The 105,889-nt window shown below is 33.7% G+C and overlaps 17 protein-coding genes across 25 annotated transcripts; 10 read left to right on the top strand and 7 right to left on the bottom strand.

The window, feature by feature from the left end:
• Nucleotides 1–2,790: 2,790 nt before the first annotated feature.
• Nucleotides 2,791–10,562, bottom strand: LOC101244741 (putative disease resistance RPP13-like protein 1). Of its 3 annotated transcripts, none has more exons than XR_011212253.1 (4): nt 10,223–10,562; nt 6,345–10,132; nt 6,171–6,266; nt 2,791–3,316 (listed from the first exon to the last, which is right to left on the bottom strand). XR_011212253.1 is itself a non-coding variant. In XM_069290770.1 (3 exons), exon 2 carries the CDS (start codon nt 10,121–10,123, stop codon nt 6,359–6,361), a length of 3,765 nt encoding a protein of 1,254 aa, XP_069146871.1. In that variant the 5' UTR covers nt 10,124–10,132; nt 10,223–10,562; the 3' UTR covers nt 5,995–6,266; nt 6,345–6,358. The 3 variants fall into 3 exon arrangements, 1 of the variants encoding a protein (XP_069146871.1); XR_011212252.1 differs by lacking the exon at nt 2,791–3,316 and adding an exon at nt 5,241–5,369; XM_069290770.1 differs by lacking the exon at nt 2,791–3,316 and having other exon boundaries at nt 5,995–6,266.
• On the top strand, nt 2,897–5,159 carry LOC101253255 (dynamin-related protein 4C-like). The gene has a single exon (XM_019211133.3). It carries the CDS (start codon nt 2,897–2,899, stop codon nt 4,997–4,999), a length of 2,103 nt encoding a protein of 700 aa, XP_019066678.3. The 3' UTR covers nt 5,000–5,159.
• A 5,570-nt stretch (nt 10,563–16,132) lies between the features above and the next one.
• On the top strand, nt 16,133–18,914 carry LOC101253558 (dynamin-related protein 4C-like). The gene has a single exon (XM_069290771.1). It carries the CDS (start codon nt 16,505–16,507, stop codon nt 18,548–18,550), a length of 2,046 nt encoding a protein of 681 aa, XP_069146872.1. The 5' UTR covers nt 16,133–16,504; the 3' UTR covers nt 18,551–18,914.
• Nucleotides 18,915–19,350: 436 nt separating this feature from the next.
• On the bottom strand, nt 19,351–23,319 carry LOC101246990 (uncharacterized). Its single transcript, XM_010315140.4, has 6 exons — nt 22,966–23,319; nt 20,905–20,975; nt 20,739–20,803; nt 20,160–20,645; nt 19,999–20,089; nt 19,351–19,714 (listed from the first exon to the last, which is right to left on the bottom strand). Exons 1-6 carry the CDS (start codon nt 23,105–23,107, stop codon nt 19,628–19,630), a joined length of 942 nt encoding a protein of 313 aa, XP_010313442.2. The 5' UTR covers nt 23,108–23,319; the 3' UTR covers nt 19,351–19,627.
• A 1,068-nt stretch (nt 23,320–24,387) lies between these two features.
• LOC101248942 (NADH dehydrogenase [ubiquinone] iron-sulfur protein 7, mitochondrial) lies at nt 24,388–31,020 on the top strand. Its single transcript, XM_004251137.5, has 2 exons — nt 24,388–25,491; nt 30,444–31,020. Exons 1-2 carry the CDS (start codon nt 25,085–25,087, stop codon nt 30,676–30,678), a joined length of 642 nt encoding a protein of 213 aa, XP_004251185.1. The 5' UTR covers nt 24,388–25,084; the 3' UTR covers nt 30,679–31,020.
• A 1,374-nt stretch (nt 31,021–32,394) lies between these two features.
• LOC101247289 (pentatricopeptide repeat-containing protein At1g77360, mitochondrial) lies at nt 32,395–36,403 on the top strand. The gene is made up of 4 exons (XM_004251131.5): nt 32,395–32,471; nt 33,244–35,136; nt 35,587–35,678; nt 36,061–36,403. Exon 2 carries the CDS (start codon nt 33,284–33,286, stop codon nt 34,718–34,720), a length of 1,437 nt encoding a protein of 478 aa, XP_004251179.2. The 5' UTR covers nt 32,395–32,471; nt 33,244–33,283; the 3' UTR covers nt 34,721–35,136; nt 35,587–35,678; nt 36,061–36,403.
• Nucleotides 36,220–42,063, bottom strand: LOC101250366 (uncharacterized). The gene is made up of 4 exons (XM_004251142.5): nt 41,872–42,063; nt 37,746–37,853; nt 37,180–37,347; nt 36,220–36,667 (listed from the first exon to the last, which is right to left on the bottom strand). The coding sequence occupies exons 1-4, from the start codon at nt 41,971–41,973 to the stop codon at nt 36,545–36,547; spliced, it is 501 nt and encodes a 166-aa protein (XP_004251190.2). The 5' UTR covers nt 41,974–42,063; the 3' UTR covers nt 36,220–36,544.
• A 1,298-nt stretch (nt 42,064–43,361) lies between these two features.
• LOC101250957 (uncharacterized) lies at nt 43,362–49,391 on the bottom strand. The gene is made up of 4 exons (XM_004251144.5): nt 49,205–49,391; nt 45,158–45,286; nt 44,590–44,757; nt 43,362–43,779 (listed from the first exon to the last, which is right to left on the bottom strand). Exons 1-4 carry the CDS (start codon nt 49,304–49,306, stop codon nt 43,657–43,659), a joined length of 522 nt encoding a protein of 173 aa, XP_004251192.2. The 5' UTR covers nt 49,307–49,391; the 3' UTR covers nt 43,362–43,656.
• A 1,495-nt stretch (nt 49,392–50,886) lies between these two features.
• Nucleotides 50,887–53,597, bottom strand: LOC101249238 (zinc finger CCCH domain-containing protein 39-like). 2 transcript variants are annotated; one of them, XM_010315141.3, is made up of 3 exons: nt 53,436–53,597; nt 52,059–52,869; nt 50,887–51,395 (listed from the first exon to the last, which is right to left on the bottom strand). In XM_010315141.3, the coding sequence occupies exons 2-3, from the start codon at nt 52,828–52,830 to the stop codon at nt 51,142–51,144; spliced, it is 1,026 nt and encodes a 341-aa protein (XP_010313443.1). In that variant the 5' UTR covers nt 52,831–52,869; nt 53,436–53,597; the 3' UTR covers nt 50,887–51,141. The 2 variants fall into 2 exon arrangements, with proteins under 2 accessions (XP_010313443.1, XP_004251186.1); XM_004251138.5 differs by having other exon boundaries at nt 52,059–52,862; nt 53,436–53,572.
• A 1,248-nt stretch (nt 53,598–54,845) lies between these two features.
• Nucleotides 54,846–59,732, top strand: LOC101253861 (protein neprosin-like). Its single transcript, XM_019210963.3, has 7 exons — nt 54,846–55,032; nt 55,484–55,570; nt 56,030–56,266; nt 56,802–56,963; nt 57,773–57,826; nt 57,922–58,068; nt 59,160–59,732. Exons 1-7 carry the CDS (start codon nt 54,934–54,936, stop codon nt 59,541–59,543), a joined length of 1,170 nt encoding a protein of 389 aa, XP_019066508.3. The 5' UTR covers nt 54,846–54,933; the 3' UTR covers nt 59,544–59,732.
• A 1,202-nt stretch (nt 59,733–60,934) lies between these two features.
• LOC101254164 (protein neprosin-like) lies at nt 60,935–68,324 on the top strand. Its single transcript, XM_010315303.4, has 7 exons — nt 60,935–61,112; nt 61,609–61,695; nt 62,471–62,710; nt 63,155–63,316; nt 63,953–64,006; nt 64,518–64,664; nt 66,288–68,324. The coding sequence occupies exons 1-7, from the start codon at nt 61,017–61,019 to the stop codon at nt 66,669–66,671; spliced, it is 1,170 nt and encodes a 389-aa protein (XP_010313605.2). The 5' UTR covers nt 60,935–61,016; the 3' UTR covers nt 66,672–68,324.
• Nucleotides 67,300–73,219, top strand: LOC101245619 (protein EARLY FLOWERING 3-like). Its single transcript, XM_004251125.5, has 5 exons — nt 67,300–68,615; nt 69,229–69,628; nt 69,702–69,876; nt 71,737–71,788; nt 71,902–73,219. The coding sequence occupies exons 1-5, from the start codon at nt 68,403–68,405 to the stop codon at nt 72,871–72,873; spliced, it is 1,812 nt and encodes a 603-aa protein (XP_004251173.2). The 5' UTR covers nt 67,300–68,402; the 3' UTR covers nt 72,874–73,219.
• A 310-nt stretch (nt 73,220–73,529) lies between these two features.
• LOC101254453 (clathrin interactor EPSIN 1) lies at nt 73,530–79,725 on the bottom strand. The gene is made up of 12 exons (XM_010315143.3): nt 79,594–79,725; nt 79,376–79,424; nt 79,208–79,259; nt 78,418–78,497; nt 78,236–78,314; nt 77,952–78,035; nt 77,672–77,817; nt 77,352–77,570; nt 75,984–76,144; nt 74,586–74,758; nt 74,099–74,492; nt 73,530–73,993 (listed from the first exon to the last, which is right to left on the bottom strand). Exons 2-12 carry the CDS (start codon nt 79,414–79,416, stop codon nt 73,782–73,784), a joined length of 1,641 nt encoding a protein of 546 aa, XP_010313445.2. The 5' UTR covers nt 79,417–79,424; nt 79,594–79,725; the 3' UTR covers nt 73,530–73,781.
• Nucleotides 79,726–81,051: 1,326 nt separating this feature from the next.
• LOC101248169 (vacuolar protein sorting-associated protein 32 homolog 2-like) lies at nt 81,052–87,262 on the top strand. 4 transcript variants are annotated; one of them, XM_069291208.1, is made up of 8 exons: nt 81,052–81,213; nt 81,869–82,067; nt 83,207–83,306; nt 85,137–85,222; nt 85,321–85,412; nt 85,962–86,076; nt 86,156–86,351; nt 87,026–87,262. In XM_069291208.1, the coding sequence occupies exons 2-7, from the start codon at nt 81,996–81,998 to the stop codon at nt 86,345–86,347; spliced, it is 657 nt and encodes a 218-aa protein (XP_069147309.1). In that variant the 5' UTR covers nt 81,052–81,213; nt 81,869–81,995; the 3' UTR covers nt 86,348–86,351; nt 87,026–87,262. The 4 variants fall into 4 exon arrangements, with proteins under 4 accessions (XP_069147309.1, XP_004251182.1, XP_010313446.1 ...); XM_004251134.5 differs by having other exon boundaries at nt 81,052–81,208; nt 86,156–86,386; XM_010315144.4 differs by having other exon boundaries at nt 81,052–81,208.
• Nucleotides 87,263–88,980: 1,718 nt separating this feature from the next.
• LOC543830 (profilin) lies at nt 88,981–92,178 on the top strand. The gene is given in 4 exon segments (NM_001247209.2): nt 88,981–89,265; nt 90,648–90,785; nt 91,550–91,692; nt 91,946–92,178. Coding segments are annotated over 3 exon segments (396 nt in total). The 5' UTR covers nt 88,981–89,142; the 3' UTR covers nt 91,685–91,692; nt 91,946–92,178.
• A 1,232-nt stretch (nt 92,179–93,410) lies between these two features.
• LOC101248452 (cell division control protein 2 homolog) lies at nt 93,411–101,216 on the top strand. Of its 2 annotated transcripts, none has more exons than XM_004251135.5 (10): nt 93,411–93,565; nt 95,404–95,434; nt 95,517–95,701; nt 98,274–98,394; nt 98,668–98,841; nt 99,189–99,352; nt 99,830–99,917; nt 100,034–100,087; nt 100,612–100,739; nt 100,840–101,216. In XM_004251135.5, exons 2-9 carry the CDS (start codon nt 95,426–95,428, stop codon nt 100,699–100,701), a joined length of 885 nt encoding a protein of 294 aa, XP_004251183.2. In that variant the 5' UTR covers nt 93,411–93,565; nt 95,404–95,425; the 3' UTR covers nt 100,702–100,739; nt 100,840–101,216. The 2 variants fall into 2 exon arrangements, with proteins under 2 accessions (XP_004251183.2, XP_004251184.2); XM_004251136.5 differs by having other exon boundaries at nt 93,441–93,687.
• Nucleotides 101,217–101,658: 442 nt separating this feature from the next.
• LOC101249791 (histidine-containing phosphotransfer protein 4) lies at nt 101,659–104,933 on the bottom strand. Of its 2 annotated transcripts, none has more exons than XM_069290772.1 (6): nt 104,398–104,933; nt 103,793–103,923; nt 103,317–103,385; nt 102,663–102,734; nt 102,513–102,579; nt 101,659–101,907 (listed from the first exon to the last, which is right to left on the bottom strand). In XM_069290772.1, the coding sequence occupies exons 1-6, from the start codon at nt 104,452–104,454 to the stop codon at nt 101,896–101,898; spliced, it is 408 nt and encodes a 135-aa protein (XP_069146873.1). In that variant the 5' UTR covers nt 104,455–104,933; the 3' UTR covers nt 101,659–101,895. The 2 variants fall into 2 exon arrangements, with proteins under 2 accessions (XP_069146873.1, XP_004251188.2); XM_004251140.4 differs by having other exon boundaries at nt 102,513–102,585.
• Nucleotides 104,934–105,889: the final 956 nt, after the last annotated feature.

Genomic DNA, 105,889 nt, shown 5'->3' on the forward strand with positions numbered 1-105,889 from the left:
ATGGAGCATATATTTTGCAGTCTTTTTTTTTATTTTCTTTTTTCTTTTAGGTGATGATGTGCAACCCACGTTTCATGAGATCTAAGTTTGAGGTTGACACGTTGGAGTAATAATATAATAAAGTGGTCTTTGATAAAAATTATTTTGTATTCGAGATAATTTTTTTAGTGTAAATTAAAATTAATCAAATTTTAAAAAAATATGATTAATAATAATAATAAAAATTGTAGATATTAAAATTTTGTGGAATTTACAAGATTAAGTTTCAATTTCAATTATTGCTCTTGGGGCTATTCTACCTTGAATCTTGGCTCATTTTTATAAAACGAATGGAAATTTTTTTTTGGCCAAATGATATTTTATCTTTTTAAAATATTTTTAACCTTTTAACTTTAATATCTTTTAATTTAAAAATATATATAAAAAAAAGATTAATTTATTTTAATATAAAAAAAAATCATAATTTTTTAAAATTTTCTGGCTATTTAACACTTTCTTAAATGAATAATATATTATTTTGAAGAGGTATCTTGAATATATTCCATAAATTCATATAATATTCATAAATAAATTGGTCAACAACTAAATATTTTAAGAAATCTATAAAATTCAAATCAAATAAATCTCGAGGATGTTCATACCATCATATATATTTGACAAAATATTACATGACACTCCGAATTACAAAGATCATCAAGAGAGAAGAATTAAGGGAAAGAACATAATTCTACTCACTTTATATTAGAAAATAAATATATATTCTTTTCTACGTTTGCAACTAATAACCCTCGAATCACGAAAAAAAATTTAGAGATAAAATCAAGAAGAAATAGATTGCATGGAACTTTACTAGAACTAAGTGTACATATTTTGTAATTTCTTGAGAAATCAAATAAACGAAAAACTCCAGTATTATTATCCTCACACTACAATATGATATCAAGAGCATGGATCCTATCGGCTGGGTGCTAATGATACGGTTCGGTCGATTATTTTTTAAGAAATATATTGTTTTAATTATTTTATTTGGATATTTTATAATATAATAACTAAAATTAGACTTTTTAATATTATTTCAATTATATTGATTTCTCTTCTGTATCGGTGCGGTTTGGTTAATTTTTCATTTTTTCTACTTTTAAAATATCATCTCAAAATATACTATTATTGATGTATTCCCTTCTCAAATATGTTCTTGAAGAAACACTTCAATTCTTAACCTTGTTGTCGTATTGTTTGATCTTAAATGCTTCCTCTGTCCCTATTTAGTTATCCACTTTAGAAATGACACACGTATTAAGATAACAATAATTAATATAGTAAAATTATAATTTTACCCTTATTAATTATGGTTTTCAAAAATGATGGATTCAAACTTGAAAATTTTCAAGAAGTTTAAATGAGGGTATCATAAGAAATCTTTTTTTGTTTTGTACAAGTAAATAGGGACAGAAGGAGTATTCAATAAGAGTGCTTGAATATGTTATGTTGTATTGTTTGATAGAGTATCCGTTATAGTATCTCTCAATTATAAACTTAATTAAGTAAATGCTAATTAAAGAGTAAAGACTCAAAGTCATATGATTGTCATAGACCTAAGACCGAAGTTATATTTATATTTGAAAAATATTATAAAATACATTTATATATTAAATTTTACATATTGTTAATATTTAAAATATATTTACATACATGTAAGATTGTTCGATTCGAAAATTTTTATTTTTTTATAAATTAAAAAGATCATCTCAATTGTTCGGACAATCATACAGTTAAATAAAAATCAACAATATTATTTAAAAAAAGCATAAATCAGTTCGATTAGGTTGATGGATGCTTGTTATCTGTGGCTGAGCTAGAATTTTATCTAAGGAGCGTTAAAATATTAAGAAATAAAATCGCATAGATATCAAAGAGTATCAATATACAATATATATACATAAAAAATAATTTTTATTCTAACTACACAATGTAATTTTTCGACGAAGGGGTGCACTACTCATTATAAATTGAGAATAGTAGAAGTTTGTAGGAAAAATTGAATGGGATGTTTTCTGTCAATAATCTTTCTACATTATCAATAACTGATCTTTTGGTTATTATGAGCTCACAGCCAGAGAATAATTGGAGGGCACCTTTGTTTGAATGGCTGTTACTATATTGTGAGTTTAAATAAAATATTTGTTTTGATTGTTATTTAAATTTATTACATCATATCGTTTAAATTCATCGTAACTAACAATGAAAAGTCATATTTTGTTTAACGAATGATTTTGCGTGATCATGTCATTTCCTTGATATTCTCTTCTCATTTCCTTTATCTTACCTTACTAAGCTTGTTGGTTTATCACTCAAATTGTTGATGTGTGAAATTATGTGACGATGGAGAATGTTACAAAACTAACATTGCATTTCATTAAAACAATTTAATACGATACTATGATATATTATGAAACAATTCGTAATAACCACTGAAACAGGAAAAAGAATGGTACTGTGTCCAGGGGCGGAGCTACCTCGTATGAAGGGGGTTCATCCGAACCTCTTTTGGCGAAAAATTATATTATTTATATATGGTTAAAATAATTTTATATACGTACATAGTTGATGTTGAACCCTTTTCGGCTACTTTATTTGTCTACCGATTTTGAACCCTCTTATTGAAAATTCTGATTCCGCCTATTGACTGTCAACTGTTGGAATGCCAAACGAAAAGTGAAAACATGCAGAAGTGTTTTTTTTTTTGTGATGAAAACGATGAGTTTAGTATTATTGGGGATACAAAACACATTAAGTTTATCTAATTTTTCCCTTAATTGGAAAATCAACAGTCATTCATCATGATTGATGATTGTTAACGCTCATAAATGATCAAATAACATGTATAAATAGCCCTATGGTGAATGCATATGATCATCAAGAAAAAAATCACACATTGTGGAGAAGCAACAAAACATTTATCACAATGCATATCACGAATAATGACTCTGCTTCTTCTACTAGTGAATGTGATCTACAAGTTGTTGATCAAAAACATCTCGCACTGATAGAACCACATGGCTCTTGTGTTCCTGCACCTATTGTTTCATCTTTCAACGATAGAATTCGACCACTCCTCGACTGTGTTGACAAGCTTCGACACCTTAACATAATGCAAGAAGGCATCCAATTGCCTACTATTGTGGTGGTTGGTGATCAATCTTCTGGAAAGTCTAGTGTACTCGAATCACTTGCCGGAATCAGTCTACCTAGAGGACAAGGCATTTGCACTAGAGTGCCACTCATCATGAGGCTCCAGAATCATAATGAGACAGAGCTGCACTTGGAGTATAATGGAAAGTTAGTTCCAACTGATGAAGTTAACATTGCGGAGGCGATTGTTCTTGCAACTAATGAGATTGCTGGACATGGTAAAGGAATATCGAATATCCCTTTATCACTCATAGTGAAAAAGAATGGTGTTCCTGACTTGACTATGGTGGATTTGCCTGGAATTACTAGAGTTCCTGTTCACGGACAACCGGAAGATATCTTTGAACAAATTTCAGATATTATTATGAAATATATAACACCTGAGGAAAGCATAATTTTGAATGTTTTATCAGCTACTGTTGATTTCCCTACTTGTGAGTCTATTCGGATGTCGCAGAAAGTGGACAAAACCGGGGAAAGGACTATAGCTGTTGTGACAAAAGTTGATAAAGCTCCTGAAGGGCTACTTGAAAAAGTTACATCAAATGATGTGAATATAGGACTTGGCTATGTTTGTGTTAAGAACAGAACTGGGAATAAGTCTTACGATGAAGCTCGTAGTGAGGAGGCTAGGCTTTTTCAAACTCATGCTCTTTTATCAAAGATCGATAAGTCAATGGTTAGTGTTCCTGTTTTGGCACATAAGTTGGTGCATATTCAAGCAAACATCATTTGCAAATGCTTGCCGGATATTGTGAAGAAGATTAATGACAAACTCGCTGTCAATGTTGCTTCTCTCAACAAGTTACCACAACATTTGAGTTCTGTTGCTGAAGCGTTGACAATGTTCATGCGTATTTTGAGTTCCACCAAAGAGTCTCTAAAGAAAATATTTCTCAGAGGGGAGTTTGATGAGTATGCTGAAGATTTAGAAATGCATTGCACTGCTAGATTAGCTGAGATGCTCAACGAGTACGCTGTTGAGCTACATTCAAAGAACGTTGAAAAAAAGGAAGATTTCTTGATGGATGAGATCATGTCTTTAAAAGAAGCAAATGGGATAGGATTACCAAATTTCCTCCCTCGTGCTGTCTTTCTGAATGTTTTACAGAAAAAGGTCAGTGTGATTTCAGCAATTCCTGAGGTGTTCGTGGAGAAATTGTGGAACTATATAGAGACAGTTGTCATCAAAGTTTTGATGCATCATTTCGGTGACTACCAGCAACTTCAGTCTTCCACTAGGTGTGCTGTGCAAAATTTGATAGCCAAGAGGAAGGATGAATCGATTAATTGGGTCCGAGAAATCATTGAGACGGAAAGGCTAACTGATTACACTTATAATCCTGAGTATGTTGCAACTTGTAGTACGCTCATGGAACAGCAAAAACCATTTATGGAGATTATGAATGATTCTGACAAGCCCTCGATAATAAAGCTCAAGGAAATTGGAGAAGTTGATGTTGGGAGTCTGAGGATGAATAAGGATATTGCTCAGCAAGCTTTTGAATTGAAGATGAGGATGATCGCATACTGGAAAATCGTGTTGATGAGAATGGTTGATCATATGGCATTATATGCAATGTTTAGTCTTCGAAAGATGGTTAATTATGAGATTGAGCAGGAGATTGTTAATGAACTCATGGCATCCCATGGTGGTGGCATTGAGAGAATGCTGGAGGAATCGCCTTGTGTTTCTGAGAAACGCCTTAGGCTGAAAAGGAGTGTGAAGCTGCTTAAGGAGTCGAAAGATGTGGTGGCGAAAATCATGGACAGGATTGCTCTTCAGACTTATGGGGAAAAGGCGTAAATGAGTGTTTGATGTTTTCAGATAGCATGTCTTGTTGTCCTTGTGGCCTTAGTTCTCTTCTTTCATCTTTTTTACCTATCTACTTAGTACTCTTTTATTAAGCTTGCAGTATGTTTGTCCTCTTCGAGCATCTTATCTACCATTTACCATGTTTTTCGTATCACGATTAGTAATTCCTATAGTTTCTTGAGTACTACTCCCTCTGTCTATATTAAGTGAATTGTTGGGGGTATAACACACCTTTCGCAATGATTCTCTTGAACTTTGAATAATGACCAAACATGTACAAGTATCGATATTATGAATCACGTGGTCATCAAGACTGGATTTATCAACCAATATCCAAGTAGTCTCTACAAACTACACCTTCCTGCAAAACCACAAAACGTTTTTTGCCATACTGCAGTCATTATGATGTTCAGCAAAATGGTGAATGGATCTTCTTCTAGTGAATATCCACTACAAGTTTATGAACCAAAACATATTGCAGTAATAAAACCAAAAGTTTCTGGTGTTCATGCACCAATTATCTCATCCTTAAATGATAGAACTCGACCCCTTCTCGACTGTGTGGACAAGCTTAGGCACCTCAACATCATGCAAGAAGGTACCCAGCTGCCTACTATTATGGCTGTCCGCGATCAGTCTTTTGGGAAGTCGAGTGTGATTGAATCACTTCCCGGAACTAGCCTTCCTAGAGGGAATGACACTTGCACTAGAGTGCCTCTAATCACGAGACTCCAGGGTGTTCAAGTGGAAGCACCAACATATGTTGAGCCATGTATACAGTCATTGTAGGAAGTTTGGGGCTTTATTACCCGAATACAGATTTTTGATTTTTCAAGTCAAAAATAATATTACTCCTATTATCCTACCTCTCGTGTTAGTAATTGCAGAATCCACATTTGTTGAGCTAGTTAAAAGCATTAGCAATGCTTTTTCTCTACCAAATTGTTCTGTTTGGACCCAACTAATTCTATAGCCAAAACTATGTGTTTGATGATGACAATGACATAATTTATATTCTGAAAAGAATATTAAGCGTCATTAATATCAACGCGATACGTCATTTTTAATGATCACACAGATTTATGTATAAACAGTTCGAAGTATAAACATAGCGTTTACAGTCAATGCTAACGAAACTGCGAAACTATCTTTATTCACTAACCTTTTGCTGTCAGACCACATTCAGCAACTGTCTATAACTTTCCTATTACCACCTGAGCTTGAACTGTAACGACTTACATATATTGTTATCAGAATCCTGACAAAGAATAAAGTTTGCTAAGTTGATATCCGACAATTATTAATGAAACCTGAATAATGCTAAAGAAAAACTTACATTTGTTTAAATGATTAAAGGTATTCGTGATCAATCTCTATGTTGGAGATACGAGCAATTTCTGGCCAGTATTTCCCCTTGTCAAATTTTAGGAGTCGTTTGAGGAATGGACATCCGGAAATAGATAGTCTAGAGAGGGAAGAGAGCATCCCGTTTACTGGAAGGGATTTGAGATTAGGGCAATCATGGATCATCAGCTCAGAGAGGGAGGATGGCAGGGGGGCAAGAGACTGGAGTTGATGGCAGGAGAAGATGTGTAGACTTTGAAGAGAAGAAGATGAGTGAAGCCCTTCTTCCAGCAGTGACTGAATTTGAGGTAAATTATCAATAGATAGAGTTTGAAGAAAGGTGAGGCTTTTGAGAACTTGGATGCTTAATGTTTTCATATTGATTATGACAAGAATTCTAATAGAGGAAGGCAATTCCCAATTCTCACCAGCAAGAATCTCTTCGTCACTGCCATCATGTCTGATCACTAACTGTCTGAGACAGGGAAGTCTATGTAAACGCCACTCCTTTCGGCCGTTCACCAGTTTCGTGCAATTGTAGATATGAAGGACTTCTAAATTGAAGGGCAATGCTCCTTCAAGAAAGAACTCTATTTCTGCACAACCCCACAGTTTCAGTTCCTTGAGAGATGGAGGGAGTTGTGGCAGCCGCTTCAGCATTGTAAGGTTGCAGCAATTGAGACTTTCAGTGGCAGTAGGAAACAAAAAACTAGTAAGGTTGTGACAACTACTTGCATACAAATAACATGCTCTTGAGACCAACTCAGTTATAGAATCACATTCTTCCAGTATCAAATGCTCAAGAAACATCTCACCAACTGACGCCTCCAATTTCAATTTCTGGCAATCAGATACCGATATTTGCTTCACAGTACTGGGAAGAATGCTAAAATGTATGGAGGTAAGAGAGTTATAATTATGAATATATAATTTCTCAATCTTCACCATTCCCTCAAGTTGGGATCTAAACAGCTGAGCTTCATCAAAAAGAACTCCAGCCTTCGGAGAACCAGTAACTTCAAACCTTTTTAAACTTGTAAGTTGGATGGGTGTCTCCAAGCCGAGTTCAGGACACGTTGAAATTCTCAATTCTTTCAGAGAACAAAGATTTTCAGGCAACTTTCCCATCAACTTAGGACAATTTTCAATTGAAAGCTTCTCGAGTATAGGAAACTCTCCATTTCCTAGTACATGCCATTGCTTCCACTCCGGCATATCTTTAAATACAAGCTTCTCAAGAGAGTTAAAAGGCTTTTTAGAGGATGAAATGCCATAGAATTCTTCCGTCACCTCTGTTATTCCATGCATCTCTCCAATCGAAAGGAATTTCAAACAAGGAAGCTGTCCTAGTGCTGGCAAGGAATCACAGTCCTTGCAGTGCCTAAGTGACAATTCTACCAGCTTAAGAAACAAAGGATCAGCTAGCCAATTTGGAAATTTCGTTCCTCTATATCCGGTGATTTCGACTTCTTTTATGTTTTTATGTGGCCGTAGCTCATCAAGTATGTCTCTTTCAGTTTGTGGATTGTCGACACTACTACTTCCACTCCACTCCAATGATAACTTGTCAATATGATTCTTCTCCCTCATCTTTGCCTTCATAGCTTCCCTTCTATCTACCACATTTTGCAACTCTACAACTGACAGAGATCCATATAACTTATGTACTTCACCTAAATCTTCCATTCTCAAACCACCGCGACCACCTACAAGAAACTTGGCTCCCACTAACACTTGAAGGCTTTTTAACTTGCTCAGATGTAGCGGCATCTTCAAGTGAGAAGTGTTGCTTATGTCAAGATGACGCAAGTTAATCAACTTCTCCATCTGCAGCGGTAGATCCTCAAGTTTATAACAAGATGACAGGAGAAGTGTCTCCAAGTTATACAATCCACAAATGGAATTAGGCAACTTTCCAATACTTGTCTCAGAAAGGTCCAAAAACCTGAGGAGCTTTAATTTGATAAACAAATCATTTGGCAACTCCTTAATATAGTAATGAGACAATGATAGTACCCTCAAAGATCTTAGTGTAGGCAGTATGTTATGCAACACCCTCTTGCTTAGTGGGTGATTACAATAATTGACACTAATACATATCGGAAGCAAAGTCCTCAGCCCCTCCAATTTGTTGAGGGATGTCAACTTCTCAAACTCACCATCATTTCCCATAGAATATGACAAGTGTCGACTTTTTTCCAACATATGAGATCCTTGACTCTCTTCCAACCTGATACAAAGTTTTGAAGATGCAATTTGGGCTAAATCGTTGACAAGGTCATGCATTAAGAATTTCTCTATGTTCCACTCTGAAGGATTTGGGACCCTTTCGAATAATGATCTTGACCTCAACTCGAGAAAGTACCGACTGCCTGAATCTTCAATTATTTCATCTTCCTGTGGTACAAGACCATTGGCAACCCACAGATGAACGACTTGTTCTTTACTAAATGGATAATCTTTGGGAAAAATTGCACAGTAGGAAAAACATTGCTTTAAATGTGCAGGAAGATCATTGTAGCTCAACATCAGCGCTGGTAATATGTCATTCTGTGGCAGCTCCCATATTTCACTTTTCAAAATACGTTTCCACTCTTCAACCTCTGATTTGGAGCGTAACATGCCAGCAAGAGTCTTCAGAGCTAAGGGCAGTCCCTTGCACTTAGCTGCAATTTGTTTTCCGACCTCTTCAAGTTCTGGATGTTCCATAGGATTCATGTTTTCAAATGCATGTCTTTTAAATAAAGACCAAGAGGCTTCAATAGACAAATGGTCCATGCTAATTTGCTCATTTCCCATCATCAAGGCAACACTCTCTTTACGTGTCGTCACAATGATCTTACTTCCAACATCTCCTTGTACAAACAAATTTCTCAAGTCATCCCATTCGTTGTAGTTGTCATTCCACACATCATCCAGAACAATAAGAAACTTCTTTCCCTTTAAGTTTTCCTTCAATTTGACTTGAAGCTGATTAAGATTTTTGTGGACATCCTTTGAGTCAAATGATTCAATTTCTTGAATTAAACCTTTTGTTATTCTCAAAGCATCATATGGCTCAGAAACACAATACCAAGCTTTCAAACCAAAATGGTTCTTCACCCTCTTATCATGGTAAATCGCTTTAGCAAGTGTTGTCTTACCCAGGCCGCCCATTCCAACAATAGGAACTACTGTCAGATTTTTTCCACTTGCATCTTCAGACAATAAGCGATCAATCAAATCCTCTATTTCACTCTGCCTTCCAAAGACATCAGAATCATCAACCAAAGAAGTTGAAGGTGTTCTTGTTTCTTGTTTAGTTGAACCTAAATGCTCCTTTAAGCCAAGGCGACCAATTTGCTTTTCCAACACCTCCAATGTTTCAATGGTTTCTTCCAACTTCTCCGTTATGTTAAGACAAAAATCATCACTCAAGCACAGGTTGCAAATCCTCCAACGTTTCAATAGAGTTTCTGCAAGATTTTGATACTGACCTTCCACCTTAAGCCTCAATGCTTCATAGTTGACTTCTTCTATTAAGTTCTCCGCAGAGTCCACAGCATCTCGAAGCTCATTAAGCCAGTCGCTCACAGATGGATTTGACGCCTGCTTATTCTCTGCATCACTTAGCACAATCTGAAGACCACGCAAAGTCATTTTCAGCTTCTTTAAGAGCCGAACCTGATCCTTATGCTTCTGAAACATGTTGAGAAGATCACCCTGAGAAGCAAGCCTTTCAAAAAGAACATTCAAAGCTGAAGAGAGAAATGCTCCACCAACTACCTCCATTTCTGAAATCTGCAAGCAAAACAAGGAACCACAAAATGATTTTAAGAATTTTGAGAAGATAAATGTTTCAATCTTAAATTACTAACAACTGTATTTTACCTGTTGAATGCTAATAGTGATATGTAAACAAGAATGATTGCTCTCTCTCTCTTTTGCTAGTAATCTTACTTGTAATTGATACAACTATGTTTTATCTACAGTCTTTTTTTCCCAAAAGCAAAATAATAGAGTCTGGTTTCTTGACTATGCATTACTACTTTTTTCAATTCAATAATTGAAGAGATGAAGGGTGGAGTAAAATGGCCCCCAGGTGGGGGACTCAAAAATAAAAGAGTTTTAAATGATAAATTTCTACGCAGCTCATTATAAACGGACCTACCTTATCATGAATATGAACTCTACATTCTTAAAAAGTTCTTGTTTTTTTTTAAATAAATCATTCTTGATAAATGTTATTGTTGAATTTTGAATTTAACAGAAACGTATTCATTGTTTGAATGATACTTTACTTTCTAAATTTTGCTGGACAGAACATGTTCTTTGCAACTGTAGGTCATTCATTATAATGTTTGTCTTGTTTTGTATTAGTTTGGCTGTTGTAGAAAAGAAAAGTTGAAGTGGATATCTCCTCAAGATGTAAGCTGAATATATTTCAAAATACCAAAAGTTCCCTAAGTAACAATAATTAAAGGGAAAAAGAATATGATATACCCAGATGATATACCCCTCGTTATAAAAGTGGCTCATATCTACCTCTACTTGTAAACAAATTGCCCACATATACCCTTTTCCTCTAACGGAAATGGAAAAAGAAAATTGTTGTGCGAAATTTGAGATAATACGAGAAAATATATAAACGAGAAAAACAAGACAACAGATTTACGTGGTTCACCAATAAATTGGCTACGTCCACGAGAAGAGAGGGAGCAGTTTTATTATGGAGAGGCAAAAACAGAATTACAGAATAGGGTTTGTCATAGCGTCTATATATAGTGCTAAGCTATGCCCTAAAAGGCTTGGGCCCAATTCAAGGCATTCAACAAATCTCCACCTTGACTTGAATTCTCCGAACAGATTCTTCAGACGCACTATGATAGTGCCAGGCCTCCCCCTCTTCCTCAGAGTTGCCCCGCAGGGCAATTAACAGCTTCTGATGTTGAGCAAGTCCAAACAGTGTTGAAACTTGCTCTGTGGAACCGGCTTTGTGAACATATCAGCAGGATTATCAGCAGTTCCTACTTTCTTCACCTTGATTCTCTTCTCACTTCTCAGAAAATGATACCTCACGTCAATATGCTTGGTTCTCTCATGATGGACTTGATCCTTGGCTAGACAAATTGCGCTCAAACTGTCACAATACACCGTAGCCTGATCATGATGCAGACCAAGATCACTAACCAGCCCTTTCAACCAAATCCCTTCTTTTGCAGCCTCTGTCAAGGCCATGTACTCCGCTTTCGTAGTAGACAAAGTCACTGTAGGTTGCAAAGTTGCCTTCCAACTGACGATAGATCCTCCAAGGGTAAACACATAGCCAGTCATCGATCTTCTTGTGTCAACATCTCCAGCATAGTCTGAATCAGAATAGCCATTAACCAAGCACTGAGTATCACCTCCATAAATGAGACCAACGTCAGATGTACCTCTAAGGTACCGGAAAATTCTCTTCACAGCCTGCCAATGTTCTCTCCCTGGTTGTCCCATGAATCTGCTCACTACACTGACTGCATGTGCTAAATCTGGCCTTGTACAGACCATAGCATACATCAAACTTCCTACGGCACTGGCATAAGGGACTCGTGACATATACTCCTTCTCTTCTTCTGACTGTGGAGCGAATATGGCAGTGAGATAGATATTGGCAGCACTGGGGGTATCAATGGGCTTAGATGAAGACATGCCAAACCTCGCCAAGACCTTCTGAATGTAGCTTCTCTGTGACAAGAAAAGTTTCCTTCTCTCTCTGTCTCTAATGATCTCCATCCCTAAAATCTTCCGAGCGGCTCCCAGATCCTTCATCTCAAACTCAGCACTAAGTAAACCCTTCAACTTCTGAATGTCATACTTCTTCTTTGCAGCTATCAACATATCATCTACATAAAGCACCAGATAGATGAATGAATCATCATTGAGCCTATTGTAGTAGACACAACAATCACATGAGCTCCGAGTATAGCCCAACTTCACCATATAGCTGTCAAACCTTTTATACCACTGCCTTGGAGACTGCTTAAGTCCATATAAGGACTTCTTCAACTTGCAGACGTGATTTTCCTTCCCTGGAACTTGGAAACCATCCGGCTGAGTCATGTATATCTCTTCCTCCAACTCTCCATGTAGAAACGCTGTCTTCACATCAAGTTGTTCAAGCTCCAGATTCTGATGTGCAACTATCGCTAGTAACACTCGGATGGAAGTATGTCTGACCACTGGTGAGAAGATCTCATTGTAGTCCACTCCCTCTCTTTGGTTGAAACCTCTGGCAACAACCCTGGCTTTATACTTGACTCCTTCTGCTGGTGATATCCCTTCCTTCTTCTTGAAAACCCATTTGCAAGTAATAATCTTTCTCCCCGAAGGCTGTATGACCAGATCCCATGTCTGATTCTTGTGTAGGGACTCCATCTCATCTCCCATAGCAGCAAACCATTTTTCAGAATCAGAACTTAAAATGGCTTCTTTGTAAGTAGACGGCTCAGATGTATCTACCTCTTCAGCAACCTGCAGTGCATAACCCACCATGTCCTCAAAACCATACCTCGTAGGTGGCCGAACTCCAACCCTCCTTGGCCGATCTTGAGCTATACTCTGATGGATATCTGATGGCATAGATTCTGGAATATCAGTTTCAGTCTGTGGCTCTTGATCCTCCTCTTCAGGTTCCTTTAAATCGCTCTCGTTCTGAATGACTTGAAACTCCACATGTTTGTCAAGACTCCCAGTTTCTGACGTAGTTGTAGGCTTCACAATGGTTCTAAGCAGAGAACTTTCATCAAAGACAACGTTCCTGCTCATAATAACCCTCTTTTCTGCTGGAGACCAGATTCTGAAACCTTTCACTCCATCTCCGTAGCCCACAAATACTCCCTTTTTAGCTCTTGGTTCTAACTTACCTTCACTGACGTGATAGTAAGCCGTACAACCAAAAGCTTTCAGATTTGAATAATCAGCAGCTTTTCCTGACCACATCTCCATAGGTGTCTTGCACTGTATGCCTGTATGTGGTCCGCGGTTAATCAAGTAGCAAGCTGTACTAACCGCTTCTGCCCAGAATCTTCTATCTAGCCCAGCATTAGAGAGCATGCACCTTGCTCTCTCCAGAAGTGTTTGATTCATCCGTTCAGCTACACCGTTCTGCTGTGGTGTATTTCTGACTGTACGATGTCGAGCAATCCCTTCATCCTTACAGAATTGGTCAAATTCAGACCAACAGAATTCCAGCCCATTATCAGTTCGCAACCTCTTGATCTTCTTCCCTGTTTGATTTTCCATCAAAATTTTCCACTCCTTGAACTTCTGGAAGGCTTCACTTTTATGCTTCATCATGTACACCCAAGTCATCCTTGAGTAGTCATCAATAATGGACACAAAAAATCTGCAGCCTCCCAAAGACTCAACACGGCATGGACCCCAGCAATCAGAATGGATATAATCAAGTGTGCCTTTTGTTCTATGAATGGCCTTTGGAAACTTGTTGCGATGTAGTTTTCCAAAAACACAATGTTCACAAAACTCTAGGCTCTTAACCTTATGACCAGCAAGTAAATCTTCCTTTGACAGAATTTGCATCCCTCTTTCACCCATATGACCAAGTCTCACGTGCCATAACTTAGTCATATCCTTCTGGTGAAATTCTGACGATGCAACATGGGCTGAACCTGTAACCGTGGAACCTTGTAGAAAATACAAAGTACCACGCATGACACCTTTCAGAATCAAATTTGAACCCTTCCAGACCCGCAAGACTCTATCTTTTCCCGACCAGCTGAATCCCTTGCTGTCCAAAAGACTGAGAGATATCAGATTTTTCGTCATCAATGGAACGTGCCTGACCTCGTTCAATGTGCAGAAGCTACCGTCATGTGTTCTTATCTTGATCGAGCCTGTCCCAACCACCTTGCAGACAGAACTGTTGGCCATGAGATGCTTCCTCCGTCTACCTGCTCATAAGTCGTGAACCACTCTCTCCTAGGACAGATGTGATAGGATGCCCCAGAATCAAGAACCCACACATCTGAATGATGAGTGTGCTCATCCGCAACTAGGGCAATATCTTCTTCAGAATTGGTGTCTTCTTCAGCAACAGCAGCAGACACTGATTGTTTTTTCGATTGCTTCTTCTTCTTCGGACAATCAAATTTCCAATGTCCCTTCTCCTTGCAGTAATTACAAACATCATCCGGCTTTGCACCCTTCGACATCGGCTTATTTTTCTTTCCGCCGTTTTTCCTTCCCTTTCCGCTACTGGTGAACAGACCGGAAGGCTGTATGTCCGTACTTGTGCCGTTAGCCTTATGCCGTAATTCCCTGCTATGAAGGGCCGATCTGACTTCTTCCAGTGACACAGTATCTTTCCCAACAATGAACGATTGAACAAAATTCTCAAACGACATTGGGAGAGATACTAACAGAATCAGGGCAGCATCTTCATCCTCGATCTTCACGTCGATATTACGCAATTCTAATAACAAAGTATTCAATTGCTCTAAGTGTTCCCTGAGTTGTGTACCTTCAGTCATTCGTAAACCGAATAGACGTTGTTTCAGAAGCAGCTTGTTGGTTAGAGATTTTGTCATGTACAAACTCTCCAGCTTCAACCACAGACCAGCAGCAGTCTCTTCATCCGAGACCTCCGTGATGACGTCATCCGCGAGACACAGCATGATCGTCGAGTGCGCCTTTTCCTCCAGAATCGCCATCTCAGGAGTAACGACGGCGTTCTTGTCTTTCGACAACGGCGCCCAGAAGCCTTGCTGTTTCAACAAAGCCCGCATCTTGATCTGCCATAAACTGAAACTGTTCCTCCCTGTGAATTTGTCGATTTTCACGTTCAAAGCAGACATCTCGAATTCTCCAAGAACACCGATTAACCGAGAGGCTCTGATACCAATTTGTTGTGCGAAATTTGAGATAATACGAGAAAATATATAAACGAGAAAAACAAGACAACAGATTTACGTGGTTCACCAATAAATTGGCTACGTCCACGAGAAGAGAGGGAGCAGTTTTATTATGGAGAGGCAAAAACAGAATTACAGAATAGGGTTTGTCATAGCGTCTATATATAGTGCTAAGCTACGCCCTAAAAGGCTTGGGCCCAATTCAAGGCATTCAACAAAAATTTTATCAAAAATTTTATTATTTTTTTCTAAAAAATATAATCCCATATGAGTAAATTTAATCCTTGTCAAACATATTTTTTTTGACTTTTTTTTTATTTTAATGACTAATTTATAATTATTATTTTGATAATCAAATTTATTTATGTTTCACTAATATTCTTGTAAAACTTATTATAGATGACCAAATTTTTTCTTCGAATACGAAATTAAATTACAATACTCACAAAAAAAATAGTTTAAATTTTTTTCTTTAAACTAAGGAATGAAAGAAAAAACAAAATAAGAATAAGAAACTCAAATAATTATAATAAAAGAAGTCAAAAAATAATTTATGTATGAAAAAATTAAAATATACCTTGAACTTTGATAAAAGAATCATATATACCCCTAAATAATTTTCTTAAAAAAATTAGAAGTAACAAATATAAATTTAAAACTAATTTTTTAATTTACGTTAAATGAATGGTATATGTGAGCCATTTTGTAACGGCAGGGGTATATGTGAGCCGTTTGTATAACGGTAAGGGCATATATGAGCCATTTTTATAACGAGGGTATATCAATTCTAAATGACAAAGTTGAGGGGTATATCAGACTCTTTTCCCATAATTAAAAGTGGAATAGTGAAATTTCACATATCTTTTCATTTTCTCTATCCTAGTGAAAAATTAACACTAACAGTGATGAAATATTCTTATCTCATAACATTGGATGTGGATGGAGTGCTAAACAACTTTCTTATGAATAGCAGTAAACATGTCTCTTAGTTAAACAGCTCAGTTGTTTTGAGGGAAACAAAAGCATTAATTATACTGGAAGTGTGTGCCTCTAGATATGCTGTTCACACATTCTATTGAAGAAGTTCAAGTGTTTTTCTGATGCATTAACTGTACCTAGAAGGATGAGATCAGTATTTTTTGGGATAAAAAACCATTAAGTCCCCATGCTATTCTTTTCAAATATCATGTATAAATAGGGATACTTTGAGTTCATGTGGTCATCAAGAGTTACATTTAACATATACTAAACCTTGCCAACAATGACATCCCAACAAGTCAGCAATGAGTCTTCTTCCAGTGATCCAAAACATCCTGAAGTGGTAGAGCCACAAGGATTTGTAGTACATGCACCTATTGTTTTATCGTTCAACGATATGATTCAACCACTCCTTGATTGTGTGGACAAGCTTAGGCACCTCAATAGTATGCAGGAAGACATTAAGCTGCCTAGCAAATTCAAGCTTGGACACCTCAACAACATGCAGGATGGCATTCAGCTGCCTACCATTGTGGTGATTGGTGATCAGTCTTCCGGGAAGTCCAGCGTGCTTGAATCACTTGTTGGAATTACTCTTCCTAGAGGGGAAGGCATTTGCACTAGAGTGCCTCTCATCATAAAGCTCCAGAATCATAGTGAGACAAAGGTTTACTTGGAGTACAATGAAAAATCAGTTCCAACTGATGAATTTAACGTAGCGGAGGCCATTACTCTTGCAACTAATGAGATAGCTGGATATGGTAAGGGAATATCCAACATCCCTTTAACACTCATAGTGAAAAAGAATGGTGTTCCTGACTTGACTATGGTGGATTTGCCTGGAATACCTATGGTCCCGGTTCATGGAAAATCATCTGATACTTTTGAACAAATTTCAGAAATTGTTATGAAATATATAACACCAGAGGAAAGCATAATTGTGAATGTTTTATCAGCCACTGTTGATTTTTCTACTTGTGAATGCTTTAAGATGTCTAAAAAAGTGGACAAAACTGGGGAAAGGACTGTAATAGTTGTGACAAAGGTAGATATAGCTCCTGAAGGGCTGCTTGAGAAAGTTACTATAAATGACATGAATGTTGGACTTGGCTATGTATGTGTTAAGAATCGTATCGTGAACGAGTCTTATGAAGAAGCTCTTAGTGAGGAAGCAAGTCTTTTTGAAACTCATGCACTGTTATCCAAGATGGACAAGTCTATGGTTAGCATTCCTGTTCTGGCACATAAGTTGGTGCAAATTCAAGCAAACATTATTTCCAAGTGCTTTCTTGATATTGAGAAGAACATCAACGACAAACTCGCAGTAAATGTTGCTGCTCTCAACGAGTTGCCACAGCATTCGGGTTCTGTTGCTGAAGCTTTGGCTACATTCATGCGCATTCAGAGTTTGGCTATTGAGTCTCTGAAGAAAATTTTTCTTGGAGTAGAGTCTAATGAGTACATTGGAGATTTTGAAAAGCAATGTGCTGAGAAATGGTCTAAGTTGATTGATCTTGAATTCAAACAATTCTCTGCTGAGCTAAGTTCAACATATCCTGATGAGAAGGTAGACAACTTGTTCATGGAGTTCATGTTTTTAGATGAAGCACAAAAGACTGGATCGCCCGATTTCCTGGATATTTTGCAGAAGAAGGTCAGAGAAATTTCTGTAACTACAGAGGAGTTTGTTGGAAAATTGTGGAACTATATAGAAGGAGTTGTCATCAAAGCTTTGATGCATCATTCTGATAGTTCCCTGGAACTTCAGCATTTCATTAAGAGGGCAGTGCAAAATTTCATTGCCAGGAGGAAGGATAAATCGGTTAATGGGATACGAGAAATCATTGGGATGGATAGGCTGACTGACATCACTAGTAGTACTGATTATGTAGCTACTTACAGAAGTCTCATCGCTCAAAAAAGGAAATTTGTGAAGTACTGCCAATATTCCAAAGGATCGAAAATAAACATCGATGGATTTGGAGTAATAGATGTTTGGTTTATAAGGGGTCTGCCTAAAGATCTTGTGCAGCAAGCTTTTGAATTGAAGATGACAATGGCTGCATACTGGAAAACTGTGTTCAGTCCTCATGTGAGGTTCTTTGCATACTGGAAATTTGCTTTGGGTCTTGAAAAGTTTGTTGATGAGATTAATGATGAGGTTGTTGGTGATCTAATAGCATCCCATGGTGGTGGACATGAGAGTTCTCTGCAAGAATCATTGTCTGCTGAGATGTGCTTTAGGCTCAAAAAGAGTGTGAAGTTGCTTGAAGAGTTAAAAGAGATGGTGGCGAAGATTATGGAGTACAGTCTTGGTTCATCATGTTAGTTCACAACAGGCTTAGACTAGTGTTTGATGATTTGCCCTGCATCTCTCCTTGTCGTTGAGCCCTGCTTTTCTTCTTTCATCGCGTTTATCTATCTACCTAGTTCTCTTTATCGAATTTACAGCTACCTGTCCTCTTTCAGTTTCTTATCTACATGGTACTGTGTCATGATTCTGCAGATGTTTGTTTAATCAAAATTTTGAAAATGGAGGTCTTTCATTTGTTGTGCTGTTTGAGATAACGGTGATATCTAGGTCAACTTTTGTACACCTGACGTATTCCAACAGATAGATACATGCTATACCTCTCATATCGAAAATACCTATTACCTCTCACTGGTATTTGACTCTGTTACTATGATATCAAGGCTTAAGCAAAAAGCTACCATTTGAACCCTGTCTCTAAGGTTTACATAAAGTTCATCGACCAGTAGTCACCGCCTTGAGTGTTCACACTGCTAGTATAAAAAAAAATAGGGCAGTTCAATGCACTAAACTCCAGGGAAGGACCGGACCATAAGGGTCTATTATACGCAGTCTAGTCTTACCCTGCATGTTTCCACAACGTGAATCGTGACCTCCTGGTCTCACATGGCAGCAACTTAACTAATTACACAGATTCTCCTTCTCACACTGCATGGCAACAATATGTGTATTTTTATGGGGAAAAAAGGGATTTACAGTATTTCTTCTGCAAGCCAAAAGAAAAATCCAAGATTGAAGAGCATTTCTTCCATAAGGCAAAAGAAGACAAGATGCAGTGTGCAATATGAAGCAAAGAGACTTTCTTTCACCACAATATCTCAGGAAAAAAAAAATAGAATTAGATTGATTGTGTCACCCAAAAGAGTACATTATACACCCAATAAGTTAGAAACGACAACCGGGAGAGAGATGCCATGAAAGTTGGGTTGACTGATTATTAGTTCTAGTTATTCCCGGAAGAGTATGGAGTTTCTGGTGATCAGAAACATCTCCGCTGATGATCTAGCCCCTTCATCAAAACAAAGGTCCAAAATGACAAAGCTGAATTCAGGACATCGAAATGTCTATTACCAATGTTTTCTCCCCACTTCTACCTCATGCTCCGTATTTTGGAGCCTTCCAGAGCTTGAATGCCACTTCATGTAGAAATCTATCTGTTGGAATCACAAGGTTTGCACCATGCTGATTGAAAGATGAGAGCGCAAAATATTAGTAGGATCTGAAATATCCATGGTAGCAGACAATAACTCTAGTGACGACAGTAAATTTTGAAGGCATTTTATGTAATAGAAACACAAGAGTAGAGATCAAGCGCAAAATCAAGAATACCTTGATAAATCAGGAGAAATTCTAAGTGTTAAAAATGCCTAGTGCTTTAAAAGGAATACAAGTATAGAAGAGCATGAATCATTCTCCTTAGTTGTGTCAGCATATTTCTGAGCAATGAAAGGAACCTGTTTGAATACCTCTTTGAAATCCTCATATGAATATGCTTCTGCCATATCCTTTCGAGTGACAGCATTCTGCCACTGGGCCACTAATATGGGGCAATGCTGCCTGTTAACGAATACATCAGACGCCATCATGCATGGATGATATAGAATGGAAGTGGGAAAATCGCACTTACCTAACATTCGGTCGTGGTTTTCCTTCTTTAATTGTATAACTTTGACGAGGGAAAATAAGAGAGAGTTTAGAGTTATTCTCTTGTCTACTGTCAGCAATAGAACACAAGGAATCATCAGACTCACGAACAGCACCATAGCTCAACAAAACTGACATGTGCAACCTAGAACCTACTTCCGTTCCAGGATGTGCCATTTGCACCAAGTTACCAACCAACCGATTGACAAGATCTAAGTCTTTGAGGCAATTTGTCGTTTGACCAGCTCCAACATGAAGAATAACCAAATCAAATTGGCTCGACTCTAAGGTCTTCCCTTCTTGAAACCCCAGCAACTTGAACAATTCAGAGGCTAAGGCAGATGAATCGACCTGGTTATTAATGTTACTAATTACCTCATTGAGCTCTAAGACGGTGAAGCCAAGCTTATTGCAGAAACTCTTCAGTCTTAAATTTTCAGTGATGACAGCAGCTTTCATCCCCATAAACCTGAGCGAGAACTTTTTTAGAAAGGGCCTTCTCAACAATCTAAATAATATCATATCGATGGAAGTTCAACATGTAAAACAGGAATAGAATTACCTCTCTGATATGGTTGCTGCTACATGCTTCTCCTGAGATTGAGTTTCAGAAGATTCTTCCCCATTCTTAAGAACAAAGGAAGTATTTTAGCATAATCTATGTTAATTAAGCAAAGAAAGAAATATATGACTTTAGCAATTACTATAAACAGAGAATTGCATCTCACCAGGGCAAGATAAGCTTCACTTGCATCCACTAGCTCAGCAAATTCTCTGACAATTCTTGCATCTTCGGTTTCTGCAATCTAATCCCCAGTTAAATTCCAAAGTGACAGATAACAACAACATACCGAGTGTAATCTCACAAGTGGCGCCGGGGAAGGGTCGTGTGTATGTAGGAGGCTGTTTTCAATAGACTCTCAGCTCAAATAAAGCATATCAGAAAATGAGTATGTAAAACAAATACAGTAGCGAAGACTGAAAACAATGAAGAAAAGAACAATAGTAACAACAAATAATACGATAACTGAAGCCAAAATGAAAAATAAGAAGTACAAAAATGTAATCAGACTCCCAGCATGAACTGTAAAGTAATAACAATCTGTGCACTGTCCATCAAAACTATTTATTAAAATTTAGAAACTCACCATGCGTTCTTATTAATATAAGTACTCATCCACCCTAACACTAACCAACTGTAGGCATAGCATAACAAGAAAAATCATAGGCACCATGCTATAAAGTTGAATTTATGGGATGGCAAACCCTTCAATTTTAATTGGTTATGATGCATCCCACATGTCATCAATAATATTTAACATATTCTGTAAATTCCACTCTTTAGAGAAGTCTTATTGTTATCTAGAGGGTAAAGTGGGTGTAGGAAGGATATATATCAGCTGCCTCATAAAAGTGATCAAGGAAACATAACATCCTCCTATCTAGTTACACAACATATATTTGCTCTCAACTGCTCGATCATCTAGGATGGCTATGTACTCCACGAATAATAATTTCATTCTCAGCTAGTGGTTGAGAAAAGAAGGTGCACCAGTTCCTTGGAGTCAACTGCCTTGATGACTTTTCGATTTCTACAAGTGCCTGATTGGCTTCCTTAACAGTGCAAATGAAGAATATTACAAGGCCTTCTGTTAGCAAGTCTAAGAAATGATCTACCAGTTTGATATGATACATAAAAGTTTTGAATCATATAGATGGAAGGTGCAAACTTTTGGCTCTCCATTTTTTTGGAGTTGGGCTGTTTCATGATTAGAAAACAAAAAATGCCAGATATGATTGTCTTTCAATGTTACTGATTCTGGCATTACCAACCAAGCAGATAAATTTAACGATAACTAAACAAGATCAAACAAAAACGAATATTACTAACTCAACTCACAGTATATTTAAGCAATCAAGAAAGTATATATTCAATCAATCTTAGTCGGCTAGATGAATGCCCTGCATTTATTCCATTCCATCTGGTCCATTTCATTCCAACACTAATCAATTCGTCTTTCAACACAATTTAGGAGTTCTTATCTATAGGTTCTCTAACTAGACTAAAAAAGGCTCCTCAAAGACACCAGTAAAATGTACCTGTAACAACAAAAACTAATCTCAACTAGTCAGCATCGCCTATATGGATCCTTTACTACATTACCAAACAATTAAAGACATTTAACTATCACCAAAACGAGATTAATTAACTTCTTTTTCTTTATTGGCACGAGATTAATTGACTTATAACTCAATTCACAGAATATTACATGCTATTTAGATATGCATCTAGTATTCGTTATCAAATAACAAAAACTTCCATATGCAGATGGATCAAAGACTATTCAAAACCATGCAATTTCAACAAACTCCAATATCAAAGATGAAAAACAGCATAACCCCAGATAGAAAATATCAAAAAGAAACAATCTTGAAGTTACCAAACTAAAAAAAGACTCTTTAGCAAAAGTTGGACATAATGTAAGTGCAACATGGATGTTTTCAGTACTTTAAAAGGCATCATAACCCCACATCAAATTTATCAAAAAAGAAACATTTTTGGGATTAATAACAGGTAAAAAGAAACAAAAAAAAAATAAAGTAGGAGACTGAAGAAGAAACAAGAAACCACATCAAACAATCCTAATTCTTGCATATGCAAACTGATTTCTACTAAACAAACATGCAATTTACACAAACCCAATGATCAACTATGAAAAATAGCATAACCCCACATAAAATTTATCAAAAAAGGAACAATTTTGGGATTAAAAATATCAGACAAAGACCTGAAGGAGGAGAGTTAGGAAGAGACAAAAAGCCACAGCAAGCTCGAGAAGTAAAAGAATGGAGGTGGGTATGAGACGGGTCAATGGATCGGGCTAACCCGTCACCGTACAATACCAGTGCTCTGCTAGGCTTATCTGCCATAATCAATCAAATGTATTGGAATTGATGATAATGAAGAAGAGAGATGGATTGCTTGTTGATTATACTGAATAAAGTTTGCAACTTAGGGAGAAAGAATCTAACTTTTCCTCCTTTTTTTTTTAAGAATATTATTTAATTTAGTGTGTTTTAGATTGAATTATTTTAAATATTTTTTTTGAAAAGACGAAAAGTATTTTTAAGTTTAAAATGACAAAAGTGATTCTTTTTAGCTTCTAAAGCTAGTTTTAAGAAGCTAATTCAAACACTTTTTAAGTTTATTTTAGTATCGTAATAATATATTTTATTTGTATTTGGGGAATATAAGATAGAGTAGATTTTGTGTAAATCTCGTGTACATGTTTGAGCTGGTAAAAACATTATGTGTATAGTGTGTTTTTACTTTAATATTTGATGTCGAAGTAATTTTATAATTGTGAAATCTTAAACTGTATATATTGATATAGTTAATTGAACGTTTGTATATATTGTATACAACATGATCATATACATTGAGTTATCGATTTAACGAGTTTTTAAGCGAAAAAGTTCAAAATTATCTAAGTTTTTTATAAAATTTTTTTGAATTTATGTGTGAATGAAGAATTTCGACGTTCATATGAGAAACAAACTTATGATACATACTCTTAATCAATGGTTATGATTCAATTGTCATATATGGTCAAATATAAAAAGTAAAATTGATTACTTATATAATCGAATGTATCATATATATATCTACAAGCAAAATGTAAATATATGTATCAGAAGTCTATTTCTAAAACAAATGTGGTGCATACAATATTCACGTATTAGAAATAGACTTCGATGCACACAATTGTATCAACAATTACAATAATTAATTCGTTGAAATACAATCAAAACAAAAGAATGTATACAATCATATAACTAGTATATAGAATACATAGATTCCAATGAAATTGTATGTATACAATCACATAACTACATCTATTTATAAATTTTACTCCGAACGAGAATCTTAAAATTATTTACAAACTAAAATTTATAATCAAACTCTTTCTAACCCAATAATTATCAAATGAAGGCCCAAATATAAAACCTTAATAGATTGGAAATCCCAACTCTAATCTCGATTTGGGGTCTAATTTAAAACTTCAATTCCGACTCTGACTTAGACAAAATAGAAAGAAAGTACAATCTTAACTCTATTTTGTAGGATTAAGTTTATATTCAATTAGATTATTTACTCAAAGAAAAGTAACTAATGCATAAAAAGTGAAAAAAAAAAAAGAGACAACAAAACATCAATGTACAAAGTAAGTCCAACAACATATATATTACTACACATTTGAAGAAAAATAAATTACAGCAATACCATATCAAATGCATTCCAACGAGTGAGGCTCGAAGAAGGTAGTGTATACACATATTTTATATTTTACTTAAAAGAAAGGAGAGGTTGTTTTCTTGTAGACTCTCGATTCAAATCAAATGAAAAAGATTATAACAATAATAAGTAGGAAAAGGTAAAAAAGAAACTACCCGATACATCTACTACGACCATTACGAGAAAACTGCACTATCAGTTAATCTTCTATCCTTATTCTCGACCTCATTACCTTCTTGTATAAGATTATATCCTCAATCCTCTAAAATTATGTCATATCTTATCTAATAATGTCTTCGATGGACGATTATTTATGTCAATTCTTTTTGCAAAAATTAGGTAAGGGCCCAAATATGAAGCCCAATGGAAAATATCTCTCAAGCCCAAAGTATAATATCTCTCAAGCCCAAAGTATCAATAGACCGGGTTATATCCATCTACAACCGGGTATCCATATCCACTGGTAACCGTTGGATCAGTTCCACGTGTCCCGATCTGTATTATTCAATAAATTAATACTGTGTATGTATTTCTCAGACCAATCGCCGCCTCTTTCATTGTTCTTCTCTTTGGAATTCTCCAGAAGCCGGAGTTTCACCGGAGAATAAGAAATGGCGTTTATAGCTCGAAATGCGAAACTACTCACAGGAACGGCGCCGTTCCTTCAAAGGGCGGCGACGATCCACACGACACTTCCATCTCTCTCGCAGCAACCTGCCTCTTCTCCGGCCACTTACGGTGGCGCACAGCCTCCGTCCATGAATACACCAGCAGGGATATCTAAACCGGCTGAGTATGTTATATCTAAGGTGGACGATCTGATGAATTGGGCTCGTCGTGGGTCCATATGGCCCATGACTTTTGGATTGGCTTGTTGCGCTGTGGAAATGATGCACGCCGGAGCTGCACGTTACGATTTTGATCGATTCGGTATTATTTTCAGACCTAGCCCTAGGCAATCTGATGTTATGATTGTTGCTGGTACACTTACCAACAAAATGGCCCCTGCTCTTCGCAAGTATGTATACATTCTAACAGTTAATCCTCTTTTAACGTTTATCCCATACATCTGTTTACGAAGCATATGTTTGTCTATATTTGGATCCTATTTTTCCTGTAGAATTGGATTTGATATAAGCGCATTTAGGGAAATCTGATTGTATTTTTGTAATATCAATCGATTGGTTTCATGAAAACCTGTTTCGTTCTTCTCTATTGCTATGTTTCCATCAAGTGCAACAAATTGAGGATAGCATGAGATTTTCCAATTCGCTTCATTTAATCTGATTATTTGGATGTTGGTTTCTTCTCTGGCATAGTCTCCCACTCTTCCCTTTGGTATGAAGGTTGGCATAGTGTTATTTAAAACTCGTCTTTTGGTGGAGTGGTGGATTTTGGTGTAGTAATAGAAAAACGAGGTTCTCGAGCATTGTAGCTATAATGTATAAGGTAATAACGTGAGATGTAGAGGAAACTTTGTCATGCTTTGAATGATATTGGTAGAATGTTTTAGTAGGACTCAGAATGAACATAGCTCACAGGAGCAGAATAGATCATCACCCAGTGGGATGACAATCAGAATAATCTTGTATATGATATAACGCAACATGTGGCTTGCCAGGTTTCTTTAAAGTTTTGCTGTTAACGTTCTAGGAACCCTGATTAAAGAACATGTGGATTTTTTGTGAGAACATACTTAAGAATTTGTATCCGATTTTTCAACACACAAAAATGTTGAAATCATCGCTCGTCTTTTAATGAGTGTTCATGTCAATTATCGAAAATGAGTCTTCCCCTATTTTAAATTCTTGTTGGTTAAATAAGGTATCAAAGGGGCGAGCATTTTGATTTTTGTACCAAGGAAGTTGCGTATTTATTATCGGATTAAGAAATTCGGAGATTGTTTTATAGATAGCATCCAATAAAGCTTCAGACCCTACATATGGGATTACATTAGGTATATTGTTGTTTTTGTAACCATTCAACATAATGAAGACGGGCAATTGCACATAAATATTAGCAACATCTTTTGTGTTTGGTGTAATGAGTAATGACTATAGCCTGCCCACCCAGTAGTGGTGTCTTTTTGTTTTTGCAATGGTCAGCTAAAATAGTCATTTGATTATTCATATTGATTAAAAAGACATGTATATATTCTTTGGATTGTTTATTTCCTTAACTCTTTAGTTTTTGTTGGTATTTAGTTAACAACAAAAACATACCCAGTGCAGTCCTACAAGTGGAGTTTGGAGAGGTAGAGTGTATGCAAATTTCACCCACGAGGTAGAGAAGTTGTTTCCTAAAGATCTTTGGCTCAATGGCTCAAGAGCAACAAATGAAAGTTGTTATGAAAAGAAATACGATAGTGAGGAAAACATTTAATTGATAAGGAAAGCATTCAACAAAAAGGACAATAACAACGATCATATAATGCGGTAATTTAAACATAATAGACAAGAGAGGGTAGCAAATAGCAAAAGCAAGAGATTACATGTCTATGACTAGTACTACGAGAAACACGCGCTACCATACTTCCATCAAGTCTAATTCTGTTGAAAAGCGAGATAGAACTCAACTACCTACTGACCTTTTATGACCTTCATACCCTTCTATTTAAGGTCATGTCATTGGTAAGTTGAAGTTGTGTGATGTCTTGTCTAATCACCTCTTTATACTTTTTCGATCTACCTCTACTTCTCTTCATATCTATTATATCCAACCTCTCACACCTTTTTACTAGGGCGTTTCCGCATCTTTCTTTTCTTAGGTCCAATGCATCTCAACCTTGCTTTTCTCTTTGTGCGCCATGGAGGCCACTCCCACATTGTCTTAGACATCCTCATTCCTAATCTTATTTCCCTAATATGCCCACACATCCATCTGAACGTCCACATATGCTACTTGCATCTTTTGAATATGGGTGTTGTCGACCGGCCAACATTTCCCTATACATTAAAGCCGGTCTAATTGCGTAGAACTCACCTTTTAAGTTTTCGTGGTGTTTTTTTTTTCACACAAGTCTTTGGAGGCGAGTCAACAAATATGACTAACATGTCATATTAGTCAACTTATATATTTGATGTTGTAGTCTTCCGTGTTCCCCTCCCTGCGTCATGTCTATCTAGCACGTCTCTATGCTGACAAAGGATTAGTGACATTTTTCATTGTTTCTTGCACGTTGCTCCTATATCACTAGGATTTTGTACTTCAATGGATATGTCGTTGACGGTCAATGTGCATAGAACTTTGGAGTATTATGTTATGCAATAAACTCGAGGAGATCGAGGTGTATACATTATTGTTTCAATGTATGTAGTATAACAGAAATTGAAGGTTAAATAGTAAAAGAAAATGGGTAGGCATTAAAAAAAACCAAGGTTTGCTATGTTTAAGGACAAAAACAGTTACTTCGAAAAACTCTAAAGAAAAGAACATACCTAGTGTAATCCCATAAATGGGGTCTAGGAGGGTAGAGCATACATACTTTACCCCTACCTTGACTACGAAGAAAAAATTATACATATGTGTGTATGTGAAGAAAAATAGTTATAAGCATGAAGTTTTTTTTTGCTAAAGGTAAAATTATGTACTGAGAATAATATGGGGAGAGAAGTATCGTAAGAACTGGAATTAAATGAACCTATGAAGTAAAAACCGTACAGTTCATCGGAAAAAAATGAAGTGAAAACTATACCAATCAAGATCAAACTAATATTTATTGTTCAGTGTTCTGCTCTTCAAGACTAAGCTCGTGGTGTGTGCTTTAGCGCCATTTTTTTTGGTGTGTGTGTGTGTGCGCGCGCTAGAGTGTGGGCCTAGTTGGGGCTAAGCGCGAACAACTAGGTTTGAATGAGCCTATAAAAATACTCGTAAACGGCACATAGCTTCAGTGGTGAGGTTATCACATATGGATCTGGCTGGGGTGTTGGGCAAAAGAAAGAGAATAATATGGAGTAGCAGGAAATCAGTGACTTCTGCTTTCACTCCTTCATCCTTCTTTATTTTTTTAGCATTCACCTTTACACTAGGGTAACTTAATCTGCTTCAGTTCATGATAAAAAATAAGTAAGATCTAAAAGTTTTTGATTTGCATTGAGCCATTGACCATCCCAAAACAAGATCTTGTTTATGTTTCACTTGCTCTTTGAGAGAGGTAAGAATTTTTTTGATGTAGCACTAAGCAAGTGTTGTAAAAGGCTTAGGGCTTTTTGATCTAGTGGTAGGAATGCAACTTGTGATATGTGGGGTAGGTACTCATCATATGTTTGAACCTAGTTGCATAAAAGACCTAGTATTTAACTTGAGAAAGGTAGAGGGGTGAGCCTATTTGCCGCGAGTTTCAAACTGTGTGCCACTGACCCTAGGGAATTTCTCAATTATAAAAAAAGTGATGCATATATTATGTACACCTTAGCAAAGATAAAATTCTTTCCATCTGTCCTAGCCTGTGGCAGAATTGTAAGAGTAACTGGTTCCTGTTGTTGTTGGGAGGTGGCAGGTGTATACTTCATAAATCTCAGTTGGAGTGTTCTCTTTTCACCTTTGCTTAAAGTATAACGAAACGCAACTTCATCTTCAACTTCATAAAGTTCAAATAAACTGAAAAATATATGAAATCTATGACCGGACCCCTACTAAGTATCTGATAGGAATATTTGAAAGAGAATTTTCAGGAGTTGTGTCATAGCCCCCATACCTTGTCATCATTCTGATTAACTTCAGTGAATTTATTGGTGTGTTATAGAAATCAACAATTTCTAATGATCTCTCAATCATTTAATAGTCTCCTATGATTCCGCCCTTGAGTAGACCAAACTTCATTAATAATTGCCTTCTATTGCTAATTTATAATGAAAAAATATCCAGATATATTGTATTCAAAGCACCCTGTTTCAATCAGTTGTCCTCCCAGATAGATGTGTTGCCCATCTCCCACTCCATAGCTGATTTTGTTGCTGAAAATTTGCCAAAGAATTCTAATAGCCTTCCAAACACTTGCTCCATAAGCCCAGATGCAGTTGATCTCTTCTTTTGTTTTTCAGGGGCCTTTCTCACCATATTTATCTTTGTTTCCTATCCTCCATAGTGAAAGTTCTTCATTAGTGCATCTTCATTGCCATTTCATTAGAAGGCTTTGAATTTGTGCATCTCCAAAGCCATTTCATGAGAAGGCTTTGATTTTCTTTTCTCATATTTTTTTTCTCCAAGCATCCATGTTACTTGCTTAGAGTAACAACTTTCCATTTGTCTAAAGGGAACCCTTTACTTTCTATGTTTTATTGCCATAGAAAGTCCCCCTTGAGGTATATATCCATTCTCTTCCCTATTTTTGGAGTGATGGGAAACAAAAGGCGTCATGTAGGTTGGGAGAGCTCCAATACACTATTGATAAATTACTAACCTGCATCCTAGAGAAAGTATTGGCTTTTTACACCTTGGTAACATCTTTTCACATATCTACAACACCCCATTCCATATATCAATGTACCTGCATTTAGCCCCTCCCGGGACATTCCCATTTAAACGAGTAAAACCCCTGTTTCTCCTCCAAGAATTCCTAAAAGTTGCTGAAAGGTTAAGACTTCATTAATTGTGATAGATTGAACTTCTCCTCCGGCTAATGTGAAGCCTAGATATCCCTTCAAAGCTGTGCGTCGGCATCACACCTAAATTCTCCAAAGTTCTTTTTCTTTATTCCGCTGCAGGTGCGGCTCTAGTGTGTTTAGCCTGAATCTTATAGTCCTACACTTCGTAGATTTTCTTCTATGTTTGCAAGGAAACCTTGTATGCCTGTCAGTCTGTCACCTTTCTGGAATCTGGTACTTAATGATTTGAACAGCTCAACTAATTAGCTAGGCTTCTCTTCACAAAAAAAAAAGAAGAAGAAAAGGTTCGGAGGAGGATGGTAATTAATTGCTCTAATAGGCTTCAACATATTAAGCCATATTGCTTCTTTTTTTCCTATTGCAGGGTCTATGATCAAATGCCTGAGCCAAGGTGGGTCATCTCCATGGGGAGCTGTGCAAACGGTGGAGGGTACTACCATTACTCGTATGCTGTCGTGCGAGGCTGTGACAGGATCGTCCCTGTTGACATTTATGTTCCAGGTTGCCCACCTACTGCCGAGGCTCTTCTGTACGGAATTCTTCAATTGCAGAAGAAGATAAATAGGCGCAAAGATTTGCTTATGTGGTGGACCCAATAAGAGCCTTGTTTTTACGTTTCCATCGATCTGTATGGAAATAAACGTTTGTTGAAGTACCATCCAAGGAAGAGAGATCTTCTTGTTTTTCTTTTGGGTGAATCTTTTGTATCTCTCTGCTGGACCTTCTATGTTTCTTTTGTATGTTAATCTGATGTTTAGTGGTGCTGTCTAAGCTTAAGTTGGTATATTTCAATAAAGCTGCTGTGCATCCTCTAAAACTGGGGAATGGATTCAGATATTTTGATTGTGAAGTGTAATTGATAGATTGAGAAGTCTTGTGCATCTAATCATATCATATATTATTATAAGTGGGAAGATCCAAACTACAGCGTTGAATTACAATTTTGTCTCTCTATTAAATTAATAAATGAGTAGATAGATATTGCTTTTAGTTGTAATTATAAATTTCATAATGGAAGAATTTGATATGTTATGATATGGAAATTCATTCATCACTTTAATTTAGAAATCATTTAGCTTTTAATTCTGATTATAAATTTCATAATGGAAGAATTTGAAAAGTTATGATATGGAAAGTAGAAAGCAATTTCATAATTAAAATTTGAACTTAAAGAGTCATTTTTAACGTATTTAAGAATTAACTTACAATGGAAGCTCACCATGGCAAACTAAATTAGGGAAATAGGGCAATTCAATATGAGAAGATAAGAAAGTTAGAAGTTGTAAATGAGGATAATCAAAAAAATACTGAAAATTGATAATTAAGAAGAAAAAATAACAACGGAAAAAAAGAATAATTTAATACATGTGTAGTATTAAACAATGAACAATTTCATGTTGATATGTTTTTAACAATAACAAAGTTTTCTTTTCAGAGTATAAAGACTTTTTGCAATATTCTCGTTTTCTTTCTCCATTATAGAATTTTTCTTCCATCAACCATTTAGAATTGCATGGCTATTGGACTTTTGAAGTATAGATATCAATTTAGGGTATATGTAGAAATTTTCTAATTGTGCATTTAATGACATACATTAAGCATTTTTATTATTCATTTTTGCATATACAAATATATCATATGTTTGGACCTAATAAACTTAAAAAATTTTCTGCCTATTAAAAACAATGAGATCATTTCATTGATCTTCATCAGTGAACCCATAAAATTTGAGCTCTAATAGAATTAAGTCGTCAAATTACAAAAAATTCACGGATTAATATACACAAAATTAAGTTCAAACAAAGTTCATCACATATATTTGACATTTCAACGTCATGTAACCCGACTTAATAAATTTAATAAATTTAGCGTTTTCTCATGTGTATTAATATATGCTAATTTTCTTTATTACATTTTAACACTCTAATTAACATGAAAATTTAGTAGGAACATTGAAAACAGACCGATAACAAATACTCACCATTAAATTATCCTAACTATTGTCATTTATTTTGACATTTCAAAATAACAAAACATAAATCCAAATAAGTTTTTCGTGTGTATCAGCACATGTAATTATTGAAATCGCTCTAACAGAATTCTCAGAGAATACTTGTTTTGATTCCGACATGCTTACATATTTTAAAGAATAATTTTTCGCGTGCATTAGTACATGATATTCTCGTAGCTAAATATTTGATTTGTGTATCAAGGTTATGGAAAATTGGGCTGTATTCTGTAAGTTGGGCTTTGGTGGGCTTTGAGTTGGGTCAAGTGGCCCATGTAAAAACATGGGTTCTCTTGATCCCTAAAATGGAGCGGACCGCAATAAACCTTCAATTTACTGAGAATTAAGGAAAAATAATTCATCAAACTTTGTTCATCTTACCAGGTAATAAATTCATATTTGTAGTATTTTTTATTTTTTGCAACTGGAAAATGCTGTTTTTTGTTGGTTAAAGATTGTTTTTTTGTACATTTTTTCCTGCTGTTGTTGTGTGTTCTAAACTGAATTGTGTGTATAACATGCTGTAGCCTGTAAGCTAATGATTTGATTGGATTCTTTTGATTGTATGAAATTTGATTTGCTTGAAGTTGATTTTGTGTATGCTTTAGGCAAATGGAATAGAGGCTATTTAGTTGTTTCAATGAGTTATCTCGAATTTACATGTCGAAAATGATTAGCTAGTGAGACCAAGTTATTGAATTTCATTTACTTAATAACTGTGGTGTTCGAGACCTCTTGCTAGTAACAGGTACCGGGTAACTGTATCCACCAAGGATAAGACATATAGGAAGAAATCATCTGTTTTGTCGAAACTGTTTAATGGTATTCCCGTTCGCCTGATGTTCAAGCATAGATTAACTTTAGGTACGTTTATTAGGTATAGGGAAATATTCCTCCAACTGTTGTGCCAAATGAGGAAAAAAGAATTTTTTTTTTCAGATTTTGGTGCTTGCTACAGCCCATTGCTAGTACAAGTAGCTAAGTTGAAGTAGATAGGTTCATATTTGAGTTGTAAAAGAAATTGAAATTATATTCGTCTTTTGATATGTGTGAATTGCTTCTATCTGAAAATGAACAAAAGAACAATGTTCAACTTTAACATATCAAGAACCCAAAAGATCGAATGGTAACTCCTGTTTCTTTGTAACTTTTTCAGATACTTTTCAAGTTTTTTTTTTCTTTCTACAAGGAGGATCATGTTGCGACGATTTCATCAGAAAGTGTGTGGTAGAACGATGAATTTTACCCGAATGTATAGTTCTAAAGAAACAACGGAAGTTAAACTTGATCCACTGACAAGACTTTGTAAAATTATGATGTCTTGTCCAAAGGTGGGGCTCGACATAGAGCTTGACCAAAGTGGGATTAGGGTATTACCGGAGATGGTTGAGGATGTCCTTAAGAGATTTGAGAATGCTGGAATGCTTGCGTATCGTTTCTTTGAATGGGCTGGTAAACAACATAATTATGAGCATAGTACTAGAGCCTACCACTCCATGATTGGATCTCTTGCCAAGATAAGGCAATATCAGATGATGTGGGATCTTGTAAATGAGATGAAAACCAAGAGAATGCTTAATATTGAGACATTTTGCATAATCATGAGAAAATATGCTAGGGCTCAAAAAGTAGAGGAGACTCTATACACTTTCCATATCATGAACAAGTTCGATGTGCCTCCCAACCTAGCGGCTTTCAACGGCTTATTGAGTGCTCTATGCAAATCGAAGAATGTGGAAAAAGCTCAGGAGATTTTCGATACTAAGAAGAATGAATTTACTCCCGATTCAAAAACATATAGCATTTTGATTGAGGGATGGGGAAGGGCTCCAAATCTTCCCAAGGCAAGGGAGGTTTACAGGGAAATGATTGAGGTAGGCTGTAATCCGGACATTGTGACTTACGGGATCATGGTTGACATACTTTGCAAGGCCGGCAGGGTTGATGAGGCTGTTGAAATTGTCAAGGAGATGGACTTCAGCGGTTGCAGGCCAACGTCCTTTATTTATAGTGTTTTAGTCCATACATATGGGCTAGAAAATCGGATTGAAGATGCGATAGATACATTTCTTGAAATGGAAAAAAATGGTGTTGAGGCTGATGTAGCTGTATATAACTCACTAATTAGTGCTTTCTGTAAGGTAAATAAGTTCCAAAATGTCTATATGGTTCTGAATGACATGCAAATCAAAGGGGTGACTCCCAATGCAAGGACCTGCAATATTATTCTCAGTGGCTTGATTGCTCGAGGTGAGACTGATGATGCTTTCAAGATTTTCCGCAGGATGCTCAAAATTTGTGATCCTGATGCTGACACGTATACTATGATGATAAAGATGTTTTGTGAGAAGAATGAGATGAAAATGGCTCGTAAAGTGTGGAAATATATGAAACGCAAGCAATTTGTTCCCAGTATGCATACTTTTTCTGCACTTGTCAATGGATTGTGCGACGATGCAGATGCCCCTGGTGCCTGTGTGTTAATGGAAGAGATGATCGAGAAAGGAATGCGCCCTGGTAGGATGACATTTGAAAAATTAAGGAAACTACTTCTCAAGGAAGAGAGGGAAGATGTACTTGAATTCCTTCAGGAGAAACTAAATCTTATGGTCAGGGAACCCTTATCTGATTAAGAAACCATTTAGATGACATATTTCTGATGATTCGTGATTATAATCTGCTGTTGTTGAATCTGACCTCTAGAGTCAGAATATGCAAGTGTCTTGTACTGTTTCAGCAACGGATAAAGATATACATGTCACATCACAACTGAGATAGCTAAGGACTAAACTTCATCAGTGAGACTCATTTGGAGCACTTGTCAAATCTATTACGTTGGAAAAGTGAGGCCAGTTCCTTGTCAAATACTGGAGTTTTGGAAACGGGGTAGGACACAGTTATCTTGCTTCAACATGGTTATCTCTGACTTCAATACTTCTTCTGGATGTGGCTAGTTCCTTTCCGTTTTCAGTTGATTAGTAAAGGAAACTTCAGCAAGTGAAAGATGGTCGATACAAGTGGACAAAAGCCAAACAGCTTTACAATCAAGGTCAGAACTCATGCAGCAATGTAAATAGTTTTGTTGTCTTCAATCTATCAGTGCATCATAAATCAAATAAAGAAGAATCTATCTGTTAATGCATTGGTCAAGCACTGTATTTTGGCGGCTATTATTAGTGTTCAGGCCTGATGTCACTTTTCTGTGCGTGCTCTCTCTGCCTTGTCCTTATGCGGGTTAAAAGGACCATCTTGTTTGATGTCTAGTTAAAACTTTTTCATAAGAAATGAAGCTTCATCTACAATTCACGTATTTGTTTTAATTGCTCTATAATTGATATATATGTGATTCTCGGTGTGGAGCTCTCTTATTAGTATCTTTTCATTTCTCCTGAAGTAGTTTTATTATCCCTCACCACTTCTTGTTCTACAGCTTCCCCAAACTCAGTTTCTGGGGCTGCAAACTCTGTTTTTCGTGTATTCTCATTATTCTTCTGTCCAGGGCCCTCGATCTGCATACATGAGCTGATTTCGGTACCTCCTGGAAGGAACTAGTTGAAGAGGTGAAAGAACGCTAATGCTTCATCATCTAAGGTATATTCCTGCTGTAATTTATTTCTTCTACACTGTTGGCACAATTGATGTAGTTCTTGTTGAAAGCGTGTGACCAGCTTATTTAAAAGTTTAAGCTATTAGTGAAAGTACACATTTATTTTCTTAATTATATTCTCAGCACATCCCTTGAGTAGGAGCCTGATTCTTTTTTCATGGGTCAAGCATATTGTGGGAAAAGTCTACAGCTTGTCTCAGCATTTGCCAGATCTTCTCCTTTATTTTCTTGATGAAAAATGTTTCTATTGTACTATTACATCATATGCATGATAATGAGGTTATTGTCACTTTATCTTGGTCGTGATCTTTCACGTTTTTTTATCAATTGGGAAAGCTGATATATTTCTGTCCTCACATCAATCAGGATTCACGGTTGCAATGGGACTTTCGAAACACAATGAGTTGTTCCCATATGCACTTGCATATTTCCGTTCAAAAAGTAAAAGGAGCTCAATCAATCAAGCAAACTCTACACGCAATGTGGCTGGCCAGGAGAGAAGTAAAACCAACTAGACAGCAGAGAGAGAAAGAAGAGCTTGGGGAAATAGCATAGTAACCAACACCAATCACAGTGAAAAAAAAAAAAATAGATCCAGTCAAACAGTTTTACCAGATTTCACGTTAGATGACTAAAAAAAAAGCTATTCTGAAAAACCCTGAAAGACAATACTGACATCAAATAACAATGGTTTTCTTCATGGAAGTAACCATCTAATCTCGTGCAAGTAGTTCGTGCGCAATGTACATTAAAAACCAACACACCCATTCCTCAGCAGTTAGCAACTTGCACTCTCTACATTGAGAGTGCAAAACAGTTAACACTTCTTCACTATAGAGCAATGTTGGATCTACCTCACTACATTAAAAGTGGCACTTGGTTTGGAAATCATCACTGGACACTCCCCCTTTTCATCATACTCAGCGAACTCATCTCCGGACAAATCAATGCCTTCAAATTTCGTTCCCTCAAGCTGCATTAAGTGAATCAAATTAGAACTGGCACAACATCTCCCATAACACAACCTAAAAATTGGGAAATGTGGATAATAAAGTTATAGCTTTTCTTTAATATAGCTACATACAACATATCTGGAAAAAAAGTTCTTTAGAAAATAGTCAACAAGCTTTCTCAGTGGCCAATTTGGGCTAAATATTAGCCCAAATTTTGATGGCCTGAGCTAATAGAAGTGTGGGCCAATAATCAGCCCAAACATGGGCAGATTACGATTTCACGGGATAATCTTGCCACCTCTAGACATGTAAGCAGAACATATTCTCCAAGAAGTTAACTAGGAGATACATGACCTCGTTAAAGAAATAGAAATATATCCTAAGAATCCCAACAACAGCTCAAAACAAATGAAAAATTAATAGGGCAAAGAAATCTCATACCTGAATTAAATATTTCGACAACTTTTTTTATGATAAAAATTTTCTTTAATTTTAAGAAACACCAAAGCAGAAAGCCAGGGAAGAAGCTTACAGATTTAGCTTCCCATTCTCCTTGGAAAACATAATCCAGCAGCTCAAAACCCCTGCACTCAAATAGCATCAAAGGTGCAGATTTTCCAGCTTCACTATCAGCGTGAGTCAGAGGACGGCCGCGGCCAGTGATCATGGTTATTGTACCATCCCTGCCACAGAACTTACACTGGAAGCAAAAGTCACAAAAGACTTAGTAATCAATCAAATCTATGCAACATCAAGAGCTGCAAAATAGCAATAGGATATCAAAGGAGAAAAAACAAAAAAGAAGGTACCAATTAAGGCTCAAAACAGACTTCCAAGGATATAAAAAATTATTCAACATGTAGAGCTAAGAAACAACAACAGGGGCATTTACTATGGCTTAACCCATTCTGAATGTTAAAGATATCCTAATTAACTCTGTATCTCACCTCAAATTCCAGGCTGTCACAGTGATTTTAAATTCAGTGTAAACTAGTTCTGGGTCATATCTAAACTAACAAATATGCACTCAGATATGCATAGAGAAATGTCTGATGCAGTAGATTATATCGTCACAAAGGAAACAGGAGGATAGGTCACCTTCTGGATAAGGTGGGTGTGGCCCTTGCCAATAGGAAGAGGAACAGTTTCAACCAAGCTAACATAAGTCTCCTTTTGGGTGATTTCACCACAATGGCCACACTTTAGCTGCAAAATTTAAAGAAAAAGAAAAAGTTTAATGAACTATAAAAAAGGTATTAATGTAGGACACCAAATGGATGATATCATCACACAGAAATAATTGGCATAATTAACTTATGGAAGCAGTAATACCTCAGATGAACATAACTGAAAGAAAATTTCAGTACTACTATATTGATAGAGAGTTGTAGTACACATTACAAATAAAATGACAGAACTTTCAGTACTACTATATTGATAGAGAGTTGTAGTACACATTACAAATAAAATGACAGAAGCTTTGCATGAGATGGTTTAACACTTTAAGGCGTCTTAAAATGGTGGAAGTGAGGTATAAATTAAAACAAAGTTCGTGTGAGATGGTGTAACATTCCAGAATGTCTCAAAATGAAAAACATGTCATATAAATTATAACAAAGTACACAGCAGTTCATACAGTGGAAATGACCCTATAAGATAAAAGAGAAGGCATATAGTTGAAATGACCCTATAGGATAAAGGAGAAGGCATACCATGGAAATGACCCTGTAAGATAAAAAAGAGAAGGCTGTCTTGGGATAAGAAACCTTCAACTACATAACAATAACTTCTTACAAGTTATTTGGAGAAGGGTATCAATCAACATATGGAAAAACGCATAATGGATGTTTACACCATTAAAATTGAAGCTTCCTGATCATTCAGACTTAGTAACAATTATTGTTCCAACGAGGGAAGGAAACGCATGAAACTTGGGTTTAAGAAGTCCACTTTTCAATTGGAAGGTTAGCAGACTGGCACTTTGCTTCAGAAATTGGACCAAGCCTCGTTGGCAACCAACTGTATCAGTGAATAATTATACTTACTTGGAACAAAAAAACTCTTCATACAGAACACAAGCAAGATAGACACAAAAATTTAGAAGCTAAGATGAGAGAGAGTCTTTAACAAAGAGAAATCAAGAAAAAGAAGAATGGAAAGATAAAATTGAAATAAACTACCAGAAGAGCTGCAAATAAAACCTATCATGGCACCCATCAATTAGCTCAATCACACTGAGAAATTATATAGAAGCACATTAATGAATTGCCACGGAGGACAAAAGCCTAAGTATGCATTTTATAAACAGAACACAAGGAAAAGACAGAAAAACTAAAAAACTAAATCACAACTATGAATAAGATAAGATAGTTTGACGACGAAATTGGAATGAGACTTGAAAATCCCTAAAAAGACACCTATGAAGCATGTTTGACTCGAGACAATCTCAATGGGAAAGGTTTCTAGTTTGTATACAGGTGCTATCTACGTTTGGAGAAGATGGAAACTGTAAACCATTTGTATTGTACTGCACAGTAGCCACAGATCTGAGGCACACTTGAACTATAGCTTATGGAGAGTTGATAAAGCCATCAAAAGGATTTGGTGGAAGATACCTGCTGCTAGGAACAAGAGGTGTTTTGATGGAATCCCAACTCAAAATCACTCCCTCAAAGTCAAGTGCTTATTTTATATTTCAACTCCAAATACTCCCTCAAAATCAAGTGCTTACTTTATAAATTTTTGCTGAACTAATATGACTACTGGAATTAGCACTAATTAGTGGTTGGATTTTGTAAGATCCCTTGCCTCAGATTGACACTAAAAAAGGGATTCATTAGTTCTTTTGTTAATGCTTTTTCCTTTCCTTGTAACTATGCATCTACTTGATGCTCGTTTTTGAACGAAACATCTAACCTTATCAACAAAAAAAAAAAAGACACCTATAGAGGCACAAAACAATTAACTCGATAACACCAAGAGTACATTTAAAACATAGTATGATTATCACAAAGTTTGAGATGGAAACCAGAATCCTGAACATATACGTGCATCTATAACAAAACACGAGGATGTCAAAATGAGAAATGAGAAGAATGTGAATAAATACATAGTTCAACAATCAAAACTATGAAACTGTAGAGCAAGACGAAAAAATTGAAATGAGCTACCAGAAGAGCCATACACAACACCTACAGAGACATGCATCAATAAACTTGAAAGATGCATACAAACGCAGTAGAACAATCGCAAAGTTGGAGGTCAAGAGCTTAAACTCTTAAACATGCACTAATACACATTAAACAAGGAAATAGACACAAAAATCAAAATACTAAGACGCAACTAGGAATAGATTGATAGTTACATTAAAATTAATAACAAGGTGAAATTGGACAGTGCACAAGCAGAACCCTAAAAAAGCACATATAGAGACACACATCAACTAGCTCAATTACAAAGCATAGATAGGCAATAGAGTAATGACAAATTAAAGATTGAAAACGTCAAACTAAAAATAACAGACAGGCATTCCCACACAGAACGTAGAGATATACACAAAATTTGAAAAGCTAAATTTAGAAATAGGAATAGACTAGATAACTTGACAAAGAAACTTAAATGAAATAATGAGCTACCAGAAAAGATTTAAAAGAATAACTAGAAAGCATCATCAATTAGATCATAGATAAATCAAATAGAAAGACAATAGAGTAATCATAAGCTTCAATGTAACATCCATACTTTATACACATAACACAAGACAAATATGCATGACAAACGAAGAAGCTAAAATCCAACTATTAGAGGTGTTACACCCCACCACTTCTGTTTATCTACTAGATTAGATCTTATGATTATTTACGAGATTAGCTTGATAGTATTTATCAGTTACCTCATTTGAAAAAATATCCTTAATGTAAGTAGCACTCCTAGGAAGTTAGTTACTTAATTCATGGATTTAAATACAACTTCAAATTCAATACAAAATCATCTTTCGTTTCCTCTACAAGTTTATACATAAACTAGGAATAGTATAGACAGTTTGACAAAGAAAATCATGGAAATTAAAAACAAAATTATGAAATTAAAATGAGCTTCCCAAAGATCCAAAATGAATAGCTAGAAAGCATCCGCAGTTATATCATTAAAACGAAAGTAACACACATACATATGCACACAGAACAAGAAATTAGACTCGAAAGTCATCATTAGAAGAAACATAAAACTAAGTCACAACTAGGAACAAACAGATGTCCGACAGAGAAAATTATGAAAATGATGAACATGGATACAAAATTGCGTTTTGTTGCCTCAATAGCCCTAAATAAACACCTAAAGAGCAGAAACAATAACTATGTGTGTGTATTTACTATAGAGTCAACATCAAATAAATCAACCTTCATTTCTCAGACACGCAAATGCTATAAAATAACTACAACTTGTAAAGACGGATATCTTAAACAAATAGTTATAAAACATCATCAGTTATTCAATCTTCAAAGGGAAGATCACATAATATCACAGTAGAACAATCGTAAACCCTATAGTAAGTAAATGAATATGAACACAAAACAAATAAATACACACGACATTCTGAATGTAACAAAAAATATATTGCAACTAGCAATAAACTATAGTTCAGCATAGAAAATCACAAAAATGGAGAGCACGACGATGAAATTGCACCAAGTTACCTCAACATCACTTAGAAAAACACCTAACGAGAAGATATAAAATCCACTGTGTGTGCATATTTACAATTGAATCAACATCAATTTGATCGATGTTCAGTGAAAACCGCATAGACATGAGTACATGACAAATCAATAAAATAACTACAAATTATAGAGTAGGATACCTCAAAAAAATAGCTATAAGGCATCATCATTTATATAGATCAAAGGAAAAATCACACTAAATATAATCGTTAACCCTAAAGTAAGTAAAGGAAAATAAATAGTAACGAAATTCGAGAAGGAAAAAACAAGTTGCTACTAGAATTAAAAAATATAGTTTGTCATTAAAAAATCATCAAAAATGAACAACACGAACATCAAATTGCAGTGAACTACTTGAATATCCCTAAAAAAAACCTAAAGAGCAAATAAAACCCACTGTGTTTGTATTTTTACAATAGAATCAACATCAATATTCATCGAGAAATCGCACAGACATCCAAATGCAATAGAATGAGTGAAAATTATAGATGCGTTTATGTGGATACCTTGAAGTGGTAACGGAAGTTTTCATCATCGCAACCGCCATGTGGCTGAAGGTCGGTGAGGTTTTCAAGCTCCGCCTTGATTTCCAGCAAGAAGTTCACCATTTTTCTTTCTGATCGCTGGTTCGAATCAACGCTTTCACTCTGATTCTCTCAATGCTCTCTTCTTCAGAATGGCACAATGGGAAAGGCGTAATGAGAAAAGAGAGTAATTTATAGCCTATTATTGGATGGTAAAAGAGTAAATTACCACATTTTAATTCCGGAATCCGGATAGAAGCTTCCAAATTATCTGCTAGTAAATTAGTTTTGATACATAATACTACCCCACCATTTTTAATTATCATATTTTTCTTTTGAATCAAATTATAAAATTTTTTATTAATATTTTAATATAAATTTTCATCATATCAAATTATAAAATATTATAATTTATAATATTTTTCATATAATTTATTATTTAATATTAATGTGAATGGATGGAGTATAAGGTTATTTGTTAATGTGATCAAACAAGTTAAAAATTCAATTTAAAATTATATCGAAAACAAATATATGGATATAGAATAATAGACTCTCCTGGTTTAATTTTTCTCCAAACTTCGAATATAGAGAGAGTTTAATTCATCAAGTTGGAGTACACTTTTTCCTCATTTGAGGTTTTTGATATTTGCTTTGAAAACTTATTTATTTAAATTTCGACAATATAACTATATTATGAATTCGAGATATTGAGACATTTTGCAATACAGATATAAAGAAATTTTGCAAGACTTAAAATAAGAATATGAGACGTTCAAAAATGACTAAACATAGATTCGAAGTAATGACTAACATAAAAATAAACTGTATAAAATTAGTTTACCTAATTGTCCATGAGCACAGTGGCAATGATCACAGAAGGGCAATTGACCTGTTGTCTCCCACTTGCTACATATCTTTGTTTTCCAATATACAGGCTTGATAAAAACAGAATCTGATTCAACATTTTCATGCTTGCTAATCTCAATCAATTTAGGATCATTTTTGTACCCAGCAGTTTCGATGCTTATTGCAGAACTCTCCCTGTACCTTACATATCGATCTTAAATTTTGAAAGACGTTCATCAAGAAGATTACACTAATCTCCATAAGGAAACTCCTCTCATTTATAAAACTTCCATAAACCTTAAGAAACAACAATTCATTAAAAAAATAACAACTACACGTCAATCTCAATTTCAAACAAGTTAGAATAGGCTATATAAATCATCATTGTTTCGTTTAACCTCAATTTATGGGCTACCCCGCATCTTCCATTCAAAAAATGGGGTGTGTGGGGTATTTCAAACAACGGACAAAGGAAAAGGAGCTCAATCAAACAACTCTACCCACCATGTGGCAAGGAGAGAAGTAAAACCAATTAGACAGCAGAGAGAGAAAGAAGAGCATAAGAAGCACTCCGGAGAAGAGCTTGGGAAATAGCGGTAACCATCACACACGACACATCGATATACCAACGCCAATCACAGTGAAAACACTATAGCTCCAGTCAAACAGTTTTACAAGCTTTCACATTAAATTTCTAAAAAGAGCTATTCTGAAGAAGCCTGAAAGCCAATATTGACATCCATAACAATGGTTCTCTTCATGGAATTAACCATCTAAGTTCGTGCAAGTAGTTCGTGTTCAATGTACATCGAAAACTAACACTCCCATCCTCAGAGTTAGCAACTTACACACTGACAGTGCAAAACAGTTATACTTCCTTTCAATGTACCAGCAACACACAATAGAGCAATGGAGGATCTACTTCACTACATTAAAAGTGGCACTTGGTCTGGAAGTCATCACTGGAGCCTCCCCCCTCTCATCATACTCAACAAACTCATCTCCAGATAAATCAATGCCTTCAAAAATCGTTCCCTTAAGCTGCATTAAGTGAATCAAATTAAAACTGGCTCGACATTTCCCATAACACGAAAAACCAAAGAATTGGACATAGAGCCTAAGAACTGCAAGTCTCTTCAGCAACCAAAAATTGTTACAAAGACATCTGACCAAAAAGTTGCTAATACAAGCCACAGAGAAATCAATTAGAAAAAAAAAAATGAATGTTATCCTAGTCGTTTTTTATGTTACCTGACAAAATCAGACAAGTTTAAGCCCTTATAATTCAAGGAGAACAAATCCAAAGACAAAACGTAATATTTATGTACATGATATAGTTGTTGTAAACAAGTATGGGCTAAAAAGCGGTCAAACCAAACTCGGCCAATTCTTACTAAGCTTTAATTGTTTTATTTATTCTTTTATAGGCTTTTAGTACCTAATAAAATTATAGCTTTTCTTTAATATATCTAGCTATATATAACATATCAGGAAAAAAAAGTTCTTTAGAAAATAGTTAACAAAATTTCTCATGGGCCAATTTCGGCTAAATATTAGCCCAAATTTTGATGGCCTGAGCTAAAATATGTTCAGGCCAATAATCAGCCCAAACTTGGGCGGACTATGATTTCATGAGCTAATCTTGCCACCTCTAGAACATAGAACATATTCTCCTCGTTAAGGAAACGAGAAATATATTCAAAGAACCCTGACAACAGCTAAAAAACACATGGAGAATTAACAGGGCAAAGAAATTTTATGCCTATTTTTAATATTTCGACAACTTTTTTATAACAAAGATTTTATTTAAATTTAAGAAACACCAAAGCAGAAAGCGAGGGAAAAGCTTACAGATTCGGCTTCCCATTCTCCTCGGAAAACATAATCCAGCGGCTCAAAGCCCCTGCAATCAAATAACATCAAAGGTGCACTCTTTCCAGCTGCACTATCAGCGTGAGTCAGAGGACGGCCGAGGCCACTGATCATGGTTATGGTACCATCCCTGCCACAGAACTTACACTGGAAGCAAAAGTCACGAAAGACTAGGTAATCAATAAAGTCTATACAGCATCAAGCGCTGTAAAATAGCACTAGGACATCAAAGGGGGAAAAGGCAAAAAAGAAGGTAACAATTAAGGCTCAAAACAGACTTCAAGGATATCAATGTTATTCAACATATAGAGCTAAGAAACAACAACACGGGCATTTACTATGGCTTAACCCATTCTGAATGTTAAAGATATCCTAATTAACTCTGTATCTCACCTCTAATTTCAAGCGGTCTCAGTGATGTTAAATTCAGTGTTAACTAGCTCTTTGTCATATCTAAACTAACATATATGCACACAGATATGCATAAAGAAATGTCTGGCGCGGTAGATTATATCATCACAGAAAAGGTAACAGGAGGACAGGTCACCTTCTGGACAAGGTGGGTGTGGCCCTTGCCAAGGCGGATGTGGCCCTTGCCAACGGGATGAGGAACAGTTTCAACCAACCTCACATAAGTCTCCTTTTGGGTGATCTCACCACAAAGGGTACACTTAAGCTGCACAATTCAAAAGAAAAAGAACAAGTTTAATGGACTATGAAATAGGAATTAATGTAAGGCACCAAATGGATGATTTCATCACACAGAAAAAATTGGCAAAATTAACTTATGGAAGCAGTCACATGAACATACCTGAAAGGAAATTTCAGTAGTATTATATTGATAGAGAGTGTAGTACACATTAAAAATAAAATGACAGAAGGTTTAACACTTCGGGATGTCTCAAAATGGAAGAAGTGTTGTATAAATTAAAACAAAGTTCATGACAGATGGTGTAACATTCCGGAATGTCTCAAAATGGAAAATGTGCTATAAATTATAACAAAGTAAATAAGATTTTATACAGTGGAAATGATCCTATAAGATGAAAGAGAAAGCTGTCTTGGGATAAGAAACCTTCAACTATATAACAATAGTTTCTTATAAGTTATTTGGAGAAGCGTTACCAATCAAAATATGGACAAAGGTCATGGCACAGTTAATATTTCCAATTGTTTAAGTGTTTGGAAACACATCTCAATCTGTGGGATTTGTTTGATAGGATTTTGGCAGTTACAGAAGGAGATGGAAAAGTACTATAGTTTTGGAAAGACGCATAACTGGGATGTTTACAGCACTGAAATTAAAGTTTCCTGATATATTCAGACTAACAACTATTTTTCCAATGAGGGAAGGAGATGCATGGAACTTAGGTTTAAGAAGTCCTTCATTTGGGAAGTCAGCAGACTGGCTCTTTGCTTCAGAAATTGGCCCAAACCTTGTTGAGACCGGGGCAGCCAACTATATCAGAAAATAATTATATTTACTTGGAACAGAAAAACTCTTAATTCAGAACACAAGCATAATGACACCAAAATTCAGAAGCGGAGATAAGAGAGTGTTTATGACAAAGAGAAATCAAGAAAATGAAGAACGGGAAGATAAAATTGGAATGAACTACCAGAAGGGCCACAAACAAAAACCTATTGTGGCAACTATCAATTAGCTCAATCACGCTGAGAAATTACGTAGAAGCACATTAAATGAATTGCAGTGGAGGTCAAAAGCCCAAGAATACAATGCCTACAATGAACACATGGAAATAGACAGAAAAACTGAAAAGTTAAACCACATCTATAAATAAGATGGATAGTTTGAGATGAAATTAGAACGGGACTCAAAAGATCCCTAAATAGACACGCCTATGAAGCAAGTTCGACTCAAGACAATCTCAATAGGAGACGTTTCCAGTTTGTATACAGGTGTTATCTGTGTTTGGAAAAGATGGAAATTGTAAACCTCTTGATATTGTACTGCACAGTATCCACAGATCTTTGGAGCATGTTCTACTGTATTTTTTGTTTAAAATGGGTCATTCCACAGACTATAGAGGCACAGTTGAAATGAAGTTTTTGGAGAGTTGATAAAGCCATAAAAGGATTTAGAGGAAGATACTTGCTGCTAGGAATAGGAGGTGCTTTGATGGAATCTCAACTCCAAATCACTCCCTCAAACCCAAGTGCTTACTTTTATCTTTTTTTGCTGGACTAATATGGCTACCGTAATTAGCACTGATCAGTGGTTGGATTTTGTAAGATCCCGTGTCTTAGATTGACACTGAAAAGGGACTCCTTATTCTTTTGTTAATGCTTTTTCCTTCCCTTGTAACTATGCAACTACTTGATGCTCTTTTGTGAATGAAACATCTTACTTTACCAACAAAAAAAAACACATATAGAGGCACACAACAGTTAGCTTGATAACAACATGAGTACATTAAAAAAAATAGCATGATAATCACAAAATTTGAGTGAAAACCAGAATCCTGAACACATACATGCATCCATAACAGAACACAAGGATATCAAAAGGAGAATTGAAAAGAATATGAATAAATACATAGTTTAACATCAAAACCATGAAACCGTAGAGCAAGAAGAAAAAATTGGAATGAGCTACCAGAAGAGCCATACACAACACCTACAGAGGCATGCATCAATAAACTTGAGAGACGCATAGAATTGCAATAGAACAGTCGCAAAGTTGGAGGTAAAGATGTTAAACAAGGGAATAGACACAAAAATTGAAACTAAGAAGCAACTAGGAATAGATTGACAGTTTACATAGAAAGTGAAGAACAAGTTGAAATTAGACAGTACACATGCAGAACCCTAAAAGGCACATATGGAGACATACATCAACTAGCTCAATCACACAGAACACATAGAGAAGCAATAGAGTAATCGCAAATTAGAGGTCGAAAACATCAAACTTAAAATAACAGACAGGCATTCGTAACACAGAACATAGACAATTACACAAAAATTGAAAACCTAAGTTCAGAAGTAGGAATAGGCTCGATAGCTTGACAAAGTTACTTAAAAGTATCAAGCTCAAGTAAATGAAAGAATGAGCTACCAGAAAATATCTGAAAGAATAGCTAGAAGGCATCATCAACTAAATCATAGATAAATCATATAGAAAGACAGTTGAGTAATCATAAACCTCAAGGTAACGTACATACTTCATACACAGAAAACAAGTAACTATGCAGGAAAATGTAGAAGCTAAGTCCAACTATTAGAGATGTTATGCCCCACCACTTTTGTTTATCTACTAGGTTAGATCTTATGGTTATCTACTAGATTAGCTTGATAGTATTCATCAGTTATCCCATTTGGATAAATATCCTTAATGTAAGAAGCACTTTTAGGAAGTTAGTTACTTATTTCACGGATTTAAAGACAGCTTCATATTCAATAAAATCTTCTTTCATTTTTTCTAGAAGTTCATACAGAAACTAAGAATAGTACAGATAGTTTGACAAAGAAAGTCATGGAAATTAACAAGAAAATGATGAAACTGAAATGAGCTTCCTGGAGATCCAAAATGAATAGCTAGGATGAATCCTCAGTTAGAACATGATTACGGAGGTAACACACATACATATGTACACAGAACAAGGAATTAGACTAGAAAATCATCAGAAGAAGAAACATAAAACTAAATCGCAACTTGGAACAAACACCTTTTCGACAGCGAAAATAATGAAAATGAAGAACATGAATGCGTAATTGCACTGGGTAACCATAATAGCCCCAAATAAACACCTAATGAGCAGAGACAATCCAGTATGTGTGTATTTACAATAGAGTCAACATCAAATAGATCAACCTTCATCGAGAAATCACAGACATGCAAATGCAATAAAATAAGTAAATAATTACAACTTATAAAGGCGGATACCTTAAGCAAATAGTTACATCAGTTATGTCGATCTTCAAAGGAAAGATCACCTCATATCGCAGAGAATAACAGTAAACCCTATAGTAAGTAAAAGAATATGAACACAAAACAAATATATAGACACGACAATCGGAATTGAAAAAAATAAATTCAACTAGGAATAAAATATAGTTTGGCATAGAAAATCACAAAAATGCAGAACATGAAGATGAAATCGCATTGAGCAACTTCAACTTCCACCTAACGAGCAGATAAAATCCACTGTGTGTGCGTATTTACTATCGAATCAACATCAATTCGATCAATGTTCCTGAAAATCACATAGGCATGAGTAGATAACAACGCAATAGTATATATCTACAAATTATGGCGGATACCTTACACAAATAGCTAAAGCCTAATAGGCATCATCATTTACATCGATCATCAAAGGAAACATCACACATAGAACAATCGTAAACCCTAAGTAAAGGAAAAAATAAATAGTCGCAAAATGAGAAGAAACAAGAGCCTAACGAGCAGATAAAAGGAATAAAATATAAAGTTCGGGATAGAAAATCACCAAAATGAAGAACACGAACATGAAATTGTAGCGAACTACGTGAATATCCCTAAAAACACCTAACGAGCAGATGAAATCCAATGCGTGTGAGTATTTACGATAGAATCAATACTGAAAATTATAGATACCTTGAAGTAGTAACGGAAGTTATCATCATCACAGCCGCCTTGTGGCTGAAGGTCGGTGATGTTATCAAGCTCCGCCTTGATCAACAGCATGAACTTCACCATTTTTCTTTCTGCTCGCTGCTTCGAATCAATGCTTTCTTTCTGATTCTCTCACTGCTCTCTTCTACAGAATGGTAGAATGGATAACGCGCGATGAAGAAAGAGCTATTTATATAATGTTATTGGAGGGTAAAAGAGTAAATTACCATATTTTGCTTCTGGAATCCGGATAGAAGCTTCTAACATATATACTGTTACTAAATTAATACTCGATTAATTAATAATTTTTTTGATATAAAAATTTCTCTAAGTGTCTCTTTGGCCTAATAAAGAAAATCACGCACTTCAAAAAGATAATATTTTCCGAATATCGACTATATAATTGATATGATCTCATTATAAATTAATAATTCTATAAATATATGGGGAAAAAAATAGTGAAAACATGATTTTATTGTTTCTCAAACTAAAAATGATAATTTAGATATGAAATTCACATTCTCAATGTTTTAGGTGTAAAGCTCATAAAAAAAAAAATTTACGTGTATTTTTTACAACTGTCTCTATTTTTAAATTATAAATCACAGTCCTAACAATAAAAAAATGTACGAAATAATAATAATAAATTTGTATTGCTTACTTGGGGATGGAAATGGGGCGGGGTGGGGCGGGTTGAGCTTAATCCGTAAAAATTTTAATCTACCCCGCCCTGCCCTACCTAGTAAAACTTTTCATTTTCAACCAATTCCACTCTTTCTAGTTATATTTGATACTAAAAATAAAATTCATAAAATAAGTTTATTTTTTTATTAAGTTATATTAATTTAATAGGATAGTGACTGAAAATTTTATTTTTTTAGAGATCAATTAGAAAACATATAAAAAATTGTATTGTTTTTTTATTGAACCATTTTCATTTGTTATCATTAATATTTTAGTAAGTTTAATGAAATTATAAATAATGTTTTATCACTTTATGACATGTAAAAAATTAAAATTAAGTTTTGAACTCATATAAAATCACATATATCTGCGATTCGCCCCGCCCCGCATTAGATCTGCCCCACATAACCTTAAATTCACCCCGCCCCACATAGCCTTAAACCCACTTTCCCCAGCATCCGTTCCGCTCTATTACCATCCCTATCGATCAAAACATGAAAGAATTTTGTTTACTTTTTTAAAATAATAATGATGTTCGACAAAATAGCCCATATATACTATTATAGTATTTACTATAAATCTTTTATTATATGAGACTTTAAAGCTGCATTAAGTGAATCAAATTAGTACTGGCTCGACATTTCCCATAACACAAAAAACCTAAGAATTGGAGATAGAGCCTAAGAACTTCAAGTCTCTTCAGCAATAAAAAATTGCTACAAAAGACGATTTAGTTTGACTTGACATAGAGTTTAAAACAATAAAGAATACTTTTGAATCTTGTGGTCCTAAATTAAAATTATATCAAATATACAAAATTGTCCTGTAATCTTGTAACTTTAAACATGTCACGTGAAAAACTGAAATTAAAATGTTACCAAAAAAAATAATCATTCTTTTTTTTTAAAAAAAAAGAGCATTTCTATGCTCCAAAAAGCATACAGGAGTGTTTCTCTAAAGACAAGAAATAAACAAAAAGCTCAGATAAAAGTATAATAAATAAATTAATGAATGTTTCTGTTTCTCTCTAAGGAAAATCCCATAGATGTCACATTATTTGATTTCTATGAACAAAAAAATATGCAGATTCAAATTCAAAAGCCTAACTGTTGAAGCCAAATAAAAAAAACTTATATAACATCAACTCTTGGATGAAACAAGACGGTTTATAATCTCCCTGTAGTTTCTGATCCTTGCTAAAACGCGTCCATTGGGCATAAAAGAGTTGATAAAAATCAGTTGTCGGCGTTGTCAGGATGGAGGTGGGGTGGGACTAGATCATCGATCCAATCTCCATAGATTCGACTGATTTTCTTGGATAGTTTCCATTTATGGATCTTCTTTTCCTCTTTTTCTTCTTGCATAGAAGCATTAACCAGTGTGGTCGCAGAGGATGAGTCAACAGGCTGAACGGAGAAGGGTCTTGGAGTAATGGGGCCAGAATTCGTTAACATATCCATCTCAACTCGGCCAGTAGGCATTTGCAACTCTGGTAAAAGATATAACCAAAGAACTTATGACATAAGATCCCATACGGAAGAAATTTAAGATTTATGAGATACGTAGCACATAGGCCTATAAAAATCAACACATAGGATAGACGTTGAAAGCTAAATACATTGTTAATTGTTTTAGATGTGAGATATGACCAAAGAGAGAAATTGCATATACAATGTATGTGAACAAGAAATAGGATTATTCATAATCTGAAAACAACGAATGGCTGTGAATGTGCAAAACATCAGTCAAAGGACAATGCAACACGACAAATTCCTGGAATTATATATGGACGTAAATCCAGAATTGAGTTAATGTCAAGATTCTCATGTTTATGGAAACAAGACACGAGTTGAATGGCTGCTTTGCTTAAAAACAAAACAGTAGCTAATTTTATACAAGATTCTCGTCTCAGTTGAGCCATTGCAGCTCTAGCAGAGAACTTGCTTAGCAACAGAAAGTTCTGCTTCTGGTGATCAATAGCTCGTAATTATTCGTCTTAAGCTTTTGCTGTTTCATTATGCAGCCTTTACTTTTTACAATTAAGATATAAGGGGATTTTGCAAGACTTGAAAGCAAGAATATGAGACTATTTAAAAACGACTAAACATAGAGTCAAACTAACAACGAGATGAAGTGTGTAAAATTAGTTTACCTGATTGGCCATGAGCAAAGTGACAGCGATCACGGAAGGGGCATTGACCTGTTGTCTCCCACTTGCTGCATATCTTCGTCTTCCAGTATACAGGTTTAATACGGACAGCATCTGAATCAGCATTTCCATGCTTGCTAATCTCAATCAGCTCGGTATCACATCTGTTTCCAGTAGTTCCGATACTTATAGCAGAACTCTCTCTGTGCCTTGGCATGTCGGTCTTAAATTTTGGAGGACGTTCATGAAGAAAATTACACTTATCTCCATATGGACACTCCTCTCCGTTATAAAACTTCTTGCAAATTTTCATCCTATGTATTATTTTTTGATCATCATTCCAGTTTTCCGCTCCTCTATCCTTTTCACGTACCAAGTCCTGCCAATTCGGAGGAGGCTCCCGCAGATCTTCAACACCATGAGCAAATGTACAATGTTCCCCATTCCTGCAAGTTCCTTCCAAGAACTTAGCACACATACGAGTTTTGTAAAATATATGGCTCGTCCCTTTGCTTCCCGGAAGATTTGGTGGATTCACTCTAGAATTGATCGCAGAAAAAGCTGCAGAATTCGGCGAGTTGCTATCAAACTCCCTCATTCTCTTGAACGGTGGAGCATGCTCAAACTGAGAATACGACTCAAATAGCTCATGATTCATCGAAGAATGAGACCAAACGTCCTCAGCATCCCCACCAACAAATGGCATTTGCATAAAGTGCGAGGGAACAGGCTGTTGAGGCTGATCAGAGAAAGTCATATTCTCTTTTTCTAACATCAATTCTTTATACTAAATCCAACTCTACTGTTCTGTTCTCTAAAAAAGAAATAAAGATTCAAAATTTAGCACAAAAACAGAACATCATAAAACAAAACAACAATAAAAATTGTTAAACAACAACATAGCCCCGTGGGGTCTAGGAAGGATAGGATCTACGCAGACTTTTCAATAGACCCTCGACTCAAAACAACAATTCATAGAAAAAAATAACAACTACACCTCAATTTCAATTTCAAACAACTTAGAGTCTGCTATATGAATCATCATTGTTCCATTTAACCTCAATTCATGGCATAGCATAAAAAATCAAAAAATAAAATAAAATATTCCATGCTGCAAACAAGAATGTATAGCAAACATGAATACACCCATATGATTAATTTAAATAAAAATTCAATCTTTATAACAAAATTTAAACATGCAATTGATTTTCAATATAAAAAAAAAAAAAAACTCACAAATAATGTATAGCAAACATGAATCTGATCTTGTTATTTAATCACTTACAAGAACACCCATATGATTAATTTAAATAAAAATTCAATCTTTATAACAAAATTTAAACATGCAATTGATTTTCAATATGAAAAAAAAAAACTCACAAATATTTGAAGCCCTAGCCGCCAATGCTAAAACCTTAACTCAGAAGCAAAATCATATAGAAAAACAAGTCCAAGTTCAAAGTGGAGACAGAAACCCTAAAACCCCACCAAAACGGCTAAAACCCCTTAAATAGTTTGTTGATTAATGATAATTATGATTATCCCCTCTAATATTTGATTATTAATTTTGATTTTTTGGCTTGGGCTTTTTTTAAAAGGAATTTTCAGTTTACCAAAACACAGCTAGTTTTTAATAAAAGATTTTGAAAAAGAAAACAAATTTTGAAATATTTTAAGAATTATTTTTTATAACTGCAAAAATGTATTGGTGAAAATTTCTAAAGAAAAAACTATTCTTGAGAATTATGAAATAATTTATTAAGAAGTTATAAACATTTATTAATTAGGTTTCTTTTTGTGATTTGTCATAACTTCGTAACGAGTTTATCTATTTTGGGAGGTTATTTTCGTGTAATTTATTTAAATGGCGCTAAAAGTTTAAAAATTGACGCTAAATAATTTTATTAATTTTATAAATATGAGATATGCTTGTTCTTTTACACAAAAGAATGTGACTTGTTATAGTAGTGGAGATTTTAGTATTTTTATCTTGAGTTTGATAACGATAAAAGTATATTTATTTGAATGATATTATGAAGGTTAAATAGAGATTATTTTTTAAAGTAAGAGGATAAATGTGATCATGGTTTAATCTTTAGTTAAAGTCATACGATTTTTACTATGTAAAAAAAGATAAAGATAAAAATTTAGTTTAAGAATATACTTAAATCATTCGTGTAACTACAAAAATATAAAAGGATTACTTTTTTAAAGTGAATATATAAATATATATGCTCTAAATTGTATAGTATATGTATACACTATATACATAGGTATATATATTTGAACTTTTTCCATTTTTTAAAGTAGTATCAAATTATTTATCCCCAAAAGCTTAATCATCATTCATGTAGGGAGTTTATATCGAAAATTATGTAATTTGACCTTCTTAGACCCCTCTTTCTTCTTGTCGATAAGTATATCTGGTATTGCAGTCGTGTTGTTCCGTAGTATAATGGATGGAGTACATAACAAAATCTCAAAAGGTCATCAAGAATTAATGTGAAAGAATAATGGACATATGATTCTTCTAAATTCTCGAATATGAATTTTTTTTCGACAGAGAGTATTTTCTCTTACACAAATCTTACATTACATAATTTTAAATTGATTAGGACTCTAATATCAGTATCAGACATAATACAAAACTACGAAAACAAGTAATAAATTCAAATAAAGATAGGTATAAAACAAAATGCATTATAAATTGTGTTACAAATTAGAATAGTAGGTAAGTCATGCAAATCTATATCAAGGTTAGTTTTAAACCTGATGTTTTTCATGAAACATCAACACTTTTATAAATCATTAATTATATAATCATTACAATTATTCAATAAATTAATTGGATCCTTAAATTAGTTTTCTTTGTGAAATAATGGCATTCAAATTAATAGCCATATTGTTGTTGGAAATAATTACTTTTGCAACATTTGTCTGGGGAGAAAATGGTCTTGTTGTAATTAAAAGCATCCAGGTACGTATGTATCTTTATAAATATTATATTACAAAAACAAAAAAACATATATTTTCATTTTCTTTATTTTTGTTAGGCCTGATATTCGATATCAATACTGAGACTTAAATAAGTTGAATTATTATTGTCTTATACGTAAGGCCTATTTAAAGAATTGCACCTCGCTTAAAAAAAATTCTTACGTAAGATTTAAACTCGAGACTACTGATTAAGAATTACAAGATACTATTTATTTCCTTGATGTTATTTTTTCACAGCTATATGACTTGATCATTAGTATATAGTAAAACATTATAAGTTTTTCTCTTGTATAAAATTTTATATATATCACCATACCATATAAAAAAGTTTTACATTTATTATAATTAATTTCTTATTGAATATACAAATGTTCATCTCATACATTAAGTGTATTATTTGATTTTATATTTTTTTCCAATTTTTTTGTTAGAGTGAAGATGGAGATGTCATTGACTGCATTGATATTTTCAAGCAACCAACTTTATCTCATCCTGCCTTGAAAAATCACAAAATTCAGGTTCATTCAATAATTAATATCACTTTACATTAATATAGTAATAGAAAGTAGCTTAATTAATTAGGGGAAACTTTTATACATTCACTACATCAAAAATATTATTGACGACAATTAATTCTTAATTATCGCTATATCTCTAAAGCCTTTAATAACATTGTTTCTAATGACATGCCGGCAAAGACTTTAACACTCTTTATTATTATTAATATTTATTACCGTTAAAAGTTATTTTTATTATAGTGATTGATAATTAATTTTTAAAAATAAAAATAAAAATTCACCATAAAATCAAGTATATGATAATTACATTGTGTTATAAAAAGGTGGAAGCAACTAGTAATATGAAATAAAGTGAGTCATCTAGTATCTACTATAACATATTAAAATATATTGATCTAGCAATTAAAAAAAATATATTTTTTCATCTATTTAATTATTTCTTTTATTTTTTTATGACAGATGACACCAAGTTATAATACAATGATGGAGCCTACAAAAACAAATGATCAAGAAAAATCATATAAATGTGTGACAACACAAATATGGCATAAAAATGGAAGTTGTCCAAAAGGGACAATTCCAATTAGAAGAACACAAAATATTAAAAAGGATCAAATAAAGAAGCCTAATTTATTTCATCTTGATAAAGGATTGAAGATCAAAAAGGATATCAACCTTACACAAAAAAATCACTCAGTAAGTTCTCTAAAATATTACACCCTCCGTATCACTTTTCGCATTTCGAGATTCAAATAAGTTTATCTTTGATCGTATGTTTTTCGTAGATCTTTTTAACATTTTGATTATCAATTATTGTGACTTATAGTACTCTTTACGTAGTTAACAAATATATAAATTTCATTTTAAAAAAATTGAAAATTTCCATACGCAAATATTCGGTCAAAATTAAACTGTTTGACTCTCAAAAAACGAAAAGTGTTACATAAAATGGGACAGAGAAATTATGATTTTTCTATAAGTATAATTTAATCTATAATAAGAAATTAACAAGTATGTACTAATTAATACTTGTAATAACAATTATAAAAGAAAAACTTATTAATTTTGGATAATTAATTTATAAGTATTACACTAAGAGAATTTCTTAAAATATCTGCCAAATTCGTAATCAAAATTCTAGCTCTGATCCTACTTATTAGTGTCAATGCATAAATTTAATTATTTTTCTTATGATATTTTTTCTAACCCTATTTTTTTTTTTTAAATGAAGTTGGCTATATTGATTACAGAAGGATATAGATATGTTGGAGGAAAAACAGATATGATAACTAGAAATCCTCATGATGAAGAAGATGATGAATATAGCACTTCTAGACTTACTCTCAAGAGTGGATCTTACTATAATGATCAAGACACTGAATCTGGATGGATGGTTAGTTCTTGATTTCGATTAATTTCATAAAGTATAATTACAGTCAAATCTCTTTATAGCATCATATTGATAATACCACATAAAACGTATGAAGAATGTTGTTATCTATTCTATTATAAATAACTTTTACATATAGCAAACACAAAATTTAAATTTTTATGCTAAAGTAAAATTTGCATAATTGTGCTCCATAGCAAACATAAATATGTATAATTCGCTGTAAATATACAAAGAAACCAATTGTATAATCCGTTATACATATACAAAAGAAAGAAGTTGTATACAAATCAATTGTATAATTTGTGTATGTATAAAACGAGAAAGAGAGAAAGACAAAAGAAAATTGGGCAGGGGAATATTTGTATTGCATAATTATAAGTGTATAGGATGAAGATATATGTATTTGCAAGTGTATATACAATTTTCTCTCGCTTTATACAAACAAAAACACAATTTATACATTTCGTTTCTGTTAGTATAAGCGATAGAGACGAGGGTGACGAGCAAGATCTGGGAGAGCGGAACGAAAACATATGTATATATATAATTTTTTCTCGCTTCATACTAACAGAAACACATTTTATACACTTGTGTTTGTATAAAAGTGAGAGGGAGCTAGCGAGAGAGGAAGAGTGGCGAGCTTGAGCTTAAGGGAGAGAGGTGACTGACAAACAGTTTGCTACGGGGCACAATTTAATCAAAATGTGATTATAACATTTAATTTGATTTATTAGATTGTCATTATATACCATTTTTCAAATATAACTATACTAACATTTTACTAAATAGTTGATTTCTAACATTTTTAGGTAAATCCAAGGGTTTATGGTGATAGGCAAACAAGACTTTTCACTTATTGGACTGTAAGTATTTTTAGTTTTTTTTTAATTGTTAATTAATTTATATAATTAATTAAATCATATAATAATTGAACTTGTTTTTTTAATTTAATATATAGAATGATGGCTCAAGAGAAACAGGATGCTTTGATTTAACTTGTCCTGGTTTTGTACAAATTAGCCATGAGATTGCACTTGGTGCTGCTATATATCCAATATCAACTCAATATGGTCTTTCATATTCAATTACTATTTATATCTACAAGGTTAGTAATTAATTAATTATCATCGTGCACATTTTTTAATTTTTTATTATTGTAATTAATCAGTTATAATATGTTATTGTTTTATTTTTTTAGTTGTCATGTAACTAAGGTTTGTTACGAAGAGTTATCTAGCTATACTTATAGTTTACTTAAACCAAATGTAGTTATAAGAATTTATATACTATCAGATCAAATAAACTTAAACAGTTTTAAATAATATATATTGACAATAAAAATACGTATATAATATTATCAAGTCATCGAAAAGAATATTTATGAATAAGGGCCCGTTTGGATGGGCTTAATAAAAGCAACTTTAAAAAAGTACTTTTGAAAGTGCTGAAACTTATTTTTAAAATAAGCAGTTATGCGTTTGGATAAAAGTGCTGAAGTTGTTATGCCAAACGTGAAAAGGGAAAAATAGAAGAAAGAGATGTTAGGGTTATATGGTTCATTTGGAGATTGTATAAAAGTATTAAGGGAAAAAACATAAAAATATGGTCAACTTAAAACAGCTTATAAGCTAAAAAAAAAAAAGCACCCCTACCCCAGCTTTTAACTTTTGGCTTAAAATAAGTTTTTTTTAACTTAAAATAAGCTATTTTGAGTATTGCCAAACAGTTAAATAAGTCAATAACCAGCTTTTAAGTCAGTTTGACCAGCTTTTAAGCTGAGCCAAACAGGCTCTAAACCTATGGTGTAAAACTAAATTGTCAAATAGTCCAAAGCTAACATTATCTTTTGATACCATCTATTACCGAATAGGATTATTAGCAACGAATTTTGTTGTTTAGCGATAAAAAAAAATATTTGTTGATGATTACTATTATATTTTTTTGTTTTTTAATGATAAAAATTATTCATCGCGATATATCTTTTAACTCTTTTTTACTACAGAAAAATATATTTATATTTTTAATCTTTAATCGTCTTATTATAATAATTTGTCGAGATTCTATCAGAAACAAATCCTCTCAATCTAGATCTACCTTCACAATGTAAGAAAGACAAGATTGTGTGTACACCATACTTCTCAGATTCTACTCGTAAGATTATTATACTGAGTGATCTTTCTAATTTTGTTGTGGTAGGATTTGAATACTAGCAATTGGTGGTTACAATATGGAGGATCCATCAACATAGGATATTGGCCATCAAAAATCTTTGAAGGTGGATTAGAAGTCCATGCAGAAACAGTTCAATGGGGTGGTGAAGTTTATAGTAAAAATGTAGGAAAACATCCTCATACAAAAACGCAAATGGGAAGTGGAGCTTTTCCATTTTATATATTTGCAAATACTGGATTAATGAAGTATATGAGAATTCTTGATAATTCAATGGAGTTGAGATTTCCACAAAATGTTGTTGCTTATTCAGAAGAATATGATTGTTATAGATCTCAATATGTAGGTGATTATGTTGAAGAACCTGAATTTCACTTTGGAGGGCCAGGAAGAAATCCATTATGTCCTTGAAATTATTTGATTTTGTTGAGTTAAGGGTATTATAGTAATTGTCTCTCTACATACTTTCACGAGGGGGTGATAAAGTTTATGTATACGCACTTCATTCTCTTCAGACTCTACCTATCGAATTTCACTGGATATATTGTTATTGTATTGCCAATCTTGGTTTAGCTTTAACGAGGAAGTGTTTTTCTCCTTCGATTTCTTACTAATTTGAGACTCGATCAATTTAGATTCAGACCAAAAAAAATTCACTTTAGAGATAATAGTCACATCCCACCTGTGTCAAGTTTCAGTGAGTATATTGTTATTGTATTGCTAGTGTTGATTTAGCTTTAATGAGGAATTGTTCTTTTCTTGATCCAATTTTTAATTTTCAACTCGATTAATTTAGATTCAGACAAAAAAATTTCACTTAGTTAATGATAACAGTGAGGATATAGTAAAAAATTTCACTTAGTTAATGATAACAGTGAGGATATAGTTTTTTCTAAGAGGAAAATTTGATCTATTAAGCTAATGAGTGTCAATTTAAGTAGTAGTGACTTTATAAAAGAGAAAATATTATAATTTTGTTGGTCCTAACTATTAAGTGGAAGGTAAAATTCAAACAATTTTTTACAAAATATTTCAATTATAAGGGCATTCATAAATTCTATGGTATAAAAAGTTTGAGTAGTGCTTTTTATTTGACTCTTATTAACTTAATATATTTTTAAAGAAATTCTAAATTTTATTATACCTATTTTGTGTAATTATTTAATATTAAGAATAATATTAAAAACGTTAATGAACTTTTTGATATGTTCAAATGAACAAATAATGTGAAATATGGATTATTATTATTATATGAATCAAATTAAAATAAAATGGAGTATAATTTTTTTAAAAAAATTATTGAGAAGAAGAATATATAAAGTGTTGTGCAATTGGAAAGTTGTTTGCTTATTATCAGCTTACAAGCTTAATTGACTATTAATGGTGTTTAAACTAACTCGAGGAAGATTGCTTTATTTTTATTATTTTTTTTTAAAAAAAAACAAAATCTCAAAACGATCGCCAAAATTTGTAAAGGAATGAATATATAGTATGATCATTTAATTAATATCCTTACTAAATGATTGATCTTTATTCGACTCTTAGATATGAAAAAGTTCTTAATAGAAAATTTTTATCCCTTAAAATGGACTTTACACTGTAGAAATTCAAATCAATCGAGACTGTATAGAAATATCAAAGATAATGCAAAACTATAAAAATAAGTAATAAATTAAAACAAAAATGAATAACAAAACAAAATGCATTATAAATGGTGTTAGAAATTAGTATGGTAGGTAGGTCATGAAAATCTATATAGAGGTTAGTTTTAAACATGAATTTATTCATGAAATATCAATACTTATATATAGAGAGAGATAAACTTTATATTATATAAAATCATTCAAATCATTCAAGATCTTTAAGTTTTTTTTTTCCAAAAAAATGTCATTTAAATTGATAGTTATATTGTTATTGGAATTAATAGCTTTTGCAACATTTGCCTTGGGAGAAAATGGTCTTGTTATTAAAAGCATCCAGGTATGTCTATATCTTTATGAATTATGAACATTATTATATTACAAAAACAAACATATATTATCATTTTCTTTCATTTTCCTTAGGTTCCATTCGATGTCCGATATTAGTATGATTCCTGATAAGCTAAAGTTGTAAATGGAATCATTCCTGTCCATCCCATGTCCGATATTAGTATGATTCCTGATAAGTTGAATTTGTAAATGAAATCGTTCTTTGTCAGAATTTCTTTCTTATCAAAGGTTTAAACTCGAGACTTTTGATTAAAAGTGAAGAATTATTATCTATTTCACTATAATTCTGATGTTATTTCACTATATAACTTGCTCATTAGTATATACTATATAGTATTAACATTATATAAGTTTTTGTCTTCTATAGATACCATATTACAATTTTTACATTATTGTAATTTCTTATCAAATATAGTAATGTTCTTATACATTAAGTGAATTATTTGATTTTTTTATTTCTTTATTTACACTCTTTTTTTTGTTAGAGTGAAGATGGAGATGTTATTGATTGTATTGATATTTTCAAGCAGCCAGCTTTATATCATCCTGCCTTGAAGAATCACAAAATTCAGGTTTATTCAATTTACATTAATTTACATTAATAATTATAAAAAAAATATAATTAATTAATTAATTAGAAAAATTACATAAATTAATACATTTTAAAAAATAATTACTGATTTTAGCGATACTTTTTGTTTATTATCATTTATAGCAATGCTTTGTTGAATCTGTAATATGGATTAAAAGTGAATTATATATGCAATATATATGAATTATAATTGGTTTTTGAAATATATCATGTTTGTTTGGTAAAAAATTGTCACATTGTATTATAAGTGTATTAATGTTTGAAAAATGTATTATTCATCATTAAAATTTGTATTATATGTGAATAATAAATTGTTCTTTGTAATATGTATTAAACTTGTATTATAAATGAATTAAAAGTGAACAAGTGAAAAAAAAAATTATTGCTATAAATGATAAATATTTTTTTATTATGGTATATTTATGTAAGTTTCCCTAATTAATTTGTATACGTTAATTTCTTTTATTCAAAAAAATTCATGATCAGATCAAGTATATGACAATTACATGTAACTATTTATAAAAAAGTTAAAGTATAGCTAGTCATATAAAAATAATGTGTTATATCTACTATTACATGTTAACATATCTCGATATTGATATAGCAAAAAAAATTATATCGTCAATGTATGCAAGTTAAACCTATAAAAATAATTCAAGCTATACTTTTGAACCCCTATTCCGCCCATCGTTAGAGATATATTAAATTTAATTTTTTTTTTATGTATTTACTTCTTTATATTTTTTTTACGACAGATGACACCAAGCTATAATACAATGATGAAGCCTACAAAAACAAATGACGAAGAAAAATCATACAAATATGTGACAACACAAACATGGCATAAAAGTGGAAGTTGTCCAAAAGGGACAATTCCAATTAGAAGAACACAAAATAATTACAAAAAGGATCATATAAGAAAACCTAATTCTTTTCATCTTGATAGAAGGTTGAGGATCAAGGAGGATATCAACCTTGCACAAAAAAATCACTCAGTAAGTTCCCCAAAATGTGTATATGATTTTTTTTAGCGATGAAATCTCAGAGTCACACTTATACTATATTAAGGTCTTATTTTATAAATAATTTTTTATCCCTTTTCGGCCTATCTGACACTATCTTGTGGGCCATGTTGGCACTTTTTTTCAAGCTAGTGCTACTTAGACCGAAAAGGGATAAAAAATTATTTATAAAATAAGTACTGAAATAATATAAGTGTGTCTCTGAAATTTCAGGCATAGGTTAAGGATAATAATGCATTTTTTCATTTTTTTTAATTAATATAGTTTAATCAGTAACTGTATAATGTATTGATGATTATGACAATATCTTGATGCTAGTGAAAATATCGATCATAACTTTGATACCTAGTTGGAAATTATTTTAATAGTGTAAATGTATAATACTTTTTTTAACCCTATTTTTTTTTTTTTATGAAGTTGGCTATATTGCACACTGAAGGACTTAGATATATGGGAGGAAAAACAGATATGAAAACTTGGAATCCTCATGTTGAAGAAGATGATGAATATAGTACTTCTAGACTTGCTCTTATGAGTGGAGCTTATAATGATTATCAAGACATTGAAGCTGGATGGGCTGTTAGTATATACTTTTATTAATTTAATGATGAATAATTACCGTCAATTTTTTTGGGAAAATGCATAAGTGAATATTGAGTCGAACCCCTTTCCTTACAGTCAAGTGGTCCAAGGGCCCCCTTTAGAGATAGGGAAAACGTTTGCTTCAGGTTGCTAAGTAATCCTCCTCAATCTATGTTCGAAATTTCAGAGACACACTTATACTATACTAAGGTCCTATTACCCCTGAACTTATTTTATAAATAATTTTCTACCCCTTTTAAACCTACGGGGGGCACTATCTTGTGGGTTCAGCGTGTGTTGATATTTTTTTTTAAAGCTAGTGCCACGTAGGTCGAAAAGGGATCAAAAATTATTTACAAAATAAGTTCCGGAGGGTAATAGGACATTAATATAGTATAAATGTGTACTATAATTTCGAATATATGTTGGGAATACTTATACATTTTCCCGGTTTTTTATAACAACATTAGTAGTCTAAAAAAAGATATTTTTGACTAGGTATAATATTATGATGTTATTTATAATATTACTTACAATGAAATGTTATTATAAAAAACGTCTGATGATCATATATTTTTATTACTACTAAGTAGTAACATATTACTAATTAGTAGTTGATGTCTAACATTTTAGGTAAATCCAAGGGTATATGGTGATAGACAGACAAGATTTTTCACTTATTGGACTGTAAGTATATTTAGATTTTTTACTATATTAACAAAGTATCACAATATAAGTTATCGTCCATAGTAATTTAATAAAAAAACAGAAAAAATAATGTAACATGTTATAACATATTAAATTTGAGAATGTGTTTTTTTTTTTTAGTTTTAATCAATTGGGATAAAGATCTAAAAAATATCTCAATTTTGGTCGAATTAGTTGTTGCAATACTAAACTTTCATGAGGATCTACTACTTCTCTGGACTATTTGATATCGTATTTTAAACATATATATTTGCTTACGTGAACATAAAAAATAATGCAAAATTATAAATATTAAATTATTCAGGAGTAAAAAATACACTATTAAATATTTCAGGAAGGTAATAGGTCCTTATAAAAGGTTAGTATCGCAACAACAAATTCGATCAAAGTTGAGATATTTTTCGGACCATTATCCCTAATTAATTCATATAATTAGTTAAATCATGTACTAATTTGAACTTTTGTTTGATATTTTTGAATTTAAAAATAGAATGATGGCTCAAGAGAAACAGGATGTTTTGATTTAACTTGTCCTGGTTTTGTACAAACAAGCCATGAGATAGCACTTGGTGCTGCTATATATCCAATATCAACTCAAAATGGCCTTCCATATTCAATTAGTGTTTTTATCTTCAAGGTTAGTAATTAATTATCATCATGCATATTTTATTATTTTTATCAGTATAATTTAATCGGTCATAATAGGTTATTTATCACTTTATTTTTCTAATTTTCATGTAAATTAAGTTTGTTACAAAGAAATACCTAGATATCTTTATAGATCAACTTAATCTAATGTGATAAGAATGTTGGGTTTTAGCAAGTGTGAATGGGAAAAGAAAAGAGAAAATATCAAAAGTGAGGGAACTACTTTGGAGAGAAAATGAAAAGTCCTTTGCAAAGTGCAAATGAAAAGTCATTTCTTATAAATTTGCAGGTAACAGTAACATTCCGAAAAGTTGTTACTCTTTTCGAAAAGTCGTTACTTTTCGAAAAGTCGTTACTTTCCAAAAAGTAGTTATTTTCCTAACAGACACAATTTTTTGAAAAGTTGTTATTTTTTCCAAAAGACACAACTTTCTGGATAAAATGGGTCTGAACAGATTTCACTGAACAGACATGTTCCTTGCTGAAAATGGCTATAAAAGGAAGTCAATTTTTGATTTTTTAATCACTGAAAATTTTTTCTTTCTCTGCATTTATTTTTCTCTCAAATAAAATCAAAGTGTCGATCGACTGAGTCTGTGTGACTTGTTGCTGTTCTTCAGTTCGTTGAAGTTAAAGAAGTTTGAGGTACCGCTATTTCTTTAACAGGTTTTATCCGTTTTATCTTGGGAGAAATTAATCCATAACCTTGGGTACAGTGAGGGGATTAAATTTCTTAAGGACACACAGTAGTTTCTGTGGACTCGGATTAATTCTTGTATTTTAAATTTTTTCTGCTTCATCTTGTTTCTGTTTCTGTTCATTAACCTTATAAATACAAGTTATTGTAAGAATAACAAAGAATCTGTACACTAACATGAGTAGTTTATAATCTTATTATCTACTTTCTCCGCTCGGTATTATTTATCATAATTTCTATTTTTAAAGTTAAACTAATAAAAATTTTGATTAATACTTTAAGATGTATTTTTTTCATCATATTAATATAAGTACTTTTCATATAGTTTTAAAATATCTTTTTTTTTTTTGGTTTAAAATATCAAATTAATATGATCTAAAATTAGTCAAATTGGCTATTGAAAAGCGCAACATGCGGAGAGAGTATTATAATAGTTAAAGATGACATAATGGTGTAATTTATCTATCGAAAACAATCCTTTTACCTTTATAAGATAGAAACAAGGTTGTGTACACATCATGTTCCTCGGAATCTCATATTTTACTTGTTTCCTTTTTACCTTTATAAGGTAGAAACAAGATTGTGTACACGTCATGTTCCTCGGAATCTAAGATTTTACTTGTTTTCTTTTTACCTTTATAAGGTAGAAACAAGGTTGTGTACACATCTTGTTCCTCGGAATCTCAGATTTTACTTGTTTTCTTTTTACCTTTATAAGGTAGAAACAAGGTTGTGTACACATCATGTTCCTCGGAATCTCAGATTTTACTTGTTTTCTTTTTACCTTTATAAGGTAGAAACAAGGTTGTGTAAACATCATGTTCCTCGAAATCTCATATTTTACTTGTGCGATTATACTGAATATGTTGTTGTTATTGCTGATGTTATTATAATAATATTTTCTCATTTTTATAGGATTTAAATAGTAGCAATTGGTGGTTACAATATGGAGGATCCATCAACATAGGATATTGGCCATCAAAGATATTTGAAGGTGGACTAGGAGTCCATGCACAAACAGTTCAATGGGGTGGTGAAGTTTATAGTAAAAATGTAGGAAAACATCCTCACACAAAAACACAAATGGGAAGTGGAGCTTTTCCAGTTTACATATCTGAAAATACTGGATTTATGAAGAATATGAGAATTCTTGATAATTCAATGGAGTTGAGATTTCCACAATATATTGATGCTTATTCACAAGAATATGATTGTTATAAAACTCAATATATGGGTGATTATATTGAAGAACCTGAATTTCACTTTGGAGGTCCAGGAAGAAATCCATTGTGTCCTTGAAAATTGTATTATATTGTCAAATCTTGATTATAAATATAGTTTCACTAATTTGTAGGTTTTGTATTTAGTCAGTAAGATTATCTTAAACTACCAAGTGTGTTTGTTTTTGTTATATTTCAAACTTTTACTTAATGGTATGAATGATAATTAATATGTTTATTTAATGATTTCTATAAGGGTGACAATTTAATTTTAGTCTTTTGTAATATTTGACTAAACATCATTGTTAGATCACATGAATACTATGAAGAAAATGACTTTAAATTTATTTTTATGATAAATATCTTTTATATAATATTTGATATTCATTTTGAAGTTATGTGATTTTAAATATTGATAATGTAATTGGAGCTAAATATCCATTATATTATATTTAATAGTATTTGTTTTGAGGTTCGATTATTAAAAAAAAAGAAATTGGTAATAGTAATTTGAGCTGAGCTTTATGTCAGGATGAAAAAAGAATAGATTTTGAAGATCTTCAAAAGTTCAAATGGTTGAGATTTTGAGGATAACACAAGTAGTCAATTAAATATAGTCTTTTACCTAAAAATCAAAATTTTGTCAGCCTATCAATTTTTTACTTATTAAAAATGACACATTCTTGGTTTATTATTGGCCATATGGTATTAAAAAAATTGAAGGAACCTCAATCAATGTTCCAAACATTAATATTTAATTCGAAGGCGTGATATAGTAGATGAAGTTACTCGTTCTTTAATTAGAAGATTTTCAAAGTTTTGAGTATAAAAAATTTGATAGAGTGCTTCCTTGATTAATATTGTTCTATTATTTGTGTATTGTGAATTTAAATTAGTTAGATTTTGTGATAGATATCGAAAAAATTGAATAAGAAAGATGATATTTTTTTTTAAAAGAAATTGTTATAGAACTATTTGTTATGTTCTGTCTGTGAGTGTGTCTATTATGGGTCCATGGTCAAACTTTTTTGGTTCTCTCCCTTTGAGGCTTCAACACAAGCCTCTGGATCTTTACCCTTTTCAAGAATCCATAACCCCTTTTCCCATTTATAAGAATCATTTGTTGTTTTTTTCTCCTTCACTGTTGATTCCCTAAATTAGCTTTTTGTTCATCATTGTACTGTTGAGGAAGAGGCTTTCTTCTTGTGCAAAGCAAAGTTTGTGTCTTTTTGCTTTTGGGGTACTTCTGAAAGGGCTTGATTTGAGGTAAAGAATTGATTTTGATATATGGGTCAGTGGATTTTATTGTTTTCTCAAGTGAATTTGATTAGTTTTGAGGAGTTTATGGGGAGTTTGTGGTAAAAGATCAGATTTTTACATATAAACTTCCAATTTTTTTTGTGTGTTTTTGCTTGTGGAATCTGAATTTGCAACTCACTGGAGATAATGGGTTGAGTATGATATCTGGGGTTTTGAATTTGTGATTACTTGAGTGGTTGAAGGTTGTTCATGGGGGATTCTTGAATTAGTCAGTGTTAACTAGTACTTTGTTGTGTTTGTGGCTGTGGGAGGTAGCAGGTATCCCGTGAAATAGTTGAGGTGTGTGTGTAAGCTGGTCTATACACTAATGTCATTTTAAAAAGTGCTTTGATGTATCTGTTAAAAGACTAGAAGAGGGGTAAGTGGAGAAGGGTAGAGGGATACGTCTGTTATTCCCGAGTTTCGAATAGGAGAGGAGTAAGTGGAGAAGGGTAGAGGGGTGGAACCATTATTCGTGAGTTTTGGAGGCTAACTACTGAGGTAGAGGAAGATGAAAAGAGGTACAGGTGAAGAGAAAGTTATGGGGCCTATGTTTCCAAGGCTTAATGTTAATGATACAGAAAAAGGAGGTCCAAGAGCACCTCCAAGGAACAAGATGGCTCTTTATGAACAACTGAGTATCCCTTCCCAACGATACAACCCTGGTGATTTGCCTCATAACAGTAGTAACAGTGCAAACTTGGTCCTTCCTCACCCAAGCCAGGTAATCCAAGTTCAAATAATTGTATTTTACTTCATAGTAGATATATTCTAAAAGTTGCCTATGGATTTAACTCAGCCTTTTGCTTGAATTTCCATATTTTCTTTTGTTTTAGTAACTGCCATATCGGGGCTAGCTTGTGCTTGCCTCAGCTAATTCCATAAGGTTCCTACTACATCCCACTAACACAACTACCTAGTGTCTCTGTCCACTACCTTGGAATAATGGGGGAAAGTTCACCTAGTGATTTTGTCTCCGTTGGATTTGGCCATTTGAGTATGGCTTCTTACATTGGAATTTTTCTTTGTTACCAAGAATTATAACTACTTCCCAAATTCTTTACTTATAAGCTCCAGGAGGATAATATTCAGCTATGTCAATGTGTTCCCTTTTCTTGTAGGCCTTTTTATCTAGCTTGATGCATAATCCACATTGAATATGTCATTTCCACGTCCTCCCTTTCTTGCTCCTTGTGGTACTCCCTGTGGCTGGTTTCAAGTTTTCTTGATGTTGACCCCACTTGTGTGAATATACTGGGTATGTCAATGTTCTTGTTGTGGATAGTAAGTTTTGCAGTTTTTGAGTTTGTTATATCTGAGTTCAGAAAATTGTGTAGGAGAATGAACACGAAAGAGGTGTATTATTCTCTAGACAACTTCCTGCATTAAGACATCCAGTTGAAAAGCCATATGGACGTAGTTCTGGTTCAAATACTCCATTGCGGGAAGTTAAGTCTAAAAGGCAGACAGAAAAGGAAGATTTTAGAGTTCCCACTTTTGGTAACTCCAAGGAGCGTGCAGTAAACACAGAGGACTATTCTAAAGGTACCTCAGATATAGATAAGCGAGACAGTACTTTGAAGCGGACTGATCAACTCTCCCATGTCACACCGAGAGAGAATCTAGTTAATACCTTTGGTGAATCACATAAGACCAATATAGTACAGTTGGAATTCAGATCTGATTGTCAAGTTGATTGCACTGTCTTTTCCGGATCTGTCATAGATGTCGATAATGGTAATCTTCTTTCCATTTGAATGACTTATCATCAAAAGAGCGGGTAAAATTAATAACCTAATTAATGATACAGACTCCCAGGAAGACAAGACCTGTAAATCATCACAAACAGGAGAAATGGCCCACAGTGATGAACTATCAGAGACTTCCATGGTCGAGTATGTATCTGAAATGGACATATCTCCTGATAATGTTGTTAGAATGATTGGACAAAAACATTTCTGGAAAGCAAGACGAGCTATTGCCAAGTAAGTCTGGTTTCTTGGTGGTAGCTTTGATTGATTGTTTGAGCTTGACATCTTCATTTTCTTATCACATTGTGCAAAGATGATCCCTATCATTCTCTTTGGCTGATGGTATCCATGTATGTTTTAAGTTGGCTTTATTTTGAACCCAACTTTTCTTGCAGATACTTTAAAGTGCATCAGATCATGACTTGTCGCTTTTGTGTCTCCTCATGGTTTTGTTTTTATTAAAATCAAGGATATGCTCCTCTAATATTTCTGCAGCCAATTAGCACCAGCGTGTGCTTGTTAGTTTAAAAAGTTACCTTTTTTTTCTCAATACATGTGTATAAGTATAACCATTCATAACCTACAATTGTACTTAAAAATTATTTCAATGAGACCTATGATGATTTGTGGTCTAGTCAGTTCTACACGAAATTACATCTCAACTGCACTTTCTTGTATGCCAAAAACTTTGTTAAACAATGTGCCTTGAAGATCCTTTCATTATGTGGCTTAGTCTTTACCATATGAAGCATGTTGAATGACCACTTACTTGGATGATTGTCAAAATCATTTGTGAACTTTGCCATTTGAATACAAAAAGAAACAACTTGTAATAACATGGTAACTAGCATTCTATAGTGTACTCCATCTTCCCTCTAGCGCTGATAGGCTTTGTAGGTCAGTTCGATCTAACAATTTTGTATTGCTAACCCTGCTTTCTGTTGCTTAGGTTAATTTTTGTGAGTTTTAGCAATCTAGAGTTGACTTGTTATTGCTGTTCAATGTGATTGTGATAGCTTTCAGTTTTTCTTAAGCACCAAGGACAATGACTCTTTAGAGTGGTATGGTACTTATATATAATTCTTCTTAAAATGGTAGTAGTCTTGGTATTCTAGGAGTATATGGTCCTGTACTGAGTTAAGGTAGTGTGATGCCTTTCATGTGTTGTGATTCTTTGTTCCTGTTCATGCAATTATCAACTGACGAATTCTTCTAGACAAATTATGTGTGAATAGTAGGATTTGAGGTATGGCATAAAGCAGGTTGGACCTCTTAGTGCAGCCTGATGGTTCTCACAGTTTGGATCATGCGTGTAGCGTCCGTTAATTCAGAACTTATTCAGACTCACTTATGCATTGTGGAAACCATTAAGACATGTATTATAGTTTCATGGTGAGCTGTCACCACTGGATTAGTTTGACTCGTCGTTGACTGATCTCTTGGGCCTTTTTTTTTGCTGGTTTCCTGGGTTGTAGACAATTGTTGGATGAGTTTAGAGTGTAGAATGCACATCTCATTTCCCTGACCTCAAACTCATATTTAGTATGTACCCGGGAAATTCATGCAACAAAGAAACTAACTGTCTTTAAGCATATAAACAGCTACAACTCATTCAAGCTATTTGTCTCAGCTTTATGAATTCTCAATGTCCATTCCGTTGCATCTTAATCCGTTTGATTTCCAATATTCAATATTACAGGTTCTTAGAAAGAAAAATGAAGAACGAGACTGGCCCCTACTTTTCCTCCACATTTCAGTTATAAGGGAGACTCAGTTACTCACCAGTCATTTAACTATTGGTTGCGTATTTGCCCGTAGAGACACTTTTCTTCAAGCATCATGACGGAACTCTGACCGGTTTTTGCATGAGCGTACATAATCATTTACCCATCTCATGTGATCATTTCTTGAGTTCTTGTTGTTATCTGTAGGTCAACTTGGTGGTTCTCTTTCTTCTAGCTGATTTTCAACTATATATTAGTCTTTTATTACTTATATTCTGTATTAATATTTCAGATGTATAAAGTTTAACAGCTAATCTTTTTTTTATATGCCATGTGTTATCTTGATTCCGTCCCTATTTTTCTGGTACAGCCAGCAGAGAACGCTTGCACTTCAAGTATTTGAGTTGCATCGACTACTCAAGGTAAGATAGCTGTAGAGGCTGAATCGCATCTTGTATCAGCACTGAGATTAACATTCCTCGTCTTTTGTTGGACTTGGCATTTTGCTCAAATTTTTCCGGCTGTTTCTCAATAGGTCCAGAAACTGATAGCTGGTTCGCCAAATCTGAATCTCGAAGATAATGCGTATTTAGGCAAACCTTTAAAGAGGTTGTCTGCTAAAAGAGTTTGTTTGGAGCATAGTGTCAAAGCACCTGAAATTGTTTCGCGACCCAAGAATGATTCAGAGAAACCTAAAGGTAGGATGGAGTGCAATGCTGAAAATGATGTAGGAAAGACATCTCTTTCTTCAGTACGCCAACCTTCTAGCTGCAATCCACTTTCAGAAAAACAACTACCAACACCTGTAAAACATGATTCCCTTATGAGTCCTTGGTACTTCAATCAGCCTCCAGGGCATCAATGGTTGATACCCATGATGTCTCCTTCTGAAGGACTCGTGTACAAGCCACACTCTGGACCTGCAGTCATGAGTCCAGTATATGGCGGTTGTGGACCCCCAGGGTCGACTCCAATGACGGGAAACTTTTTAGCTTCAGCATATGGACTTCCCTTTGCGCCTCCGACTGGTCATGGCTACTTTCGTCCCTTTGGCATGCCAGTAACGAATCCAGCAATCCCATCTCCAACTCAAAATCAATCGAACCAGGTTGTGGCATCGCATTCTAAAGGTCAGTTATCAGGAGGGAGAGCTAGTTTTAACATTCAACACCCGAATTCAAGTAATGTTGGGAGTGAGAGTGATGGAACCTTACCAGAAGTTGTGAGATTGTACCCCTCTAGAGATTCTGAGTTGCACGCCAGCACAGCGGGTAGTCCGAGTGAAATAACTCGTGCAGTAGACATGGGCAACTCCACAAGAGGAAGAAGTGCATTTCATCACTTCCCAACTTCTCCAGCTGTTGACAATCCCATTCTTCGGCCTCAGCCTCATTTTCCTGAACGCCCTGCCCGAGCAATCAAAGCTATACCTCACAATGCCCGATCAGCTACAGAATCTGTTGCTCGGATTTTTCAGTCCATACAGGAAGAGAGAAAACAGTATTGACTCAGATTTCTTTCATCTATAGGTAGTTCTTACTGGATTGTGAATGTGGCCATGCACTTCATCCAAAATGATGAGTTTATTGGTCTATTTTTTGTTACCTTTTTGACTGTATTGTTGTACTTGGAATTCTAACTCAGTTGGCGAGCCACTTCGTAGCATCCCTCCCGTGAAATCCCACCAAGCGGGGTTTGGGGAGGGTAGAGTTTGCACAAACCTTTCTACTACCAAGTGGAGGTAGAGAGACTGTTTCCGAAAGACCCTTGGCTCTATTAAAGTGTGAGGGTGGCTAATTTTTGATGTTGTAATTCTAAATTCATTATATATTTGGATGATTTGTTCTACATCAGCTCCTTGTTCTTGAGAAACTGGGAAGAATGACAAACTACTCTACCTTGATAAGACTTTTTTTCTGCTTAACAATCTCATGCAGGCCACTAAGGGCCATAAAGTGCTCTTTACAAGAATATTCATTATTTTCAAGACTCTAACCCGAGACCTCTAGTGGAACCCCAACCATCCCACCTCACTCCTTGGTGGTCTACATTTACCATTAGATTTTTGAAACATTGGCATGAAACCATTAAGTAGCAATTTGGTGATCTTCTGATTGGATCACCAAGAGTCAGAATAGTAATCAGCTAGTGTACACAAGCATATACATAAATAAAACTTACTATGTAACTTGGGAATTTAGTGACATCTATTTTATATAAATGGGAAATGCCTATGACATGATTCATAAGATCAAGTACAAGAATATTTCTGCATTATAGTTGCATGGTGTATGAATTAGTGGCCTGGTATTAACATAACATTAATCACTTTCCTAACTTGTATAGCTGTGAAATTCACAAATGAATACTGAGAGGAAGCTGGGGAGTACGAATATCAGTTGTATTAACGAAAAGTCACTTCTGGAAGTTGCCAAATTGATAGTTTTGATGACTTGAAAAAAAGTCATCTGCACCAGTTGCTGTGGATGTGAACCCGGATTGGCCAAGTTTGGTTCCTTGACCCATAGCTCTACCCATGTAAAATGTGGTTGGCTCTTTTTCTTTCCCATCCGATCCATCGGTCAATCCACCCATGATGCCTACATCTGCAAGGTTGACCTTTGTAGCTGCAGGGGAAGCAGAATGTTAAAGTACAATCATCTATACGATAACTATTGCCTGAGTTCTACTCTAAAGCTAAGCATACTATGTATAGTCGTAGAGAAACTTACGTGCAGCAATATTCAGATCAATGAGTCCACGGCTCAATGAATCAGCCCATATTCCGGAGCTGACTTGAAAATTATCCTTCTTTGGTGAGGGCTTTGTTTCGAGAGGAGATTTGTCTAATTTGGTAGGAGTCTGCTGATTCCCACCACTGGTGGCACTTGCATTGGGTACTGATATAGGATCAGCAGGAGAAACAAATGCACCAAAAGGATCAGAACTGTCGAAGTTATTTAGTGGAACTGTAGCAAATGGATCGACCATAGTAGTATTTATCTGGACTGGTTTTGGAGATATGACATCAGGCCGAGCAACAGGTTCTGGTGCAGCAAAAAAATCCATTGTTGAAGAAGCTACAGGTGAAGAGGAAGGCTGGGAAGCAAACAGATCTACACTTATCTGCAGAAAAGAACAGATAGTCAATTTATAACTAACAAACAAAAAGTAAAAATTGCAAGGAAGCCTGAACAAGAGACAAAAGGTTACCCCCACCTTAGACTCTGGTTTCACAGACACAAAATTGGCGTCAGCAAATAAATCAACCTCCGATGGATGACTGGTGACAGAAGAATTATCAGCTGGAACAGATGTTGGTGCATCCAAGAGGTCACCCATCAAATTTTGCCCAAATAGATCTACTTGGCCAGAGTTCCCTGTAGAAGGCTCTGCTTGACAGTGAAAGAAGTAGTTAATTGCAGAGAAACAACTGCACCACAATCCAGAAACAATAGAAGCCCCTCCCCCCCCCCCCCCCCCCCACCAAATAAAACATTTGCTTAGGAATTGCCTCATGCGAATTCATGGAAGGTTGTTGAGAACAAATTTTCAAGATCCTTAGGCTTTCTTTCCATTTTCAGTAAATCGAGTCCTTAAAAAAGCTTTTACGGGCAGTCAAAAGAACCAAAATAATCAATCAGAGACTGGTCGATTAAAGAAATACATAATTGCGGAACCCCTAATCACACAAGTAACAGGCTGAGAACATGAACAAATACAAAAAGGCGAGGATGCGGGCAGAAGAGGGTATAAATATTAAAAATGAAATAAACTACGCCTTCCATCTCAAACTAAAACTAAAACACTTGCACAAGGAAATTTGATGCTGTGACTTGAGCAGTAAAATATCATCTTAAAGCTACCTCATAAAGCATATAAAGAAGCGACATGAAATCATGAGGACTGACCACAATGAAATATGTCACTATTTATCTTTCATTTCTTTGAAATGTTTTAGGATGTCCTTTTTTTTGTTTGATCCCAAGTAGTTGGAGAACTGACTTATTTTCCTTTATATCGCAAGTCATTTCCTTAAAAAAGGAAAATAAGTTCCAGCGACACCCAAAGTTTTAAAACCTCCATGTCTTACTTTCAGACACATATTTTCTCAACTTTGCAAGTCAGAAATTCCTGTCAACAGCAACCCATCCCCACCCCCTCATGTTTGGACCATCCAACGTATTTGACACACCTCCTCAACCAGATAAAAAATTGATTTAAAGATGAACGTCTTCTCTACGAAACAGAAAGGAAAGAATCCTTGTATTTCGCTTTCATAACCAATTAACTGCTTTAGAATCTTGTGGTCCAGCCCACATCTATTTTTCCTTTTCTAAGGCATCACAAGGCCAACAACTTTTTACAATTTACTTGGTTTCATCCTTGGAAAGAACCTAAGCTTTTGAAAGAAAATTCTTCCACTTCTGCTCATGAGACCTTATCTTTTGGCCCAAACTATCCAGTCTATAAAAGTGTCACTTCGCCTTTGTATGCAAAACTTTAGTGACATTTCACCTTTTAATGTAAAACATGATGTGGACCTGGAAAGTGAGAGCCTACTGGAAAACATAGACTAGAATTGCAAATGTTAAAGATTGATATAAAGATACTTACTAGTACTTGAAGTCCCTCGAGGATCAAAATCATCAAAATCTTCCTCATATTTACTTGAAGATGCAGCTGCGCTCTGTGAAGGACTAGAACAAGCTTTATCAGGTTTACCTACTCTCTTTGCGGTCTTTGATCCACTAGCTGAAGCAGTGGCTTGCACATTGCTGCAAAATATTCTCAAAATTCAAGAAAAGGGAGATAATGAGGTTGAAATGTAACAATACAAACCGTTGTATGTGATGATAGTCACTTAAACTTTAGTTGATTTGAAGCAATGAAGAAAAAATAAAGTTGGAACTGGTACATATAAGCTGTCTAAACATGTCGGAGGGAGAACTAAACAACAATTGAGGCCAGAAAGAATGCATGGAGCAGACTGTACATCACTCTCTATCAGAAAATTGAAGACCCAATTGAGAAGAGAACCAATGTTGAAAAAGAGACGAGTTTCTCTCTATCACATCAAAATATCTAATACAACTCTTTATTCCAGTTACCTTTTCTTCTCTCTTTTGTCTCTTCTCAAATCTTTCTCGCTCTTTTATGCATTCTTACACTTCTCAGTCAATAGAAACTAGACAACAGCACACTCTATTTCCTCTAGTCTACACTCTACATCACTCTCTTCAGACACAGCAGCCTAAAAACCCGTTAACCTGCATATAGCAATCCTAAAGGTGGTCAACAGAGCTACGAGATTCGGAACAAGAACAATTTTAATGCAGTTGCCTCTTTATGGAAGATTTTCAGCAGTTCTTTATCAATTACAATCTCCTTTCTGATTATGGAGAAAAAGATGACCAAAATTACAAAAAAGAATTCTTAAACTATGATATATCATTCAGGTATGAGTAACTGAGGGATATTTTAAATTTCTAAGAAGGACTTAGTGCAGTTGTATGGTCCATATATAGTGCACATAACCTTGTCATACTCATCTAAGATGAGCCTGGTTGAGGCAATTGAAGCCTAAATTGAAACTTGCTTTGGAGAGGAAAGTTATGCGGTGGGGATGAAATGAGAAAGGAGGAAAGACGGTAACAAAAGAACCTCAGTCTCAAGCATGTTGGCCCTTCTATTTACTGGTCAGATATATGAAAGAAAAAGAACTTATTGACCCTTTTTCTAGGCATAAATATCTCTTCATCTTCTGCAAAGTTTCAAAACAACTGGCAATTTGGATGGTTATGCATCAGTACATTACAAGCCGTTAGCAACAATAAGGAAACAATAGTTAAAAAACCCATACCACAAACACCAAATATGAATCACATGAGTTTCTCAACCAACAGTGCATGGTTAAGAATCAAAGATTTCAATAAAAATAGAAAGGATAAAGTGAAGCATAGTAGAAAAACAAATCATACAGACCTGCCGTAATGAGATGACCCCTTTTTTGATTTAAAAGTACTTCGGTCAACCTTATCTTCACCATACCGATCCTTTTCCTTGTAACTATCCTTGAATGAATTTCCATCATTTTTATTTCCAAAACCTCCATAGCGATCACTACTCTGAAAGTTGCCACTGCTACTAAAAGAGGAAGAGCTTGACTTAAATGTTACTCCAGAAGATGACAGTCCAAAGTACCTAAAAGGTAGCATTTCATCATGATCGCGCAACCATGCTATTAGTTACGGGGGGATCTTAAGTAATCTAAAGCAAAGTCAGACACTAAAGCATTTCCTTACTTGTCGCGATTTGCAGAAGCTTTTTCTCTAACCTCTTGTATCTTTTCCTTGTTATTCAATAGTGCCACAATGTTTTCTGCTTTTTTCCTCACATTGATTCCCATATCTTTTCCATTGGGTTCAACATACTCGAAACTTGCGAGAGACTTGAGTAGCAAAAGGAAACAGGAAAACATGTAAATACATGATAAGGAGGCTAAAGACCAAACTCTTTTTAGTATGACTATGAAACAACTGTCACTGACAAAGAAATTTAACATAATGAAACAAAAATACGTACTGAGATCTGATAGGTATGTTCTACAATCTCATCAACTGCGCGTTCAGATCCATGTGCCACCAAATACTCTATAACAGACAACGACTGGTAACAAAATCATTTCACAACTATTAGACCTTAGATATGATTTAAGATACAAAATGTATAGAAAGGAAACTAAATGTAAACAAAATTGACCACCAGAAGCTTGACTTTTAAATTTTTCTACTATTTTCTACAGTTCCTTAATTTTGCAATACACTTAACTACAAGAACTTGATACCATAAAAAGGCATAATACACACCTTATAGACATAACGCCAGTTCTTCCCTGTTTCAGGCAATCTTGACCACAAGACATTCATAACCATCTGACACTCAGAGCTGCAGAATGCACCAGTAATCGACAATTCAACAAATTTACCTTTATGATGAGAACAAATACCAAAATTCATAAGAATTAGCAACTTTATCGTTGAGGTCGTACAATTTTTTTGTGGCCTGAGCTATATCAGCCAATGCAGTACCATGGGGGCCCCAAGGTTCGTCATCCGTAGCATCCAATACCTATTCAAATAAAAAAATATTACATTTTAATCAGATCACAAAGGGGATAGGAGATAAAGAGCATAGGATGAAAATCCTAAGATCAGTAATCAGTCAATGTGGTTAACTTGAGCCGATTAGTGGGAAAACAAAAACTTGATTTTTCCCTTGCTTTTCCTCTTTTCCGGAATTTTTTCTTTTGAAACTAGAAAGTTAACCGTAGAGCAAAGTAAAGTTGTCCCCGTTTGACCTATACATCAAGGGGTCGAGTTGTAGAATTAGCTAATGAGCTTATATGAACAAATGTATGTCATGCACCCTGCTTCCATTCTTCTTTCATCTGTAAGACACATGCTACCTTTTTTAATGGTGGGTGCACGGATACTAACCAGACCCCATTCGTGGAATTACACCACCTATGTTTTTGTTGGTACATGGACCCTTCACACTCAACGACTTAAAATCCTGGAAAAAATTCTTAATTTCTTGGTTATGCGGCAAATGTGTATTCTACAACTATGTTGCTCAGACCCTTCAAAATTGTTACCACACCCGTTTTGAATTCTCCAAAGTCCAAAATCCACTACTTTTGAAGTATCAAACACGCATTCAACAGTCTGAACAACCTTGTAATCTACAAGACTAGACTACAACAATACATGCTATAAAATAAAAAAAAAACAAAAAAAAAAACTGAAAGCTGACATAATAAATTTCTAAGCTTTTTTTACCTTCTGCTCGATCTCTGGAACCTGTAACACTTTCAAATTAACCTCCCTCTTTCTGCAAAACACAGTATAAAACTTACAAAGATTAAAAAAAAAAATCTGCAAAATTATTCACCAAAATGAAATTAAAAACACGAGAAATTAAAAGGGTAAAAGGGAAAAAGGGGTTACATTTCGCGAACCGTTTGATCGAATACCTTCATGAAATCCATTGTTCGATCTGCAAATCAACAAAATTCAATCAAAAAATTAAGCTTTAAATTCGTAAAAATATGCAATCGAAACTGAAAAAAAAATTGAATCTTTTGAATATATATATATATATATGTAATTTCGTAATTTGGATGAAAAAAGATATCTGCAATCGATGAGATCTCTAGAAATCTTACAATGCTTAAACAAAGATGATGAAGAAAAAAGACGAAGTTCGTTATGAATTTTTTACTTCTATTTTGTTCTTTTATATTTTTTATTGTGATATATATACGAATAATAAATAAATTCTTTAATATTCAATTCATACAAAGAGCTCGGTGAGTGACGTGTGAGTTAGACGCATAATAAAGAGATGATATATGAATTAGACGCATAATAAGAGTGTTAAACGAGTTAGATGCACGATAAGGGGTGTGATTAAAATGATGATGATGATAATAATAATAATATATTTAGTATATTTTATAAGTGATATTGTGCGAGAAGGGATTCGATTTACCGATTTATAACAATAATAATAATGTATTTTACATGTGATGGTTGATAAAAGTATTGTATATATTTGATATATTTTATGAATGATATTGTGCGAAAAGGAATTCAATCTATCGATCATAACAATGATAATAATGTATGTAGCGTATTTTACATGTAGTTTTCGATAAATTATTGTATTTTATTTTGTAAAGATAAAATAAAAAGTTAAAATTTGATAGACGATTGACTCAAGTAATACAATATAAACAAAAAGAAATAATTAAAAAAGGAAATACATATATTGAGAAAAACATGTGTATGAAAATAATAATAACTAATTAGATAATCCAGATAAGAATTTAGTTGAATCTCCTTAATTGATAGATCGCATATTTAATACAAAGTCAAAATTATTTTACGTATATGCATAAATATTGAATATCTTTGATTTCTTTTTATATATTTACGACTTGCTATATATTTTAAATATTATTAGTTAAAAATATTGACTTGACATTCTGATTAAATACATGTCATAAATTTCAATACATTGCATACAAAAACTCAAATAACAGAAATAGTCTATAAAAATTAATCCATTTTTGAAATTTCAAATCATACGCCTTTAACATTGTGATTTCTCTATTTGAAATGATCTCAATAGTGAAGGAAAATATAAATTAAAAAGTATATATTTTGTGATAATAAACAAATTTAATGTCAAATTATAAATCATTCATGAATGTGCAACGATAAACAAATGAGACTATTTCTTTGATCCTTTTTTATTAAGAGGCTTTAATTTCGAATACGTTTTCCTCCGATCAAATTACGAATTTTGAATTAATCAAGCTCATGATCATATGCAGGTTAAATAAGAAAACAAAATAAATTTATTTTTGTGAAGTTAGCCCAAAATCTATTTAAATAAAATAAAAAAATTATATAAATATCAAATCCTACTCCTATTTAGAATATAATCTTTTTATAATATAACTACACACTAGTCAAAATGTAAAATTATAAATCACTCTTAGAGGTTTTTGTTTCAAACGCATTTTCTCAAAATGAATCTTACATGACGTGAATCAATTTTTTTTTTTTTTGAGTTTAACCACAAATTCTATCTAAATAAAAAATAAATAAATCTTATTTGTTATAGGTTTACTCTTTTCTCCTTCTCCAAATACAAGAAATCTTCAAAAGTCCCAATATTTTAATCTCCATAAATAAAATAAAAATAATTAAATTTCTACAAAAATCATCAATCGATTGATCAATTTACTCTTCAATACGTCAATTTTTTCCCAGGTTAGGTGATGTATTCTACTGCCAATGTAGAAGATTGTTGGATTGGGAAAAAGATTAGATTTTTTTCATATGAATTCAAGATTTTTATGCCCATTTTGTTGATTGATTGTTTTAGTTAGTGCGTTGTGAAATTTTGGAGTTTTTGTTTCAGGGATTGTGTAATTTTGAGTATTTTGGAGTTTTTGTTGGACCCAATTGATTTGGGGTTGAGGGGTAGTTGATTGATCGAATTCTGGAGATTTTGCTGACTCGTATTGTTGATTGATTTTTTTAGTTAATGGGTGTGAAAGTTCGATTTTTTGTTGCAGTACTTGTATAATTTTGATTATTTTGGCTAATGGGTGTGAAATTTTCGAGTTTTTGTTGCAGTAATTGTATGATTTTGAAGTTTTTGTTAGACTCAATGGATTTAGGATTGAGGGGTAGTTGATTGATTGGATTTTGAAGATTTCGCTGACCCATTTATGGCTTGATTATTTCAGCTAATGGATGTGAAAGTTTTGCTTTTTTTTTTTTTGCATGATTAATTTTGAAGATTTTGTTGGACCCAGTGGATTTGGGGATTGAGGGGTAGTTGATTGACAGAACTTTGAAGATTGCTGATCTTTCAGATTGATTATTTTAGCTGACGGGTGTGAAATTTCTGATTTTTTGTTGCAGGAATTGTATAATTTTGAAGTTCTTTTTGGGACCCAATTGATTCGGGATTGAGGAGTAGTTGATTGATTGTTTGGTGAGTTGAACTGTGAATATTTTTGCTGCAACCAATTCCTGTGCAAAATTGAAAATGTTTAAGCGATTACTTGGAAAACCCAAACAAGAAACAAATGCTCTAGCAACATTAGACAAGTTAAATGAGGTATGATCCTGTTTAACTGTTTTCTTTGAAATTTACTTCTATAGAATGGAATGAATGTAATGGAATCAATAAAGAGGATTCATATAGCCAATCTCAACTAACTTGGAATTAAGGTCACTTTGATAGTCAACTTATTTTTCTCTTTTGAGACAACTAATTTATAGTTGGGAGGCATCATAGAGGATTCATATAAGCATCCGAATTTGTGATTGAAGCTTGGTTGATGAAATATCTTTTTGGGGTCAACTAATTCATGGTTGGTGATACAAGGATCCAAACTTTCTGATGGTGAAAAAGAGAAAGAAAAAACATCATGGTTGGTGATATAAGGATCCAAACTTTCTGATGGTGAAAAAGAGAAAGAAAAAACATCATGGTTGGGAGGCATTATATGGACTCTAGTGAATTAAAATTATGGTCTTTCTTTGAAGAGTTTATGCAGAGTGTTTGTCATATCTCCGGTTTCAAGGCAACTATGACAGAAACTGGCAATACTGTTTGAATAACTAATAGCATGTATAATATGCATAAAGGAACTTCTCTTTCCAGAACATCTGGGAAGAAAGTTAAGGGTTCATTTATTTCTTTTAGTCTAAATGCGTTAAAGATTGTCCATTCTTTTATTGAGAGTGCTCTGATAAACAGATGCTTTTCTTTTATAATTTTCACATTTTAAATCATATTCAGTTTGTAGACAGGCTGATGCAGTCCTATAATCGTTTCACTTCCCAAAACTGTAGAACATGATTTTTCCTGTATTTCTTTCCCCTGTAAAGCTGAACATGAATCTCGTCATAATTAAGGATACAAAATAAAGTTTTAGTCGGAAGCTGTGGGACATTGTCTTAATGCAAACTAAATTCATCATTTTTTTGGTCTATTTGCAATAAATATTGTTTGGTGATATTTTTTCATGTTAATCATTCTGCATACGAGGTTCAGCCCATTTTAGTGAGTCTCAATAAGACACAGGTGGCTTATGGATACTTTTCTAGATGCATCGTGTCATACTTGTGCTCAAGTCTTCGCAAAGACCTTCAGTTATTCGTGTTTAGTGTCTGTTGAATTAATTAGCTGTGTTAAAAATTTATCAAGTAAATTTAAATAGCTTCTGTTTGACTTTTGGTTATGCTGTACAGACGCTTGAAATGCTTGAGAAAAAGGAGTCAGTTTTATTGAAGAAGGCTACTGCTGAGGTTGAAAGAGCAAAGGAATTTACTAGAGCAAAAAACAAAAGGGGTATGATATCCTGAAAATCATTTGTATGAAAAGGCTAGTTGTTCATATGTAGTTCCCTTGGTCAGAATATGTTTACATTAATATTTCTACAGTTGTATTAAGTGTCCTGATTTTTCTCCATTTACTTTATTATCACACACTTAATAATGGGATTTTCTACTAGAAGAATCTTTTCTTACTTGTGTGGGTGAACTTTGGATTGAGATATATTTGTATCATCTCGGGAATCATGTAATGTTGTTTAACTTCATATTTTGTGTTTGATTATGTTGGTTCTCTATTGTGTACCTGCAAGTTTAACATTGAAACATCAATCTATCAATACTAAAAAAATCATAGGATAGTTTTTATTTGGCATTTCCATTATTAGTTGAAACATCAGTTTATAAATAGTGAAGAAATCTAGGATAGTTTTTATTTGGTACTTCAATTATATGTCTACCGCAGAAAAGGTAAAAAAGAAAAATATTACAAGGAGTAAATGTTGTTGCTATATTAAGGTAAATCCAAAAGTCACGGTTGTGATTTTTCTTTTTAAAAATAAATCACTGTTGTGAATTGTCATCTCATATTTACCTTTCTCATTGAGCTTTTTGGGTGATTTCCTTTTGGCAGCGTTGGGTTTTTTGGGGGAGGGGTTCACGAGTCTGTAGGTGTATCCTACAAGGTTCTTATTTCCACTTATTTGTAGGGAAGAGTGAAAATTCAAAAGAAAATTTAATAATTAATGCTTCTGAGAGACTTTTTCTTTGGTTGTTAATGGTCAATGTAAGATGGAAACAGTTTAGGCCTTTTTTTCCTTGTAATTAGGATAATTGTCTTTTCTTGATAACTAGCATGCATCGCTACTATACTATTAAATACTTGAAAATACATGTCTGACTATTTTATTGTGTTAAATGCAATGACCAGTTTTTAAATATGCTTGTGCTATTTTCTTGGGATGACCGGAAAAGTAATTTGATATTTTACAACTAGCGTAAGCGTTGGATTTGGTTCCATTTGGAAACTTTATTATCTACTAACCTTCTCAGTGTTTACCTTATAATACTATTATTATAACAAATTCCATGTAAGAAATCTGTATAAGTTAAAAGATTCCCTTGTTGACAAATTCACCATGGATGAACATCCTATGGGAAATTGAGTTTCAGCCGAAAACACAAGGGAAATTACTTTCAGTTTTCGGGCTTTACTGCTGGTCTATTATATGCCATAGAAGCTCATAAATTCTTGCTTTGCAAATTGCAACAGTCTTTAAGTCTTGGCTGATCTGGTTAATGTCTGGAACTTCTTGTGTTTTTGCTTTACCATATGACTTTTCCAACATAAAGACCCGGAGAAAAAAAGGATGTTTTGGCTTCTCCTGGTTAGAGGAAATCAATTTGGATAGAGTAAGCTTTTATCTTTGTGGATCACACATATATTCCTCGATACTTGTACTCCCTCCGTTCCATAATAGTTGTCCACTTTTCCCTTTACATGCCCCTTAATAAATCATAAATAAGAAAGGTATTTTTACTAATTTACCCTTTACTCTTTTTAATACTGTCTTATCTATCAATACCAAGATTAGTAATGGAGGAACATTTTTGGAGCTTTACAATATTTATACTTTCAAAAGGAATTAATTTTAAAGGCAAAATGGAATTTTTAAAATTAATTTTATCTTGGTTTTGTAAATGGACAAGTAATTTGGGACCGATATATTTAGTAATATGGGACAAAGGGAGTAGTAATTTGAGCAAAATACTAAGTGAATATTATGGTTTTGCCATCTTTTACTTCTTTTCAGCAACATTTTTGATGAATTGTTTGTTGTATTTTCAGCTGCAATACAATGTTTGAAAAGAAAAAGGCTCTATGAACAGCAAGTCGAACAGCTTGGAAATTTCCAATTGCGTATCCATGATCAGGTGCGCTTGTGTTCTGCTAGATCTCATAATCTTTGCACATATTTTGTGTCATAACATCACCATATAAGCATAGGCATTTCGTTGGATTTGGGTTTCAGATGATACTGCTCGAAGGTGCAAAAGCCACAACAGAAACCGTTGATGCTCTTAGAACTGGAGCAGCTGCAATGAAAGCCATGCAGAAGGCAACGTAAGTTGTATATGCACTATGTTGCTGCAGTATCTTTAGCTCTCTGTTGTTTAGTATAGCTACATAGCTTTTGCCCTGAAAGACTTCCTAGTTCAGAATACAAAATGTTCAAATGATATATAAGAGGTCTCCAATCCAAGGCTTTGGCTGATACTGGCTACCGCATCAAGGTATCATATGTCCTTGTAGTCTTCTTTGTGCATTACATGTAAAAGATGCATCCTGTCACAATCGAGTAAGTTTAGAGGCTTGAACCGTAATCGTAACGGCTGGGATGCCACTTTAATAGCGTGGCTTAAATTCTGTAGTACTTCTATCTTCCAATTATTAGTAGTAGAGGTACAATCAAGCTTTCTACACAAAAGCATGATTACAGTTGCGTGAATCACTCGCATCTACGCAGTGTTGCTCTTTGTGTTATCCAGATTTTTTCATTGCATCAAGGTCAAACTCAATATATGCTAAAAATTAAATTCTTCTTTTTGTTATGGTGGGGTGTCTTTTGTTAAATGGAGTTCTTGTCTGATATTATCTAGTTTTTCTGTTCAGGAACATTGACGATGTTGACAAAACAATGGATGAAATTAATGAGCAGACTGAGAACATGAAAATGATTCAGGAAGCATTGTCTACACCAATTGGTGCAGCCGCTGATTTTGATGAAGTATTTAGTTGGACAATTCTTTGTTTTTATAATACCTCCTCTCTGTGTCTGGACAATAATTCATATCAATTTTTTGTAGGATGAGTTAGAGGCAGAACTTGAAGAACTGGAAGGAGCTGAGTTGGAGGAACAACTCCTTCAGCCTGCTACTGCTGCCCCTTCTGCACCTATTCATATGCCTGCTGGTAGGCAACAAGTGCGTCCTGCTGCCCAACACAGCAGAACGGAAGAAGATGAACTTGCTGCTTTGCAGGCTGAAATGGCTCTTTGACGAGGTCATTTTCTTGTTCTCTATTTCTTGTGATTACGGGTAAGTATTTGAGACTAGGAACACTACTAGTGCTATTTTCGTTTGGTCAATTATAAACAAAACATGCTACACTTATCTAGTTTTGTAATTGTTTGAAGGAAAAGAATGTTCCATGTAAAACCTAGTGTAAGATGAGTTGTGCATTACAAACCCTTTTACAAGTTGTAGGTTAAACAAGATTAAATCAAAACGTCTAGTTCATGTTCCCGCACTTTCACATCCCTTGATTTTCGCTCAGAAGTTAATCAAGTGGTGCCTAGATATGAAACGAGTACAGTCAGAGTCATCAGATACCTTGTCATTTGCTTGTTTACTTAGCTAGTTTGCTTCCTTCCCTTCCCCCCTGTTCTTCCTCAACACTTGGAAACACTACTAAGGGGAAGGGAAAAGGGACCTTGACAACCACCTTAAGGGGATGTAGACTAAAAAGAACTTAGAAAAGATCTCATGTTCTTTACATGGACAAATACATCAACAAAGTTATGTAAATGACACCAAACTCAATTCTTATTTGATTCATTTTTCCCCCAATGGATTTGATATTCATGATGCAGCTGATATCGTGTTGTTTCAACTGATACGTACTTGTCTGGTCGTCTTTGAAGTTTCTGACTGTTTCATTTGTGGTGTGTTTTGCAGTGATAATCGCCGAATAAAGAATGCTGTAAAGATCAAATGTACTCTCTTTGAATTCTTGATGTGCTGCAATGCAGCCTTAGCTTACAAGTATAACTGTATAGATTGCAGGAGTTGATTTATTATTTCTTGTGAAAGTTGAAATGGGAAGAGTTTTGCTACTTTTACATGAAATTTCATTGTTTAAATTGTACAAAATATCTCTTCTATCAACATTGAAGTGCATTTTTTGTGTTTAAATTAGTTCATTTACATCTCAGACTATTTGGTATCTATTATTTTCTACCAGTATATGTATCGAAGTTTTTCGCTTATTAAGATTTAGGCGATGAAAAGATATTATATGTGTCATTGTATAAACGGAGATCACACCTTCATTTCATCGGGTATCTATTACCTTTCATTGACACAAATATATTTATGATCTTTTTACTTCTAATCAAAGTTTTTTCGCTTATTAAGATTTAGTCGATGAAAAAATATTATATGTGTCATTGTATAAACGGAGATTACACCTTCATTTTATCGGGTATTTGTTACCTTCCATTGACACAAATATATATATGATTTTTCTACTTCTAATCAAAGGTTCTAAGTTAGGTTCAAGTAAGAATATGGTTTTTCTTTTTAATTTTTATACGAATAGCATCAAAGATTCTATTTATTAAAGAGGTCCGTTGAAATACTCATATTGTTCTGCTTTGACATAAAAAAAAATTGAAATTATCTTTCTTACTACAAAGCGTCTTATTTTTTCAAATAAGATTAACATAAAAAAAAAAAAATTATCTTTCTTTTTCTACGATTAGTCTGTCTTCTCAAATAACACTAACTTGTTATCAATATGTGAGTCCCACACACGTTATACACAAACCAATGTACTTCACCGTAACTAATGGTGAAAACCTTATCATTGTTAACTATTTGGACCAAATCAACGTATTCAATCACAACCAAGTAATTAACAAATGAAGTAAGAATGTACATTTGTTAACCATAAAGAAAAAATATAAAAATGCATATAATACAAATTATTTAATTAAATTGATATGAACATAAATGCAAGTAAATTTTTATAGTAAGAAAAGCACGGTTATTTGATCGGGAACAAGTGATCCTTATAATTAATTATTTTAACATACATTATTTCAGTATATGTATGAGATAATTTATTTTATTACTAAAATATAAATTGTGAAATAATTTATCTTTGGACAACTTTATATCTCAAACCACACGTTGGACTTTAATTCGTGAATTTATAATGATCGTCGTATTCTGCATGCTGAATCTTCTACTATTTTATGTTCTTTCGAAAGTGTGCTAATTTTTATGTTGTACGAAGCTCAGTATCTTCTATTCCTTGGGAAAAAGCCTTCCTCCTCAGGAGCTTTATCCTACATCGTATCTTTTAAAATGATTATACTTTATATCTCATACAAAATGATAGTTAGAACCTTTAGATATCAACTCTCAAATCAATGAATAGAAGATACATGCAATTTTTCCCCCTTTTTTTTTTCACACTCTTGGCAATTAGTTTTTTATTTTATTTCTCAATCGATATTAATTGATACTTTAAGATTAGATTAATCTAAATTTATCTGAAAATATCACTTTGAGAGATGAAATATTTTGTTTTATTAGAGACGATTCTATATTCACAGCACGACTTTATATATAGGTAGAACACTTACTACTCAAACCATCAATATGAAAAAAACTCTCACACTTACTACTCAAATCGTCAATATGAAAAAAACTCTCTTTGGAACTCCACCCAAGAATGAATCGTGCACAATTGAAAAACATTTACTAACAAAAACGATTTCATATTTTTAAAAAATATTTATCAGTTTATCGCGATTGCTGAAATATAATAATATTATACTTGAATTATTAGTTAATTCTGCACCAAACACTGAAAAACAGAGGAAATTTTTTGAAAAGGACCATTCCCCAATTCACATTAAAGAAAACAGAGTCATCACAGTAGGCGGCAGCTTTAAATCAACGCAACTTCTAGAAAAACCCATCAATTTATCTCCATCTTTTCACAGATCTTGAACCAAACTTAGTAGCAGCAGCAGCAGCGGAAGTAGTAGTAGAAGAAGAAGAAGATGTCGTGGCAAACGTATGTTGATGATCATTTGATGTGTGATATTGAAGGTAATCATCTCACTTCTGCTGCTATCATCGGTCAGGATGGTTCCGTTTGGGCTCAATCTGCTAATTTTCCTCAGGTTTTGCTTCATACCCACTTCTTATCTTGGTTCAATTTTACTTGGGTTTACGTTTAGTTTGGTCAAAATCCAGAATTTTGAAGTTGATATGTATCACTAGAGGTAAAGATAGTATTTTTAGTTTATGGGTCTTGAATCACTATCTCTTTTGCTTACTGTGTTTGTGGATAAATAATTATAAATACAGGGATTGAACCAAAAGCGTAGCTTTAAGACCTGCACCTATTACTCCTTCTGTCCGAATTTAAGTGTCTTAATTTGACCGAGCACAAAGTTAAAAGAAATAAAGGTTAGACTTTTGAATTTTTGTGGTCTTAAATTAAAGACGCCTAAGAGATACTCTTTTTGGATAAACCAAAATGAAAGTTAGACATGTAAATTGGGACGTTGGGAGTATTTCTTTTAGATAGTTGCAAACTTAGTAGGCGTTTGGGCATGAATATTGAGTGATATTTGAAGTTGAAGTTGAAAAATGGTTATTTGGAAGTTCAAGTTGTGATTGGACATGCATTTCACTTATAATTTTTTTAAAGAGTTATGTGAGTAGGAAAAAGATTTTTACGTGAAATTTTCGTTCTTAGAAAACTAATCAAAGAACTACACTAATGTATAACCAAACAATGTTTTGAAAATAGTTTTTTGAGAAAAAAGGATAAATTTGAATAATTAAGAATCGTTTCGTTATGCATAGAATTCAAGCAGTAGGTAGTGGATGACTGACTGTGGGTGTATTAGCATCCACTATTACAAATCTTGAATCTTTCTATGTAATTGGTCAAAGGTTTAATTTTTACGGGGTGTATTAGCTCTTACGGGGACCGTAGTCATTAATCCAAATAGTCAAGGTCAGAGTGTCCCCAACAGGCTGCTCAGTTGATGCAGTTTGATGTCAGCGTGTAGCGGTAGAAGTTCCACATTGGTCCCTGTAATAGCTTGGTAGAAGTTGATATCTTCATCTAAAGACAGTACAAGAAGTTGATATCTCCCCGTATGACTTGTCTTTATGCAAACCTGGTATTTTGCCACGGTCAATAAATAGGAAAACTACTGATTTAGCATGAGTTGGCAATCGAATTGTTGTATACACTTGTAGAAAAAGACCTGAATATTGTTATTTCTTAAGCTTTTCATTTGTGCTTGTGTTTAAATTGCATGTTAAAAATTGGATTTTTAATTATGAATTTGATAGTTTGGTGGATGTATAAGGTCTTTTGGTGTGAGTATCTTTTTTCATGGTTCATACTAAGTTAATAAATTTCTTCATTTACTAAACTATTCAATGTCATTCCTGTGTGCGAAGGCTTGTTGGAAGCAATGTAGAGTGACACTGACAACAAACTAACTTGGTGAGCTTTTCATTGATGGTGTTCTTTTTTTGGCAGTTTAAACCAGAAGAAATAACAGCCATAATGAATGACTTTGCTGAACCTGGAACACTTGCTCCAACTGGTTTACATCTTGGGGGAACAAAGTATATGGTGATTCAAGGGGAGGCAGGAGCTGTTATACGAGGCAAGAAGGTACGAGACCCTGGTTTCCTACTATTGCCTTGCAAGTAGTCTTCTTGTGAAGTAATGAGTATCTTTAATCTAAACATGGCACAAGTCTCAGGTTTGAACCCCGAGAATAAAAAAAGTTTTGTATCCTTGTCCAAAAAAAAAGTTGTCATGAACTCTCACTTGAACCTTTTTGAGATGCTCAAATAAGCTTAACTTTTGTGGCAGTTTATGCTAATATTGTTGGTACAAAAACACTTTTTTTCTTTTTATTATTACCTCTCCCCATAAGATGATCCACTCGTTTCAACTTAGATCTGTGAAGACCAATTCAAATAAATATTGTTGAATTGTGTGGCCATCTTATTAAGTGGCTAGAGAGAGCAAACTTTTATTTACATAATTATGTCTCAGCACCCCCCCTCATGTGTGTATCTGATCCTTTTTCATAGCTCAAACACATGGAAATGCTTCTCGTCAATGAGTGACAGTATTTGAACTTACGACCTCTGCCGGTGCGGATACCATGTTGGAAATGTGTGACCATCTAATATAAAGTTTGAATTGTTAGAGAACACACTTTTGTTTTCTTAATTATTTCTGAACAGAGACCATTAAAGTGTCAATCTTCTCTGCTGACATTTTCCCTGCTGTAATCCATGAAAGTAGATTACACAATGCGTAAACGAGATACTGGAATTTAGCTCAGATTATGTGATGAAGCCCCCTCATGACAACACTTGACCTTCTATAATTTGTCATCCTGACTAGGTCCTGCATATTTTCAGGGTGCCGGTGGTATCACTGTTAAGAAGACTAACCAGGCGTTGATCATTGGAATATATGACGAGCCGATGACTCCTGGCCAGTGTAATATGATTGTTGAAAGGTTGGGTGACTATATCATTGAACAGGGTCTCTAGGCATGTTGGTAAGTTGACCTCTTAACCTCTTTTTCATCCTTGGTATCCTTTGTGAAGAATTAACCCAAGTAGTGGTCCATTCAATCGCTTAAACTAAAAATAGTCGCGGATGCATAATATGTATCTAACCATGTATAATCTACATATACCGGCTCAGAAAAGTAAATAGTGAATCCGACCAGCTATTCTCTCTTTATACCTTGCTTCTTTTCTTTGGTGTTTTTTTACCAAGCTTATACTAAGTTAATTTTTTTTTTGCAGTGTATTCATATCATACATAATTGAGGCCATGAAGATGTGTTGTGTGCTGTAAAGGGGAGAATATCAATCTCTCCTGTGTATCAACTATGCTGTCATTTTGTGTTTCCTTGTGAGCTTTTGTCATTGACTTATTGGTTGGTTATAACTTATATATAATGGAATGGCTTGTATTTGGATATTTGATCTTTGATTTAGATTGACATTTTTGGTAATCTACAGAACATGAATACACACAGTATAATCTACGAGCTCAATAGAATCCAGTAGTTTGCTCTGTATATATACAATGTATACACATATGTTTACACAAATGTCAATTGACTTGGCAACATTTTGAATTCATAAAGTTGAATCTTAAAACACTTCTACCCCTTTTATGAAATGGGCAAAATATGGAAGCTTTTGGCAAAATAAAAACTTACCTCTAGTTGAATTTTACCATATAAAACTTCCTATGTCTGAATAAAAGCACTGATGTGTTAATTCGAGTTATTATAGCAAAGTAATTTATTTAAAATGAATATATATATATATTAATTAATCATATGATTAAGTGATAGTTTTATAAATTTAAATACAAATCATATATTTATTGATTTGATGTATTAGATTTAGTGCAAATAATATCTTACCATCAACTTTTGCTCGTGATAAAATTCACAACAATAAGTTCATGACATTTTAGTTCTTGGGAAATCATATTAATCATAGCTAGAGATACAAATGAATAAATAAATAATTAAACAAAACAAAACAAATAGGATAGTAGAATAATAATTTGTTGGACATAAACGAATACTATGGGGTGTTAAATAAATATACATTATTGTTATTTGATATTCATTTTGAAGCTCGACTAATTCAGATTCACATTATGAAGTCACTCATGAAAAATGTTTTATATTAGTCTCATTAGATCATATATCTTTTTCTGCTATATTCAGTCTCCAAATAATGTAAGGACTTAAATTGAAATATTACACAAAGATGGTTATTAAATTATTAGCGCCGCATAAAATTATTTCCCTTTTAGAGTGGTTATTAATGTGAAAAAGAAAAACTTTGTTATAACTATGTATTCATAGAGTTGGAAATAGTAAAATAAGAAATTAAAAAATTTCGTTGAAATTGTTCGTTAAATTTTTTTCGAAAAAGCTAATAAAAATTCTTCTCTCTATCACAATAATATTCATGTTTACTATCAACGACTATTTCATCCTCAAAAATCGAAGAAAAAACAATGGTGAAACTCCACCATACTACTTCAAAAATGAAGCAAATATTGATTATAAGTTTGTGAATCTAAAGTGATTATAATTAATTAATAAACAAAATCATCATAAAGGGAAAACATTTTAAATAATTTGATTAATAAAAGAACTTTTCCTTTTCATAAATAAAATTAAAAATAGAAAAAAAGTCAAATTAGTTTCAATTAATTGATCTTTTTGCCCCCTATATATATATATATGAAAGACCAACAAAGAGTAAAGCTGTGATTCCAGTCCAAAACGGTTCTACGGCGGCATTTTCTCTCATTCTCCCGCCACAGTCACCGCTGCTTCTCATCTCCGATCCTCCGCGTAACGACGGCAAGTTCTTCATCTCTGCCGTGCTAAGGTGAATGTGAAACAGTTTACTGATCGACTCGTTTTCTCCACTCACATTTGCCGCTTTTCTCCTGAATTCTGTCCATTTCATAATATTATACACACAGATGTAACAGTACATTTCTTCTCTCTGTAAGTGTAATCGTTTCTGTTTTCGCTGTAGATTACTAGAACTAGATGTGTTATTTATGCTTTAATTTGTATTTTTGCTCTAGTTTACTAGATTTTTGGATGTTGTTTTGGTAATAGAGTAATGTAGCACTCAAATTGTTCTGAAGTTCATAATACGCACTCATATAGCTATTGATATTTTTCTCTTCGAATTTTCGGTGTATATTAGTGATATAAATGTAGCTATACATTATGTTTTTTGTTTCTATTTTGGCGTAGATTACTAGATTTGAGGCTGTGATTGATCTTCTCTGTTACTCGTTTTAGTGATGGAATAAATTTAGTACTCAATTTTCATAATATGCACTCATATAGCTATTGATATTTCTTTTCTTTGAATTTTCGGTGTATACAAGGACTGTATATGTTGCTGTATGTTTTTTGTTTTTATTTTCGCTGTAATTTACTAGATTTGAGGCTGTGATTGATCTTCGTTGTTACTTGTTTTGGTGATGGAGTAATGTAGCATTCAATTTCTTCTGAAGTTCATAATACGCACTCATATAGGTATTGATATTTTCTTCTTCACAATTTTCGGTGTATATTACTTCTATATATGTAGCTGTACAGTATGTTTTTTGTTTTTATTTTCACTGTCGATTACTAGATTTGAGGTTGTGCTTGATCTTTTCTGTTACTCACTATAGTGATGTAATAATGTAGCACTCAATTTCTGATGAAGTTCATAATATGCACTCATATAGTTGTTGATATTTTTTTTCTTTCAATTTTAGGTGTATATTATGACTATTTATGTAGCGGTACATTATGTTTTTTTTTGGCTGTAGATACTAGATTTGAGGCTGTGCTTGATCTTCTCTGGTACTCGTTTTGGTCATGGAATAATGTAGCACTGAATTTTTTCTGAAGTTCATGACACACACATATGGTTATTGATATTTTTTGTTCATCTTTTCCCTGTATACTAGACATGTAGCTGTAAATATCTTTGTGTGTTTCTGTGTGTGATTATTTATGTTTTTTTTCCTATTCTTTGGTGTAGATTACTAGATTTGGATGTGGTTGGTCTTCTCTATTCCTTGTTTTGGTGATGGAATAGTGTAGCATTCCATTTCTTCCGAACTTCCTGTTACACACACACACATAGTTATTGATACTTTTTCCTCACCTTTTTGCTATATGTTTCTAGAGATGTAGCTTTGATTTGGTTTGTAAGCTCAGTGTTGTGGTGATGGAATAATTCAGCGCTTCATTTCTTCTGAAGTATGTCTATGGTTGTATTCATTTGCTGACGTTTAGGTCAAGATATGTTGCCTTTTAATGTTAATTTTTGAACGCTTCGAGTATTTTCTTGATTTGTTGTTTATGCTGATTCCATTTTTACTGAATTTTGGTGTTGTTAGAGCTGACAGCATGTTGGTTAATCGGAGATTTCTGCTTTGATTTCTTATGTGTATTACTGTGGTTTTGGTTTTGTAAACTTAGTGATGTGACCTTTGAAAAGAATAGTTAGGTCCAAAGTCCATTTGACATGGACCTTGGGCCATGTACCTTGCTCACGCTTACATTAACGTGAAAATATGGCTATGTTACTAGTCAGTAGAGTGTACACTATCTTTAGGATAATTTTTTCTTGTTAAGCTGGACAATAGTATTTTATTTATTTCCTCTTTTATGACTGAGTTTCTTATCTATTTATCTTGCTTCTCTTTTCAGGGATTCATCCATATTGACCTAGATGGACCAGGTAACAGAGTATTTCTCTGTATCTTTGTCACTCCTTATGTACTCTATGCTTCTTTGGATGGTAACATCGGGGGTACTTGCAGTATGAAAAAATTGGGAAGATTGGGGAAGGAACATATGGTGTAGTGTACAAGGCCTTCGTTCGTGAAACCAAGGAAATCGTTGCTCTAAAAAAAATACGGCTGGAACAAGAAGATGAGGGAGTGCCTAGCACAGCTATAAGAGAAATTTCTCTTTTAAAAGAGATGCAGCACGGAAATATTGTGAGGTAAGATATGGTCTTTATTCTTTATTTATAACCGATATGAACTATATGATTGTGATTGCAAGCAATTTTGCTTTCCTGTGATTATAATATCAATGTGATGCAAGTTATAACGGAAACCTAATGCACGTGTCTACTTGCCCTCCATATCAGTAAATTCACGTTTGCTGTTTTGGAGCAGTAATGTTATTTGAACTACACTGGGTATTTATCCAGTTTTTACCCCCTTCCTTCACTTTGTTATTTTTTAAAATTTAAAAGAAAGCGTCTTTACAGTTGCAAGAATTAAAGAACCTGATGTATAATGATCACGTTGGTTTTGAAATAAATTCTAGCAGATGTTAGTACTTACATTGATACAAATAGGAAGCTCAAAAGGTGATATACAAGTTCTAAAAAAGCTTTCGCAGAGACTTTATAACTCATTAATAAATTATTCACGTTGATACAGTCTTTCTTTAATACAACAAATATTATTGTGTTTATATCTCCTAAAATATTTATTATAATTGTATTTACTTTATATTTAATAAATTAGATATTTTTAATATTTTGATATAGTGTAGGGGTGAAATGGTAATCAAGTATTCACTTTGGAGCTTTCCACTTGTAGTATTACTAGAATCTGGGTGTGTACTCCATAACAATGAGTATGAACTAGTAAAAAGTCACATAATTTTTTTTGAAATTGTATTTGAGTTATAATTAGTGATCAATCTATCAAGTTGAATGACTTTTGACATAGTTATAACACGAAGGTTACTATTTTCAAAGATAACCACCAAGTAGATATTAACAACCTTTTAAAGAGTCAACAGTGCTATAGATGATCAGATATTCATATATTTGGACTTACATTCGGTTATTGCTACGAGTCATCTATGTAATGAACTTCTTCTTCTTCTTCTTCTCTCTTGTTTATTATTGTGAATGCATGGTGCTCTAAATTACATAAGCTAAGAAGATAAAGTTCTAATTAAATTACAAGAAGATAAATTACAAGAAGAAAAAGAACATAAGCTAAGAAGATAAAGTTCTAATTAGTCTATCAAAAATTACACATGCTGCTTCGTCTTCTTCTTCTTCAAGGGACCAAAAGCCTCTTTTGTGACCCATCTTGATGACGAATTCCACAATAACAAGAAACCAATAAGAAAAAAGGATCTCTCCGTTGTAATAATGATGCCCCACCATTAATTTCTCTTTTATGTTTTACCATCTCTTGTTTATGGAGAATTATTTATTGATTGTTAGAGAGATAATTTTCTGGCAGTTGAAACTTTTCATGGCCCACATTTACAATAGTTCTTCATTTAACGTTGTTCTCTTTAAAAATAATAAATGAATAGTTATATGATACACATTCAAGAATATAAAATGATATTAATTAGTAGAAGATGAAAATCTCTTTCTCATTAAGTAGAATGCAATTAAGTAATTCAAATTTATAACTAAGGAAACTTAATTATGATGTCATAACTAAAGAATTAAAGCGCAATCGTTGGTACTTAAATTTTTCCATTATATAATTAAATACCAAGGAAGATAGAAATATTTTAAGACAATTTTTACGTGCTTTGACTTGATAATCCAAATTGAAACGAAGCTATAATAATAAACACTCAACCTTTGATGATAAAAGAAGAGTTAAAAGTCCTGGAAGTCAAGCTCAACCTTTTACTATAAAAGAAGAGTTAAAGAATCCTGGAAGACAATTTAACAAAAGTGACATTGATTCAACTACATAAATGGAGTGGTCTCATCATAATTCTGATCTATGCGAATAAGTAAAAAACAAACAGTTCAAACTTCAATATTCTGGTAATTTAAGTGTTATCTAACCCTATAATCACATCAATATACCTTATAATTTTCACACAAATCTTCTTGTCTTGATATTTTCTTCAAAGTTGAAAGGTCAAGTATTACAATAAATGAAAGACAAAAAGATTAAATAGGAACATTAATTTTGGAAGATGAAACATGTACATGTATCTATCTAAAGGGGTAATTATTTTCTTAAAATTTTTTGTATTAATTACTCACATGTATACCAGCTCAAAATATTATAGAAATTTTACTATTTACTATTTAATTAATTAAATTTTTAATAACGTTTGGATTTAGTATAAGGGTAAATTGGTAATCCAACTTTGCACTTTAGAGCCTCCTACTTGTAATGTGTGTGTGTATGTGTATGTGTATGTGTATGTGTATGTATGTGTATATATATGAGATAGGTGTGAATGAGCCAGGGTGTAATGTTGTAGGTACGGACTTCTGTCTACCTTGGGAATTTCAATTTTGTGTAATTACAACTCTAAATGGAAGGGGGACCAAAAGGAGGGAGGGAGGGAGGGGGGGGGGGGGGGATACTATGAATGTTGTGGATGATGGTGTTATGTTTATTTCTGGAGTAACATTCTTGCCTTTTCTGATTGAATTAGGAGTTAGAAACTAAAGAAGAGATGCAAGCATGTATACAACAGTAATTTGGGTGGCAGTACTAAGTTTTTCTTTTTGATGTTGGAAAAGCTATTTTGAAGTTAACTTCTCTAATCTTATTTGGAAACAGGTTGCTGGATGTGGTTCACAGTGAGAGGCGATTATATTTAGTCTTTGAATATCTTGACTTGGATTTGAAGAAGCACATGGATTCATGTCCTGAATTCTCTAAGGATACCGGTGTTGTAAAAGTGAGTAAGATTAAGATCTATATTCCGTTGGAGGTTGCAATTATTGTTATATTTAGCTGCCTCATCTGTTGCATTACTTCTTTATGAAGTTTGTCATGCCTCCGTTTAGCAGTCTTAGTTGAAGAGGAAGGAGATGCACCGTTACACAGTAGTTAAAATATATGATTATCAGAGTATGTAATGTGGGAAAGTATCACCACCTAATGGTAAAAAGTTGTCGGGTTGAGAGGTTTCTTCTTCTTGGTTAATGAAGTAATATCTTCAATTTTGCAGTCGTTTGTGTATCAAATGCTCCGTGGTCTTGCTTATTGTCATTCTCGTAGAGTTCTCCACAGAGATCTAAAGCCTCAGAATTTGCTGATAGATCCACGCACCAATGTGTTAAAGCTTGCAGATTTTGGATTGGGTAGAGCATTTGGTATTCCTGTTAGAACTTTTACTCATGAGGTATGTACATATGTTCCAGCTCTATGAAACAAAATTACCAAACCAGCCTGTATTAACATTGTCTCATGTTGTTCCATTTCAAACTTGACCAGAAAGTAGTTACTATGAGCAGAGACTGTTGTCACTTCTGATGCCTCTCTTTAACATCTGGTATCCTGTCTAAATGAACAACCTTTTTCCTGCTTAAGTTTTCTGTTTGGCTGAAAAATTAAAATGATTGGATTATCATGTCTGTGTCTCATTGATTATAAAAACAGATACTCTGTTCATTTTTTGTTTTCTAGCATGTCGTCGACCCTTTTGAGCTTGTTTCTTTTCATTTCCAACAGTAGACTTCATTGTTTCAGGTGGTGACATTATGGTACAGGGCACCAGAAATACTGCTTGGATCAAGGCACTACTCTACTCCGGTTGATGTGTGGTCGGCTGGTTGCATATTTGCCGAGATGGTTAACCAGCAGCCCCTTTTTCCTGGTGACTCAGAGATTGATGAACTTTTCAGCATTTTCAGGTGTTAACATGCATAGCCAGTCCTTTAGTGAATGCTTTGTTACTTCTTAAAGTGAACATACTCGCTATTTGTTTTGACTTTTTGTAGGAAGTAATTTTATTATCTCCTTATGACCTGTCGTCCTCCTTGTCGATCATTCCAAATTCCATTTGAAAGAAAGTCATTTTTATTCAATGGTTGTTCATGGATGGGTTGAGTGGCCGCTGTTATGACACAGACCAAAATTAGAATTAAGAAAGAGGCTTAGGAGGGGTTTGATTAAATTTTAAAGGCTTGAAAGTTCTGAACTCTTCATGCTGAAAGACACACAAGTCAATCAATTACTAATATTTATAATCAACTCTCTCTCTCTGTATGGGGTTGTTAGGTTGTGAGAAGGTATTAAGATTGAGTTTGTAGTACAGTTTATGACTCTTTTCCTCTCTATTATTAAATCTTTTCCTTATTGTCATGATTCTCTACTATTTCTGTATGAAGAGTGGTGGGTACTCCAAATGAGGATACATGGCCTGGAGTGACTTCTTTGCCTGATTATAAATCTTCATTTCCAAAATGGAGTCCTAAGGTAATTTAGAGTTTAATTATTTTTCTCTTTTTTTCCACCTTTAGGACTAGTCTGATTCTCTTGCCAACATTATTGCATTTCTAGAGAATGCTGAATTCAAGTTCTTTACCTTGCAGGATCTGGCAACTTTAGTCCCGAATCTTGATACAGCAGGATTTGATCTCCTTGGTGTAAGTTTGCTTTTCTAAATGATATATACATCTTGTGTGTAAGAAAGTTTTCTTGTATTCTGAATGAAACTCCAACCTTTCTGCCTATTTTCTCTGAGAAAATCCGGTGAAATAGTTTTAGGTACTCACAGCTAGAATAATTATAACTATTCTGAATGACATTTGTGACATTGGTAGGGAAAAGAGACTTGAGTAAATAAATGTTGTCAGGGGAAAGGGAAGTTCCAAATTGCAGTGCTCATTCATATTCTTGTTTCAGTCACTTTAGCGTAGGTCTTTTTGTTCCCTTCTGCTCTTTGTATTTGTTATTTTTTAACTTATTCTTGGATATCACCTATTGGGGCCTAGGACTGTTTGGTTGCAGTTGCTTGTATGCAAATCATTGTGTTGCTGTTTCGCAGATCATATGAAGGATTATATAGTGCCTTCCTCCACAATATGTGCACAACAAATAGGTGTTTTATACAATTATATGCATAGGGGTTTCAATCTTATCTTTAAATCCATGGCCTCGTTACTTTCAGAAAATGCTCTGCTTGGACCCCAGCAAGAGAATCACTGCCAAAAGTGCCCTTGAACATGAGTATTTCAAGGATATTGGCCGTGTTCGATGACTCTTTGCATCTTCATCAACAACGTGAGCACAACTTCGGTATGTTAACTACTAGGTTATCTTAACACAGCATTCATAGATATCTCTTGTTCCAGCTTTTTCATCACAATATGTATTAATAGTTTTGGTTCTATCTTAGGTTCATTAGCATTCATACTTCTGCAAGGACTCGCTGAATTACTGGTCATTGCTGTGCGTTTCAATTTTTTTGCGTAGCTTGATACTGGCATTGAAGAACGAGATGATGATCCGCATAGTCAGTTATACATGATTACTATTCCTGGAGGAATGCAGGCTACAGTTCAGGTTTACCAAGTTATGTTTTGATACTGTATGAATTTTTTTTTCTTGGTCTGACAATAGAGAGTCTGGCCTCTCAATATTCAGGACTCTCCAAAAACTTCTGCTATTTTGATAGGAAAATCATGGAAGGCTAAAATAGTTGATCATAGCAATTAGCTCGTGCTATTTTGTTCCCCATGAATTTTAATTAAATGATTGTGTCTCGTCTCTTCATCTCTATTTTTCCTTTCGTTTATAATCCTGCCGAGGCCCGAGGGTCTTATCATAACCGCCCCTGGACCCTGAAAAGGTGGGGTTAAGATCTAAGTACCTCTTACCCTCCCCGGATCTCACTTGTGCAACTATACCAGTATGATGTTTGTTGTAAATATGAAAACTGAAATTTATTTAAATTTCTATTTTCATAGGTTTAACTAAGAGAAACAACGTTTACACCAACTCAGTTGATGCAAACATGTGTTTTTTTATACAAACTATTATCACTTGACCTTGGTTAAGTGACATTTTATTCTTTAGTTCTCAACTGCTCAGGTTTAATTGTTTGATTTGTTTTAAACACTGAATGTGGGTGGACAAGTATTTACGACACTGTCATGGAGGCCTGAGGGTGTCAATTATTATTTATTTTTCTGGAAATAGAAGACAGAAATAGATGTTCTATTGAAAACATGAACTTTGCATTAATAAGCTTTGACAGGTTTTATACAACAGAGTGGCAAATACATTTTCTTAAATGCCATATAGTTATTATTATTTCAAGATAAGAATATTTATATATGGTACAATATCCAACTATCCTTCATTGGATATATATATCAGCTAGTTGAAGGAAGGTCATGATGATGGGCTTGTTCACTTCGAATCTGATGCTTGCTTTCAACATCAGTGAAGCTTATCTTTCCATCTACAGAGTTCAAATGGTAAACAAAAAATGAGCCATAAACATCACATACTACATATATGGGGACAGATTCAAGATTCCAAAATATTATTAGCAAAATACCATTGGATTCATCAAGTGGGTGCTAAATTATTTCTCGTTGTGGTAAATTTAATCGTCATTTCAGAAAAATCAGAAGTATGCATTACCTTCTTTTTTTTCAGATTTTATTTTACCGGTCTAATTAGTGGAGTGTTGATTAAAAGACACTAAGAACTTGCTAGCTAGCACACGGGTTTTTCAGCCTTGAGCCTCCAAATGAGACACTTAAAAGAGATAGAAGGTAGTTAAGGTGTTATAAAAAAAAATTAAATTAAGGCTGTTATATATGTTTATTGAGGTGATTGTTTTTTAAATGACAGATAATATAGATTAGAGATTGTCCTACAGGACCTTCTTATAACAAAATTTTATAATGGTCTAGTTTTTTTGGGAACTTTTCATGTTGTATTATATCGTATGTTCTCTATAGTAGCACTTCGTCGTAGCAACTAGAAAACATTTGAGCAAACAACATTGTTACGGAGAGATTGAATTTGTATGTTTTAGAGAGTTGGAGAGAGAGAGACCTGAAAGTAAGTCTCAAGCTTAGTCTTTAGAGTAGCATACTCTTGCTTCACTCCTTGGAAAATGTTTCTGCACCTGCAAAATTGGTCATTTAAGAAAAATTGCACATTTAATTTTCAAATATCTATTGGTTTAGAGAAGAAGACAATTACCCCTCTATATTTTTTGCATTACAGTATTCCTGAAACTGAGAACATTGTCTTTTTACTCTTCTGGCACCGATGCTGCAACAAAAGTTCTAATATTAATATTGTAATTCATGTAGTAAATGTTGTTTCTTTCACGTTGTTTATCTTATTATCTTGTTGTTGTTACTTGCTTCATTTTCTCATGTTCCTGAGTCGAGGGTTTACTAGAAATAACCTTCCAATCCTCAGAGATTTGAGGTGAAAAAATGAAAATCGCTAGAAAATCTAAAATTTAATTGGTTATTCAACCTACTCAATAATTGCTTTTTCATTATTCACTTTTGTAGTTTGACTGTATTCAAGGGAATTTCCAAATGTGGACCCAAATAGATTCAAAATACTTTCTATTTCTTTTGTTAATTGTTACTCTTTGAAAAGGTCACTCAAAATGTTTCCAAGTTGAGGTATGGTTTCATACACTTGACCTTCTTCAAATTTCATTCATAAAATTACGTTGGGTATGTTATTTTTGTTGTACAGTGTAATTTAACATGTTGCTTATTTCAGATTATTAATTAATATTACTAAAAAATGTGTGATTACGTTTTAGGTAATCTCATCATATAAATATTTTTTGCATCGTCAATAGATGTGTTCTTGTGAAGTTGGATATGATACCTTGAGCTGCTACCCTTGAATTGGTACATCATATTATCCAGCCTAGCAAAATCATAGGGTCCATTTTCCCTGCATAGAACAAAAGAAAAACAATATTAATTTTATCAAGTAGTAATTAAAATTTTCTAATCGCATGATGTATACATTTGTAAATCATGTAGAAAAATGACTCTGGAAGAAATAGAGTATTTATTAAATTGCGTGAGAAAATGAGTTTTTTGTTATTTTTTATATGATGCTATATTGATATTATTATAAGGTGAGTTCCTTAAATGTCTCGTATATATTTGTTTATATATATGACAATTTTATACGTGTGATGGGTGAATAACTCTTTTCGAAAAAATATGATTTTTTTGTGGCGAATTCTTTAGTCCTCTATAAGGGGGTGACTACACTTGATTGAATGTTAGAACTAATATTCATGTTTATGATATTAATACATAATTTTGTAACAGAAAATACTTTTTTCTTACAATGCAAGTTCAATATTTCGAACATATCTAGCTGAATCTGTGTAAAACAACTTGACAACTTCTTCAACAAAGTTAGGGTTTGCATCATCTTGCAACTCTTCAAGATGAATAAATTGTTCATCAAGGTATCCCTGCATATAAATCAATCAAACATTATTTCCTAGGATGCTCATTACACCTTACACGAATTTCATATCAAAACGAGAGAAGAAAGTTAGGGATCTTATAAGAATGAGTTCAGAATTAATTGTTGTGAGTTAATATTCAGGGATAAAAATCGAACCAATGTGGACCTAAGGCCAAAGTAGACAATATTTTAATAGTTCGACCACCATTATACGGGAGGCAAACCTCTAAAGAAGGAGTGCACATTACACCTTAGGCGAATTTTACATTGAAATGGAGGAGACGTGAATGGAAAAAGAAAGTTAGGAACCTTATACGAATGTCTTTTGACCGTAAACAAAGGAACAAGTTAGTGTTGGTCTAGAACCAAAATAAATAATACTTTAACAATTGGATTTCCTATAGAATAATTTGTGAAATTTCCTATATTAAGAGATACATAATTATATGTAACCAAATAAATTAAATAAAAATATGACCTGATCCAAGAGGCTTCTCTTCATGTAAGCAGCTTGGCGTTTCTTTTGATTCTCCATTTTTTTAAAAACCTTAAAAAGGAATGAAAAATTGAATATTGTAAACAAAAATATAATATCTTTGAAAAATACAAAGGATTATAACATGCTATTTCTAAAGGCTAGAATTGTCTGTATATATAGGGGGGAAGTGAGAATTCAAAGAAGAAAAAAGATTTGATAAAATGGTCCAAATCACATGATCCTTTTTCTTTCTTTTCTTGGACCAAAATCACATTACTCAACTAAAATTAAACAAACAACAGCATACCCCGAGTTAAAAAGTAGGATCTCGAGATTATAAAATGTACGTATATAAATGTTATCCTTATCTCATAAAGATAAAGATCTGATTTTCAATAAATTCTTAATTTAAATAAAGCATTGCCAAAATTGAACAAGAAAAACTAAAAATTCAGCTACAATTATTTATAAATCTCCATAAGTCATAAAAACTAAGAAGTTAGTAACACATAGGCAACAAATAACTGGGGTGTTGTGTTCACTAATAAGCTTACGCCCCTTTATTATATTCGTTTCAAGTTTGATTCTTCACTTAGATTTATTATCATTATTCAAAATGAACTCCTCGATGGTTCCACTCTCTACTTTATTCATAATCGAGTTAAAAAACCTTTTCAAAATTATTCTTTTACTATGTTATCGCCGACAATCAACTATCGTAAATAGGATAGCACAAAGATCGGGAATTAGATAGAAGGTTAGTAGCTAGGTTGTCAAACGTTTCTCTCTTTCACATAAGAGAGCAGAGTTCTAGCTTCGAACATCTTATTTGTTCCGATCCTCTTCTCCTTTTCTTTTACTATTTTGTAGTGTTTTAAAAGGTGGGAATGTGAAGCGAGACGTTTTATGCAATATGAGGTGAGACGTAATCTCTTAAACACGGGACGTAAGTCTTATATCTCTACGGGGCATAATCTCAGGTATTTTCAATTTTAGAATTTTATTACTAAGAAAATAAGGAAAAGTAAAACTTTCTGTTATTTTACAAATAACTTATAATATATAGAAAAATTATTATAATTTTTATTTGAATAAAAAAGTATTAATAATCAATGATGAAGAAAAAAATATAACAATTACTATTTGAGAAATATCATTACACCAATTTTAAAAAATATGATTTAAAGCAAAAAAGGTATTTTAAAAAAAAACTTAATTTTAAGCTCGGAGCTTACACCCTATGGATCTATGTCTTTGATTTGCGCTTCGAAGCGTTTTTGGTACATCTCACTCTGAGACTTGCCCCAAAATACGTTTTTAAAAACACTGATATTTTACACAGACTCATAAAGCTTCTTTTAACCTTGTATTTTCCATATTTTTTTGAATTTTAATTCTACGTACACTTTTTCCTCCTCAAAACCTTATTTATGGAATCACATTGAATATGACGATTGAAAAGTTTAGTTCTCAATATTTTCGAACTTTCATT

The sequence above is a fragment of the Solanum lycopersicum genome, chromosome 11 (assembly GCF_036512215.1).
Source record: "Solanum lycopersicum chromosome 11, SLM_r2.1".
Lineage (NCBI taxonomy): Eukaryota > Viridiplantae > Streptophyta > Magnoliopsida > Solanales > Solanaceae > Solanum > Solanum lycopersicum.

Coding starts and splice junctions, on each gene's coding strand:
- LOC101253255 (XM_019211133.3), top strand. CDS start 2,897: ATGGTGAATGCATATGATCATCAAGAAAAAAATCACACATTGTGGAGA.
- LOC101244741 (XM_069290770.1), bottom strand. CDS start 10,123: ATGGAGGTAGTTGGTGGAGCATTTCTCTCTTCAGCTTTGAATGTTCTT.
- LOC101253558 (XM_069290771.1), top strand. CDS start 16,505: ATGACATCCCAACAAGTCAGCAATGAGTCTTCTTCCAGTGATCCAAAA.
- LOC101246990 (XM_010315140.4), bottom strand. CDS start 23,107: ATGGCAGATAAGCCTAGCAGAGCACTGGTATTGTACGGTGACGGGTTA. Junction 20,976..22,965: donor TCCTAACTCTCCTCCTTCAG/GTCTTTGTCTGA, acceptor ATTAGATTGCAG/AAACCGAAGATGCAAGAATT. Junction 20,804..20,904: donor GTGAAGCTTATCTTGCCCTG/GTGAGATGCAAT, acceptor TTTGTTCTTAAG/AATGGGGAAGAATCTTCTGA.
- LOC101248942 (XM_004251137.5), top strand. CDS start 25,085: ATGGCGTTTATAGCTCGAAATGCGAAACTACTCACAGGAACGGCGCCG. Junction 25,492..30,443: donor ATGGCCCCTGCTCTTCGCAA/GTATGTATACAT, acceptor TTCCTATTGCAG/GGTCTATGATCAAATGCCTG.
- LOC101247289 (XM_004251131.5), top strand. CDS start 33,284: ATGTTGCGACGATTTCATCAGAAAGTGTGTGGTAGAACGATGAATTTT.
- LOC101250366 (XM_004251142.5), bottom strand. CDS start 41,973: ATGGTGAACTTCTTGCTGGAAATCAAGGCGGAGCTTGAAAACCTCACC. Junction 37,348..37,745: donor ACACCCACCTTATCCAGAAG/GTGACCTATCCT, acceptor TTTTGCTTCCAG/TGTAAGTTCTGTGGCAGGGA. Junction 36,668..37,179: donor GAGAATGGGAAGCTAAATCT/GTAAGCTTCTTC, acceptor CACTTAATGCAG/CTTGAGGGAACGAAATTTGA.
- LOC101250957 (XM_004251144.5), bottom strand. CDS start 49,306: ATGGTGAAGTTCATGCTGTTGATCAAGGCGGAGCTTGATAACATCACC. Junction 44,758..45,157: donor ACACCCACCTTGTCCAGAAG/GTGACCTGTCCT, acceptor TTTTGCTTCCAG/TGTAAGTTCTGTGGCAGGGA. Junction 43,780..44,589: donor GAGAATGGGAAGCCGAATCT/GTAAGCTTTTCC, acceptor CACTTAATGCAG/CTTAAGGGAACGATTTTTGA.
- LOC101249238 (XM_010315141.3), bottom strand. CDS start 52,830: ATGTTAGAAAAAGAGAATATGACTTTCTCTGATCAGCCTCAACAGCCT. Junction 51,396..52,058: donor CTTTGCTCATGGCCAATCAG/GTAAACTAATTT, acceptor ATCTTTTACCAG/AGTTGCAAATGCCTACTGGC.
- LOC101253861 (XM_019210963.3), top strand. CDS start 54,934: ATGGCATTCAAATTAATAGCCATATTGTTGTTGGAAATAATTACTTTT. Junction 55,033..55,483: donor TTGTAATTAAAAGCATCCAG/GTACGTATGTAT, acceptor TTTTTTTGTTAG/AGTGAAGATGGAGATGTCAT. Junction 57,827..57,921: donor GACTTTTCACTTATTGGACT/GTAAGTATTTTT, acceptor TTTAATATATAG/AATGATGGCTCAAGAGAAAC.
- LOC101254164 (XM_010315303.4), top strand. CDS start 61,017: ATGTCATTTAAATTGATAGTTATATTGTTATTGGAATTAATAGCTTTT. Junction 62,711..63,154: donor TTGCACAAAAAAATCACTCA/GTAAGTTCCCCA, acceptor TTTTTTATGAAG/TTGGCTATATTGCACACTGA. Junction 64,007..64,517: donor GATTTTTCACTTATTGGACT/GTAAGTATATTT, acceptor ATTTAAAAATAG/AATGATGGCTCAAGAGAAAC.
- LOC101245619 (XM_004251125.5), top strand. CDS start 68,403: ATGAAAAGAGGTACAGGTGAAGAGAAAGTTATGGGGCCTATGTTTCCA. Junction 69,629..69,701: donor TGTCATAGATGTCGATAATG/GTAATCTTCTTT, acceptor TTAATGATACAG/ACTCCCAGGAAGACAAGACC. Junction 69,877..71,736: donor GCAAGACGAGCTATTGCCAA/GTAAGTCTGGTT, acceptor TTTCTGGTACAG/CCAGCAGAGAACGCTTGCAC.
- LOC101254453 (XM_010315143.3), bottom strand. CDS start 79,416: ATGGATTTCATGAAGGTATTCGATCAAACGGTTCGCGAAAT. Junction 78,315..78,417: donor GCTCAGGCCACAAAAAAATT/GTACGACCTCAA, acceptor TGCATTCTGCAG/CTCTGAGTGTCAGATGGTTA. Junction 74,493..74,585: donor CTGTGAAACCAGAGTCTAAG/GTGGGGGTAACC, acceptor TCTTTTCTGCAG/ATAAGTGTAGATCTGTTTGC.
- LOC101248169 (XM_069291208.1), top strand. CDS start 81,996: ATGTTTAAGCGATTACTTGGAAAACCCAAACAAGAAACAAATGCTCTA. Junction 85,223..85,320: donor AATTGCGTATCCATGATCAG/GTGCGCTTGTGT, acceptor TTTGGGTTTCAG/ATGATACTGCTCGAAGGTGC. Junction 85,413..85,961: donor AAAGCCATGCAGAAGGCAAC/GTAAGTTGTATA, acceptor TTTTCTGTTCAG/GAACATTGACGATGTTGACA.
- LOC101248452 (XM_004251135.5), top strand. Junction 98,395..98,667: donor AGGATACCGGTGTTGTAAAA/GTGAGTAAGATT, acceptor TCAATTTTGCAG/TCGTTTGTGTATCAAATGCT. Junction 100,088..100,611: donor CAGGATTTGATCTCCTTGGT/GTAAGTTTGCTT, acceptor CGTTACTTTCAG/AAAATGCTCTGCTTGGACCC.
- LOC101249791 (XM_004251140.4), bottom strand. CDS start 104,454: ATGGAGAATCAAAAGAAACGCCAAGCTGCTTACATGAAGAGAAGCCTC. Junction 103,386..103,792: donor CGAAATATTGAACTTGCATT/GTAAGAAAAAAG, acceptor TGTTCTATGCAG/GGAAAATGGACCCTATGATT. Junction 102,735..103,316: donor TTCAAGGGTAGCAGCTCAAG/GTATCATATCCA, acceptor CTTTTGTTGCAG/CATCGGTGCCAGAAGAGTAA.